General features: G+C 39.0%; 3 protein-coding genes across 3 annotated transcripts; all 3 read left to right on the forward strand.

Moving 5' to 3' along the window:
- The first annotated feature begins 7,241 nt into the window (after window positions 1-7,241).
- On the forward strand, window positions 7,242-38,972 carry LOC136060355 (cytosolic phospholipase A2 epsilon-like). The gene is made up of 21 exons (XM_065754795.1): window positions 7,242-7,337; window positions 8,596-8,703; window positions 16,910-16,982; window positions 21,112-21,248; window positions 22,219-22,350; window positions 23,845-23,885; window positions 24,346-24,388; window positions 24,912-24,969; window positions 25,457-25,623; window positions 25,741-25,827; window positions 26,943-26,980; window positions 28,104-28,251; window positions 29,083-29,219; window positions 30,626-30,848; window positions 31,215-31,329; window positions 32,353-32,490; window positions 33,904-34,011; window positions 35,205-35,396; window positions 36,142-36,308; window positions 37,086-37,272; window positions 37,903-38,972. Exons 1-21 carry the CDS (start codon window positions 7,242-7,244, stop codon window positions 38,112-38,114), a joined length of 2,607 nt encoding a protein of 868 aa, XP_065610867.1. The 3' UTR covers window positions 38,115-38,972.
- A 1,255-nt stretch (window positions 38,973-40,227) lies between these two features.
- LOC136060792 (cytosolic phospholipase A2 epsilon-like) lies at window positions 40,228-59,607 on the forward strand. The gene is made up of 21 exons (XM_065755587.1): window positions 40,228-40,404; window positions 42,660-42,740; window positions 45,429-45,501; window positions 47,175-47,311; window positions 47,688-47,819; window positions 49,964-50,004; window positions 50,868-50,910; window positions 51,318-51,384; window positions 51,557-51,726; window positions 51,848-51,934; window positions 52,931-52,968; window positions 53,241-53,376; window positions 54,347-54,483; window positions 54,695-54,917; window positions 55,605-55,719; window positions 56,096-56,233; window positions 56,853-56,960; window positions 57,658-57,849; window positions 58,296-58,462; window positions 58,852-59,038; window positions 59,209-59,607. Exons 1-21 carry the CDS (start codon window positions 40,228-40,230, stop codon window positions 59,415-59,417), a joined length of 2,658 nt encoding a protein of 885 aa, XP_065611659.1. The 3' UTR covers window positions 59,418-59,607.
- A 5,993-nt stretch (window positions 59,608-65,600) lies between these two features.
- On the forward strand, window positions 65,601-105,931 carry LOC136060353 (cytosolic phospholipase A2 epsilon-like). Its single transcript, XM_065754792.1, has 23 exons — window positions 65,601-65,698; window positions 70,810-70,938; window positions 71,630-71,735; window positions 72,094-72,174; window positions 78,363-78,438; window positions 88,159-88,295; window positions 89,086-89,214; window positions 89,883-89,923; window positions 90,430-90,472; window positions 90,869-90,932; window positions 91,849-92,018; window positions 92,143-92,238; window positions 92,991-93,028; window positions 94,308-94,443; window positions 95,960-96,096; window positions 96,471-96,696; window positions 97,699-97,813; window positions 98,238-98,375; window positions 100,108-100,215; window positions 101,140-101,328; window positions 102,201-102,367; window positions 102,873-103,059; window positions 105,579-105,931. Exons 1-23 carry the CDS (start codon window positions 65,601-65,603, stop codon window positions 105,887-105,889), a joined length of 2,922 nt encoding a protein of 973 aa, XP_065610864.1. The 3' UTR covers window positions 105,890-105,931.
- Window positions 105,932-106,289: the final 358 nt, after the last annotated feature.

The following is a 106,289-nucleotide window of genomic DNA, read 5'->3' on the forward strand; positions in this document are numbered from 1 at the left end:
GCTACAGGTATTTAATTTATTCAAAATGCAAACATTCAAAATGTGGACAATCCCAAAGGAAAGAGAAAACTAAATTTAGTTATAACATCAGCATGAAATTTTATTGCAAACAACACACAAAACTCAACATACAAGATATAGAATAGCCAAGATTTACCATGTAAGATGCAAAATTTCTATACTTCTGAATTTACAAGTTTGGGTTTGTAAACTTGGATTTGGAAAATTCTATGGAAGTGATCATTCCAAACCCTCTAGTGAGTCAGAAACTGCTCTTCTGATGCATATGTAAGTACCTGACCTGAGCTTGTGTTTTTCATTGAATATTTATGATGTTCAGAGCATCCAACTCAGCATCTACTTCCCATTAGTTTCAACAAGTCGAATGGTATTTCTTGTTATTATAGGTAAGGATGATGTGAGAATAAAAACATCAAAAATGGAAGCATTCAGATTTTGTGGTAAGTTTAAAGCTAAGTGCTTTAAACTGATATCCATGGGTGATTCATGAGTAATTACATAATTTTTTCAGTCCTTGAATGTTTACAAGAAATACAAGCTTTATGCAACTACTATAAATATCACAAGGCAATTTGTTGAGATTGCTTATCTTTTAAATGAAGATAAAATATTTATTTTCTTTATGAATAATTTTAATAATGTAAATATTCACTCTGCAAACGTTTTTAAAAAGAAGATAATGTTTCAGCTAGTATCAAATGCCTGCAAGTACTTCAAATTTGAACTAACATACATTGACACCCACAGAGCTTAAATCCGTAATTCAAAATGAAACATGAACTCAGAAAAGGTTGAAAACTTCTCTTGCTATCATCTCTCTCTCTCTCTCTCTCTCTCTCTCTCTCTCTCTCTCTCTCTCTCTCTCTCTCGCTTCAAGCATTCCTCTATGGCTTTAAGCCTTTGTCTTCTTCAGTCATCTATTCTCACCTCCCATGACCTCAGTCCCTTAGGGGTTGTGTGTCCTTGTCCCAGCTCCTTTTCCAGGCCCTTACACTTCCACTCCATTTGCGGCCCTCTTTCAAATCTCTGTGGAGCTGGAATGACTGTTTACTTGGCTGTGCTCATCAAGGGCTCCTCTCTTTGTGATCTCTGCTGCTGAATTACATGGGCCTTTCTGGCATTGTCTCTCCTCTGCCCCAGCTTCAACTCCCTCCTGGGCTTCCTTGTTTGTCACTGTGGCAAACCCCTTCTGAGGTAACAGATGCAATTGCTACTTCTCCCACTTGTATGTCTTCCAGCTGGAGTTTTGGCCATCTTCAAAAGCTGCAGATGGAGATCCCTTCCCTGCCCACCAAGGCTTTAGCTGACTCCAAGTTTCAAATGGCCTGCCTCTGTTTTCCCTTCTCTGACCTTAGCAGTAACCCTTTTGCTTCCCTTGGTGTGTTTTTGTTTATTGCTTTGTTTATAAGGAAGGAAGCCTCATTTATTCTGATGCTGCCACATCAGCCCTTCCTCCACAGCACCCCTGGAGCCTGAGGCTGTCCCCAGGTGCCCTAACCACCTGCAGGCAGTCTAGCCAGACCCACACTGTAGCTGCTAGTGATGCTTGTGGTATGGGTGAAGCTCTTGGACAAGAACTAGAACTTCTTGTCAGTCCTCCCCTTGCAAGTCCTTGGTCACCCATGGCAATCCTCCTCCTGGGACAGTGAGGGCCTTCACCCAGAGACAGGTAGCATTCCTACAGGTTGTGTTCCTGAGCTGAGGGTAGGACACCAGTTCCATCTTTCTATCAGCAGTCAAGCCCCATTGTGTTGCCTTGGCCACTCAGAGCTTTGTGACTTAGAGGGATGGGGCTGGTTAATTTGGTGCATTCAGCTTGCTTTTTAATTTTAAATGTATTAATTAATTGCAATGAATCCTTGCAGAAGATTCCGGTAGTCAGTTCTCCTCTTGAATCTGCACTGAAGCTTTGTGTGTCTTCGTTCTCTGGAGTTTTTTTTTTTTTTGCTTTATCTGCAAGTCAAAAGTGTTTTCCTAGGGTGGCCTCTGGGCTGTACTAAGGCATTGTAGGAATGCAGGTGACAGCTACAGATGTGGGCATTTAAAAGCTCTTTTTTTTTTTTTTTTGGTAGGCTGTGATTGTCTCTTTTTACAGGAAATAGGATTAATTTCATAAAATAATCTCCTCAAAGTGGGAAACAAACTAGAGGGGGAGATGCATGGCAAAAAATCAAGTCCATGCTGTATTGCAGCTTTAGCATTATATTTTTGTCAATATTTTAAAAGGCAGAAGTCTTGACAGCTATGGTAATAGTAACTCCATAAAATAGCACAGCAACCTCCTAGTTGTAATGAGTATGTTGTGCTTCTTGTCTGCATCTGGCTTTTCCTTCTTACCTATTCATTATCTGTAGGTAAGTGAAGGTATTATCATGCAATTGCACATTTGCCCCAGCCCTTCCGATTATCACAGGGATGCATCAAGCACTGGGAAGCTTAGGAAGGTGAATCAGCCCATAGAATCCCAAGGAAAGCAGTAATGGGGTTTTTGAACCCCCATGCGGTGTGTGAGTGCTGACAGTTTTCCCAAGTGAGCCCCACTGAGAACACAGTTAGTGGGATCATCGAGGTACTTTAGCCATAGTGTTGTGTGGTTGGCAGCACCATTTAAGGTTGTTCTGTAGCCTATAGAGTAATGAAACGAAAAATTATTACAGACCATCTGAGTGAAGTGAGCTACTTTTTGTGAGTGTATATGTTGCACCACATGAATGACAGTAAGTATCTGCCAGAGCAGATACAAAAGAACATAGGTGACAGGTTAGAATTTCTGAGAATCCCTGTGCCAAAACCCATTCATAGTGAAACACTACTGCATATATGCAATACCCCACCATGATGCCAGAATGAGTGATAAAGCTTCAGAGACCATTGAGGCCTCCTTTCTAACAGGGTGAATTTCCTCATGCCCTCATCATGGCACACTAACCTACAGGTAGCACTGAGTTACAGCTGTGTCTTTTGTACTGTTGAACACTTTGACCTCTGGAGACACCACTGCAGCAAAGAGGAATCATGAGAGGAAAAGAAGGAGGAAAGCAGATGGGAGAAAATGCAAGTGAGGGAAGTCATGAAGAAAGAAAAATTGGTCTTATATCTGAATACAGGTGAACAGGGGAATTATAGTTATGTGGTGCTGAGATGGATAAAAGAAGGAAGCAGATATTTTGGAAAACCAGAAAGTCAATAAGAAAGGAAGTATGGCAGGGTTAGGGGAAGGTGGGGGGAGGGGGGAAGTGAGGTGGAAACATTTAAAATTGAGATAAAGTATGTCCTGGTTTATTCGAAGTTTCCTTGATAGACTCTTTTGCTAAGAATAATAACAACCAAAAAACTGTAAACCAGAAAACATGATGACATTAAATCCTGCTGCTGAGATTCTGACTGTTGGGCTGCTCAGACTTATGGATGAACTGTCTGTGAGTTCATGCCAGCTTACAGCTCTCCTTTTCTCTGGCCTTACACACTGGGAAGATCTGGTCCCTTGTTCCCTAACAGTAAAACTTTTCTTGCCAACTGATGCTTTTTACACCTTCTTCTCTTTCAGCTAATAATCTGTAAATTAGTTGTAAATACACATAATGTTTGCACCTCTCCTATTTCCTTTCTTTTAATTAGATGATGGATCATCCTTTGAAAATGATAACAATCAACTGCAAATGCAAGTTTCTACATATAGTAATATGCACTTTTAAATCTTAAGCAATTAATAGTTACTTTATTTTTGCAATTTCTGCTCTCCAACTAGCTGGCGTCCAGAATTGTTTCAGTGAGTCTGTGCTCCAAATTCTTCCTTGAGCACTAATTGGTTTGGTTTGCTATCTACTTTGTAAGTGCATTACCTGGTTTATTTCTGAGATCTAATTGGTAATGTAATCCCTCAGAGAGATCAGGATCTGTGGAAGAAGATATGGGCAAAAAATGCATGAATATGTCCTATAATTTGAGACAAACTGAAGTGTTTTTGTCGCATATGCAGAAGAGCCTATAGTGGAGCCTTAAAATGTCTTTTTTGGTCATTCTTAATCTCTGATCCATGGTCACAACTGATACAGGAACTGATGGCCTGTAACACGTACCTTTTTATGGGCATGGGAGGTGGTGTCATACCCACCACACTGTTCTTGTGGTGGTTTCCAGCTCAAGTTAATTGCATATGTGTAGTCTACAGAAATGTGGTGGATGGTTCAGAAGATTTTGGAAACCACTTTTCTATTTTACTCCTGGGAAACCTTTTCCAAGTATGGTAACGTCCCAGGGTCAGTTAACCACACATACAGAGAACTTTATCACCGTAACCAATGAGGACTGTACATCTGAAACTTGCATAACAATCTAAGAGGAGCAGATGTCTCTGCTTCAATTAGGCTACCCTAGGACTGCTAAGTGCTGATTTTTTCCAGTATGTCAGTAACATTAACACAAAGAAACATAGACAAGCATTTACCTTTGAGTGCACTGGTGTGAAAAGTTATTACTGATGTCAGTGTCTTCACTCAGAAAATAATACCTCTCATTATTAGAACTGTCATGCCTTGATGCATACTAATACTGATGCATAAATGTAATGGATATAAAGCACCACACTTTTCTCAGTGTAATCATTATGTCTTAACAGGAAACTATTATAGTATTATAAAGCCTTAAGAGGAACATATTATAGAATTTTGCAACTCTGGCTAAAAGCTTGTCTCAAAATTCATTTTCTAGATTTCTTCTCACCTATGACAAAGGTCAAGATGACAGACAGCAGCAGTGTCCCTGCCTCTGGTGAATTTCCTCTCCTCTCCTTCCCAAATTGCCTTCACCTGCTGACCATGAAAGTGATGGTCTTAGAGACTGCCCCACTGTAGGAAGAGGATGTAGCAGAGCCAGAAAGACTTTGCTCTCTAAGTTTTTGCAAAAGTATTTGTGTTTGAGAATCTGTAACATGCAGATTGCAGCAGGTCCTGTGTAGGATTCCAGCTTGCCAAAATAACCCCAGGCTCATTTTGCCTGGCCTTTTTAAAGGCAAGCATTTATCGTGGCAAGACAGGAGGGACGCTGGCTATAATCATCTGTGGTCCAGTCCAAGATTATAATAAAAGAAATTATAAAACTACATCTGAACATGTTAAAGCATTGGAGTTCCTCCTGGAACTTTATTTCTCCTCAGTGTTTCTGTGCAGTTAAACACAATACAGATAAGTTTGCCAAGTCATTCTTCTCCAAAATGAATGGTGTGTGTAAATAAGAATCCTAAGTATGAGAGGGAATACTAGGGATAACAAGCACTAAAGGAAGTGAGTAGTGTGCTATTTGCCACCATAACAATTACAGTTCATTAGTTCTTTGAGGCACTTAGGTTACCTGACTTTGTCTATCCTCAAACTGCTGAAATATATTATGTAAACAATTGATTCCACTCAGAGCCTCTGCTCTTCATTATAGAAACTGAGACTATCTGAATTTCTTCAATCAGGCTTTGAATTAGATAACATTAGTTTAATTATTAATGACAGCAATGGAGTTTTCTTCATTTGTGGTGTTTCCTGTGGAGTCATTTAAGTGGGAGAAGAATAACTTGGTTTTGCTGAAGGCTGTACATATCCTGCCAGACAGCCCAGTATGCATGTAACTGGGCAGTAAATTGACAGATGTGGAGTCTGTATGCTGAGTCTGTGTATTTTTCTTCACGTGTTTCCTTCAGGACAGGGATTCTCAATCTTAAGAAAATTCATCACCTTTAGAGGAGTTTCTAAACATCATCATTTATGCTAATGGTCTTTCAAAATCATCAACCTTGGGAAATGTGACCTGGTCTAATAACAAGCATACAATTATTTTATTGTCCTGTGTTTCAAGGTTGGGCAAGTCTTGTCTTCTTTTCTGGCAGAGCCAAAATAATAAATATAAGATGGGTGAGTTTTTTTTGTTTATTTTTTATTTTTTTTTTCTGAATGCAGCTTCAGGAAGATTTCTCTAGGATGCAGCTCATCAAATCTGTCTGTTACCTGAGGCCAAAAATGCTCTTGCACTATAAGTGTGGGCAGAGCTACTTTTCATGCTGGAATTACTGATGCTATGACACAGCCTACTGTTACTGGAGCTGCTAGTTTGTTGTTTGTTTTTCTGTGTTTCAAGATAGCAATTTCCTCTGGGTATGCCAGGAGATGTTCATGTGCTCCTTTGGTCATGCTCATTAATAATAAAATCTCTTTAAAATAAAGCTGCAACACTGGATTGTATATCCCATTCACATATTTCTCTGATAAGATTTTCTGGTAGCTGCTGAGTAAAGTTCAATTGCCATTCCCTAAAAAATGAACAAAATGATAATTCTTACCTGCTTTGCAAAGCTTTTTTTTTTTTTTTTTTTTAAGTATTCATTTTATTTGAGATACTGCCAGATGCTGTAGTCCTGGATAATGATTGTAGCAACAGGCATTGACCTTGAGGTCTCTGCTAACTCTTGCAAATGTTCAGTTCTTTCTCCCTGCCATCTTCATGCAGGCAATCTGGGACAAGTTCTCCACATCCTTCATCCACCTTCTCTATCTGCAGCCCAGTTCTGAAAAGTGATGATACAGCCTTGGCTTTGCTTTCCAAGAAAAAAGAAATGGAAGCAGACCAGAATAAGCCAGGAGCTAGTGGTTGGTGTAGTAACCTGTTAAGTGGTCAAAGTGGCACTTCCTGGGAATGGTTCCTGCGGGGGGTGCAGGGCTGCACCTCTGCACATCTTTGCAGGAAGTGAATTTGGGTCTTCCTAGCTATATGAAGGCTCTGAATGAAGTGAATGAGTGCATATCTGCATGCCATGGGTAGTTATTTACATAGAGAGGCTTTCTATAGGGCTCAGTGCCCATGCCACAGATGGGGAAATACTGAGTTTGAAAAGCAGACACTAGGAGTGATGATTTCTTACCTTTTCTCTATTAGACAGGACAGCCTGGGCCCATGCTCACTATGCCAAAAGAGTGCAGAACTGGAGGCCCAGGAGCAAGCAAAGGCTGGGAGAGGTGTTCTAGCTTCCCAGGCAAAGGAAGGTACCACATCCCTTCCAGCTGTTGTTCTTTCTCTGTAAGAGCCTTCCCCAGTGTAGTCATCTTTGGCACTCTCTCATCTCCAGGATGAGGAGGATGGGAGGGGAGTCCTTTACTTATAGAGATGAGATGGGTGGGGCTTCAGGTCATTTTATAAAATAACTTGTCATTGACTCCTACAGGAATAATCCTACAAACATGTCTCAGGAACTGCTGCCCGTGGAGGTGCCGGAATCACTCAGTTATGTATATCCAGGGAAGACCATGATGCCATCAGGTACCAAAGGACTAGAGGTAAGAAATTTACTTTAAAGATTTGTTTAAGGTCTGATTGAGACGTATTTGACAGAAAACAAAATCCTGCTTTATGATTGTATTTATATACATGAAACTGTACGTACTTACTGACTGATGGGATCAGGCATCGATGTCTCTAAATTAAGAAGTTTTAAGGTGAAAGGTTTACTTCATGACCATCACTGGCAAAGTCCTTCCGCTGCCACTGTAGCCAAATATTTCATCTTTATAGGCAAAATTAAAGAAGACTGACCAGCAAGGGGACAAATAGGAAAAAATGAACATGGAAGGAGACAATGTTTAGAAGAGTGAATTGTCAGATCCAGATTCACTTAAAAAAAAAAAAAAGGAAGTTTTCTATATTTCCCACTTTTTAGGATAAAAAAAAAAAAGTCCAGAATCAAACATTACTGTTGTTAAAAACTAAGTATTTCCATATCAATACCAAAATCTTGATACATTATTATTGAGGTAACAACCTCTTTTTTGTCATTGTTCTTGTATAAAGAACAGAGAGTGGGAATTAAATTTAATATCCATATTCCCATTTTGATCCAAATTGTTTTTGCATTGTCTGAGTCATTTCAAGATTTGCATTTGATTTTGAGTGTATTATATTGTTTATTTTTTCTGTACTCTTGGACTGGATGAAGGCACATCATTCCATGATACAAACAACAATACTTACATCAGTTTTCTAGGAACCATCCCACCTTGGTGTTTTCCTGTCAAGCATTTCAAAACAGGTCACTACATTTCAGAAGCATTTTAGAACTTCTGTTTTCTAAAAAAAAAAAAGAGAGAGAGTAAGAAAAAAATAGGAATGTTGTGTTTCAATTTTTGCAATTGCAGTGTTTCCTGCTTGAGGAGCAAAACAAGAGCAGACATTTGGGGATTTCTTTCATCAAGATTAAATGATTCCTAAGAGGAGGAGAAGGTTGCTGAAAGATCACATTGAAAACAAAACCCAAGCCTTTAGTCATGGAATAAATTTAGGCACTTCTTTGGATTATCTTGTAACTAAAAGGGCTTCTCCTTCATTGACTTTCTGAAACGGTTCCCCCTGCCTAAGATTTGATGCCAGTGTGTGCCGAAACACATGGTGGTCTGTTCATTATGCCGAGCATTGTACCACAATGAGGCATAATCTACAGCTGTTCTAGTTGGAGTTTCAGCATGTGTTACTGAATGTAGGAGTTAACAGTCTATCCTGATAAGACTGTTGTTCTTTTAATGTTATCAATTATTTCTTCAGGGTGAAGAAGGCCCATACTCTTTGGATCCTTATGGTTATTCTGGAGGTGCTGGACCTCAAGGAGGTGAAAGTGAAAGAAGTATTGAACCTGACAAAGGTGATTTCAAGGTATAGTAAATAAGAGGATTTTGAACAAAAGTGGGCTAACAGTTTTGTATTTCCGAAAGGATAGAAGGCTAAGCCAGATAAGCAATGATGGCAGCAATTAGAGTGTTTCAAGGCAAACATCTTAAGATTCATTTTTCGGACAAATTTTTTTGTCTACGATATTTAGAACAGCTCTTCATTTTTCTCTTTTCTGTTAAATTGGAAGTATACGGAATATCTGCGTACTTTTTTATCCTCCACTTATTTGTAAAGGAAATCCACTGTTGTATTTTAAATTCTGCAGTGAAGTTCAAAAATGAAATGATCAAAAGTAAGTGATTTGTTTTCTACAGTGGTTTGTCCGTACAATCTTTAGCTTAGCAGCTTAGGGAAGAGATCTGGAATACTGATCCCTGATTTTGCATGACTTATCAGAGGAAAAAAAAACAACAACAAAAACTGTAATGGAGAATTTTGCCAGAGAAGCAATGCTTGAATGTCCTAAAACTATTTTGATATTTGATCAATAATAGATTTTTTTTTTGTTAGAAATTATTGATTTCAATGAGGATTCTCATTCTACTACTTTGCTGTTTGTGAAATCAGTACAGAAATTGCTTCCTATCTATCAGGATAAGAGAGGTTTAAATGAAGATATAAATCACATGTAGCAATGTTATCCCAAGAGGATCTGATTTTGAGACAGATGGTTTTACAGAAATGTGTGTTATAATTGATTCTGACAAGTTCTACTGAGACAAAATAAAGCTGAAAAAGGAGCTTTATCTGGAAGTTAAAGTAGCATTGTAAATGAGCAGATAGAACAGCCTTGCAATAAGATATATATATATGCATCAAGAAGTTAAAGCAAATTCCCATTCTCATTTCCAGTATTTTCACTTTTTCACACATGCTACACTTCTCAAATTTTGGCTTTACCCAGTGCTAGGATTTGTATTAAATATATATCAATGTAAGACAAAGATTTTTCTGTATTCTGAGAGAATATGTTCTACCAGTCTGGGGTCTTCCATGCTTCTAGTCTTGCAGATATTTAGCTTATAGTCTCTCTTATCTTCAGACAGTAGGGATACTGAAGCTTTGCAACATGCATTAGATGAAGAATTTTTTAGACAGTAAAATATGCTGATAAACAATGGATTGATAAGACTTTAGTACAATACCTTCTACTTAATAAGTGAGAAGGAACTTAAACTCATGAAGAAGGAAAGCTGAAAAATTCGAGCTCCTGGATTATGCTTAAGTATGATAATTACGCAAATGACAGATGGCTTCTGGTCTCCATTTCTTAGTCCCACATAGTGGTATGTTTGTTTTTACATTTTCTACTTAGGATATAAGCTCAGATCAAAAACTTCTCATGGAGGTGAGAGGAGCTGTGACAATAGTGGACCAAAAGAAGCACCTTTTGTGCACCTTCTTTTATACCACTATGCTTCACCTGTGTTTAATAGAAAGATGGTTTTTTCACATTTCAAAATTTATTGCATGTTCTTGTGTCTAGTTACATGATTACAGCTTTTTCTTCTGTGATTAGAATGTAGCCCTCTATCCTGTATTGCCTGCATGATCATCCCTTTGTATGAAGGACACATGCATGCTCTTATCTTCTGCTCAGCCTTTTTCAAATGTAAATGCACTGAAACATCAGAAGATTTGAATGAGAGTTGCCTCCTGCTAAGAGGAATCAGCATGTGTATTTACACCATCATGCTGATTTTTATCTGTGTTAAGAAATATATATTATTCAGGCTTGAAGTGGTACTTTGTTTCATGCAGGCAGAGCCAGGTTTGGTATTGCAGGCATCAGTGCTTAGACTAAAATGTGTAAGGACTGCAGCAGGTATCATATGACAATTAACTTGGAGGAAGATGAGTGAAATAATGGAAGTAAAGATCTGAATACAGAAGAAGGCATGTTCTGAATACAGGAGGAGGCTAAGATACCTCATACTTCAGAACAGTGGTACTACATTTCACTGCTGAGCAAGGACTCCTTCTAGCAGGCTTTGTGTAGCTATGAGAACAGCAGTCCTTTAACGGAAGAGGCATGGGTTAAACTCTCACCTGTGGGCAAAGCAGCTCTGGCTTCTGATGGGTTTTGGAACTGCTACCATGCATGGCAAGGTTAGGAGGAGCTTTTGGCTGCTGCCTCTCATACAGGTGAGATTTTTTCAAGAGAAGCAGCAGCACATACTGCCACTGAGTCTGGAGTGAACCAGGAGCTCAGTCAGGCAGAAGTCCCCACTGCTGAAATGATGTTCTCCAGCATACCTCCCACTTCAAAAACTAAGTTTCACAAATTCAAAGGAAGCCACTTTCCATCAGCTCTTAGCATTGAAATAAACTCTCTTATCCACATTTGACATCAGAAGCATAAAACATCTCTGCATTAAATAGACCTCTGACATCAGTCATACAGAGATATTTCAGAATGTGGTGCATGTCCTGTGGTAATGTCTGTCTTAAGATGAGACCCCACAAATGCCTAACAGCTGTCTGATGTAATCACTCATTTTAAAACTATCAGGAGTAATGTGAGATGAGTCTCAACCTTCTGCTGGTTTTTCTCTCATGTTTATTCTGGTTGGGAAGAGCAACAGACGGCTAAAGGGCTATACCTTTTAAGTGACAGTTTATCTTATTACCCTGGCTAAAATTTTACTTACAGAAATAGTTTTGTATGTGTAGTTGGATTCTCAATGTTTTCAAATGGACCTATTTTTCAAAATCAGAACAAAATATGGTTTGGAAAATCTGCGAATACTAGAAGATGGAGGACAATATTAACAGTACTGAAACAAATGAGAAACTAGAATGAACTTTCAGTCAGATAGTAAATTTCTGCAGAAGTCAGGATCATAGTGCACTGAGTACCCACTCTGTGTTGATCAATATTTGAAATTTTCTTTTTTGGAAACATATTTCCAGCACAGTATTATATGTACACTCTTATTCCTGGAAGTAATTAGGTAGCCTATGATTGTTATTTGTATGAGGAAGCAACGATCTGAAAGATACACAATGATCTGTGGCCTTATCTGTACTTGTCGTGCTGCTGTTGGCATAGGTGAATTTTCCCTGCTGAAATCAGGGTTATCATGGCCATATGCATGAAAAGGGTGTTTCCTTTTGGCTGTGGAAGAGTTTGATTCCATCAACATCCATTCAAGACTTCTCCTAACAATGCCAAAAAGAAGATCTGATAAGAAGTTTTGTTCCTAAAACATGCAACATGCAGCTTGTGAAAGCCGATCCATCAAAGCAGTGATGCCAACAGCTGTCAACTCAGTGGTCCCCAGTACCCTACTCAACCGTCAACCAAGGTACTGCAGCCCCAGTGTTTGTAGGAGGTAAAGGAAGGAAGCAATTTGAGCAGTTGTTTTTTCAGCGTGGAGTATTGGTTCCTCAGGAAGGAGGAAGATCTTCAGGGACATCACCCAGCCCGACAGACAGCTATTCTCAACCCAAGTAGCACACCATCGTGGATTCTCCTGGCATCTCCCATGGCAGTGGAAGATGGACTCCAGCACAATGGCACTTAGCCTGACTGAATGGTGTTCACAGCCTGAAGCATTCCAATCACACCTGTAGAAATACCCTGTAGAAACTCAAGGGTGTGCACTCTTTAAAGAGACCTGATTCACAGATAGATAAAGATAGGCATTTCTTCACATACCCCCAATTCTAGATATACCATCATCAGCAAAGTATTTTAGTTCTTTTCATTTGGACCCTGGCTACCATTTAGTTAAATTGGCACCTGGAGATGAAGGAAGGAGTGCCCTGGTGACTTCCCGTGCATGATTTCATCTCAGCAGAATGCTTCTCCAGGCCAGGAATGCAGTGGGACATTAGTAGAGAAGTTATCTTTGCCAGGAAAGGCTGCTGTGCCAGTAGATGACATAGAAAAAGATGCAGGTATTATTATTGGGTGACTGCAAGAAAAGTGTATGGGTAGAGAGGAAGTTCTTTTTGTGGTATTCATTGAGAGCACTTTTTTTTTCAACTTGACTGTTGACATTTTCCAATTACTGTAAATTTAAGTTTTTTGTCCTCATGTTTTTTGTTTTGTTTTGTTTTGTTTGTTAGTTTGTTTTTTAAATCTCAAGTGATCTTTGCAGGATGACCTGTGGAATAGCATGCAGTGTGGTTGCATATTACCATGGGTAATTGTACCAGAATGTTTTGGCACATAATTTTCTCTACTTCCTCATCACTCTTTTTCATCCACTCCTGAAAGAGGCCACCTCCTCACAAGACCAGATGGCAAACATTCCATATTTCATATAGAATATTAGCAACTAAGCACCAGCTTGCAAGAAAGCTACCACAAGTTAATGAGATAGTATTCATTGTACACACTGAAGATGAATTTCAGGAACTCTGCACTATGTTACTGTACATTTAGAATGGCTTTGGAATAAATACCAATCATCTAAAAAGGGCTATACTCAGTACTGAATATATGTTGACTGCCTCTGGAGGTTCAAGAGCAAATACTCCTCTCTGGAATCAGTGGTATTGGATTTCTACTCTATGTTTTGGACAAGCAAATACCATATTCCACTAACTGATCATACATCTGTATTAAAACAGGCAGCTAAAACTGAAAACGAAAGTATGTGTTGATGTGGAGTTCATTTTACCATAGTTTTTGGAAAATACGAGACTGGAGTAATCTATAAGAAGGTATCATGGAGTGATGATAGTCTGTATCATTGGTACCAAAAGCTCAGAAGATGCTGCTAGCAATGCCCATGCTGGAAGAGTCTCTATTACGTGCAGAAATGTAGAAGCTGAAGAAAGATGTGGACAGAAAAATAAGTAAAAAGCGTTAAGAATAATAACCATCTTCTGGTTTTATGGACTCATTAGGAAGAACGACCATATTAGAGCTCCATAGCCACAGATGATGCAACAGGATGTATTATACTGCTAAAATAGTGCAGTATTAACACCAGAACTTTTTGAGATGGGTGCATGCCACACATACCTACTTGTAAATGCGAGTGTGACCTTAAAGAGGGCTAGGGACACACAAATATGCCAGGAATGCGGACTGCTTGGAATCTGCAGAGAACTCACTACAGAGAAATTTCTGTTTTGAGATTCTTGCTAGACTGAGTGGGAAGAAGTTGGACTGGCAGCAGGAATCTTTCATTTCCACCAGCACAGTAATATGGTGCCAAGTGTCATACCAAGTTATTCTTCCTTTTGAAAAGCAATGGAAAAGTGGAACAAGAGAATATGAGTTCTGCTCTGTGTATGATGGAGCTGCTGTTTGGAGAATTCAAACAAAACGTGATTTCCCTGGGAGCACAGAGAAACCAGCAATGAATGCCCTGCCCTGTTTGTGCACTGGTATCTCTGTGTGCTACATTGCTTGCAGTTGTGTTATAGCATTTGAACATAAAACACACACAAGCACAATTTTGGAAACACTGTGAACTAATGTCAGGGTAACAGAGTAAGAATCAGTGAAACAAGTCATAGACCAGCTACCCTAGTCTTGCTATTATTAAGAAAGGAAGATATTTGGTGATAGCATTTAATGATAGTTGCAGCATGCCTTTCTTTGCTCCAGGACTCAGTTCTGCTTGGTGTCTTTCACCAAAAATCATTGCAAAAAGCACATCAGTGTGTGGAGCATGATGACAGCAGTAACAATTTTATGTAAAAAGGTCATAATAGGTTTTAAATCAATTAAATAACACAATTTATATTCTAACCATAGAATTATAAAAGTTGGAAAGAGCACTAAGATCATGCAGTCCAAAAATCAACCCCATGCTGTAATCACTCAAGACCACATCACTCGGTGTGACATCCACCATTTTCTTTAAAACCTCCATGGTTGATGACTCCACCACCTCCCTGGGCAGCCTATTTTCTTTATGCAGATCTAACTGGTATTTTCTTTGTATAACTAAACCCTAACTCATCATGTTAAAATTGTTAATTAAAATATCACGCCCTCCAGAAAGCAGAACTAATGGGACCTGACAGTCAGGTGATTTCTGTTCTCCTTGGTTTTGGTACTGCAGGGCTGCCACGGGGATGCTATAGGTGCCCTCCAGCTGCAAGGTGCAGGCTAGCTGCTGCTTCTCTCTAGTAGCTGGCACATGGCACCTGCCTCTCCTGCAACATGAGTGCTGCACCCGATTTCTATAGGTTCTATGGTGTTTTGTGAAAATTTAAGGTGTCTATTTGAGAAACCCATGTCTGAGAATTGATTTCCCCATGTTAGATGGGGAAATTTGGCAGGCACACTAGAAAGTCATTACCTGGGAACCAAGGGACAAGTGGTCAGCTGACAGCAACTGATCATCATTAAAAATAAGTAAATAAATAAATCACACTTCCAGAATGTATCTTAGATAAGAATCTCAAATTGCTCTGCAAATATTTAATCCATCAGTTCTTACTCAAAAAAGGGAGCTTCTAGCATAACTGGAACAGATGCATGAGCAGGCAGCACCCTGTACAATCCCTGTACTCTCTTGAGATAAACAGCTGCAGGAATTGCTCCACACTTATGCAGATCCTGCCAAACAATGAGTTTCTGTCTTCCAGGGCATATGCTGGGCTCCAAGGTGCTCAAGCACATTCCTAGCATGTGAGTGTGTTGATCCACCTTTGCTAATTACCCAGCTAAGAAGAAGTGTTAATTAACTGGGTGGAGAGCTGCATTAATACGTCTTTACTGGTTTGGAAATGTGAGCCAGTGTCTTTGCATGGGGGTAACTGTGAGGACATACCACTCCATCAGTTATTACTTGCAAACCTGACAGCTCCTGTTATGCTTTTTCTTCCCTGAGAACACTTGAAATCGAAGGCAGGTAGATTAATGGGGATGGTTTTCATGAGAAGTACTAAAAAAGGCAGAAGATGAGGATTTCTTGAAGCACATAGAGGAGGGCCAGAAGAACTCTTTTTAAGATCTCAGTGTAACTCTTCACCAAAGCATGAAGTGTAAAGGAAGAGAGAACTTTAAACACACGTAGAAAGAGTAATTTATTGTAACAGAAGATAATTGATTGTCTTTCTATCTGAAAATAAAATCCCTTTTGATATGTTCTATAAAAAAAGTTGTTTTTGGCAACAGTACACATATTGTTTTAAGTGAGTTTCTTCCAACTACTCTTTATCTTAGCATCAGTTACCTTAGCATCAGTTTTGTCTACTTGTTTATAGTCACTCTAGGAAGTTTCTGGAGTGCTATAGAAATAGAAGGATACTCCTAAATGAGAGGAAATCAGTTTGTAAAAATAGCAGTTGTCAAACATAGTGGTTTGGAGAGCCTCATTGCAACCATTTGTGCAGGTGGAAATGTTTCTAGGAGTCTGAGGAAATGACCATGTGTTACAGCTGCAGGAAATACTGATTTATTTATTGGCTTTGTTAAGAGTAGACTTTTGCAGATATGATTGAGCCAGAGACAAGTTTTTTGAATAAACCAGGAGGAAATGTCCTTCTTCGGGAGAAGGAAATCACTCTATAATAAATAGGAAGAAGTGCCTGCAGTCACAAAATCTAGATAGACTTGTTTTATAGAAGATTATGACTGAGTTATTCAAAGAAACCAAAAGATGTTAAGCACTTCCCTTCTCTACCTTTTTTGAAGGGAGTGTTAATTTTTTTTTTCTTCCCAAAGACAAACCATACTGACCTCCCTAGGTTTATATCCTCTGGAAATCATTCTTTGCTGTTAGCTTATGTTATACTTGTGATCTAGAAAATCTAGATTATGTAGATTATGACTGATTTTTTGTTTCTTTTTTGTTTGTTTTGGTCTTGTAAAATTATAAGGGGAAAAAAAAGGAAGGGAGAGAAATTGGAGGACAGTTGTTCAATGTTTTTGAAGCAGAAGTCAAAAACACGTATCTGTGTGCAGTATTTAGGGTTTATGCTGTGAAATGATAGCTGTGCTCTACAGAACTCCTCTCAGTGTGAGAAGGGTCTTCTTTAGACCCACCAGGACCACAGTGGGGCAGAGGGTTCTGAACTCTCTGCTCTGACCCACTGCAGCTGTCTTTGCATCATGTTCTTATGCTGTATTGTTGCAGGTTTTCTTCTGCAAAACAGCAAGATAATTTTTCCTGAATGCATTATGATTTTGTAGCACACAAATAGGTTGCTCTTTCATTGTTATTTTTCCTGCTGAAGATTTATTCATACTTCGTTCTCAATCTTTGTTCTCCAGATAGAATCCTCTCCCTGCTACCTGCTGACTGTAAGGGTCATCCGAATGAGGAATCTCCAGCGAGTGGATACATGTAAGTATCTCAATTATTCCTACAAATGTCTTGTTTACTTGAAAGTACTTCAGACATAACTAGACACTGTAAATACAAAAGCGAACATCGGAAAATTCAAGTTGATGACGTCATTAGGATTTATCCAAATAAATAAATTACTTCAGCTGTTTATTAGGGAGTTCCATGGGCTAGAATCTATTTTACCATGCAAGGTTAAACATTTGAAGAAAAATATGTAAATAGTGTGTAAAATAGCTTATTGTTAAAACAAGATAGGTGACATCTAGGGTACCAGCAACCAGTTTTCTTTCATAATGGTAGAGCAATCCTTTGCAAGTGTTTCTAAAATGATTGTTTATTTAAACTATTACAAAGTAGGTCAGACCTTGTTGCTTCCTGCTGTTCTGCTGAATGTTATTCCAGCCCTTTCTTGTTGCAGAATGAATGTGCTTTTGAGGATAAGCACTTTCTCCCAAGGAAAGGAAGGTTTTGACATGTATGGATGAAAAAGATTGTATCTTTACACTCACTAGTAAATTTACATCTTTTCTCATACATTTCTAGAAAGGATGTTTCATGAATTTATGTGAATTTCCATTATTCTTTAAGAAGTTTAGCTCCTAATAAGCAGAAATGAACTGAGAAACTGCTGAGTATGCACTGTTCAGTGTCACTGATCCTTCTTGCTTTGTTTGTCCCACGGTGTCTTCATCCCCTAGCCCTAAGTGTATCTCTGTGTGGCTGGCACATACAAAAATCCTGGTGGAGTAGAGCAGGCAAAAGCCAGCACCAAGCCAAGACTCCCTCTCTAATTCAATTAATAGATCTGTTTGTTCTCTCTCATTAGTCTTTCAGTATCAGTCTCTGGAATGCTGATATGGCTACATGCCCTTACTACTGCTATACCTATCACTGCTACCGTGATAAGCTCCCCATATTTTAAAAATAAGGGATAATTTTGTCATTAGATTGTAAAACACTGGGAAGTGTGACTGACAAGAGCAAATATTTTTGTCGTCATCCCACACCACTCAGTAGCATTTCTGACACAGATAAAATGAACCACAAAAAGAAAACTTTCTAAAATCATTACCAATAGTGACAAATGTCACTATTAATTACTCTGAAAAAAAGCATGTGCAGAAATATTAATTTCTTCTCACTTCTCTAATGCTTATACAACAGTCTTGCATTTGAGAGTTATATGGCAGTGAAGTGACAAGTGCAGGAAAGAAAAAACTCTACTGTGGAATTAACATGCATTGTGCTGATGTGCAATAAGGAGATGTATTAAATACAAAACAGACCGGTTAGCAGTTCTTTTTGTGGCCACTCATGAAAGGGCAGAAGTTAATGTCAGGGTGAGCATGGAAGGGAAACTGTAACACCGCAGTCTTTAGATTCCCCTATTTCAGTATGAATGGCTGCAATTGGCACTGCAGCTTCTTGTACAGGAAGAGCCCGGGAACATATTCTTAAAGATGAATGTCTAGATTTACTGTGCAATACTATTTCCATCTTACCGTGTGGTTGTCATGTTTTTCTGGAAGGTGTATCAGAGGACTTCCTGTGTCACAGCTCTGAGAGAGATTTAACTACCATATCTCAGGTCATATCATTGAGTCACACTCTCTGCATTTGCACCTTCCTCCCTGCCTTTGGCTGTGGCACTTGTGTGATGATGCAATAAAACAGAAAAGTTTCATCAGACTCATCTACACTCTTCTGCATGTCAAGTGTCAAGATAGAATTACAAATAACCAGGTTGCAGAAAGAAGTTGTGCAAGTAGAATTGAAGTAATATTTTGAATTAAATACACAGCTGAATAATATGCCTGCACCCACTCATATAATTAAGGACTGTTTGATATGCTTTGTATCTCAAAGCACAGTTAATATGAAAGGATGATGAATCACATCAGTAGAATGGAGTACTTTGTATGCTAAGACTAAGTAGGCACTGATCTCCATTAATGAACAGAAAGTCATACAGAATTGCATTTTAAAATTAGCATCATTGTTTCTAGGGTATCTAAGCATGATTTTTGTCAATTTCATATTTCTTTTAAGAATTATGTGTGCAGAATTTCTGAGATAAGAATCCCAAAAATAAAATTACAAACAGTAATACAGAAACAAATAAATGCTCATAAAAGTCTCTGCTAGGAATATATTTACTAGATACACCATGGGTTAGGTTGTTTCTTCAACACAATTTTGTTTTATTTTGTTTTGTTTTATTTTGTTTTATTTTATTTTATTTTATTTTATTTTATTTTATTTTATTTTATTTTATTTTATTTTATTTTATTTTATTTTATTTTATTTTATTTTATTTTATTTTATTTTATTTTATTTTTAATGTGAATAAAGCCTATTGTTTTTTATTTCTGACTCTTGGAAAAAGCTAATCTTTTCCAGATGAAACTTTCTCAGAGTACCCAGACCAAGACAGACACAGTTCTTGAAAACGTGCACACTAAATAATAGAATTTGGCAGATAGACCTTATAGCTAATTTTTAAATCAACTCTGTTTATAAATGGAAAAAAAAAATCCCAAAAACTAAAACCCAAGCAACTTCCTTTACTTGAAAAAGATGCGTATGAGACATTTTGTTCCACCTTCAGAGATGGATGAATATGTATAAGCAAGGTAAAACATAGAAGGCATCCAGGTTGACCAGGTTAAATTGACATGACCCCTCTGGAGAGACATTTAGGATAAACAGCCAGTGTTTTCAATTTTAGCAGTCAGTCTCCTAGCAACTTGTGAATAGGCAACAACTATGTTTCAGTGGTGCTCTTTTGTCTATTAATGATGCTCTTGATGCTGCTTATTGTTCATCTATATCTATGGGAAATGTGAAGACCTGAGTACATCTTCCAGAGCTTAATGCAAAATTGGTAGGCGAATAAGGAGAGCAGACAATGAAGAGATGCGGTATTCAAACAATATTTCTGAAGTGAAAAGTTACATCATTGGGAATAACTTTTCCCGTAGTCATCAGTCTGCGAAGCCCATCACACCGTGCTGTCTGGGTGGGAGAAACAGATGCTATTGGATTAAATAGTATCTGTTGCTTCTACCTGTGGGCTTGAACAGAGAGCAAGAAGATAGCCCACTGTAAGCCGTTTTCTTCACTCTGGAATTCTGTTCTTTAACAAAGAGAAGAAACCTGAATGCTGGAAGTAGGATTTCATCTTAGCTAACAGAGTCAGAAAGAAAGTAGAGGGAAGGAGGCAGAGAGAAAAGTGGTGGGGATGTAGGAGTGGGGGAGAACAGAAGACAGTGCTCCAGACAAGGACAGTCAAGCCACTGACAGAACCTTACATATATGTTCATATATGTATGTAAACATATTATGTACACCTACATACTACTATTATAAATGCTACACACATTATTATAGATATTACAAATATGAAATATACATATATACCTCGATATATTACTTCAAGATGAAATATTGAAGCTGCGTAAGACCTGAAGAGGTTGCAGCCAGGCGAGTTTTTGCTTTTCTCCATAAGCAGATGTGCAAGCTCTGTTCCCCTGACATACCTGCAGAGTCCTTCCTATTGCTTAAGGGTACTCTCAATTTACTGTTACCACCACTTGTCCTCTTACCTAAGGCTGCCTATTCTCAGAATTAAGTACTTCTTGCATTACATAGTATCTGCTCATTTTACTATTAAGAGCTGTCTGTGTGACAGAAAGTTTTTCAGTGCTGAAAGCCTCCTTCAGTATTTTGTATAGCCTACATGAAGAAACATTACATTCCTTTGGCACACAGTACATCTAATGTTTAGCTGGAGGCATTTGAAATGTGCTTTAGTTTAGGTAACTTGGAGAAATGGGATGGAATATCTTTTGCTAACTGGAAACTCTTACCCTCTTTTATACACCACACCGTTGTCATACAAAACCCACATAAGAAAGAATAGAAAACATCTATTGTTTTAGGTCATCTTATAATCTCTGTGCTTTTTTCCTCTCATAAAATATATTTTAAAAATTGCATTACCTCAGGCATTTCTGCCCGTAAATAAATCACACTTGCTTTAAGTACCATACAGTCACGTTTTCAGTTTCATGCAGTACTGGTTACTTTGTCAGATTAACAATGCTTTATTTCTTTCCCTGTTCAGTAAGCCAGGCTGATTGCTATGTGTCACTGTGGTTGCCTACGGCATCAACAGAAAAGTGTCGCACCAAAACAGTAAGAAACTCCAACGACCCAGTGTGGAATGAAACTTTCTACTTTAGGATCCAGAGTAAAGTCAAGGTAAGGTGCCAAATCTGTCTGCCTGGAGATGTCTGTTTGATGGGTCCTATCCCCTGAACTGTCCCAGGAGTTCAGTATAGAGAGAGAGTATATGATAAGAGACTGTTAAAAATGTTAACTTCTTGTGGCTGAAATCATTCCATTATTCTGTTAAATTGCTAATAGAGCCATAGCTACAAAGTCCAGAGTTCTGTCCTAATTGAAAATCTTAGACCTTAATTAAACACCAGTAATTCTGTGGTGTTTGTTGGAAAGAGGTCACAAAATTCAGATTTCTTGTAGAACTCCATCTTCACATGACCTTTCCTTGCAGCTCAGCTGTTTTAACGTGAAGGGAAACAAGCTTTGGTGTACCAGGAAACTCATGTGCCGTTGAACAATGAGGAAGTGCAGCAGCAGATAGCACCCACTTCTGGTGTGCTTCACTAGTATCTTCTCAGCAAAGCAGATTAACAATCCTTTTGTGTACCCTGGAAGCATGTTGGAAGCATATATTCTTTGTATTTTGTGCCAATCTACAGAAGTGTCAATCTACAGAAGTGCCAATCTACAAAAACTGTCTCTTTCAGTAGTACAACATGACAAAATGGCTTTGTTCAAGAGTGTTTAATTTAAGATGGTTCCTGTCTGGCTGGTTTTCATCATGAAATATGGCCCAGTGTTACTGGAGGGTCAGATATTTGAGTTCTTTACTCAGGTTTTAGGGAAAGTTACTGGTTAGAACAAAGTAGATAGAGGCTTCCAGAGGTGAAGAAGCTGCCATGTAAGTATGGACAGTGTATTACTCATGTTGTAACAGTCAAGCTGCACAGGGGAAGAAACCATTTCAAAATTACTGTACATTTCTCCCAAGTGAGATGACACTTAATTCTTAAACTTTTCTACTTGCACAAATCCCCAGTACTCCTTCTCTACATCCAGTGTTGCCCAGACTTTAGAAACTCTAAAACCCCTCTCCTTACCTTTCTAGAATGTGCTGGAGCTGACAGTGTATGATGAAGATTTTGCTACACCTGATGACCATCTCCTCTGTGTACTCTTTGATACTGCTAAACTTCCAATTGAGAAAACAGTGCTCCTATATTTCAAGCCCAGCTCAACGGTGAGCTCTGTGAGACTGGTGTTTGTAAGATCTGGCAGGATGGGGGGCAGAGGGCACAGATACCTGAATTTCCAAGCCTTATCCATAAATTACATTACATTACATAAATTGTAATGTTTCAGTTTCCTGGTCTATGTATTGCACTGCTTTGTCCTTCTCCCATGTGTCTGGCAAAGTCTATTGAAACCCTCTATTATAACTTCCATGATGTCCTTTTTGGCTACAGCTACTTGACTGCCAGAAGTCAGCATTAGCTGGTATCCCTATCATAGTATCCTTGTTTTATTTCCTGGGATTGAACCTGGGAACTGTTGTTCCAGTTTGCTTCTTTGTCATAAGCTTTGTGACTCCAATAAGTTTAAAACTCAGCAACCAAGATACTAATGGGGATTTGCAGAACAATTCTGAAATTTTTGCATGAGTGTTCTAAATCCACGATAAAACACTTATCCCAATAACTGGTATGTTATTTTCCATTCAAAATATAAATATAGACAAAAACTGTGGTCATAAGTCTGGGTTGGAAAGCCTAAGCCCCTCATGGTGATGTTTTTATAAATGATTAAAGAGAGTAGGTATGAAACAGTGCAGTATGCGGGTCAGGGACCTAACTGAGCTATCTCTGAGCCATACTAAGACTCTACAGTTGCCACAGAGTGAATGGTCTGTAAAGCCATCGTTTTTTTTTCCCATGTAATTCATAGCCACTGCCCTCCGCCCCATGGGTTTTAACAACTGCTATGCTGAAGCTATGCCAGGAAGGAAAGCTGAAGTAGCCTCTGTTTGTGTCCCAGCAATGTCCTCTGCAGTGCACTACAAATGGTATCTCAGCTGGTGCTAAGCCAACTGACAATTGTTTAGGGATTAGTGCTGTTTCCAGGCTATGAATGACTGATTTACCTCATCTGTAAAATGGGAAAAAGATGCTTTATTTCCTTTGAGATCTATGGATGAGATCACAGAAATATCTTGTCACTTCTTGCAACCATGGGCAAATTGTTTCTGGTACCTGAACTAGGTCACTCACAAATAGCTCATAAATATCAGCACTGTCTTGCAGGGAGTTGCATAACTCTGAATTACTCAATAATATCAGTCTTTGTTTACTGTGTTAAAAGTGATGAGTGGAAAATACCTTTAACTTCCAGTATAATAGCAAGGACAATTTATCACTGAAATATAGAGCCAGGAATAGGTAAGAGGGAAAGGCAGAATTCAGATAGCAGAGCAAGTTGCAAATTGTCTTACTCTTCACAGTAAGAGACATAAACACAGATCATTTTGACATACCTTGTAGAAGGAAGTGTAGAAGGCGAGGAAGGAGTCATGAAACTATCTGATTTTGAATGGTTGTTTCTGACATTTCAGACTGGTATCTTTATCACAGGCTGTACGTTGCAACCAATTACTTCAATATTGCATACTTGTTACCTGGTTTTAGATAATGGAGGAAGCATCACACTACTTTGTTTCATTTCCTGTTCTTGTTTTCAGGCCAAGGAGGAACTAGAGGTTGAGTTCAAACTGGAGACTTCGTAAGTGATAATGACGATTCTTTAAAAAATGCAGTTGTGCTTATTTGCTAAAACACAGAAACAGCACTAGATTCCACACTTATATTTGCAAACCAGCAAGTACATAGGGCTGTCCTTCCCTACAGTGTTTTAGTAAGTTCCTGGTGGAATCTGTATGCTCTGTGTTACAGTGACAGCAAAACTTTTACTGCCTAAGAATACATTCCATTTTAATCATGACTTGCACTGCAAAAAAAAAAAAAAAAAAAAAAAAAGTAGTCACGATGTGTATCATTCAGCTTTGGTGTTGGGACAAATGTCCTCGAAGCAGTGCCCAGTCTGTTCAGTCATGGGAAGGAGCTCCTTGTGTAGCTGCTAGTGTCCCTCTCACACTCACCCTTCTAAAGGGGCAACATCATGGACAAAGATAGGTGGGCATTTGTTTGATCTAAAAAGTCATGTTTCTCTTTTTATATTGAAGGTCTGGTCCTTATGAAAGTATTGCTACAAATGGAGTCTTAGTGGTATGTGTCTATTTCTTAAGAAATTATCTGTAATTATTTTCTTAATACAGAGGGATAGGAAAGCCTGGGGGTTAGCATAACTGTGAGCTATTAGATAGCCAGTATGCTATTCTTTCTTTCTCCTTTCCTATTAAGGTAATTTGAGAATTGAATATTTTATTTCCCTGATCATTGATGAATGAATAATGGTATCCAGTTATTTCCTGTCTGTCCTGCATTTCAAGCCACACACTCTTTCCCCCTGTTTTCCTCTGGTAGCAGAACTCCTTCAAAAACATACTGCTGTTTATAAAAGCACAGTCATATATAGCCTGCAAAGCCACTTGTTGATAACCTAACTAGCTCTTTCCCACCTAGGGAGATGAGCCAGGCCTGGTGGGTAAGCTCAGCACTAAATAAGCATAATTACATTGTGTGAAACTGACGTGAATGCCATAAAAACCCCCAAAACACCGTTAATAACAATGCTTATTCAGAAAATGTATGATCTTTCCCACCTATTCTTGTCCTCTGTCTTCTACAGTGTCGTGAACTTTGTTGCTTGGAAGTGGAAGTGAATGAGAAACAGCAGAAAAAGTCTAGTAAGTTTATTGCTTTGGTATCTAACAACTACATACCTACCAGTGAGGGGATGCTTCTTTCATATAACATAGTGAATAGCGCCAGGTGAAACAAACAGTATTTGCATTATTCAGTGCAATTAGCACCAGCAAATTCATTACATTGTTATAGATTTCAATGATTGCACCCTGTAATCCCCTAGGTGTATGCCAACAAGACCTATTAGAATTGTATCAAAGTTGATATCTCGCTGTTAGAAACAGGAAGAATATATAGAGTCCTTTTTTGAAGAGTCACAGCTTTGCTCTTTTTTCTTTGCTACTTGCACTCCTTTCAGAGTGCTTTTTGTTAGAAAGTGTTGTGGTCCAAACTGTCCAACTGTGGTATCTGCATTCCACCTTTAATTAAGGCAGCACAATTTTCCATTTTAATCATATTGACATTTCTCATATGCTTTGTTCTATGTGTTTTTTTTTTTTTTTTTTTTTTTTTTTTTTTTTTTTTAAGAGAAAGAACTTTCCCTTACGGTGAAAGGTTCCTTTGAAGGGACGCAGGATATCATGCTGGGCCCAGATGGAGTGGTCAGCCCATCAGGTCCCACCAAGTTCCACTATATCAAGTATGCTGAGCCAACACTGGATGTCATGTTGCCAAAGAAGAGGCGCTACCACCCTGTATGTTGGAAATGGCCTTAATGTTAAAATGACCATAAATTGCACTCTAGAAGGTGGGAGGAGGTGGAGAGGGTAAATCCATGACTGTTTTTGTCCTAAAGCATGTTGTTTTCCCAGTGGACCTGCAGGTTCAGAACAGAAACAGGATCCCCAGTGCTAATGCTGAATTCACTGCCTATGGGAATGAAAACGACTATTGCAGAGGTGAGCACAACTTCCAGCCTTGAGGAACGAAATGTCATTCCTTCTGCAAACTCCTGTAATGTGTCCCATAGGAGTCCCTATAAATGGCTGCCAAGAGGATGAGAAATATTCTGAAATTTTCTTAAACCTCAATCTAACAAGAGTTCTGTTTCTCTGGCTGTTTTCCCCATAGAAGCAGGTTGTCCCTCCATTTGTCTCCATTATGTGCCAGTAGCAGATAGAGTTATTTTCAAGGATACTGGGAAAAAAAAAAAAAAAAAGTGATGATTTCTTCACTACAACTCTCCGTGTTCATGGATCTCTCTTCTGCATAATGTCCAAAGAAAAATTTCCCTTTGAACACAAGCTATGGAAAAGTCAATGTATCTGCCTGCAGTAAATTATTTCCTTTAAATAACTGTATATAGAATGTATTAAAAATTTTAATCAGTATATGTATTTTATATGATGTGATAAGAATATTACTTAAAGTAGATATAGTTGTATAACATTTGATGAAATTAATTGAAGAAAACTAATAAGTAGCAGAAAAAGAAATAGATCTTTGTTGTAAAGTGTTGTGTTACTGCGAAGAAACACCTACAGATGTTCAGGGAAAACTCATGCAAAGAAGTGGGAGAACTTCAGATTTCAGAGTCACTAAAGCAACCTCCTAGAATAGAGGATCCTTTGTCATTTAAATAACAATATGAAGGTTGCAATGATAATTTTAAGGCCGGGTTACACTTGAGAAATAATGATTGCAGAATTAAAATCTCTTCACTGCAGGACTGTGGGCAGGATGTCAAACATCTGTTGCATGTCAGAGCATAAAGAATGGGAAGTGCAAAAAGTTCATGAATAACCCAGGATATCGAACCTACTTCAGTAGTCTCATCATCCTTTGTATGAAGTTTGTTAACGTGGCCTGGAAGCATTTGAGATCTGTGGGTGGGATTATTCCACTGAGGATTGATGAATGGTCTTGAAAATACATGCAGAAATCTCAGATGTTTGACTTTTTCATTGCCAGAACTTGCTGAAGTCTCAGTCAAGCTCTGACTCCATGAGAGAAAGGGGAAAAAGAAACTTAAAAACAATACGTTTTTATTTTCACTTTTATCTTTGATTTTCAGGAGAAAAGATTTGACTTGAATGTGAAAGCAGAAAGATGGTAAGGGGTCTTCTATTTCTAAAGGTTTAAGCTATTGATTTTTACATCGTTTAAACCACATGGAAAGGACATAAGCAGACATATTCAGTCTGAAAAACAAAATGTGCTTTTAGTAAGATGTAAAACACATGTGCAGTATATTATATATAGTTAGGCTTAGAATTTGACTTCCATCAATGGATGTTGATTAACATGTATTTATTTTAACTTTTTTTTTTACTTTGACCACAGAACATTTTTTTAAATTAATTTTGGGCTCTGAAATTTAGAAAAAGAATAAAGTTGATCTAAAAAAAAATAAACAATCAACAAGATAGAAAATAGAAGACCAAAAATTGAACTTCATCAGAGATCATGAATAAAAATATGTTATAAGCTTCTTTATCTTAACTGTCAATATTCGGTAATGAAAAAACTTATATTCTCTTAAATCCAGTTACACTGTACATTGAGTAGAAACTAAGGTAGAGGGTTCAGCTACTGATTTGACTTCTATAGACATGTTCATTATACCCAGCAGGATACATAGTGATATTTCATGTTACCCATAACCATATGTAACACACACCACTGGGCAAGCAGATCTTTTCCTTTTTGTGCCTAACTAGGAAGTAAAAGAGGAAAACGAATTTAGTTCTGAATTCAGACCTTTTTCTCCGCAGCGATGCTCACCGCTAGAGGGGGATATGTTCCCGCTGGAGTTCCTCACGGGAGGGCATTTCCTTCTTGATGGAAATGCCAATATTTGAAAATTTGAAGTTATTCTTAGATTTGGAATGAGAAAACATACCTTGGAATTCCTTGTGGAAGGGGATATGAAATAAATCATTTTAGAACATTTGAATAGGTTTTTGAATTTTGTAATTCTTTTAGTTTTAGAATATATGTGTATTTCAATTTAAAATGCTGTATATTATTTCCAAATTAGTTATTACTAATGGGATATAATGCCAGTGATTAAGCATACTAATTTTAGTATGTTTTTCTTACTTTTAAAAATAGAATATTCTCATGTTCCTATCACGTTGCATCAACCTGTTTGAAGGGAAGGGTAGATTATCCTTGGTCTATCTATGTATATGGGTTTGTTTATATGTAAAATATGTGCCTGTGTTTATCTTAGTAACTGTTCATGCAACCAAGACCTGGACATGCGTTTTGGGTTTGACTTATGTTCGGATGAGAGGGTTTTCCTGGGCAAAAGAAAGAAGTATGTAGCAAGTGCCCTGAAAAGTGTTTTTCACCTACAAGAGGATCTACAGGATCATGAAGTACGTGTGTGTGTGGTGGGGGTAGTTCTTAAATTTATAGCACCTTTGTGTACTCTTCTAGAGGGTAGGACAGCAAAATGGACCATGTGTCTTTTGTGTGTTTTTGCCTTAAGTTTTGTTATTTCAAGAAAACAGTAGTTGCAGCAGATTTATCCTACTTGAAATTTGCAGTTTCTCAGACTTAAGGTGTATTCATCTCTTCTATCATAGTCAATAGCTATCTTGATTCAGAAATACTATGTGCATATTAAATACATTAAATAGCAACGATTACTTCCAGTGTTTAAATGTCACAATTTCTGGAAAGCTTAGGATGAAATTCTCAACTGAATACATGTTACAATGTCTTTCCTTTATTGCAACTTTGAAATTCTGCAACATAAATATCCTATGTTTTAAAGTAACTTCATTATACTGATGAATAACAAGGTTCATAAGTGTTGTTCATCAACACTAGATGCATTTCTTCCTGGGGCTGGCATGCAGGCTTTTAAAAAGCAGTGGTGGATTTATGATACAGAACAGAGTGGCAAGGGAAGGGGTGGTATGGGGAAAATACGTTGTTGCCGTCAAAGGAAGTTTTTTTCTTTTCTCCTGTGCCCTCATTTGCACTAAAATAGATACAGACAGGAACCAAGGTTTGGATTAATCTCTAAATACATGTTTATCCAAAGGGAGGCAGAATTAGCAGTCACTGCTGTTTCAGAGCCTCTGCTTCCAGAATGGGATTCAGGCTTTTAGATGAGGACCAGTCTGGGAGCAGTGGCCAGACCCCATGGCAATCCATTGAGTGCCATCAGTGTGAGTGTCCCTTTCTCCTCTGTCCAACAGGTCCCTGTTGTGGCTATCATCACGACAGGTGGTGGACTAAAGTCAATGACAGGGCTATATGGCAGTCTCATGGGACTCAAGAAATTAAATCTCCTGGATTGCGTAACCTACATCAGCGGGCTGTCTGGCACCACATGGTAAGGCCAGTTCATGCAGGAGGGTGAACAAGGCTTTTAGAGGGTGATGCTCCTACATGGAGTTGCCATCACAGGGTTGCTGATTGCTATCAAGTAGGAACCTGGCACTGGAAGTCATTACCTTCTCAAAAATACAGTAATTCAGACTTATGTTAAAGCAATTTTTAGGCCCTCTCCTTTTGAAATTGAGCTTGAAAAACTAGATTGGCTAAAGACAGGTGGATTTTTTCTGTGAATGGCCTTCTCAATTACAGACCATTAAACATTTGCTTGATTTTGTGCACAATTTTGAATTATCAGGTCTTTACTGTACTTTTGAAATGAGCCTTTACAGCAGTTAAATATGCATATGACAATTATACATACTTGCCCCATACTTGTCAAAATGCTTTCTAAGAAAGTTTTTACTTCGGATGTAAGACTTCCCTTAACATCTCTCTTGATCCTGTTTCCACTGATGTCTCTTGCTCCCAGTTTCTTGGACAGACTGCTTTCTGTCTTCCCAGTATCTGGTGGTCCCATGTACTGGGTGTTGGTTGAATAAGATATTGGCATTAATACAGGCCCCTCAACACAAGAAAGACATCGAGCTGTAGGATTGGGTTCAGAGGAGGGCCACAGAGATGATCAGAGGGCTGGAAAACCTTGCCTATGAGGACAAGATGAGAGGGCTGGGGCTCTTCAACCTAGAGAAAAAAAGGATCCTGAGGGACCTTATAGCGGCCTTCCAGTACCTAAAGGTGGCCTACAGGAAAGCTGGAGCGCGGTGTTCTATAAGGGCATGTAGTGACAGGACAAGGGGGAATGGCTTTAAACTGGAAGATATTTAGACCAGATGTTAGGAAGAAATTCTTTACTGTGAGGGTGATGAGACATTGGAACAAGTTGCCTAGTGAGGTTGTTAATGCCCCCTCCCGGTAAGCACTGAGCAACCTGATCTAGTGGGAGGTGTCCCTGCCTATAGCAGGGAGATTGGAACTAGGTGATCTTAAAGGTCTCTTCCAATCCAAATCATTCTATGGTTCTATGATTAAAATAAAACATAGTGATATTGTAAGAATAACAATAAGTGATACAAAAAGAAGAGACAGTAGCTAATGTGAACTGTTTAATGATTCCATAAAATGAGTAAAATATATGTAGATTCAGTCTATTTCTTCAAGTTTATACATGGTGATCTTATTGCTTATAGTGCTGCAAATCTGTTTTAAAAAATAGTAGTAATAAAAAAGGCCAAGAACTGTAATTATGTAGTATTCATTCAGCTGAATGGAGCACCAAAAAAAAAAAAAAAAAGTACAAACCAAAATGTATCCCTTAATGCAGACCTCTGTCCCCAAAAGCAGAAAATTTGAAGACTTCTTTTGCTCCTTTTAATTTCTTCTGTCTGTCTTATCTTTCTCCAGGACCATGGCAAACTTATACAGGGATGCCTACTGGTCACAGAAGGACCTCGAATCACATATTAGTGAAGCCCAGAAACAAGCAACCAAATGCAAGATGGGCTGCTTCTCTATGGATCGCATGAAGTATTACAATAAGCAGCTGTGTCAGCGGAAAGAAGAGGGATACAGGACATCATTTATTGATCTTTGGGGGCTTATGATTGAATACTTACTAAATGATGGGGTATAATGCGTATTCTTTTTCTTAGATAAATGCTTTTACTATTATTCTTACTTCTACTGAATAGAGGGAACATTTACCTGTTAGTTCAGAGAACATACCTCCAAATAGAGTGAAATTCTCCATGTCAGTATATGCTCAGACATTTTTATTGTCAGTAATCTCCAATGTCAGTAGAAACTGTATGTCAATAGAATAGGCTGTGAATGCAGCCTAATTTGTCAAGTGCCATTAGATTCTAGCTAGCCTTTAGATAAAATCAGATGTGTTCTCAGGCAGTTTACCTGAAGTGCAGATTACACATACAGAAAGAGTTTGAGATGCGTTGTTTGCACCTTTTCTCACATAGCAGTTTTTCTCCAAAACCAGAAAGACCCCCACAGACTTTCAGATCAACGAGAAGCACTGTGTGATGGCCAGAACCCATTGCCCATCTATGTGTCAGTCTGCGTCCGGGACAACTACAGTACTCAGGATTTCAAAGGTAAGGGCAATATTTCAGATCCTGTGGTGCTAAAACTGGCAACTGGATTCCTGTGATTTGATTTGCTCTTCTCTGCTTTGTAGTCCTGGTCTGTTTGCTGTTTTATAGAGAAAAATCCATTACCTCAATGCAATTTTAATGCAAGAGCTATTAGAGATCAGATATTTCACTGTTTCAGATATTCAGAATAAAAATCCTGCCAGAAAAGCCATTTTGAAAATATTAGGTGGACCATCTGGAGTAAAAGAGTATTGAATTTGTCTGAGAATCAAAGATTACTTTTTGCCAATGTCCATATCTTAAATGCTTCATTTTTAAAATGTCAAGAAAGACCTCATAGTTATGATTAAGACTGGAAAAGTGTCTGACCTATTCTCAACTGAATCTTCTTCTTTGCTCGTTGTTTTGATTAATTTTTTTTACAAGCAGAAGAAGCTAGATTGGGAGGAGGAAAATAAATTCAGATCAAATTTTTAAGACTGAGCTGACTAAAAAATCAATCACGAATAAAAAGACTAATACTATCTTCCTTAGTACCTTACACAGGGGGTATAACTTGCCACTTACAACAAACTCATTCCTCTTATGCTGAGTACCTATATTTGAACGTACCTGAATCATTCAAGGGAAAGAAATGCATTCTATAATCTGTGTTGGTAACAGTAGAAGTACTTCCACCTAGAGGTGATGAATGCAAAGGCAGAGTGAAACCCAGTGCCTGCTGGATGTGCATGGTGCAACACATGGGGTGTTAAGGGCTGGAGCCTTGCCATACTCACTATGTACACTCTGTCCTGATGCCACCATCACTGGGCAGACTGCTCCTACCTCCCTGTGATTAAGGAAACCCCATTGCCACCATGTCTGAGCTCAACTGCCTGGCTCTGCAGGTTGTTGTTTACCAGTTAGGCTTTGCAAAGGCAGCACAACAAACAGAAGTCAGACTGGTTTATGCCCTAGCAGCTCCATAACCAGCTGAAAGCCTGAGAGAGCTCAAAGTGTCCTTTTGTGTTGGCATTGCAGAGTGGGTGGAGTTCACCCCCTACGAGGTGGGACTGCTGAAGTATGGTGCATTCATCCCTGCTGAGAATTTTGGAAGCAAGTTCTTCATGGGACGCATGTTAAAAAAACTGCCTGAATCCCGGATCTGCTACCTGCAAGGTGAAGTGTTGCACTGTTCTGGCACTTCAGGGAGATGCGGGGCAATGCTCTTAGAGGCATGTGGACATTTCTGGTCAGAACTACTGATTGCTGCTACGATATCACCTACTGCAATGGAGGTGCATTATAGTTTAACCAAAAGCTTACAGTAAGAAATCCCTCACATTTTTTCAGTTTCTTATCACTGTCTTGGTATACTTAAACTTTCTGAAATTCCATCTCACAGATGAAATACATAAATCTTCTACCATTTTAAGGAATATTTCCCACTTTTTTTCTACGTTTCTGATTCTTTTCTGAATGCACTCCAGTTTACAAACATCTTGATGCTGCAGGAAATATGCAGCTGTGCTTCCACTGCAAAATATAATGTCAATCCCACACAGAGAAACCAATGTAGTAGAGATGTAGGCTGCCCAGGATTAAAAATGAGACCAGAAGCAAAGGGTCACTGAATCACTCTCGTCAATGCCTGAGTTGTACCAATGGGCTGTGTGTAAAGGCAATCAGCTTCTTTGACAAGCAATTAGACTAGGGTAGTCAGAATTAATGATGCATCAACAGATGAATACAGAGCAGTGCAAGTTTGGTTTCAGTCACCTATTCTTATGCTGCTTATAATTTCAGTGTGAATGCTGTGATAGTAAGCAGCCAGTACCCCAGGGAAATGTTAAAATGCTGCCTCTCAGGTTGGACCTTTTTACCTGCTCCACTACTGGGAAATGCATTTTTTAAATACTGTATATGCTGCATTGGTTTCTGTGTGCCACTGAAAATTAGGAAGTACAATTGCAGTAGATCAGAATATGCATTTAAATTTACAATGGCAGATGAAAATGTGGCATTGTAGCTGCCATATTTTGTCAGCAGAGCCATCAGTGCCCTTTTGAAAAGCTTGAGAGGGAAAATCCTGGATGGAGGAAAGATCATATAGCAGAGTAGGAGCCCATGCAGTATGCAAATCCTTAAATGTTAAGGTGTGAGTTTTTCTCTTGCAAAAGAAATGGCTGAACAGGCATTTCTTCCCTCTGTGAAAACAATTCAGGGTCCACAATAGTGACCAGTGTCTATATAAAAAGAGAATCTGGAATAAAAAGACAGGAATGGGAAGGATGTTTTTGTGATGTCTGCATTATCTGAGCTCTTATTTTGCTCCTTGAGTGGGTTTTGATCGTTTACCTCTATACCACCCAGTTCTTTCTTTACTGTGCAGCAAAATCATGTGTTACTTGAGGCACAGAACTGATTGCAACAGAAATAGAGGTCACTGAGGTCTATAGAGAAATTTAACAGTCTCAACTTTTAGAAGTATTTCAATTGTCGCCATTCCAAAATGAATCTAGAAGGTCAAAAGAGAAGGAAAAAAGGAGTTCCTTGTTAAAAAGTGTTCTTATGGTCAGTAATTCTCTATAGGTATGTGGAGCAGTATTTTTTCTGTGAACCTGTTACAAATCTGGGGGCTGTCTCACAGTTCGGAGGATTTCTGGAAGAGATGGACTCAAGACAAAATAGATGAAGTTGGTGAGAAATTTTTAGACCTTTTATTTATGGTCATTTAGTCTTCTGAATACCTTTTGATGTCATTCTTTTGACTAGTTTGAATCCAGAATCATAGGATCCTTCTAACAAACAGGCATCTTCCTCTCCCAATGTAAGGACTAAGAGGAAGAGAGTAAATAGGGAAATAATGCTGTCATTATTAAACTTATGCAAATACTATTGATTGAAAGGTTCTGTCTTTACTTGGAAGCTTTACAGGGGTCACAGTTTCACAGGAAATGTTTTGTCATTGCTCATTATCACTCAGCCATACAAAAGAAAGACTCTATGTCAGAGAGTAAAATTATTTTTACTGCCAGTGCAGGAAACCTGTATATCAATTGTCTGATCAGTGTTTCCTGGATTTTCATTTTATTACTCAGCACAGTAATTATTGTATTGGATTCATCCTTGCTCAGAGATAAATGAGGCCCAGAGGGTGTTTTCTGAAGCAATACAAAAACCACAATTTTATTGCTAAATCATTTAACATGATAGTAGCTCTAATTTCACACATCCTGAAAAGAAAGAAATACATCTGTGCAATGACAGAAACTGCAAGATCTTTCCTGTTACACTGTCAGCCACCTGATCTGGCATAGCAGGTTGTGATTTCAAGAAACCATACCTTGTGACATTTCTGCTTTTCATCTACATATGCCTCCATGTAGTCACCCTGGAGACTTCCTGTAATTTCTAAATGTGATTGTATTTCCTGGGATACTCTCATTCTACTGATTAAGCATAGAGTCATGTAGCAGTGGGTGACTATTGAATATAAAGTGTCCTCTGTTGTGATAGACACTGTGATGCCCTTTTGTTGCCCATTTGACTAAGTGGGAGTGTATGCTTTAGCCCCATTATGTCCTTGTTTACCTCTATTTCATGATATCTTCATGTGTGCATACACAACTTTCCTTCTAACTGAAGGAATACTTTATAAATTGTTTAGTTTCCTTAGTCTCCCTTTTTCAGGGCTGAGGATTACTTCTGATGAGCCATCTTTAGGCCAGACCTCTAGATCAGGAAATCTTTGTCCAACAGCCCCTAATTGGCTTCAGAATGTTTTTGGTTTTTTTTAGAATATGTTTAGTGAAACTGAGATCTCCTAAATACCATGCCAAACAGAATAAAAAATGAATTAGTCATTCATTAACACTTTTCTCCTCCTCTAGATGAAGACCCAGTGTTGCCTACAAGGCCCCATGAGTTAAGGACTCGCATGTACACTCCTCCTGGTAACCTATCCAGTGCTCTTCGTGGTGCTTTAACCGACCGCTTTTCTGTTGCCCAACACCACAATTTCCTGAGGGGTTATCAGCTGCATAATGACTACCTTGAAAATGAGCACTTCTGTAAATGGAAAGGTAAAAAGAACTAAAATTCAAGAGATATATATCAAGATGGTCATGGGATGAAGTTGTGAAAGAAACCTGTTGACAGAAAAATAAAAATCTAAAACAATTTTTTTTCTAAATGAAGAGAAGAGATGAAGAGCTGCCAGGTATTTAAGTTTGTTTTTAAAAGTAAGCATGTGTTTACATGGATTAGCTGAGATATCTGCGGCCCATACTGAGAGAATAAGCTTGCTGACAACAAAACAAAATTTAAAGTAACAATGAGAACATGGAAAATATCTTAATTTGCTAAAACTGTGCCTCTGACTTCAGATATAACTGAAAAAAATCATGGAGAATATGACCTATGGTAGAAAGTCTGAAAAAAAGGAGATTTGTAGTCCAAAGAAGAGAGAAGAATGAATCTATGTGTGAAAAAGGAAAATGATACTTTTTTCTTCATATCAATAATGGATACAACAAGAACATGAAATGATGAATGAAATGAGTCAGGAGAGATTAACTTTAAATATTAGAAATAGCTTGTGGATGGAAAATAACTGAAATAGATTTGTTGGAATCTTGATGTAGAATACTTTTAAGAATATGAATTTGGGTGGTATTTTGAGGTCCCTCTCATGTCTATTTGACGTTTCTCTATCGCAACAATGAAATTCAGCCAGGTCTGACAGGTGGTCAGTTCAACACTGCGTTTTTTCTCCCCATCAAAATAGCAACAGATCAGTTCTTTTTCTAATAAATATTTTCCTTTTAGATACTGTGTTAGACTCACGTCCCAATGAGCTAATGCAAAATCCTGATCACCTGGGCATGATAGATGCTGGATTTTTCATCAATACCAGCAGTCCACCACTTCTGAGGCGACAGAGGGAAGTAGATGTCATCATATATTTAAGTTACACTACTGGATCACATACGTCGGTGAGAAAGATCAAGTTACAGTGTGTTGTCTCGTTTTGTTTGCCTGTAAAATCTAGGACTATTCATTTTTTTAGATGCTTCTTTTTTAACTACTGTTCACTTCTTCAAATTCTAGAAGAGATTAGTGATTTCTTCTTCAAGGAAAGGAGAAATGCATCTTCTAAGAGTGGTCTAAATCCTCGTTTCAAATGCTGTGAATAATTTGGGTCTTCATACTTCAGAAACTGAGTTTAGTTAGAAATGTGATGTTAAACACCTTTCCCTGCTTAGTTGAAAAGGCATGGTATAGCTTAGTACTCTAGTCTTTCTTCAGTAGAACATTAATCTAAATGAACACTGTGCCATAATGCCTGCATAGACATAATTTCACATTCAAACTTTGTTATCTCCTGGCTTCCTGGCTTCTAAGCATGTAGTAGACTATCTTACACATTGTCTTGCTGTGATTTATTCTTCTGATTAATTCTATGTACTATATCAAACACAGACTTTTTCACTTATACTACTTAATTTACCCCAAACTTCTGCTGAATTCTTCTGCTTTTATAAAGCAGAATCCTGAATGAAATCTCCAACTTTGATATTGGGTTGAAAGTTGTGATTAGTAATTTGTGTGGTACATTAATATGTGGAGTAGGAATGTATATAACAGCCCTTGATAAGAAGGAATCCACCCTATAGCTCTGTGTCACTAAACCATAATGATAGATACTCATTTTTGGGCCTCAGGACAGCCAAGCTGAATAACTAATGCTGATCATATCTGTGATACTCCAGTCTCTAGATAAGGCGAGCAAATATTACTCAGAGCAGAAAATCCCATTCCCAAAAATTTCATTGAGTGATGAAGATAAGAAAAACCTGAAGGAATGCTATATCTTCCAAGATTCGGATTTGCCAGGATGTCCTATTGTGATTTTTCTTCCACTTGTGAATGACACCTTCCAAGAGTACAAAGCACCCGGTAAGATATAAGCATTAAACAAATGACAGCACTCCCCACTTCCCTGATTCAGGTGGAGGCAAGGGGCTCTCATTATTTTTCTGACCAGGATACCTGCTTTGTATTTATTTCCTTCACTGACAGCTGTTAGGATACATTTCCTTCACTTCTTGGTAGCAGGGAGGTAAAATTCAAAATTCTGCTTTCGCTGAATTTGGGGGACATGAAAAATGCAAATGCAGGGATGGATCCAGGTGGCAGGCACCTTGAGACAGGAATTGGGATGGTATTCTGTAAGTAGTAACTTCCTTCCATCATCCAGGGTCCGCAAATTTCCCAGCTGCTCAGGGGATCAGTCATACTGGTGCATTGGCAGTGTCTTTTAGAGCACCTTCTGAGGCTGATATCCTTGCCTGAACCATGACTTTAATGAAACAACTGTTGAGTAAGCGTGAGATGAACATCATAATGCTGTCCCTCAATTTTCTCTTCTGCCTTCATTGCTCTGGGCGCACTTTAACAAGAGGCAGCCACACGTGACTGTGTTGTTGGTGCATTTAAACCCTGAAATCCCTCCTAGAGGAAAGACTCTTGCTGTGGCTGTGGACAGCTGACACACACACCACATCACCAACATCTCTTTTTCTCCAGGTGTGAAGCGCTGTTGCTCAGAGATGGAGGAAGGACAACTCGACCTGACCAGTCGGTGTTCCCCTTACTGCATGTTCGCAGTCAGGTATACTGATGAGAATTACTGCCGGCTGCTGAACCTCAGTGAATACAATATCTTGAATAACTCACAGATGATTATGCAGGCCTTGCAAACAGCAATGCAAAGGAGGAGACAAAACACATGCTGTTAACTATCCAGCTGCCTGTGTCTTCTTGGAGAAGTTTTTTCATGCTCTAGTGCACAGGAGGAATGCAGCTTTTTGAACACTGGCTGTTCTGCACTACAGAAAGAAACTGCACCCTTGTGGCTCAGCAGGGATTTTTTTATTGCTGTAAAGAGGCTTCTTTAGGCAGGACGTTGCCTGGAAGATCTTTACGCATGCTTTGTTCCCTAAAGGTTGTGTGTAGAACACTCTTTTCCCAAAAATTCTTGTTAGATTTAAAAAAAAAATAGTCTCATTCTAAGCCTGATTTATTTCATGACTTATATAAAAGACATTTTCTAACACCAAAGTGCTACAGTAGTACAGCCTAACCACCACACTGACAGGCCACAAGAAAGGGGTATGAACATGAATGTCTCCTCCCTACAATTTCTCTTAATGGAAAACAACACGTATCAAACCTGGAAAACGAAGAAAATCCCGAGACCCAGTTGCCATTTGACATCGGATCTCTGAGTCAACTCTATTTTGCAAGTATTAATGAACAGCAGCCAGAGGTTGGAAAGGTAACAGGGTCAAATGTGTGCACACAGCCAGCGCTGTGGATCACATCCATCTCCTGAGGAATCTTGTACTGTGAATGCATCACATATAGATCAGAAGGAACAACCTAGGAGGAAGGGACATACAATTTTTCCAGTGTTGGTTGTTGTTTTGTTTTGCTTTGTTTTGCTTTGTTTTGTTTTGTTTTGTTTTGTTTTTCCTAGCAAAGGCAAAAGGTAAAATTTGGCCACATCAGAATTTCCTCTGAATTTCTGTCAATTTTCATTGTTGTTTTAATAAAAAAAATCAAGATCTTATTTTGAATCTTTCAAAATAAAAAAACACTGGGAAATTTTTCCCAATTGATTTATTTCTCATATTGAACTTCCTTTCTTAAATCAAAAAAATGCTTGAAATGAAAATATTCTACTTCCACTTGAGAATAAAAACTTCTATTGCTTAATTCAGTGGAATTTGTATAACTAGTTCAGGACATAGACTCATCAGCAAAAACTGCTCATTTGTTTACTTTTAGCAAACTGTGCAGACAGGCAGAAATGAGTTAATAGTTTGCAACTACTAAGGCCATCTTAAAACAACATGAACAGACCCTCCATGGGATCCAGCACAAAAAAAAGCAACAGAAGCATTTGTTGCGACCTTACATTTTTAATCATTCTTCTCATTTCCTTTTATGGAAAATGACTTTTCTGAACTCCTGAAAGTGCTGACGATGAGCTTGTAAAGATTATAAAAACCATTACATTCCAAGAGTAAGTAACACTGAAGATACACTTAGAATAGTCTATTCTATCAACTAGACAAGTTAACTAGATGTCATAATCTGAGTCTAAACTAAACTGTGGAAAAGTGCTTGGTATGTTGAAACATTTCATGTTAATATTTTCCATAACACTTTTATTTTGAATCCTTTTAATACATAGCCTACCTCGTCAGCCTGGGGAACCCAACCGAAAGGTTCATTAACTACCAAATAACACACTTGTTTTGGTGCAAAATGATGCTTGAAGGATTTTCATTTTGGCAAGAAAAAATTGTAAATTTACAATTTACAAATGACTTTGAAATTACTTTTCCAATGTTTTTATCATTGAGAATGTCAAGTAAAACTACTTTTTTGCGCTTTTGTAGTCAGACATTGCAAAGCTAAAAGTCAGAGCATGCATTTTAGCACATAAAAATCACTAAGTTTTGAAAAAATACACGCTTATGCTTTTTTATTTTCTGTGGTAGTTTCATGAATCATATTCTGAAATATGGTGCTATCTGCTCTGTGTATAGCCCTGGGAATTGCCTCCTTTGGAACATGAAGTTTCTGGTGTGAAAAAATAGGCAGGTTTTGATGATAAACTTACATCATCTCCAGCTCTGAGAAAATACTGGCTATATACACACATTTCGTGTAAACAATATTGGACAATAAATGCTTGTTTGCAAAATGGAAATTCTGCCTTGCTCCATACTTTCAGGCATTTTGGTGATATGTTCTAGGTTCTCAGTGTGTTCCTTGTTCCAGGAAAGCAAAACTGTTGTTAAGAACATCACAGTGTCCCAAATGCTTGCTGTGAACGAAGAGATGACTGCAGGGCTACAAAGTGAGCCACAGTCCTACCACACCTGCAAAGTGCCATCTCTGAAGTGGACTGAAAGTGCCATTTGTGAAAATGGAGGAATTCCCACACCAGGGAATGAATACATCAGTCTTGTGTCATCTCAGCTGACGTACCTTCTTCTGAACACCCTAATGAATTTGGTACTGTGTGGTGCTCCAGTGGGGGTGTATCCTTTCCTTATGATCTTGGCAAGCTGTGAGCATTACCCCTGGTTTCTCTCACCTGCTATGCCCGATTTTCTAGGGACTGAGTGATGGCACAGCACAGAGACAGTGCCTTTGAAAGTTTTTTTGGCCATGGGCACTGTGCGGAATAATGTTTTCAGAGACCCAGTCCTAGTCCTGGTTTATAACAAGCTTTCCCAAGAAAGGTGTCAGAGTAGCACACTGACTTTAATCTAACTGACTTTAAGGTTTTTTATGACCTAGTGAAAAAAAACTTTTGTCAAACTGCATAACTGCAGCTGGCACACAGATGGGACATGCCACATAGGTAGACACGGTTCTTCACAGCATTACGAAACAACACAGCCTATAGCAAAAATTTATTCTACTAAGTCATCTTTGATGGTGGTGATAGTTTGCATGGGAATGTGCAATATGGGAATGTGCATGGGAATTGTGTTTGTTACTAACTATATTAAGCTCAGAAATGCTCAGGACGTAGCTAACTTTTTGCTCATAGGCAATACACCAGGAGAACAGGGAAAAAACATTCTCTTCCTCCCATAATTTTCATCTGCTGTGACCTGCTGAAGGTGCAGCAATTTTTTATGCCCTTTCAAATCCTTTTTCAGTGAGCTGAAATCTATGCCAGTGTCAATGGCATAGGGGTTAGATGGATTCTAGCAGGGGCAGAGGCAAGTGTCCCAGTGCAGTGGCAGGTTTCCAGACAAACACCACAGCTCTATGCTGGTGATAAATCTTGCATCTGGCTGGCAGAGTTCATTGGGTCAGGCATGGGAGCCGGATTACAGCCAGAGTCAGCCTAAACTGGAAAGCAGCACTGGAGTATTCACAGGGGTGGAGCTAGATTACAGAAAGGCATCGCTTCAGGACTCTTTGTCTTAATATAGGTGATAATAATGAGCCATAGGAAAGGAGAGTAAGAGGATACAACTTCTTGGGGAGAGTCCCAGCCTGGCCGGACCTTCGCTGACAAAGCATCCTATGATTGTGTCTGCTCTGCACATCTAGACCTGGGATGGCAAGAATAGGTGGTACAGAATCCCTTAAAATGGCTTTTGCAACAACCAGGTTAGTCTGAGAGAAATAGTGTTGTCCCCTTTCTCTTCTACTAGCTTTTGTATCCAATCTACTGTCACAGATAATCTGCATTTTGCATATGTACTGTTTCTGCATCTTGTCAGAGTCTTGCTACATGGAAAGTTCAGCACTCAAATAAAAGGGTATCTTCCTCTTACTATTAGTTATCAGTCTGCTGGTGGCCAGTGTTGGGCAAAGTGACTAGAACAGCATACTTCCAGACACTGTATGCGAAGGGGTATTTTTCACACTTATTTTACCACAAGATGCAGCACAAGAAAATGGGAGGGGAATAGCTGGGTTTAAGAAATCAGGCAGAGGTGGGGCTCTGAGTCAGTTTATAAAATAGTCACTCACCTGCATGAGACATCTAAGCTACTGGTGTCTCTGGAAGCTGGGATATGCGAAGTTCTACTGCCAGAGATAACACAGGACAGGTTCGTGACTGTGGCCACAATGGAGTCAGGCAGTGCTTTGTCTCAGGTAAGAAGGGTGCAGAGCCAAGCAGGGTGTCTGGAGACTCAACTAGTTGTGCTGCACATTGAGCACTGATGGGACTGCTTTCCTGACCTATCATTGACTTTAAGTGGCTGCACAGGAAAAATAAATCAGTGCTTCGAGAACTCATTACAGAAATTAAAATGATAGTGAGCCAAGGAAAGGAGAGGAAAACTGCTTGGAGTGTAAGAGTTTATTTACAAAAGGAGCATTTTGTATATGCTGGAGTTTTCTTCATCTCAGAAACATGCCATATGCAACCTTAGAAAGAAGTATTAAGTAGCACAGAGATGTGCTTCAAGGTGAAATACCAATTAATTACAGGGTGTGTTTACTGGAGACAGGTTTGCAGCTACTTTAACAGCCAGAGCCAGGAGAAGCCGTTCCTGCGGTATGTCACCAGAGCCTGGAGCAGTTGTCACACCAAGGGTGGACCTTACTGGGCTGCTATGGCCCTGCCCAGCCTTGCTGGGGCAACACAGAATGGCAGTGGCACTGCTGGGAGCACTGGCACCAGCCGAGGCTCTGAAGGCAATGCTGACTGTGGGATCTCCTTCATTACTGCACAGCCACGAATTCCTAAGAAGGATTGCTTCTAGGAGCCAGCATGACTTTGGTCCTTCTCATTGCAGGAGCTGATCACCCAAACCAGTCCACTGGATGGAATTATGCGGCTGAATTGTGATGGAGAACAGTGGTCTTCTGTTACAAAGGTACCACAAAAGAGAATTTAGAAGTAGAACTGTAGAAGAGAATTTTCTGTTGGGTAGAGCCTGGGTGAGGACAGAAACAATAGGTTTCAATGTCTACTGAGCAGTCTAATTAGGTATCATAACTCTTACAGCTGCCTCCATGAAACCCCATCCAGCTTATCACTTTGATCACTTTGCTGCATGGTCTTGTTTCATGTTCAAGTCCTACTGTTGTTTCTATCCTTGGCAGATGGTAAATGGATCCCATTTTAATAAGATTAATAGTTTTTAAAGAGTGGGTTTGACTAGGCTTTCTGCTGAATATGTCTTACCAAAGCAAATTTACTACCAGTGTAGGTAGTAATAACCATGAAATTGAGCCATTTACTCCCACAAAGATTATGGCACAATCTCGAACTGGCTTTTCAACACCGGATTTCCTGAATTAACCTTATGTCTGGCCTCTGCTAAAAGAAAGGAATTGCAGCTAAGACTTATCCAGGATACTTCAGGCATGTTAAATAAACTCTTTCCTTTTAGAAACTACAGGATCAGATGTGCTTAAATAGATTCTTTTTTTCTCTCTAATTTACTGCCATTTAATAGAATAGAATCATTAATGTTGGAAAGACCTAAGCTCATCTAGTCCAACCATTTACCTACCACCAATTTTGCCCACTAAATAATGTCCCTAAGTACTACGTCTACCCTTTCATTAGGACAGTGACTCCCCCACTTCCCTGGGCAGCCTGTTCCGATGCATTACCACACATTCTGAGAAGAAATTCTTCCCAATATCCAATCTGAATGTCCTTTGACACAACTTGAGGTCATTCCCTCTTATCCTATTGCTGTTACCTGGAAGAAGTTTCTGCCCCCTACCTCACCACAACCTCCTCTCAGGGAGCTGTAGGGAGTGTTAATGTTTCCCCTGAGTGTTCTCCAGTTATGAATGGTGTCTTTTTCTGTTTTGAGCTAAGATGGTAAACAGAAAGCATTACACTTACAGTTGAGAGAGTAAGAAGTTCTTTTTATTGTTTAGTTGAATGGAAAATGTGAAGGTAAGAAAATACTTTCTAAAATGTATCTCGGCAATGAAATGGTCCCTACAGGTTCTGGGCCATGAACCCACCCTCTCATGATTTTTTAGGCAAAGCACATACTCCTTTCATGATTTGTTCCTCTGTGATGCCTAAACTGAGATTCTCTGGTTATGACAGGACACATTCACATGCCTGAGCACTTTGTTCAATCCCACAGTGCTGCTTTTGGATCACCACAGGCCATGATGGTCACTCCATGGGACTCAGTTCCTGAACCCGAGTTGAGCTCTTTCAGGAGAGTGTCTTCTACAAAGCCAAAGCCAGCCCCTGGCAGCACTGGCCCTTCCTCACTCCTCTTCCTCATTCCTGTCTGTGGCTCCCTCATGGGCATCCCTTGCAGTCTGGCTCCATAAGGGGCTCCGCTCTCCCCCCATTGCAGACATAACCCACACCTGACAGCTGGCAGGCAACTTCACAAAAAGAGCTCTATATGGCAAAAACAAGGTCAGCAGTTCTAATAAAGCTGCAAACAGAAGGCTTTGAACTGAAGTAAAAAATGACTAATCAGAAAAATACAGACAGCTCAGGATTTATTCTTAAATATATGCTTTCATTTCATTCACCTCTATTCTGTCCCTGCTCAAATAGTTGAGCATCAGGGGCTGGCACAATGCTTCACCCTCACGTAATTACTGTACATCTTGACTCTATACCTCATCTTTTCTTCCTGTGCCTCCCTTATTTCTATGCCTTTATAATTAAGTTTTAGGCACAAATACAAATTGATTGTCTTATCAAGAGCTGCTCTCTGGCTTCTGACCTATGGTTTGACCCTGCCATTGTGCAGACCCAGTCACCAGCTGTGCAGCTGAACAGTACCAACTCTCCTGGCTTTTCAGGGCCTTGGTTCTATGCCGTTACATGAAGGCTTGTTTTATCTGTTTCTTCACTAGCTTACTTACTAAATGTCTCCTGAATGGATAATGTATGTTTGTGAGCCCCAGTTCCAGCTGGGCTGAACATTATGAGACACCAGGTGGACAAGTGTCACTGATGAACATGTTTAGTGAGCATGATCATGATGAATTAGAGGATCTTAGTGGTCTTTTCCAACCTTAATGATTCTATGATTCCATGACATATATTCAGTTTGGTCTATAAACACTGATGCAGCACTGGGAATACTGTATGTTTAAAAGAAAAGGAATGTGGAAAAATCATATTTCACAGCCTACTAGTCTGAACTTGAGTCATTGCTGGATGGAAGCCAATCCCCACAATAGTAATTTTATCACTTGCAAAAAGCCTAAAGCAGCTTTTCACTTTCTACCTTAGAAATTAAAGAGTATCTCCTCTTCCAAACTGAATCAGAATCTTACCACTCTGTGAAGCTGGATTTTAACTAGAAACCAAAGCAATTCACCGTAATTATAAAAGTCTGCACACAATCTATAACTGGAGAGAAGCCTTTCAGTCTGCTGCATGACTTAGATACTAGTAGTCAGAACAAGATATTGGCCATTCCTTAATCACATAGGAAAATTCAACTAAGCGGTTTACTGTTTGGGTATCTCTCTCCCTAGATCATTTCTACCTTCTAAATATGCTATTTACTTTTAGCATTCATTCAAAAATTTTGCATGTGGCTTTTTCTTTTTTCTTGCAGATAGAATCATCTCTGTGTTACTTACTGACTGTAAGAGTCATAAGAGCAAGAAATATCCACCAGGCAGATGTTTGTAAGTATCTGTAGTGCTCTGTATGGATACCTTACCCTTCATGGGGCACTAGCTAGTCCTACTCCAAAGAAAAGGATTTTCTAGATTTTTTCTGTGGCCACAGGAAGTCCCCTGCTGGCATGCTTGTTCCAGCAATGAGCAGTGTGCTTCTTTTTCCTTTAGTCCTATTCTGCGCAGAGATGGCTCTTTTAGTGGGCATGGTGGAGATGGGTAGGTGGTTGGGCCAGATAATCTTAGCTATCTTTTCCAGTCTTAATGATTCTATGATTTTGTCAGTTCAAGGGTGTACCTATTTGCATATATTCATAAAGGGGACAGATGAAACAGCTACTGCAGTGTCTTGAAAGCAGGAAATGCAGAAAGGTCTCCTGTGTTTTCCCCTGGAGTAGATTCATGCAACAGAAGACAAAAACTGACTGGAATAATGGAACAAACACAGGAAGTGGAGTAGCCTTATCTCAAATTTAGCTTGTATAGAAATTGTCTGAAGGGTAACAAATCCAAAGTACCACAGCCTGCCTACCAACCTTCACAGATTAAGCCAAATAAGGTGTCCTTCCTTTCTGATGACCCACAGCTGTGTCTTTAGTAGGATCTGTTGTGATAGGACAGGGGGAAATGGTTTCAAATGAAAAGAGAGGAGACAGTTGAGGTCAGGCTGGAGGGGTTTTGAGCACTCTCATCTAGCTGTAGCTGTCTCTTTTTGCTGCAGGAGAGTTGGGTTAGAGGGCCTTTAAGGGTCCCTTCCAAATCAAATTTTATGAAGTATAAAAGAAGATTTTGGCTTTATTTATATAGACATCAGGAAGCATTTTTTTTCTCTTGTTTGAGATGTTGTTTTGTTGTTTATTTTGTTGTTGTTGTTCTGCTTAGTGAAAATGGAAGTAATCAGTTTGTTCCCTTGGCTCTTGCAGGAGCAGTGTGATATTTTTGTTCCAAGCTCCTACTTGGACAAAGGACTTGGGAAACTACCCTCTGCTACATATTATTCTGATTTTACTCTTGTTTCTATTCATTTTTTGAAGGGTTGCTTGGTCATGTTGTTTAATATATTGGAACATGTTTCTCACTGGCCAAACTATTCCCTTTTGTCAATTTGATATCTTATTACAGTTTTGATCTTGCAACAAATTACAACAAATCTGGCACTTAATGCAAGTAGCTTACATCACTAATACCACATCTAATTTCTTTCCAAACCAGCTGACAAAGCCACTGTGGCATTTCTGAGTAACAGCTTCTGTATGTTAAAAAACCCACAATACGATTTAGTTTTTTTCACAGCAAGTACTTGTGTTTAAAATCACTGCTCTGCTTTTCTGCAGTGCTAAAGTTCCCTAACACAAAACTTTGTTTTCTGGATTCTTACTCCACAGTGTGGTCTGCTGGTCCCACCAGAGCTTTCCCTTTTGCAAGAGCTGGAACTGATGACACAGAAGGAGAAAACCTTTTGATTTAATGCATTTATTATATATCTAATTATATTTATTCAGAGAAGACTTATCTCCCTCTCCAAGTCCTTTTTTTTTTCATTCCTATTACCTAAATTGTAATGTCTCTGTTGGATTTACATAATATGAATCATAGTGCCTCTCTTCGAAAGTGGACCCTCATGTTGTTCTTTTCTCTAGCAAATTTTCACTTTAGATGTTTTTGTGTTTTTTAACATACAGTAAGCCAGACTGATTGCTACGTGAAACTGTGGTTGCCAACTGCTTCAGCTGACAAATTTCAGACTAAAACCATCCAGAATTGCAAAGATCCTGTCTGGAATGAAACCTTCTACTTCAGAATCCAGAGTCAGGTCAAGGTACTTAGCTGGGATTTCTCTGATAACCGTGATCTAGGGTGAACTGCCTGGATTCATCTTTTTGAAAAGCAGATGTATCTAATTGTCCTGAGAGGTAAAGAGATGTGCAAAAAGACATGAAAATAGCATGTACCCTCAATATACTTATCCATGCCATGGAAGACAAGTGTATCACTCGGTCATACACACCTTTGAGATGACTAATTTGTCCTCATGCCTCCTTATAGGTAGATGTGTACAAGGAGTTCATTTCTGCTCCATTTCCTTCCCTTCCTGCTCTCTTTCTTTACTTTCTCTCACTCATAACAGTAGTGGAATGAAAATGGATCTACTGCTTTAACTGGTGCTTGTAACATTACTGTAATTCCCTTTTCAGAATGTGCTGGAGCTGGGGCTCTACGATAAGGACATTGTTACTCAAGATGATCACCTCTTCACAGTGTACTTTGATATAGCCAAACTTTCCCTGGGAGAACAAGTCTTCATGCATTTCAAGTGTGATTCACAGGTGAGGTCTCAAATAAGGTATGGAATTCTTTCACAGACACTTTTATTGTCTTCCTTTCTGCCTAAAATGTTAATTGCAGGGTCTTCATCCTTCTTATGTATGGGTTGCCCAACTGCATAAAAACTTTTTCATCCTGACTTGAGAAATCCTCTTCATTTCTCCATCTGTAGGCACACTGATGTTGGGTGTTGGTGTATTTGGCCACAAACTGTAGCTGCCTCTGCAAAACTGTCACTTTGTTGGTCCTGCCCCCATCAAGGATCCTACAGGAGTGTGTCCACACCAATAAAAATCGCATGGTGCTTTTGTCATCACTTGCTACTTAACCTAGTAATTAAGAAGTAATGGCTCTGTGATCAGAGCCAAAAGTCAAACCAGTCTAGTTGCTAATTACAGACTGTGGCGTGACTGAATAAGGTGTCCAATTCACGTCATTCAGCTTCACAACAAGAAGTGTTCCTGTTTAGGGGGTTCTGGGAGTCCCTGAAAGTTGCATTTGAAAAGGACCAGTATACTGTAAGGACAAGATGTACTGCATAGCTGCAGGAAAGTGTTGTCTGATCTGAAGGCTGGGTGTTGGAACCTTTATCCAATGCCAAGCAGCACTGCTAGCACAGCTACCACCAGCACTGTGGTGCTGAGAGAAGAGAATATTCATTGTACACCTCTGTGGATAATCTTCACATACTTCTAACACTTCCTGGGGAGACCAGTATAACAACAGTGGAGGGCATGAGGACTGATGTATAGTCCTGCTACCTCTCTTAGGTGTGCTGGCCTGGCAGATGAAGGGATATCCTGTGCTGTGAAGAAAATCACATTCCCTGAGAAGAAAGTATGAGAAAGATAGATGCTTTCTGTGGCTGAGGAATCGCTGGTGCCACGCTCTGCCACCAAGCTGATCCACATGCAAGGTTATCACATCAGCCTGTTGCATCTGTATGTGCAACTTTGTATAATCAGTGCTTTGAATCCAACCAGCCCACATGTTATCCATGGGAGTGGTACTGTCTGATACCATGAAGGCTAATTATGTGTTTAAGGAGTCTCTGCTGCTGGTTGTTCATCTACCAGCTGCAATTGGCTTCTCTGGAGCCTGTTTAGCTCTCTTTGGCCAGAGGGTGAAATACCCCCACTTTGGCAAGCCCATTAGCTGAGCATCACAATTGTCAGGCAGGGTTACAGATGAAACTATCTCCCTGCATGTTCAGCTAGAGCATCTTCTTTCCTCCCCGCTTTTCTCTTAGTCTCTTGTACATTTGCCATGTACCATCCACGTGCATCCAAACTCTGCAGTTCATTATCAATAAATACCTTATTTAAACCTTTGTTTGTGAAATACCAGATGAATGCAAACTTCCACTAGCCCTTGAAAGAAATAGAAATGTTCTGCTGGTTATAATCCAGCTTATTACTATGAAGGTGATTACGGGTCCTGTATCCAAACCTTTCATTTCTGCACTTTACAGCTACAGTGGTTAGAATTCATGATCTTCAGGCCTTCATAGCATATTTTTATCCTTTATTAGTAATTTTTTAGTGTCTTCAATACAATAAGTACTCATGTACCCTTTGAGGAAAAAAGTGGACTACAATACTTGTTTCTCTGTTCTTATCCCTTCTGTCCCCACTTGTGTTTTCTTCTCTCTGGCACTTTCTTCCACCAAGGAATTATGCTCTATTCCACCACCCACAGAGGAAATCTGAACACTAGAATTACCTTTGCCCTAGTGCCCTCATCATGCTGCCAGACAAAGTGGTTGTCTTCTTCTGCCACTGCTTGGCATACCGCCATTTTCCCTCTTTGCACCAGAAAAGTTGGCTGTTCCCCTCAGCAGCACCTTGTTCTCTTTGCTGGAACTCAGTACAAGGCATCATCTCTGTTGTGCTGTGGATATCCCAGAAGAAAGGCAAGCTTATCACTTTCTTTGACAAAACCTGCTCTGGCAGGCATCCAGAATCATCCTATCCATAAAAGATCTGGAGACCTAAGGCAATCATGCAAGAAGTGGCAGGCTCGTGTATTTTAAGTACATTACCAGTCATGAACTATGTGTTTACGTATGTTATAAGAATGAGAGCTTGCATCATGAAAACCACCAGTAGACTAGTGTCAGATACTTTTTCCTTTCTTTATTTTTCAGAGAAAAGAGGAGCTAGAGGTGGGATTTGCATTGGATAATATGTGAGTAAACATAAAACACAACCTGATGTACTACCCAGGGAGATGGTGGTGTTGCCCTCCCTTGAGGTGTTCAAGAAACATATAGATGCAGCAATGAGGGTAATGGGTTAGTGGGCATGGTGGGGTTGACAGTTGAACTCAGTGTTCTTAGTGGTCTTTTTCAACCAAAACAATTCTATGATTCTATAATCTGAAGCAAAAGGAAATGGCAATTCAGAGACATGAAATAATCTAGCATAATTGTCCAGAGTGCATCATTCTTTGGTGATGATGATGACTAACACGGTTTCCCATGGAATCTATAATATGAGCTGATGAATTGGTGCATGCCAGGATGACCTTTCATGAACTTCGGACAGCCAGGAAAAATGCCCTAGAATCTTTTCTTTGTCTACTGTAATGAAAATTATTTGAGGACAGAACACAGAGAGTGATATTTTGTTATGCACTTCTCTTTGAGAATTGCAAGAGAACTTAAACCCTTCAGTGCATAACAGAACATGAAATAACCACTAGATTCTTGAACTAGATCCTATTTTTGTCCTTAGACAAACTATAGTTCTTTAAAAACAATGAAACCATCTACAGTCGCAGCTTGGGGCTTAGGATGAAGTCACCGCACAGTTTGGCCCTACAGTATCTTTATTTTTGCTGAGCCCCAGGACTGGATCAGCCAATATGATGATAACTGTGCCATGACAATGCAATGAGGAAACATGTGCCATGAGTATTCTGGATTTTTTTCTTTCAGGTTCAATACATAGATAAAAATAAGGAGGAAAATGAGGAGAGGGGTGTGGTTCATGAATTATACTGTAATTACAATAAGTTATTAAAAATGTATTTTTCTTTCTGTTTCCTAGTTCAGGCCCTCCTGAAACCATCATTACAAATGGAGTACTAGTGGTGAGTGTTATGTTTTATCATCTTTCTTGTCCTGTTGCCATCCTTGTTTTACCTGACTCACAGTGATCAGGCCAACATATGTTTTGGCTTTGCAAAGTTAGCACTTAAGTGTTGTCACTTCCATCATCATTTGCCTTACCTTCCTTACCTTCTTCCTTCTGAAAGCGCTGGCCCTCCATGTAACCCTGCCAACCTTGCCCTGGGTTTTTCTGGCTTCTCAGAGACTCCTGTTCCTGCCAGCATTCAAAATAAAGGTTGTGGTTTAGAGAGAAAGATTTTGTTGGGTCACAGAGCACTGCCTATGTAGCATTTTTATCAACAGCAGTAGGAGCTTAAACTGGAAAACAGAATCTCAAACTGGGAAATGCTCTATCTATGTGGTATTTCATTGCTCATGTTTCTTACAGTCTCGCAAGATCTGCTGCTTGGAAGTTCAGGTGGTTGAGAAGAAAAAGGAGAGGAAATCTTTATCAAGTGAGGTTACTTCTCTATCATCTCTTTTTAAATCACAACTTGGCTAAATGAAAGATTGAAAAAAAAGCAACAAATCAAACCATGAAAATAGTCTTATGGTATGCTTTGTAAGAACTTTCGTTTGCAGTTTTGACAACAAACCTGCTGTGTCTGCTTCTGTGTTCTTTCTTAGAAAAACAATTCTCCTTTAAAGTGCAAGGCTCATATGAGGGCACCCAAGACATTACACTGGGATCTGATCTGGTCTTTGGTTCCCCCTATCCTGCCAGATTTCACTATGCCAAATACAAGCAGCCAACACTGGATCTTATGCTACCAGGGAAGAAACCGCTTCCTTCCTATGTATGTTATTACTGGACTTCATAAAGCATGATAGTGACATGTAAAATAACATGTTCCATAAAGAGCAACATTAATTGTGTCTGTGGAAAGGGAATAACATTCTTTTATATTGAATTTTCAGCACTCCTATTTGTGTGGTACAAACTCAGGCACTCAAAACATGGAGCTTCATTCCCTTCCAAGTGGACAAAACATGATTTTAGCAGAGGTGAGTTCCTGTACCTTTGTGGAAGAGGTTGAGAAGCCTGTGTATGGACTTTTGCAACTCCAGTGAACTGTACAGCTAATTGAAGCTCCATATGATGGTGGTCATACCCAACTCATCCCCACCCTTGACAATGCATCTGTCTTCCTCTGACAAGACTGGTCCAATTGTGGGACAGCCTGGTTTCTCTGTGTGGTACTGGGAGTCCCACTCTCATTGCACTGATGTGGGTTAATTGGAATGGAGCAAGTAAATTCTGCAGAGCAGGAACTTCAGTTTCTGCCAGAGGAAACTGGGAACTTCTGGCCATTTTGAAGTGCTCTGATAAATAGCAAGGCATTTTATGATGAAGAAATTATGCAAACAAAATGCTGCAGTCAAATACTGGTGGGTCTTTAGGTAATAAGACTAGGCTGTATCTTCTGTTTTGAATGGATGTGAGTATACAAAGGATGTTGTTACTCCACCCTAACCTTCATGCTTTTCCTCTTCTTACATGTATGTGGGGCACGTGCACTAACAAAGGTAGCACCATTCTCTTGCTGATGCTGACTGTTCTTTTCTAAGCTTAGATCCACACTTAAAGAAGGCCCATATAGAATCAGAGAATGACAGCTTTTGTAGGGTATACCAACAGAAAAAGAAGAACAAAGGCTGTTGAGCAAAATAGTGCTATGGCTTTAGCATGGCTGTCTGTCCTGTTATAGCCCAAGAGAGGTAATTTTGGAAGGGAAGTATAATGTGCAAATTATAATTACTTTCCTTGTAAGCAGCAGTTGTCCTCAGATGTTGCATTCACATATAAACACTGGAGATTACTGAACAACTTCCCTGACAAAAAAACATTCGGAACAATTCATGTACACAGCTGAATTATTCAGAGCTTCTGATTTTATCTGCATTGCTAGGATAGCACAAGATAAAAATTGTCCCAAGACTGCAGGGAAAAGGACTAAATCAGATTATCATGCTTATATTGTTTGCATTCTTGCTTTCCAGGATAAAGGATTTGATTTACACGCAAAGGCAGAAGACTGGTAAGAGGCTGTAGAGAACAGACTTCTCAAAAATTGTAGAAATGTCTTTCTTTAGGTGTATTTCATTAAAATTTTATTGTTATTTGATAATTGTTAAGAGAATTTCCTCTTTCCATCACTTTCAGGCAGCTTTGAATACCTTGAGTTTGGCAGTATACAGAAGAATCTTCCTGTAAATGCGATATTTTGTGGGTTTAGGTTTTTTTTGTACTAAATATTATTGCTTATCTACCAATTATAATGGATTTTTTTATTTTTTATTTCTGCTCCAGCCCAGACCATCTTGATGTGCGTTTAGGGTTTGATCTCTGCATTCAAGAGCAAGATTTTCTATGCAAAAGGCAGAAATGTGTAGCTGCTGCTCTTAAGAAGGTCCTGCAGCTGGAAAAGGATCTGCTGGACCATGAGGTCTGTAGGGCAAACATTCAAAACATCTTATGAGTGCCTAGCATTTGGAACGCATAAATTGATGCTGAATGTTCACTATTTCTGTGGCTTCTGTAGCCATTTGTTTATTCTTTTTCATTCTAAACCTCTGCTGCTTTCTCCATAACTTGTTTTGTTTCCCCCCACCATGAAATGTGCTCTGTCCCACAGTCTGCACTCTCTTCTCCTGTTTACTCCTCACTGTCATGGCAGTGAAGGGACCAAAAATACTGAACCTTATTTCAGTGTACTGTGATTTTCTCCTGTATCTATCACGTCACTGTCCCAGTCTAGGTGTACTACCTTTTCTTCCAGTGTAGTCTTCCTTGACACTGAGATGGGATTTCTAGCTGTGTCTTAAAATTTCCATCTATACCTGCCTTACTGTTTTTCTGCAAGTGTTACTGTCAAGAACAGAACATTGAACCAGTTCCTCTGTGATCTGCCTTCTTCCTGTTCTTATTTGCTCCATCTTATCATACTTTCACTTGCTTCTCTGATGCTTTCAAAGGTCTCTGTAGCTCAACTTTGTGAAGCTTCTGTTCTTTTTTTCTCCTTGCTACCTTGTCTCCCTTGCATAACTTCTCATTGGCTATCACCTCTTATCTTTCCCACTTGAATTTTTTGCTTTTTTAATTTTACATATTCTTCTAATAGTGTCCCTTATCTCTAATCTCACTCTGTCATTTATGCCACTTGACTGTGTTATCCTGAGTCTGATTCTTCTCCTGTTCCAACTTCACTGCAAGCCAGGCTAGATATTCCTTGTACAGAAATATCTTTTTCCATAATTTTTGAAACTGCCATCCTTACTGTCAGTCTGCTTTATGACATGTGAGATTTCTTTTTCCCGCCTTTACTGCTGATGCTTTCTCCCTTATTGCCATGCTGCTCCCAGACTAGCTGCAGGCCATCTCCTGAAAACAGTTTTTTCTGTCTCTGTGTTGCCCAGACCCCTGTGGTGGCCATCATGACTACAGGAGGAGGGATGAGGTCTCTGACTGCACTGTATGGCAGTCTGCAGGGGCTGCAGAAGCTCCATGTCCTGGACTGTGCTACATACCTGACTGGCTTGTCTGGTACAACTTGGTGAGTAAGAATAGGCAGCTTCTCATGGCTTTCTTTCTCGTGACATGGTAGTGCTGAGGTAGGCTATGGCTACCAGCTGTAGTCCACTAACAACACCTTCTCGGTTGTCCTTTTTTATCTCTTTCCAATGACAGATTAAAGTCTTTGTATGTGGAAAAACCATGTAATTTGCAGCAGCATGAAAATGAGTGTATATATTTCCTCTTCCTAGGACCATGTCAAACTTGTATAGAGATGCTGACTGGTCACAAAAGGATCTCGATAATCAAATAAGCGAGGCTCGAAAACATATGACAAAATGCAAAATAAATTCCCTTTCCTTGGAGTATTTGAAGTTTTACAAAAAGCAGCTGCACCAGCGGAAAAGAGAGGGCCGCAAAACATCTTTTATAGATCTCTGGGGGCTTGTCCTGGAATCTTTATTGCATGATGGGGTACAGTATGTCATGAAGCAGAGTTGCTTACTATTTTCTGAAAATTAGTATCTGTAAATTACATTTTCATGTTTGTTCTGAGGAAAGTAATTTGTTATGAAACTGTGTGTATGTAAGCACAGTCATTTTCAAAATGTTTGGTGGTAGTTTTTTAAATATCTTTTTGGAGTAGAGAAAATCATCCTTGTTTGTGAGACTTCGGGTATCTTCTTCTAAGAGAACTGCAAAATTAGCATTATGAAGGAATACAGTATTTTATGTTAAGATTAGTTGGCATGTTCTGCAAATATTTTGTTTCAAAATGGCAAAGTTAAAGAGAGTATCTTAATGTTAGAGAGAAGTATTAATGAATAGACTTGCAGACTTTTGAAATCTGTGTGAGGAGTCTTTCATAAACGTGCAGTGTAACAGATTAAGATGATTTTAACCATCAGTGTTGCTTTCTGCTCTTGAAAATTTCATTTAATTTTCATCCTAACAGTCATTCAATAGTCTGGCATCTCAGAACTTGCAGATATTTAAGTAAAACAACTCTCATGGAAATTTTGGAAAATATGAAGCATCTCAAAATTTAAGGCCAGCGTGTTTTACTTTAGAGGCAGGATATATACTGCACTACAAGTTTAAGTACAGAGAAAATATTACTCTAATTTTTGTCTCAATGTAACTATATTTCTGGAATCACAGAAAGACAGCCATAAACTCTCTGATCAGCAACGGGCCATTGATCGTGGTCAGAACCCATTGCCTATATATACTGCGGTCAATGTCAAGAACAACTACAGCACTCTGGATTTCAAAGGTAATTATGAGATTTCTGAAAGACATTTGTCTTTATATTTGAATTGGTCAATCGGGGAACAGCCTCTTTAGATAGCCTAAAATAAGCCCTCTCTGCTAAAGACCAGAAGCTCAGCTGATGTATATTGGTGTAACATCCTTGTGGCATAAGTCTGACCTTCTGCTAAGCAGACTCAAAAATATTCACATATTTCCATGTTTGCTGGTCTTCATTGCTTTCATGATCATAACTCCTTGCTGTTTGTCTGAAATATTAGACTGAACTATGGAAATTATTTTCATTTTTACCTCCTTTCATTCAATGGTAGCAATGTGTTTAGCCACAGCTATGGAACTGTGGAGAAATATTGTTTTCTCTTCTGTGTTCCTTGCCACAGAATGGGTGGAATTCACACCTTATGAGGTAGGATTGCAAAAATATGGAGTTTTTGTTCGCTCTGAGGATTTTGGCAGTGAGTTCTTCATGGGCCGGTTAATGAAGAAGCTCCCTGAATCTCGAATCTGCTTCTTAGAAGGTAAGCTATTATCTTGAAAACATCCAAACAGTTCTTTACTTATGATTTGAGTAACTAAGTGCTATCAAAGAAAAGGTGCATGACAGGCTAGAGAGAATAAATACCTCATCTATAAATTGATGCCTAGTATAATAGATTCAGTTTATCAACAATAGAATCCAGATCTCTGGAGACTGATGGCTCCGCCCAGACCGCTCCAAAAATGTAATGTCCACAACAGCTTCAAACATGCCGCCTTCTCTTTCAGATAAATAGTTTATGATTATGGAAGCTCAAATTAAAATAAGATACATTGCAGGTAATCTATTATAATTCCCCATCAGATATCTCATATTGCAAGTTTTTATCCTGTCTTTTAGCTCTTTAAATGACATGAATTCATAAAAATCTCACCATTACCTGAAAAAAAAATGTCTGTTAGACAAAAACTGGGTACCAAAATAAAGCTTAAAAATCAACAAACTCAAATAGAAAATCAAAAATCCAAAATAAAACGAGACAGCTTCCATTTAAAGCAAACTAAAGAAAAACATAAACCTTGTGAATTTTTTCTCATGATAACAGTTTTGAGATGCATGACACGTGAATGCTTGAGTTAGAGACTTCTCCTCTTTCACAGGCATGTGGAGTAGTTTATTTTCGTTGAATCTGTTATATATCTGGAATTTGTCCCATTCATCAGAGGATTTTTGGCACAGGTGGACCCAGGACAAAATGGATGATATAGGTTAGTTATACTTCTTTCTTACTGTGTACTAACTATTAAAGTTAGGTAAACTGTCACACCCATTTGCAGCATGAAATACACACCTTACATTTGGCATTTTGAAGTTCTTCAAAGGCTACATTGTTTTTCAAGAAGGAATCACTTCTAAAGTCTCATATTGTACAACATAATTGGTTAATGAAAAAATCTCCTATCTAGTAACCTGTGAGCTCATTGAGGGCTGTAAAGTGTCCAAGTTCAATAAGATTGTTTTGTAGACAATAAGGCAAAAAGACGATGACTACCCTAAGCAGGAGCTATGATAGTACAAGCAAGTACTACAGTTACATTTTCAAAAGCTTGCCTTCAGTCTATTTCACTGAAGTTGTATACATCTGGAGCAGGTACCTATTGCTTCTTGCTGCTGGATTTTGTTTCCTCTCCAAATATGAATCTTGTAAAGAAATAACATATGGCTGGTAAAAGTAGCATTCTGTTTTCTTTTTCACTTTGCAACTTGTGCTCATCAAGTCATAGATTTATAGATACGTTAGGTTGGAAAGGACCTACAAGATCATCTAGTCCAACCATAGGTCTTTTCATCTCAGGCTTTTAAAGTCAGAAAACCACTCATTTTTTTACTATTATTTTTTCCAATATATTTTGAGAGGTTACCTTGTTGTAGACAGGTAAAATTTAACTGTTTCTCACTGTGCAGAGGAAGAACCTCTCCTACCACTGAAGCCCCATGAGCTGAGAACTCGCCTGCTCACCCCAGCCAGCCCCCTCAGCAGTGCCATCCGCGATGCCCTCACAGACCGCTTCTCCGTTGCCCAGGAGCACAACTTCCTGAAGGGCCTGCAGATGCACAATGACTATCTGGAGAACAGGCACTTCTGCAGGTGGAAAGGTAGCAAAGAAAAGCAGGGAAGGACCTGTGTTCCTGGGAAGGGAATTGACTAATGAAAGAAAAGGAAAACATAGATTAAATATGAAACCCATTCTCCAGGGTTAGAGAGACTATGTTTGGGAAGAATCAATATTAGATCAGCCAGCTGTGGCACACTGGGGAATAGTATGGTGCAGAATTGAGCTCTACACCAACAATTTGCCAGCAGCACACAACTCCCGATGTTGGGACACCAGGTCCTGCTGGTGGTTGAAACGTCCATCATGAATCTTGCCAGTGCAGGCCCCAAACTAGCTCTAGCTGGAGCTGGGAAGACAGAAGGGAAGAGGTGTGGTGAATTCCCCTTTCCAGAAGACAGTCACCATTTAGGGCTCTGCAGCTGTGGTCTAATAGGCTAACCGATTTTGCACTGTTGCATTTACAACATGAAATATATTTCTTTTTAGATACTGTGTTGGACACATTTCCCAACCAGCTGACGCAATCAGAAGAATACTTGTCTCTAGTAGATACAGGATTTTTCATCAATACAAGTATCATGCCACTTTTAAAACCAGAGAGAAAGGTGGATGTCATTCTGCATTTAAACTACAGTGCAGGATCGCAGATACTGGTGAGAGAAATTGAAGTGATCTCTGCATCTTCTTCAATTGCTGCATGCCTGGATTTTTTTTTAACACTTTGATCCTTTCAATACATCTTCTAAGAAGTCTTAACCTCTATCACTTTTAGATTATAGTTACATGGTGATACTCCTTTTATAAGTTGTACATATTCTCATTTGTTTTTTGTTTTTTTGTTTTGTTTTGTTTTACAATTTTACAATATGACTGTTTTGTGATAAGAATTCATTGTAAACAAATACCTTCTCTTCATTGTTACTGTGCTTTTCAATTAGGGTTTTATAACTCTCACAACCACCTTGGAAAATGTCCCTTTGGACTCCAAGAAATCCTGAGCCTATCTATTTAAGACTTAGTGTTGCTTTGTTCATTGATCCAGGCTCTCGACCAGACCTGCAAGTACTGCTCAGAGCAGGGCATCCTATTTCCCAAGGTAGACTTGAGTGAGGATGACAGGAAAAACCTGAAGGAATGTTACCTTTTTGAAGATGCTGAGACTTCAGGAGCACCAATATTGCTATTTTTCCCACTAATAAATGACACTTTCCAAAATTATAAAGCACCAGGTATGTAATCAAACATGATAAAAAATAATAAAACACCCCCACCCAGCAGTTTATATTATGAACTCTCTGTACTGAGGGAGAGCCCCTTCTGTATTCTGTTGAGAGCTTTCTTGCCTATGACCAGAGCAATTCCCGCCTCTCAGCAGTGATTTCTCACTCCTTCCTCCTAGGTCAGAAGCGCTCCGAGTCAGAGTTGGAGGATGGCAAAGTTGATCTCTATGGCCGTTGTTCCTCTTATTCAACGTACTCTGTCACATATACTGAGAAGGCATATGACCGTCTGGTTCAGCTAGCTGAATACAACATCCTGAATAATGAAGAGCTCATTATGCAGGCCTTGCACACAGCAGTGGAAAGGAAAAGAGAGAAAAAGAAATAATGAGGATACATTTGTGTCCTTTGTTCTCCCTTGTGACCTGCTGAGAGACTAAGGCTACCTTAAAATCAGCCATCAGGCTTCAAGGGACTCCTGTTCAAACCTGCTAAATGGCATTCTCAGATGAACAAAGGGATTGAAGAGAAACTTTATGTGCCGAAGAATTTCACTGCAACAATTCATTGCAATTGAATTCTGAATTCTGCAATTGAATTCAATTGAATTGTTATACGGAGTGGATTATGGAGAGGCAGGAGGAATAATGTGCTAAGATGATCATAAACATGGTGCTAGTGGCCTTAAAGAATTTGAACATGTTAAGCATTTCAAGACAGACCACATTAAAGGCATATTTTATTAACATAACTTGTGCTTTGTGTTTGCAAGGTGGTGGCACATTGTAGGCGAGTGTTTAGGGAAGGAGGGGTGTGTGTCATGCAGCATCATGGGTACACAAATCACATTCAGGGGTGCCTTTGGGCAGGGACAGAGGCAGAGGAGGCACAGGCCACTGATATCTGACAGGTCATGAAAGCAAAACAGTGATGAAGACCTCCACTGCTGGTCTGCAATACTTCTCCTTATACTTCCTCTTGGTCTCCTGCCAGATGTGAAAGACGGGAGTGTAAACCTACAGAGATTGCAGGCAGTTCTTGGAAAATTTGCCATAGCAGGCACATCCTTCCACATGGAAAGCTACTGCAGGAGCTATGCTATCCAGGCTGTAATTCTTCTTGAACTGCCTATATACCATGCCCAGAACTGACGTGCACATGGGTTTTGTTTGCCAATTTGAGGCTGTTTAACCTAGGCCTCTCTCACTGTTCCCTGGTTGACTTTGAAGAGCATTTTCCTTGTACCCACAGCAAAGATAGTCCAGCAATTTTTGTGTGCTTCTTACTGCCTGATGTTCCCTATGGATAAGATGCCTTATTACTTGTTCACTGGAAAAACAACAACAAAGCCAACACAACAACAAAAGGAAAGAACAGGTGAAGATTAGCCTCGTACAATGAAAAAACATGCAAACCTAGATCACGGATTCATAGTAATCAGAATTTGCAAGAATATTTATTTCCAAGTACAAAAAAAAGCTTACTTTGATAAAATATATTGTAGTTAACCCATGCTTTAGGATTAGTTAATAACATAAAACACTTAGATTAAATAAGATATTTTATGTTTCTCTGGAACATTCAGATTCTCAGTTTCCAGATGTTTTTTAGCAGAAGTTCCCTAGGACTTCATAGATCTCTATTTTATTAGCTAAAATAATACTGAAAGTGATAATTAAAATAGGACAAATGGGTGATGTTCACAGCATGTGTCTAACATCTCAAAGAAAATCCTATCTACATATGCATACATCTTTTCTTCCTCTTAAATTCTGTAGTATTTTGAGAAGATGAAAATATAACTTCTTAAAAGATCACCTATTATGAATTATTCATGACTTTTCAACCAGACCAACTTTTAATCCACAGACATATTAGTGAGCAAGTCAACTGTGTTTAATTGCTTTCTACTCATTATTTAACTGTTTGTTATCCATCTTTTCTCTTTTGTCACTTATGATTTTTAATGCCCTTCATACAAAGTCAGGTGAAGTTTCTCAGTGTGTGACAAGTACAGTGGCTACAACCTTCAGCCTGCTAAAAACTTCTGTGGCTATATTTCAATGTTCAAATTATTTTGGTTGCAGGACTCAATACTGGGTTTACATGGCCAAGTTTTTGTAGTGGAGAGTGCTGCAGGGCTGGCCTGAGTGGTTTCCTTCCACATTTCAAGGCTCACATGCAGGTTTTTATCTTTACTTTCCAAATGAGTATATATATATATATATATATATGTAGCATGCTTGCCTGAGTCATGTCACTCTGCAGCTTTAAATAGCATCAGCAGAGTCTGGAAGAGGGAGCTGGACTCAGTATTTCTGTAATGACATATCAGCCAAGGACAAAAGAGCTCTGTGTTACTCCCTACTCTAAAACACAAGGGAGGAGGAGTGTCAGTGGGTGGGAAGAGTGTCATAAAGTGCTGCCTTGTTACTTTAAGGGACCTCCCTGGATGTAGTCACTCTTTTATTTCTGTACTGATGAAAAGTTGTAGCATCAGCATTGTGGTTTGTCCAAGTAAATCCTCAGAAGATATTTTTGTGGGTTTTGGATATGTTCAAGCTCTCAGCTTTTTGATTTGCACTTATTCCTCCTGAATGAAACTCTCAGTTAGTCCTGTAGTCAGCACAGACTCTGTCACCAAGAGCTTTATTGCCTTTCAGCCCTCAGAAATTTTTCTTCATAGCACAACAGATGCATTGAGCCAACAACATGCATAGAAGACTTTGAGCTCTTTAAACTAGGGCCAGTACGGCCCACCTCAAGTCAACAAGCCAACAGGAGGCTTTATGTCTTTCACACGTGAAACCAAAACAGGAGGCTCAGCAGGGAGCAGTAGTTGGCTGCAGTAGATATGACTGGAAGGCTTTAGGAGAGGTGAGAAAAGACTGAAGCTCTCAAGGTTAAAGCTGAGCCTGGAGAAATAGTCAGGTTGCTTGGATCCTTCTGTTTGTATCCTTGTTTGCAAGTACATAATGATAAGTCTCTAGCAAAATTCTGAGGACAGTTTTCTAGGGCATGGGTTTGCCACTTGCTGAATGGGCATATCAGTTTGCATCTATTTGAACAATTGATCTTATAGCACTTTATAGAACTCTCAAATTATTTGGCTCCAGCTATATCCTACTATGTTGTGGAAGAACAGAGTGAAGCAGCGATCACAGTTTTGTATCTGTACTAGGTCATTCACCTTATTTCTTCCCACAAACTAATAAAAGCTGAAAGTACCATCAGATCATCTTGTTTTACTTATATATATTATATAATCAGAATCCACTTGTCCTTATTTGCCACTAGAGACATATGATGAGTTATCTTCTATAAGCTGGTGAATTACTGTTTTCCAAACTACGGACTTTCCTTTCGTAAGGGGGAGTAAATTGTAGCATACATTTGTAATTACTTTACTCATAAATTAATACTTCTGTGAATTAGAGTTAGCTGTGTTTAATCAGGTCAGTTTATCAAGCAGGACACATTGGTTTGTCTAATTGTCCTGTCCTCAGTATTACTCAGTGCTCTATCAATCTTTATTCTACTCCAAATCTGGTCAGGATGTCATGCTTACTTACGAAAATGCTGAAGAGAGTTTGAGACTAGTAAACTCATTAAAACTCCTCAGGTAAAGAAAGTAAAAATATATTTTTTCAGCAGTATTTTTCATTGAGAACTAATTCTGAAATGGGCTAACAAATCATTAACCTTAGTATTACATACTTTCTTCTGTTTTTGTGTAACAGTGTCTTGAAAGCTTTTAGCAAAAATATATAGAGTTGCCATACAGAACAAAATCAGTTTCTTCTTATAAAACAAAACTGTTCTTTCACATTTAATTGCTCCCAGAATGTAGTTCAGGGTTTACCAAAGTTGCTCATCACCTCATAGAGAAACTCTGGCTAATGTTAATCACAGAAAGATTTATTTCCATGCAGTTGCATTGCATCACCAGTTTACTAAGCATTCACCTTCCTGGTGCTGCTCCTTGTGGAGCACCCTGTAATTGTTTTGACATCCTTCACAATCTTATTGCACACTTGTCACTGAAGGAGAGTTCCACTACCCTGGTTTGTAAGATCAGTGCACTTATAAGAACTGTTCTCTTTGCTTTTGGCAGTACACTGATAACACCTAAATACCTAAAATAAGGAAATCAGGGAAGAGTTTATGTTCATTTTTTAAATATGAGAATTTCATGAAGCTTTAAATAAATATATTTATAAAAGCAAAACTATATGCACAACTAGTTCTGCCTCTATTAAGACCAGCACCCAGCACCTTCTCTGTCCTTTTATGTACCAGCTCTGAACTTAAGCTGTTTACCCAACTCTACAGCTAGACATTTAGCTTTTACACAAACCAGGTACATCCTTACTCTGCCTTCATGGAAAGAGTTTGGGATGTTACTTTTACTCCAGTTCTCCCCATGTGTCTTCCTTTACACACATGCACACACACAGACACACATATGGAATTTGGATGGGTGGAACCTTCTCCTGTCCATACAGTTAACAGTACTTGTTAATGACTGTCCTAAGACTAACTCATTATGCATCTTCAATCTTTTTTTGGGAAAAACACTCTCTTGTGTGGTGAAGTTTCCAGTGTACAACTGCTTTATATGCTAAAACTTGTATTTCATATAAACACGCATACATTAAAATATGTTACATAAAATATACAAAGGGTAAATGGGCAGAATGTATGCAACTTGGAACTAGCTCTTGATTAAAACTAGGCATTGCTATTAACAATTTTGGGGATGATGGTGTATTTATCTTGTACAACTGCCAGCCTGTATTTTGAGGAATACCAAGAGAACCAAGAGTAATAGTATAACAATGATGGATATTAATTTAAACACATGATGTCCAATATTCCACTGACACCAGAGAAACCTGTTTCCTAGCACCCTTCTACATCTCTCTTGTTACTTCTGGAAACTTTCACTACATTGAATTTCTTCCAGGTTTCTGCATTTCTCCAGTATCCCAGGACTCAAAATAGGTGAACACTAGATGGACAGGAATCTTTCTAGACTATACTTTTAGAACAAATTGGTAAGAATTATCTGTTTAATTTATTTGTTAATAGACCTTGTTATGTTTCTTTCCCAACGCAGAACAGATGTATTTTATTAGCATTCCTTTGGCTTCATTATTAGCAATTATTTTGGTATCTGTATGAATTAATGAGCTTAGATTTTTACTAAGATTTTGCTTTTTCCTTATATACATTTCCTTAATGTTTACATATATACATATATTTTTAATGTCAACTTTGCAAATTATGTTTTTTGATACTCTGTAACTTATGATTTAATTTCTTGTGCTCCTGTGTGCTATGCATAGCTTTGTCACATCCAACTGCTTCTTTCTTATCACTTCTGAAAGAGGTTAGGCTTTCAGCCAAAATTGTGAAATTAGGATAGCTCATATCTTGCTACTAAGATTTCCTCAACTGCAACAGGAGCAGTTACTTGTGCCCCTAAGACATTCAATTCACCTGGCCCACCCTTACCCTTCCCTTTGATTCACAGCATGCAGCTGGAATGCTGAGCCTCCAAAGCAATCAATCACACCTATTTTTTGTCAACAGCTTGTCTAACCTTACTGTTCTCCTGCATTTGCAAATATGTAAGGAATACCTTGTTTTCCTTTCCCCTCATGTTTTCCATTGTGATCTGAGTAGCTTTCAGGCATTACACCACGTAGGGTCAAAATATCAAAAGCATGCAAGAGCTGCATGCAATAGCTGTTCAGAGAGACTTCCACATGCTTTAGTGACATGTGGCTCCCCTACATTTATTATAATGGAGATTCAGCAATGCTTGACACCACAAATTTGTCTTTCTTTAATTTGTGTTTTCTTGACCTAAGAGTCACGCTTGTCTTTGATGTCAGTAAGTTTTAGCACAAATTCATTTTGCAATGGCAATTTAAGTTAGCATGTAATAGGATGTACTTACACAGTTACCTATCTCAATCTCCTGGAGCATGTTTCTTTCCTTACGCATTTCTGAAACGCTTCCCTAAGATGTTGTGCAATTGTTTCTTTAAAGTCTTTCCATGTGGAGCTGTTAACATAGTCTAATCTTTGTGATCAGCACTTTTTGTAAGTGGCTACACTAGATTCCTGCACAGGTTTGTATTTTGTTCAGCCAGAACATGTGGAATGACAGCTGGACTCCTTTGCATACCCGCTCTGAATTCTCTCTCATTTGTCTCCATAGCCAACTTTGGAGTCATTTGGAAGACCCTGAGAAATGGCTTTGGTTTGTTAGCAGCTTTGTGGTGTCATGCATGTAGCATCATTGAGAGCACATCACATGGGCAGCTGGCACAAGGCATGGATGACAGATGGCAAAAAATGCAGGTGGAATGTCCATGTAACTCCCACCAGAGCCTGAGCATGTTAAATACTGCTTACATCACCTACCAGATGCCCTGGAAAGGATGGCCCTCCATGCTATTGGTCACAGCATTCTGTATATAGGGCAAGTTACTCTGCCAGGCACTCATCTTCAGATTACACAATGGGTCACAGGGCTTGAAGTCAACATGGGAATGGGAAAATGGCTTCTGTACATGTGAAGGGACACAGGAGAGAGATTCTGCAACAGCCAGGCTATTATCCTACAAGGAAGAGGACTGGGAATATCAATGCTACAAGGTGGGCTATAGTGAGTACATCATCAAACCGCATGCTTCCTCTTCCTCTTCAGCCTGTGGGTGGGACAGGAAATAAACCAGAGCTTAGCATCCTTGCCTCATCTGGGTATGCCTTTCCTAAGGATCTTATTTTACCGTATCTTGTATTTTCTCCCAGGCTGTGCTGCACCTCAGGCTGACAGCCAGAGGAGGGATCTGAGTATTTTATAGCAGAATCTCTTGGCTGTTCCTATCCCTCTTGGTTATTTAGGAGAGATTTCATTCCCTTACACTACTGCATAAGATATAGGCTTTGATCTCAAAGTGCACTCTTATCTTCTTCTGAAACACATAAAATCAGGAAAAATAAATCTTATCATACCAAAGCTTGAGCACTTGCTATGTTGAGAAAAGTTATCTACTGGTGTCTATTAAATACTGTCTACATTGCTCTGGACTGAGAAAGCTGTCATACTGGCTTTTACACTGAGGAAATAAACAGGATCCTCCTGAGCAATGGGGAAAGCTTCAAGAAAATGCCTGAATTAGTGTCAGTCTGTCACTTGCATTGCAGACCCTGATCCAGGCTTGGTTTCTCAAACTAGTATCCTCATGGGAAAACATGTCTCTCTATATACTCAGCAAATGGAAGCTCTGGTGATCAATAGTTTCATGCACAGACTAGGTTCTTGTAAATATACTTTAAATCCTGGAGCTAACTGATATGATCACTGGCAATATAAAGTTGACAATAATATGTATTGTCTTCAATAAAAAGGGGACTCAAAGGTATAACGTACAAATGCTCACTGATTTTATTTGGATCCTCATGCTTTGCTGAGCCACTATTAGGATGCCAAGATACAGTTAACATAACACAGCTGAAAATGGTTAGAAGCCAGTTATTTCTAAATTTCTTTAGCTGCTCCAACGTCTTTTAGTGTTTAAAGGGAGGAACTATGATGACACTGGTAAGACTCATAATCATACATAGCCTATATCTTACAAAAAGAAAAGCTAACTTAAGAATTTTATGTAATAGCTCAGTTAAAAAAATAACATATTGCAACTGTTTACATGCACAGGTCTCCTTTGTGTCAGATATACTAGAGAAGAGATTGTGTTTTCCATAATCAAAAACATATTTTCAACAATGTTGCAAATCTGATTTACTACAGTATTTCTCCAGGATGATAAGTACTTTTCAATCTATTTATGAAATATTTGTGATTTTTGGTTTTATCTGAGTATATGGGAAAGTTAATATGCATAGAAAAACAAATGCCTATACCCCATCTTCATCAAAAGATCATACAGAGCTTTCCTAAAAGCTGGATAATATTCCTAGTGGATGCAAATATTCCTTTTCCCAGTGATCTAAATTAATTGTCCAAGTACTCTTGGACTATTTCTTTTTCTCTCCTGAGGAGATCATATTCAAATTTTGGATAAGTACGTATATACTTCTAGTGACAAATTACTCTTTTTAAATAATGGATATATGGGTCACCAGGAGCAACAGCGTGGATTAGGCAGTTTTGCAGCTCTGTCAGAGCCTGACATGAATGGTATTTGGCACAGCTGTATAGAGGTTTCTGTAATGTCTTGATTTTTGACATGAACTTGAATATTTTTCCCTTTTTTAAGATTGGCCATCACATATTAATAACTTTGTCATGACTGAAGTGGCATAGTGTTAAGAGCCTTGGGAGTTTCCCCATGGAAGTAGAACATGTCTGTTTCTGGTGAAGATAAGCATCAGGATTTATACAGAAGAGTTTTCAGGGTAGCTGGACCCTCCCTTTCTTCTTTGTTCAGAACATTTTTCAGGGAAATCTGAGAGGAGCAGGAGTGGCTAGTGGCATTACTAGGGCATGCTATATGAAAGAACAAATCGGAATGAAATATAAGGGGAAGTGTGTGAGCTACAGAGGGTCTGGAAAGGATGAAGGATGATGAAGGATGTTACGGGAAGAATGACTGAGAAAGGCAAAAGAAAGCTAGAAGATCTATCAGATCTTTTATATGTCCTTTAGCTGTGGTTTCAATAATCTTTGAATAGTTAACTCTGATTCAATTCACATCATTGGGTAGTAAAGCTAAAATTTTCTAGCTCAGTCATTGGTTGTAGTTTTAAATTGGGCTGATAGTCTTAGGCACTATCAGACTATTCAGGAAAAAGGAAAAAAATATTGTTACAGGAAAAAGCCTCAAATGACAGCTACTTTGAGGCAGAGCAACGCTGGCTGCCCTGAAACTCAGCAGGAGCTCACCAGCTGATGGACAGGCCCTGGGAATTCCATGAGTGGCTAGAGCATGATCCTTCTACTCCTCGAGCTGCACTAAGTCAGTCACTTGACTCCTGGAACTCTGTGTGAGTGCTTTACCTTTGGTTGGTTTAAGCAGTACTTCTGTCCTTCTCTTTGTTCCACATTTACCTCAGTACTCAAGTGGTCATGGAGCAGCTGTTGAACTTCCTCAGGTTGCAGTCTGGATTACTACAGAGAAACAAACCTCATGTTCCAATCTTAATATTTCTGGCCATGAGCTGCTGCTGAATTGCTTGTTCTTAACTAACATCACAATTGTCTCTGAGATGAGATGAGGACAGTACCTGGGAGACACTGCAGTCCTCAGATGTCCTGTTAATGGTCACAAGGGCCTTAGGCTGAAAAATGGAAGGCAGTTTGTACTCAAGAAACGTAGTGGTTTTGCAGTAGAAGTACTGCATTTAGCATTCTCTGCTGCAATGAGTATTGCAAAACCTCTTCTTTATTATCAAACCAATTTCTGAGTGGATTTTTCATTTACATGCTAATAGACCTTTTGCCAAAGGGTGTTTTGCAGCTCCACACTGCAACACTCTGAATCACGTGTTAATAACACAACCAGAGCTCCTCAGCATCAGATTCCCTCACATCCGTGGCTTTGAAAATGAATGATTGAAGAGGATTACTCAAATGGGATTCACCTTACCCTACCTTTAGCCATTCAGAAGTTAGGTGCCAAGCACGACTTGAGCGACAAGGCTTCTCCTGTCAAAAGAGAGAGAAGAATCCCATGTAGGTGAGTCATTATCTGGACATGCCTGCTTTATTTTCCATTCAGAGCAAAGGAAACAACAGACAATTGGCTCATATTACAAGTCTATCTTTAGATGACTACATTTAGGCAAGGTAGAACCTATTCTCAATGTGTGTCTTGTGAATAGGACATACTTGCCTCCAAAGGACTTGTGTTTCATAGCAAAAAAGAGTTTGAACTTTGAACTAATTTGAGAAATTTGATACTAGCACCATCTTTGAGTCAAAGGCATGTTTGGCTGCATCTGACATGAGCTTAAAGAACAGGTATTTCATATCAGGAAGGCCTGAGTCAGGAAAGAAGAGTTAGTCAACAAGCAATCCTTAGTCACATTCCTATGGGATACTGCAGGTTTTTCACCTTCTCATTTCCTTTTATCTTAAAAACCAAAGGTGCAATCTGACACACGTAAATGTAAACCAGCTCTCAAGCAAAAGCCTCACCCATTAGCTACCACATATTGCAGAAACATGACCTGAAACTAATGACATATGCTGGGCACAGTTACTGAAAAACCATCACTCACATCCCAGCGCCTCCATCCAGATACTGAAGTTCTGTTGTGCACTTCAATCAGGAATACAGACAGGCTGTAGTAGAACACATACATATATTTTTTAAAGTGTGTTTTTGATTGTACGTTTGTTTTTCTCCAAATTGTCTCTGGCCATCAGTCTTATGGGGAAAAGCAAGGTAGAAATGTATTTATCTACTTATCAGAGGTATGTATATGCTTGTACTGCACAGACCTTGAGCCAGAGAGTGGGAGAAGCTTTTGAGCACTACTTTGGAAAGCTTCAATGGAACAGCTTATGACCATACTTTGTTTATGGCTGTAGTTTATCTGTTTTTGACGAAGTGGTTCCCATTCCATTAAAAAGTTTCAATATGATGTAGGTGAGAAAGGAAGGTCATAGCAAACCTTTCCCCTGAACGATGTGATTTAAAAAATTAAAAATGTATTAAAAATGGTTACTTAATTAAAATACATATACGTATATAAAAATGCAAGGGTAAAATTATACCTAGAAATCAATTTTTGCATCTATGGAATATTGCAGGTCTTAACTTGTTCTCCTTGTAACACCAGCTTTTCATCTGATTCCCTTGTGCATATAGGAAGTGAATGCAACAAGACAGCTGGAAGTGACTGGGTTTGTGTCTAGTTTCTGTAAGCCCAGGTTCTTGTACAACACTTATTACCACTGTCAGGAATGACTATGATTTCATCCGTATGCCAGTGTCTAATAGGAAGCATCATGATTTGTCACTCTATTAATCTCAAATCCTTTCACAACTCTAATTTTAAGCATCTGGGAGGATTTTCAATACAAATGAATGTATGCCTAATGATTCTTGCATAATGGATTAGAAAATTTAATCACTGAGCTTCCTCGAGGTGTACTGAACAGATGTAGATCCTCGCAGCATAAAAGGTTTGTAAAATGAAGAAGTTGAGTCCATTAAACTCCATTAATACTAATAATGCCCAGATGGCTGCTGATTTTAATGCAGTTGCTGATATTTTTTTTTCAAAAGGAAATGACAATTCTGCGCTGAACAAAACAAAAATACAGCAAACTGCTCTCCTAAAACATGAAATTGTTTTCGTTTTTTTGAAATATTTCAATACTTTTCAAGGTGAAATATTTAAATCTCATTTACATTTTCTTAGAAGCATTTTGTTTCAAGCGTGAAATGCAGAAATAAGAAAGGCATTTGAAGTGGAAGCGTGATACATCATGTTTAAGGAATCACAGAAATGTTGCTTATCAAATTTCTCCCTTTTTACTCAGTGGACACTCAAAAAAAAAAAAACAAAAAAAAAACCACACACACACAGAAACACAATATACGGAAATAATGATGCAATAATGCTTTTAAGTTGAAAAACATTCCTTCTGAAAAATTCCTATTATCTTCCTACATAAATATTTTCTGTGGTGATCTTTCCATTCTTGTCCAGTTCATGTCCTGAGGACTGTTTTCCCACATTGTCCTTAAGTGTATATCTTCTCATAATACATTGTTCTTTCTTGTGTCTTCCAGCGCTGTATACCTTTCCAGGTCTGCATTCCACCTCAGCTCCAAACCACAGGATCACAGACTGAGTCTGCTCCTGGTTAGTTCCTCTCTGCCCTATCCCAGAGGGAATGAGGAGTCTCTGTTGAGTAAAGGATTGGAACTGTGTAATAGCAGAGAGATGTGTGAGGAACAAGGAAGAAAAACAGTGCTTAACTCAAATGAGTTGAGAGCACCAGTCACTCTGAACAGGATCTGTCACTAGATCTCCATCCTCTTCATTGTAGGTAGCACAGTAACAGGAATCCACAGCTCTCTGTTTGATGATCATCATTTGTGTAAATCTTTATGAAACAGGTTGCTACGTGAAACATATTGGCAATCGAAAAGTCCCCCAGCATTTTCTATTCCAAAGAGATGCATCTTTCTGCATTTGATGGGCTTTGCTCCTGTCATCTCACTTATGAAAGAGATAGTGCATAGCATTTGTCATAGGCTTTGCACGAAGACAGTAGGTAGATGTGTCTCTTAGGATGTTCCTATCCTTACTTTTAGATTATTTCTGTAAAGTGACCTCTCACAGGCCACAAGGTCATCACCAATCAGATTATTGCTTTTAGTATGTCTGCAAGCTCCCAGGTAGGAATGCTTTGGTCTTAGCAGGGTCTGCTCAGTCACAAGAGCTGCAGATGTATGTTCGCACCTTACAAAAGACTTACTCTGAGGACAAGTAATGTGGGTGGGAAGTTTTCCTGCTTCAGAAATCATGGAGGGGTGGAGCTCTGACTCAACGTAATAAAACACCTGTTCAGCAACTTCTGGCACTCTTCAAGACTGTAAATATGTTTCAGAAGACACTGGCAACTGTGGAGCCTAATATTAGGGTGCCATTTGCAGCACCCATTTTCAATTCAGCAGTGATCTCGATGGCATCAACATCTGCCTTATCTCAGGTAAGTGGAAAACAGAATGAGCGTGGCAGAAGACTCTGAGGGTTTGATTCAGATTTGTTCCCAGAATATAGACAGCTCAAATCCACCCAAATCCATGGGATATAAATCTTCAAGAAAACAAGATCATCTTTCCTTGGATATTTGCAGCTGTGTTGAGATAATAGCTTTACATACAATGCAGAAGTAGCTGCCACTTTCCTGACATGTTCCTCCTTTCCACACCTTGCTGATGCAAACAGTGAGACAGCACAAATTGCCCATTTCACATTGCAATTGGACACTGAGAAGCTGAAATAAGTGGGAAAAACTGATCTTTCTTTACTCTCTTTTTCATCCTTTGTCCTCCTCCTCTCAACAGCATTCCTTCAGCAAATCAAGCCCATTGCAGAATGAAGAAGGAAAATGGGTGATGCAGGACACAGAGCAGAGTGATGCTGAGGTACCAACTTGAACAAAAAAATTACATGTGGAACAAAACCACACATAAGAAGGGCATGGGATTTTTATTCCCTATATTTTGTTATGAGTTTCACAGGTCTAATTAGAAAAAGAAACATTTCATAGAAGAAAATTTCCTTTATGTGAAACATTTGTTGTCTCTTGTTGGTTTTCTTTTTTTTTTTTCTCATTCTAATCCTTTATCCATTTACACAAAGTTTTTAAAGTTTTTATTCCTTAGAGAAATTTCTTAGGGGAATTGTACTTAATGTGCTGCTAAAATGGGACTGAGTTTGATCTTCTTTTAATAGTGTTCATCTCTAATTTAATGGAGTATTAGATCTGAATGAATGGAGAATGATACCTGTGTCAGAAAGTCAGAATATAGCTGTTGGTGACCTTAGAGTTTGTGCTCACTTTGTTCACTGTACAAGTCACTGCAACAAAAGGAGAACATCTCTGGTGATCTTAGAAAGGCCAGTGACAAGAGTTATGTTTGCACTGACCATGTACTAGTTGTATCAGTGATGATTTTCCCCTCTGCGTTTGATTAGCTTGCAGCTGTGTCAAGTTGTTTCAAAGTGAAACAGGATAGTTCCACACAAAATGCTAGCTTGTATTTGATGGTATCATCAAAGAAGTGTGATTCAATGCCTGTAGTTCATAGGAAACCTGTATGTTTAACTCTTGTTTGTGCAATCAGAACTCCAGATCAGTAGAAAACTATCAACATTACTTTTCCTTTTTTTTTTCTGGCATATCACAAAAATATTTATGCTTCTCTTGCTAGTAACATTTTGGCATTTCCTGTAGTTGGAAATTAGAATATAAAAATGGTGTCTAACATAAATGACAAAGATAATCAAAACAGAGTTGTTGAGAATTTGCTATGCATGTGTATACATTAAAGCTCAGAAAAGGAATGCTCTAAAGCAGGAAAAGGATCTATTGAGCTGTGCAATGGCCCAATATTGGTAGCATTTCTTTAATGAGTTTCTGTATTTATACTAATATTATATTTTGGTTTGAAAGACCCATGGCTTAAGGCATCCAACCCTACTTTACCACTAAGTAGCTATACATGTGTACAAAGATTGTTAGAATCGAGCACATTTTTTAATCTATGTAAAGGAATATTAAAAAGAATCATATGGCCACAATCTCCTGAATATAGAGGATATGGGATCCTTTCCACTACTTTAAATTATAGTCCTCATCATAGTTTCTTCTTATCAAATGAATCAAAAGTTCTCTTTTGCACCCCACAAGTGTTTAACAAGTCACTCTGTATTTTGGCTTCTGGCTCTTGAACATGTCTTCTTTCCTCTGCAATAAAGCTTGGCAGAAAACTAGCATTAAAGGTGCAGGCTTGTGTGAGCTGGCCAATTTCTGCTTCTTACTTGCATTGTGTTTCCTAGGCAGCTGTCAGTTATTCCCATGATTTTTGTAACCCATAGTTTGCCATCTAACAGGAGAGGATGACCATTAAGTAGAAAGCTGTTACAAAGGACAATATACTTCTCTTAATGTTAATGTGCAAATATTTTGCCCAGTTATTTTGAGAGGACTCAGTGTAACTGTGTGATAATATATACTGGTCTGGGTTTCAAAAATCACGCTCATGTGCTGCTGCGTGGAGGTTTGCTTTGTCACTTACCTAAAGTGCAAAGCCAAAAATCCCCATAGCTAAATTATTTGGAAATAGTATTAACTTTGTAAACCTGCCCTTTCAGCTTTTAAAATGGATGAGAACAACTAGAAAACAACTCTTCAGCTGTTTTTGGGCGTCCTGAGTTGTCAGTTTGCCTTCTAGCACCTTAGTCATGAACACAGGAAAGATGAAACACGCTGAAGACGACCACAGATAACTATGAGTAAGCTAGTCCATAATAACAGCTAATCTAGGAAATTTATCACTATTACCTGTTAGTGATTTGGGTTTTTTTTTTCATACATCTAGAGCATAATTTGTTACCTCAAAAAAAAAAAAAAAAGCCAAAATTAAATGACAAATTAAAAAACCTAGTTGCTGGCTTACAATCTGTAAAGGCACTGAAAATTTAAAGTTTAATGCAGGCAAACATGATCTCAGCTCAAGTACTAACAGTGAGCAGGGAGCATAACCAAGTTATTTTGGTAGACATGAAGTCACAAATCTGAGAAGAATTAGGAAAATTTTCCTCACTTTTTGATTTACGTGATACTCATAAAGTGGTGCATATCCCTTAATGGTTTGCTAAAAAATTAGAAGAATAACATGACTTTATTACCAAGACCCCCATTACCCTTCCATTTGAAAACAAACCTTACCCTTTCCAGGGGTAGCAATAAGTCTTTAAAGAAGGCTGCTCCACCTGCCCATCACCCTCTCTTCGCAGGGATGAGTTCAAAGGTTCATTGCACACAGATTTATCTTTATTAGAAAAGGCTGCAAGAGGATTTGGCCATCTGTGTGCTGTGGATACTCAGATTTTGGTAACACTTTCTTCAGCCTAGATATCAGGAATATTCTTGGCTTAATATGGAATGTACTGTAGATATCTGTTTCTAATAATTAGTCACCAATGGATAGTTGATTATGTTATGATCTACCTGAATTAATCTTTCTTTTTTTTTTAATTTAACACAAATGATCCTCAGCAGCAGTAATGTTCTTACCATTTAATTTGTTGGCATTGCCATTGCATTATAGGTTCATAGGTTCATAAGGTTGGAAAGGACCTACAAGATCATCTAGTCCAACCATCCTCCTATCACTATCCCTACTCAACTACTAAATCAAATCCCTTAGCACCTCATCTAAACGCTTCTTGAACAGCGCTAGGGATGGTGCCTCAACCACCTCCCTAGGCAGGCCATTCCAGTGCCTGACCACTCTTTCAGAAAAAAAATGTTTCCTCAGGTCTAATCTAAATCTTCCCCGGTGCAACTTGTGGCCATTCCCTCTCATCCTGTCATTATTTATCAGGGAGAAGAGGCCCACCCCCTCCTCACCACAACCTCCCTTCAGGAAGTGGTAGAGTGCAATAAGGTCTCCTCTGAGCCTCCTCTTCTCCAGACTAAACAATCCCAGCTCCCTCAGCCGCTCCTCATAAGACTTGTGCTCCAGACCCCTCACCAGTTTTGTTGCCCTTCTCTGAACACGCTCCAGGGCCTCAATGTCCTTCTTGTAGTGAGGGGCCCAAAACTGAACACAGTACTCGAGGTGCGGCCGTACCAGAGCTGAGTACAGGGGGATGATCACCTCCCTGCTCCTGCTGGCTACACTATTTCTAATACAGGCCAGGATGCTGTTGGCCTTCTTGGCCACCTGGGCACACTGCCGGCTCATGTTAATATAATGAAATGATGACTGGAGGGAAAAAAAGGATTATTTGCGTTATTTCTATTGAAGTATCAGGCTCCTTCAGTTATAAGATGTTTTGCTCTTGGAATCTTCTGGAGCAGCCCTTCTGTATGGAATCTGGCCAACAGGAAAGTATTATGTGGAGTAATTTTTCATTAACTTTCATCTCTAAGGAAGATAAGTCTCCCTTTCGTTTGTCTCAGATTTACTTAGTAATTAATATCTTAATAGTTAGCAGTTCTCTTCAGAGATACTGATGTCTCAAATTACGATGATGACAAAGATCACTGAACATTGCTCCTCCTTTAATTCCCTGAGGAGAGGAGTGAAAATGTATTTTAGAACTGTTGTTTTATTGAGTTTTGATTTTCCATGTAGGATTTTGATTTGAGAGATATGGATACCTAAGAGTTACATGAAGAGAAAGCAAGAGGTGTTCAGAGTACAGACTGGATTTGAGAGCTGTGAAAATCTTTTTCTGATTGATAGAAATGTTGAATATGAAGATTAATGCTTCCATTATTCCTTGAAATTTAAAGTAATCATTGTTCTTTGGGCCAGCCTAGTACATTAAGGGATTTTACTTACCCAATGAATAGACTCCAGGAGCAAGGCTTAGACTAAGGAGAGCTCAGTCATTGTCTTATCCTCCATATGACTTGTCTGATATGTCTACCACCAGCATACTTGATTGCTTTTCCTGGGTTCACGTCACTAGCTCTTTCATCTTGTAAATTCCTTGGATCTCTTTTTTCAATCTGCTTCTTTAGGTTTTTGTTCCATTTATTGTATATTAGTTATGCTCCGGCTGACAAAAACTGTGACTTGCTATCTCATAGGACAGCGATTTCTCAGCCTATACAATACAGCAGAATTTCCTGTGACAAGGACCACGTGTCTCCTGGTACACTGTATTTCCCAGAACAGCTCATTGGCTTTTCTCCTCTGCAGCACCAATTCAGTGCTCTCCTCCCAGGGAACAGTTCTCACTGTGATGCCATATGAAATGAGATGTTTGAACACTTGCATAATCTTTGACACTATCTGATCTACGTAGTATCTCACTGTTCTTCAAGGAATTACTATTTATGTTTTATTGTTTTGTTTTCTTCTTAATATAATCCTCCCGTGTGCTAGCTCTCTTATCAGTCTATCTTCATTTGCATTTGTAATATGAGGTAACTGCAAGGCATTCTTCGTGTATCATCTATTCTGCACCGCTGCAACGATGTACACGATGGCCTTCAGGAATGAGCAAATGACTGTTGCTTCATGTAGATGTGCCCTTGCACAGCTCACTAGCTTCTGCTGTTCTACTCTTGACAAATCATAGTAGTGCATATGCATCTCTGACAGCATTTGGAAACATGGGCTCTGAAGTACTGTTTGAAGTACTGGTGCCTCAAGTTTTCACTAAGGAAAGTATTCCTTTTCACTCGTACTCTTATTATTCCTGAAATATGTTTGCTATTGTTTTTAGGATTTTTTGTTTGTTTGTTTTAATTTCAAGACTGTTTTTGAGAAGGATATGGACCAGACAAACCCAATTACTCAGTGTGTTTCTTTAAAAAAGAATTAGGTAAGAGGACATGGGATTTTCATGCTGATGAAAAAGGAATGGCCTACTATAGTGGTGAAAGAAGCCATGTGGAGCTGTCATGACACAAATTCCAATAATACTGAGATATTACCTCCCTGGTTTAAAACAAACAGCCCTATAAAATATTCTGTGCCCTATATATGAAAAGTTACTAATGTTCTGTTTAATTTTAGTGTACACACTTCCAGAAGTTAAGCAAGCACATATGTATCTTCTGCTTCTTGTAGCCTGTTGCAGAAAATGTATTTTTTCAGAGCTTCATGGTCTCTTGTTTGCTGATTCTGTACCTCAGCAAAAAGTATTAAAATTTTAACAATTTACTGAAAACCTTCTGGAATCAGGATTCCTGGTTATAAGCTTGAAATCATGATCAAAGCCTGATGATTATGTTAGGCATTGGTTAGCTTTTATATAAGATGTCATCAAATTATCAAGATTGGTTTTTCAAAATAATCATTTTTGCCATTTCATAGGATTACTTGCTTGACAATTGCTGCATTTTTTTTTTTTGTAAGGGTTTTGGTTGTTTTTTTTTTGTTGTTGTTGTTGTTGTTTGTTTTTTAATGATCATCATGTCCTTTATAGAGATGGAAATAATTTGGGAGATTAAGCTGAACTCACAGTCCAATGCTTTACATACTTCAGCTGGTATACTGTCTTTTCTCACTGATTTCTCTTGCACCTTCTGAGCAGTCTTTGGCTTCAATCACAGTAGCAGCAGTCAATGAACTTTCTCTCTGTGAAATACACTTGGAACTTTCTCCCTGTTTTAATCAAGGTCTATCAGCAAAAATATAACAATTATTTCATCATCTTCTACCAGCACTCCTCCATTTTCACTTCAGATAATCTTTTCAGACTTCTGATTGGTAGCTTTTGCAACAGCTTCTTGCTCTTACACCCTGTTCTTACTTTTTTTTTTTTTAAGTGACTTTACTAAGAATTACTCATGTTTGCCTTCCCCAGTGATCTAAACTCTTCCTTGTACTCTTTCTGTGGGTAATTTACACTCTATCTCCACTTCCCTATCCATCATTTTCTTCTATGCTTTCTGTATAGGTGACTGCAGACCAGAGGCTGATGAGGAAGGTATATATTGTTATCTACTGTATTGTTGCTGTTATGCCAGTTAGAAGCTAAGAGAAGGCTTGCTGAAGAGTCTGGATTCCTTCAATGTTTGTTTGTCATTACAATACACATATTCTCGATTTAAAAGCACATCTCCTTTGCTAACTTTTTTCAGCAGGAAGAAACATCACCTTACTCCCTGCTCACTGTAAAAGTCATAAAGATGACAAACGCTCACCAAGCAGACTACTGTAAGTACCAGATTTTTCTTACTGACATTGCAGAGTTCTAAAGTTTCTGGATTCCCACTGGTAATGGCTACTATACAAATGCAAAACACGGAAGTCATACTAGCTAAGGATACATGACCAAATCCAAATTCTTTTATAGGATATTTTTATCCAATTTTAGAGAGAAGGTGTTTTTTTTGTTTGTTTTATTTTGCTTGTTTTTAATAAATAAATAAATTCAGCAATAGGTCAATTATGACACTTGGGTATGAGTAAAGCTAACACATAGGTTGCTCCAAAAGTAATGCTTCCTATTTATTTCCTTGGAAACTGCGACAGATTTAAAGAACGCAGTAACATTACTTGATAGAGCAGATTCTCAGCTATCATATGCTAATTTTCAACATATTTGCTACTATTGGATGAACACCACCAGCACTGAACAAGAGCCTGCACATTGCATTTGTAAAAATCTGCACAAGCTAGGGTGACAGCTGTGTGTGGCCATTCAGAATGTGGCTCGTCTTCCATGTTGCTGTCACCACTGCTGAAATGCACTACTCACTGTCTCACTGTGTTCATATTCAGTGTTTGGTCACCATCAAGTATCGATGAATGTTAGTGGATGCAATTTTTTTCCACACGGAGGGATTCAATTACACACCTTTGCTTCATACACACTCCCATGACAGACACCATTTTGTAAGTCTGCCCCTCTGCTGTCATCTTTTCACTGCAATGGAGTACTGACAGGAAGGTTCAGCCTCTACTGTTGAACCACCAACAGCTACCTCTGAAGTCATGTGCCAACATAGTAAAATAGGAGGCATTACTTTCAGAGCAGCCCTCATCAATTACTTTTCTGATGTGTTGACTGTTTCAGAGAACTGGAAACTTCTTAACACCTGTTTTAATGCACAGATGTTTGTATCACATATCTATAATGACTGTGTAGAATACAAGGCTGAAATCCTTACTCTGTCACTCTTAACTCCTTGGAGGAATTCCTTACAGCACATATCAGAAGTACTTCATACAACTTCACTGAACATGTCCTGAGCATCGTAACATCAGCCATATTGTTATGGGTGTTTCTGACTCTGGTCATACACTGGAAGTTGTATAGCAGGGGACCATATTATGTAGTATGTATATTGCAGCTTACATGCAGAGTATTCTGAAAAGTTCTGGCACCATTTCCACAGTATTTTTTCTCTGCAGAATTTTCTTCTGCCATTTCTGTGTGTGCCTCATGAATCCATCAAGTTGCTAACAACAGCTTTGTGTATCGCTTCACCATACTTTTATTTCTTATCCTGCTGCACTTTTTTCTTTGTTTCGGGGGGGGATTGTGCTGATGTTCACTAATACCACAGCCCCTCCACTGCCCGGTGTCTCATATAATGTTACCTCGCTCTTCTGCCTTCTTGCTTTTTAATTTTTTATTTTATTTTTTTGCACAATCTGAGGATCCATCAGTATAAAATGTAATAATAATTTAAAATGTACAATTACTGTTTGCACAGAGCAAGGTCTATTCTTTATCTGTGTTACTCCAAATACAGTAGTTTTAGTGCACTTACCAAAGCTATCAGAGGAAATGGCTGCATACTGCATGTCAAGGACTCCCAGATTATCTTAATTCATTTCCTGAATTCATGAACTCAGTGTATGTGATAGTCACGACCTTTGAAAGAAATAAGATGAGGTGCCCATGCTGCACCAGGTGGCTCTGCTCCATGTTACTTTGGCCTGGAGCCCCTAACAGCCTTTGCTTCAGAAAACTCCACTGGACCAGAATCCTCACTACAGAATATGCAGACAGAATCCTGATGCAATTCAGCATCACCTGGTCCTCCTGCCCAGGAAGCAGGTTATCAGACAGACTTTGAGGAAGGTTAAGGACTTGGCAGGGTGCCTTCTTGTTTTCTCTAAGTGCTATTTGACTTCCACTGGATAATTTGGAGATGGCAACAATTTAATCCCAAATATTCCCACTTGTTTTTAACTTCATCTTCAATTGGATAGTATTCTACAAAGACTTATCATCATCTCTGTATATTCCACTCACTTTGGAGTTTTAAGAACACAGACATCATTGTCAATTATCCATCCTAATGGAGATAAGTGTTTGGTTCACATGGTCTGTAATACAGGATCGCAGAGATTAGAAAAAATACCAGAGGATAGCAAAGGTCAATGCTCTTTCACAGCTGTGAAACAGTGCACCTATCTGCATGAACCTTACCGTCATTCCTTTGAATTTCAGTTATAATTTCTTTTAGTATCAACTTTGATCTAGAATGGAAATGGAATGATAAGAAAAATGATTCATCAGGTTATGCAAAGGAATTACATGAAGTTAGATGACAATGTGCTCTCAGAAAATAGTTTTATGTTTTGACCTTATCCTCCATCCTCCCATGGGATTTCAAAGAAAATCTTGGCGAGTGAGATGCAGGCATTTAGGAAATTCCCAATACCTCTAAAACATACATCATTTGAGTAGGGATCAAGATGTGCGGGTTCCATTTTTAACTCTATCTATGGAGTTTAGGCAAATCATCTGACCACTCTGTGCTCCTGCTTACCTACTAAACTTGTGTAAAACATATGTTCTCCTGGATATTTTGTCCATCTTCTCTATTTAGATTATGTGCAGCTTTTGAAAGGTCTGACCCCTTACCATGTGTAGAGGAATCCTAATGTAAGATGCAAGGTAAATCCGGGAAACAGCAAGAAGCATCTCCAGATTCTTCTGTAAATTACTAGCAAAAAAAGGTTGGAGTCAGTAAGTGAAGAAAAGATTTTTCTTCTGTAAGAATTTTCCCAGCTACTGTTGTGGCTTTTAGTCTATTTTTTAAGTAAATTGAAGTACAGTAAGCCATTTGCAATTAGACACTGAAGGCAGAATGATATCAAAAATCCTTTGTTGAGTGAGCAGCAGCAGCCCACCTGTGATTGCAAAGAAGTTGGAGTCTCCCAGGAAAATCTATATGTGGCCATGTAATTTCCATTCCTTATGGTACCATACAAACAGAAGATTTTCAAACACTACTTTGGAAGTGATACCAATATTCTCCTGACTTAATGTTTTATTTTTATCGTTTTAAAGTATTTGAAGCGTTAGAAAACTAAAATAGCTACATATACTATTGTGTGCTGATGAGAATTGGAAAACAACATTGTTTGCCTAGCTTTATCTTAGCAACATGAACTTTTTCCCTGGAAAATTGAATATAAGCAGCTGGTACAGGTACCATTAGGTCTGAGATACAAGTGGAAGGCTGACAAGTTTGTGATTGTCATCTGCCTAACACCAAATCCAGGAATAAGCCATCTTTCCAACCAAGTACTGCAGCTTCTAGGACTTGCTTTTTCTGACAGCATGCCAGCTTCCTATCTTTCTCAGTACACATGGTTATCAGTCTGCTCAAGTTTCTACTCACCTCTGCCTAGATAAAACATGTTCACTTTCCTTGATTTTCTCTCAATTCATTGCAAGTGCAGTCATGCCAGACCATTAGAGTTTTTATAGTTTTCTTTGGCTTGCCAAATCCTTGCTTCAGGGAATGCTACTTCCTACATATTTCCACTGATGTTCCTCACTATTGCACATACCCAACTTAATCTTAGGTGTTTTATAAATGTACATCTTAAGACCTGTGGGAGGGAGTCTTGACTTATCTTGAAATGTGATGCCACACCTTTGCCTGTATGCAGCACATGCTATTGGATCTGGACAACCATTTGTTTTCTATTTACACACAGAGACAAAACTGAAGCAAAAAGAAAACATCCCACTCCTCAATGGGCCATTTAACCCTTTTCATACACCTGGTGTCACTCCACTACTTTTGTGGGCTTCTCCACATTTAGGTAATGCTCAGGTCTTACGTTTGCATCATACTTCGCACAACAGGTTTCTGGCTTGTCTCATCATGCAGATGTTTCTGAAGGGACAGAGATAATTAGTTTTCACTCTGTTCCCAGCTGACCCTTAAGTCAATTCATATAATGGTTTTGATTCAAATGCAGATTTCAGGCACTCCCTGATCTCACTGTGGGCATTAGAGAGATGCTAAGATAAGAAAACTTACATTCATCCTGCTGTCCTGCAGGTGCTGAATGTCATTACTAGGTTCTAATACTTCCATGCAGTTGCACTGGGGAGATGATAGGCAGTTCAGAAAACAATACAGATGACATCTGTGAGACAGTACCGGCTTTGCTTTATCTCCTCAGCCCAAAAGATGGACATAGTCTTGAGTTAAGAGAATGACTTAAGTTTTTCTGTTATTTGTGTGTTTGCTTGCTCCTTCTCAGCTGGAGGTGTGCAGGGCAGGGTGGAAACTTCAGGGAAGGTGAAGGCACATACACCAGAGGCTTTCTAAAATCTCTTCCTGACAGACAGGATAAATATCTGGCCAGGAGAAGGTGGTGTAGAAAACAGTACATTCGCTCCTTTTCTCACTTCTTAACACCCCCTCCTATGACAGCATTTGGCAGAACAATGAGAAGGAGCACAGAAGCTCAAGTTCTCTGTCTTCTAATTTCTTTCCTTAAGCAAATCAGTTAATAAGCAACTGCACAGAGCTGTACCACAGATCTCAACTCACCTACACCACTGTTAGCATTGACTATGTTTATGGTAGTCCCTAACACATACAGCTGGAGCTGCCCCACTCCTGTGGTCAAAACAGTAATCAGTGAGGAGCTGTGCATCATCTGACACACCTGAAGCTTCAGCTTTAAAAGGGAGAAGAGCTGTTGCCCTGTGGGTGAAGGGTTACTTCTTTTAAGCTTCTAGGCAATGCTAATGGTATTATTTAGTATGTGAAAAGGTGAAAATCTCTAGGACCCCACTGGACCTTGCATAACTTTGAAGAAAGAAGTCTCTGTGGTGCACGGTTCTTTGAAATCACACTGATGTGGATGTTGAGTGATACAGTACACCAAGAGCTGAACTTTGCTGCTGAAGAATGTATGTGGGCTAGTTAATGCAGCAAAGGTGAAGAGAGGAGATGGGAAGTCTGACCTAATGTTATTAGCTCCATTGCTCCTGGGTGGCTGCAATGCCGAATTCAAGCTGTGCTCCTTAATGAGAAGTTACTTAATGTGAGTTTCACAGTGACTGACACTTTCTTCTCAGCAATAGCCCCTTCTTTGCTGGGAATGGTCCTACAAATTTGAGAGGCTGTGGTTAGAGAGGTCTTGCAATGTGGCTTTCAGAAACAGGACAAGGTAAAATCTCGGAGGGTTGAAGCATGTGTTTATCAAACATATTTTGAAATTGTACTAATTGGTGTATGTGGAAGCTGGAATAGAAATGGTGTTGTTAAATGTCTCTGGAGCTGGAGGTTTTGCTTCAAATGTGTATTGGAATCTTTCTCAGATGTAGGAGTTCAGAACAATCACGTTGATTCCTTGCCCTTACTTTTATTTTTAAGATCTTTCATTTTTCACCTTTGGATGAAGAGAGACCTTTGAATCTTTTAAAAGAAAATCTCATTGCTTTTTATTTCTCATTGGCTTAGATAGCTGTACAGATTGTAAGGCTCATTCATGTGGGGACCCTGACCATTCTCTGCAAAAGACATCACTGATAAAGCAGTATCTTCTACGAGCCTTCATTATTTTCACAAGCAACCTCCAGAGAGTAATGCTGCATTTACTGATGAACTTAAAGGACAGTGTTCAGTTCAAATCAGCCTTTGGACTGATATTTGGAATTAACTTCATAATACTGTATTGTGCTGGTGAAGGAAAACAACCCTGCAGATCTCATAGGGAGACTGAGAAATAGGAGCAGCTTTCCTCCTCCTTTTAGGTCAAGTGAGGTAAACTGGGATTCAAGGGAAACCTGTCTGTGCAGGTAGAGAGGAATTCATTAAGAGAAAATGATATATTTAACTATATATATATTGGGCATTATGAAGTGCAGTAACAGGATAGATGAGATTTTATAGTTTATGCTCATCATTCTTAAAAGACTGGTTTTTCTTATATACTTTGTTTTTTAGTGCTGTCATTTTTCTTCTGATAGAACAGATTGTAGCATGAGACTGTTAATTTTAGAAACACGCCAAAGGACTATACCCTCACTGTACATCAAACAGTTGTTAGTGGTTCTGAGCATCTGGGTTCCATTCTGAATGTTTGTCCTACTTTTAGCTTGAGAGAAGAAATAAGAAATATAGTCCAGCAATGCACAAAAGCAACTGTATGAGAAGCTGAAAATGGAAGGAGGATATAAATGACACCTAGTAGTGACATACAAGTAGACCACGAGTTCAGATGTCTCAGCATCTCCATAGGATGATGTTATATTATCAGGGAATTAGGTTGATGCATGTGCCATGCATGGCATGAAATCGCTAATGATGCCCAGCAATACAGAGTTGCATTAAAACTAGAGTGTGAAGAAAAGGCAAATATAATTTCTTTTATTAGCTCTAAGGTAGGAATGAATGAACTGGAAAATCTTTGCTAGCTCTTCCTTACCTTTTTTGTTTGTTTGTTTATTGTTTTGTTTTTGTTTGTTTGTTTTTCCCATGGAAAAGAGGGATCAAAGAAGCTGGTTAATCATTTCAAGTTCTTCCATGCAAATAGGGTATCTCCGTTTTCATCAGCTATCCCAATATCCTGTTATTTTTACTGGTCTCCCTGTTTGCATATCAATTTGACTACATATGAATTAATGCCACTTCTACAGGATTATACAACTTCAGTGTCATGGTTTGAAGATCAGCTGATACTGTCTGTACAAATCAAGGACCATAAAGGAAATAACAAAAATTTGATGGGAAAACACATCTTCCCATCAGTAGAGATTGTAGACAAACTGTGGCACAAACACATGTGGCATGGTTTCTTTCTCCACAGGAAGAGGATATGCTTTGTCCTAGTGGCCCCACCTCACCTCATCTTCAAGGTCAAAATCTGTTACTAACAATTATATGTAATTTGTCTGTGATGAACTAGCCTTGCTATCACACCTAGAATCAGAATGGCTGAGGTAGGAAGGTACCTCCAGACATCATCTAGTTGAACCCTCTGCTCAAAGCAGGATCAGCTGGAGCAGGCTTCTCAGAGCTATATTCACTTGGCTTTGAATATCTCCAAGAACGATGATTCCAGAACATTTCTGGCCAACTTGTTTCAGTGTTTGACTGCTCTCACAGTTGTGTTTGCTTGTTTTTTTAGTTTTATTTTCTTAAACCTACCTTGTTGTTATGTTTAAATGTGTTTTCCTGTGTTTTGATTTGTGCCTATTGCCTCTTACATTCCATTGAGCACTGCTGAGTGTCTCTTTACTCCTGTTGATCCAATTGTGTATTTAGATGAATTGGTAAGATCCTGTAATGCCTTATTTATATAATAACCAGAAAGAGGAAAAAAAAGGGGAGGGGAGGGGGAGTGAGAGATTACAATTCAGGTCAGTGTAGTGTTTTTCAAGTACATCACACATATTTGCTTTGCTGATTTTGGGGGGAAGATGGACTTGTGTTTTTGGAATGCTCGGCATCAGGATTGATAAGTGCATTAATGAGAGGAGGGAAAATCTAGATGGCCTGAAGTCATGTGGAGATCTAGGCTTCCTATTGAGAAACTGTAGATTGGAGCTGGCGATACCACATATCAGGATAAGTACATCATAGCTTGGGAGGCCATCAGATGTTGCAGTGAAGGGTGTTGTCAGACAGATTGGTAATTACAGCCCTTCTGCATGGTGTAAATAGGATCCTATATCAGCTGTTGCCAGAATCAGTATGCTATCTTTTTGCTTCAATTATGTATAACCTGCAATGTTGTAATATATTTTTTGGTGGAATCACTTCCAAAGACGGAAAGGCAACTTACATCCTTTGTGCAGAGCTTACCTGTCAGTTTCAAGAAATTCCTTCAGATTCAGTGCAAAGGATTACCTTACCAGACAGTCATCATCCTCCAGGGATACTCTAGAACTCCTGATGTGGTCTCTAGATTCCAAGTGACACTTTATATTTTGGCAAAAAAAAAAAAAAACCCGAAGCACTATGTCTGAGCACAGACTCCAGAACTACCTCTCTTTTAACCTTGGTCATGGTACTTTTTGCCCATAATTCTGATTGTGTCACAGCTTGCTGGGGAGCACCTGACACTGCTTGCCTGTGCTTCTCCTTCCACAAAATGTGGGTCTGTCAGCTACAGTGAGCTGTGAACGGTTTAAGTTTTATCAGAGAAGAGTCACTATTCTCATTTGAAGTACTTACTTAAATTTTGGTGCATGCTTACAGAAATCAAATAGTAATCTTCTTTCCCAGTGAGTAGATGGTTTTAGTGATTGTTGTGGGTCCAGATTTCTCCTTTCCCCACCAAAGCATGTGTTTACACCTCAGGATGGATCAGCATTTCCAGTAGCCTCTGGAAAATTCCTTGTCCAAGATCTGAGAATCTCTTCAGTGTTCACTTGGGTCGTCATCTATGGGATCGGAATCCTTGTAGTAAATGCAAGTTCCTTCCCTTTATATGCAAACTCCAAAGCCTTTCTGCCTCTTCGTTTTTCCTGAAGAGAGAGGTGGAGTAGGAAATGGCTTCCAGGTCTTTCAGCAAACACCAGGAGAAAGATCCCTGGCTTCCTATTGACATACTGATGGAACAATTGTACTGTTAGTAGATCTCTCCCTTCCTACTCCACCTAAGGATACAATCCTCTAGATACGTGGGATAATTAATTTTTCTGTCAAGGAGGGTTAATAGCAAGGCATGTAAGGTAGTTATTATCTGAATCAGTCTCAAACCCTGATTCTTTTAAGATTTCTCATGAAATTAAGTTGAAGGCATGGAAATGAGAGTTTGAAAAAACAGGTTTCTACACCATATTATCATTTTATTGATGCTTTTCTCTATACATAAGGTTTGCATGTAAAAAAAAAAAACCAAAAACTAATGTTATAACCACATAAAATCTTGCTTGTAACAGTTATGAAGCAAAGTAGGTCAGCTTAAAAAAATGCCAGGGTGAAACTTCCTTCTTTTACATTTTTGAGCCCATATAGTCTCCCCAACTTTCTCAGTTGGTTCCTTTACTGGGGCTGGTACATACCTCTCTTGCTATTTCCTTATTTCAGCTGAAGTTCATTTCTTTGCTTACTGCTTGCGCCAGACTGGCACATCTTGTGCTCCTGCCCTCAGAGGTCTGGCTGGATGAGCAATGGCTCACTCTTGCCATGGAGACAACTTACATCCAACTCTTCTCGTTGTCTCTTCTCTGTCCATAAGGGAGTCTGAGGCTGGGATGCATGGTGTGCAGGGTTTTTTGCTGTTGAGCTCTAGCAAACACTTGAAAGTATTTAGTTTGCCATAAGGTGATAGTAAGGTTCAATACAAACAGATTTCTATGTGGCAATTTTCTTCTCCTGCAAAATTGCCAGAGAGCTGGAAAAAAGTACTGATAAGGGACAGTATAAGACTTCTGGCTATTTATATTGTTATATCACTGGCTAGGACTGTGTTTAAATATATATATGGGGGATTGTGCATAACTATTTGAATACTCTGCTTATTAAAATAGTGTTGCAATGAACAACAACTTATTTTTATCTAGCTGTATGATTCCTATCTTCCTGCATTGGCCTGTGAGAATATGAGAAAGAACTAGTCATCTCTTATCCATATTCCAATTACGAAGTGTTTATGTACCTCCATCTTTTGTTCTGTGGTTGCTCTGCCAGACATTTTGTGCCTATGTTTCCATAGTAAGCCAATCTGATTGCTATGTGAGTCTCTGGTTGCCAACTGCTTCAGATGAGAAATTCCAAACAAAAACCATCAAGAACTGCAGAGATCCTGTGTGGAATGAAACTTTCTACTTCCGGATACAGAGAAAAGTCAAGGTACCCAAAGCTCTCATCTCATCTGTATGCAGTTTCTTTTGGTTTAAACCAAAACAGGATGTCAACAGTTCTAATATCAATCTGAGTTTACTTAAAGTTCTAGCAAGCTGGAGTGTACATATTTGGCTTTTTCTGGAACCCACTTCCTTCCTCATGGATACTTTTTTGTCTGTATGCCAACAATTGAGCCCGAACTGCTTGCAGGAGGCTGAGAGAACTAATGACAGAGTGACATTACAGAGAAACAATGGAAGTAAATCTGCAAAGCAGCGTTAGAGCAGAAAAACCTCTCTTTCTCTGGGAGGAGAGGAAATAAATGCTTATCAAAGCCTAGAAGCTACTAAGTTCCTGTATAATTAAATTTTTTATCCAGCTTAGTACTGCTAATTACACCATTCTTAATGAACACAACTTGGTTTAAAGTGGTAAGCCCAAGAAGAGTGCAAAAAGTCAGCCTTGGAAGTTAATAATGAAGTGACCTTTACTGCTCCAGTTGATATGGGACAATGTAGTACTAATGGTTATCCATATTACTTCCTAAAAGATTAAGTTTGGTGAGTTACTTTTATGTGGAAATGATGTCCCAAGGGAAATCTCACTTCAGCCTTAATTTGTAAGACTAGAAGCAGTTCCTTATAAAGGAGATTACACTGATTTTTTTACTCTTGTGGCAATTTGTCATCAATGATTTTCTATTTATTTCCTCATTCTAAAGCTGATGCTGAAAGTGGAATGATATATTTCTTGAGGACATGCTAACAGATTGTTCATTTTTCATTTATTTTTCCAGAATATTCTAGAAATGACTGTTTCTGATGATGACATCATTCGTGATGATGACCATGCTATTATTCTTTTTGATGTAGCTAAAATTTCCCTTGGGAAAAGAGTGATGATGGCATTCCCACTGAATTCACAGGTGAGAATGCAGTCAGAAGTTTAACCAGAAGGGAATAACATGACTGTCGTGAGGTACTAGATTTGCTGTCTTGTACCACTGGAACCGGATTCTGACTCCAACTGTAGCAAAATTGCTTATAATCTTGAAAATTGTATATTGATGACAAAATTTTCAATCCTGTCAAATCGCTGTTGGTTTCATCTGGAGCAGATTCTGGACAAGTGCCCAAGCCCCAGAACAGATGAAATTTTAGGGGAGCTTTGCATTTTTACTTAACTGACAGTAATTGACAGTTCATCTAATCCTAACAAAGATTACAAAAAAAAAAAAAAAAAGAAATAAACCACGGTTCAAGGACACAACATTCAATTACATTTTTCTAAACATTAAGTTTTAGAATGTTGTGCTCAACATATGAAAGATATCAACAAATAAGTTGTGAAAAGCGGAGGTTTACTAGGGAGACTTGTAAGCATCCTTTTCTCTGCTAGTACAAGTGAGATCTACTTTTCCTTAGAGAAATAAAATCTGCACCTGTACTTTAATATTGACAGTAGCAAGCAAGAAACAGAATATTGTTACTTAATAAAGCATAATGAAGCTGTGCTTGCAAAAATAAGGGCCACTTTTGCAAACTTCTGCACGTGCTGGCTGAGAATGTCTCATTATTTCTCTTTCATTTTCAGGGGAGGGAGGAGCTGGAAGTTGAGTTTCTATTGGAGAGCATGTGAGTAAAACCCCATTATTATGGAAGCAGCACCTCAGAGAGAGATTCATAGATGCAGGGAAATGTTCTGGATGCCCAGTATCACCTCAATAGCCAGTCTCTCTTTGTCTGAGCTTGATGTATGCATTAGCAGATTGCTATGAAGAAAAGAAGTGCTACAGTGTGGAGAATAAGTTCATAATTTTCAGTTCTGTAACATTGTTTTGAAATCGCTATTCATACGGTTTGGAGTTGACAGCTCATGGCTGAGGATACCTACCTAATCTGGGATATACCTGTAGTATTACGATTGTTACAGGCATTTCCCAGGAGCTTTATTGCAATTGAATCATTTCTGCTCTGTAAGCTATGTGGCTTCTAGTGAAAATGAAGCATGCCTTTGTAAACAATACAAAGGAGAAAATAAAATCAAAAGGTCTCTGAGAGAAAAATATGCCCTGTTTAAAAATAAAAATAAAAATCCAGATTATATAATTTCTAAAACACGTGTTATTTTTGTTTTCTAGCCAAGATCATCCTGAAGCCATCATCACAAATGGGGCAGTAGTGGTAAAACATAAAACATTATCTTTGCTTTAATGCCTTCTTTCCAACATTGTTCATTACCTTAGCTGTCATTGACAGTAGTGCAAAACACTAAGTCTTCATTCTTCTATTAGGAGCTTTGTTTTCTCCTTAGAGGAGGACAGCACGATTCTAGAGGAGCCTTCAGACTGCTATCATTTTCTTTTGCTTTTTCTGCATCCATAGAAAATTACAACTCACTTATAACACCATCTTCCCACATAATAGTGAAGTTAATTCTCTCTTTCACTGGTTTGGCAAAATCCTCCAGCACATTTAGCCCACACATTCAAGCAATGATCCTTCCAACACCTGCAAGCACTGGTGTTGAAATAGCTGGATCGGTAATCTAATTCCCTCTCCTGGTCACGTCTGTTACAGTGCCGTGAATTAGCCTGCTTGGAAGTTGAGTTTGACAGCAGGGTGAAAAAAAAACACTTTGCAGGTAAGCTCCATAGTTCTTTAATGGAATATTAGTGACTTTAACCTTTCTGACAATGCCTAGAAATTGCACCAGCTGAATACTAAAGCTTTAACTGACCATTTCTAAGGCAATCTGTAAAATCTTTTCAGTAGGGAACGCCACTTGTTCTGCAACAGATGCAGGTTCAACATTCTGACTGCACAGAGAGCCTTGTGCCGGATGAGAAATGGCATAAGATGCCTGCAGAGAAAGTATCTAAACCCCAAACTGAGATCCTAAAATCCTCTGCTGTACTACTGCTAACTGCTGAAGAATCTTACCTCCTCAGGCATGAGAGTCCTTGGCCTTAAACTTCCTCTGAATCTGTGACAGTTCGACTTGTGTGCACGCACAGAAACACCTCATTTTTTGCAGGGGTTAGCCACTCAGCAGCTGGCTCACGCCTGACCCCGGTCAAGAACCAGAATCTAGAAGTTCCTCTGCCCACCTCCCCTGAGGGGCTGCATCTGGTACGCAACCTCAGAGCACACATATCACATTCCAACAGGATTAGCTTGCCTTTTCAGATAAATACAGCCATCTACTGCAGAATCAGATCTTATTTTAGGGGACCAAGAACACGTTTTGTTCGTTATTTGGCCAGATATGAGAACATGTTATAGTGCAAGGTGCCTGGTGGAGCTTATTGTGATTGTGCAGCTGTTTAAAATTTGCTGCCATTCACATCACACCTATATCTGCCTTTTTGTTCAGGCTACTGTAATGATACAATGACCTGTAGTGTGTGGGTCTTGGACCACTTTCAGATGTCAGCTTTCCAGTTACATAGGGAGTGGTTAAGGGAATTGTTTGAATCTACCTTTTGCTTCCTTTCCCCATTTTCTCTTCATTTGCAATTAAAAGTAACTACTCTGTGCATTTTATCTCATTGTTTTAGAGAATGAGCTAACGTTTACAGTGAGAGGATCATTTGAAGAAACACAGAGAGTTTCACTGGGCTCTGGCTCCCGTTCCCCTCTCCCAGGTCCCACTCTCTTCCACTATGCCAAATACAAGCAACCCTCACTGGATGTTGCACTCACAAAGAAGAGGAGGCTTCCCAGCTTTGTACGTTACCCCTGAGCATGGTAGTCAATACACAGAGCCCTGTGAACTAATCTTTATATGTGAGTAGGCAGCAAGAGAAGAACATTTCTGTCTTAACCAAAAGAACCTCCATGCTTCTTTTCAGTGTGCTTGTGTGACATGCAGAGAAAGGAGGAGCAGAAGCATCCCCCTCTCTTTACCTCTGAAGTCCCTCCCTTCTGAGCAGGAAGCAGTTGGCAAGGTAAGCATCTGCTGACCGCTGAGAATCCTTTGCAACCTTTCAAAAATTCCTACTCGTTCCAAAGATGCAGAAATTTAAGTCCATCTCTTTTCTTTCAGAACTAATTATTTCCTAAACTCCACTGCATCTTGTGTGATGAATAACAAAGTAAATTGGTAGTAGCAAAATAACCAGGGAATCCCTTGGTTATCCATGGGAATTCCATGGTCTATCCCATGGAAGAAGGAGGAGGAAGAAAAATGTCCGAGCTGCTGCTCATCCTCCTTATATGGTCCATGTCCTTTGCCAAGTTGAGTGCTACTAGGACTAAGGGTTGAGGCTCAGCCCCCTAGGAGGCAAACTGAGCTGCAAACATATGAGCATGTGGAGTTCAGCCTCTTTGGCTTCCTTTTGCATCTCACATTGTTACATGAAGTACTGCTGTTTCTAGAACAGTCTTTAATGTTGAAATGTTCCATGGATGTGAATCACTGCAGCTCTTCTCTTCTCTGTGTAGCTAAGCAGTTTTTGAGTAAACTTCATCTCAGCTTCATAAGAGATGAAAGATAAAGGTTACAGATGATAGTGCTGAAGCCTTAACTTGTTAAATCAGCCTATGCTTCTGATAATAACAAAACACTGAGGGGACAGTCTAACTCTCAGTCTTAGTTTAACAAAGTTCAGAGCTCAAAAGAGCTAAGTCCCTTCAAAAGTGTGGAAATCAGACCACCTTAAAATATCAGTAGTAATTATTTTACCTTTCTCCTTTTCAGCACAGAAAATTTGACTTGCTCTTAAAGACGAAAAAATGGTAAGAGATTTTATCTCAGTATAATTATAGGACCTTTTAGGTTGAAAAAGACCTCTAAGATCTTCTAGTTCAACCATTGCCCAGCACTACCATCCATCACTAAACCATGCCCCTTTGCTCTTAGATAATTGTCAGTCAAGTTCCAGTACCTTTGTTACTGTCTGTGTTTTGAATATTGGCTTGTCCTCATTTCAGGCAATGAAATAAAATGGACCTGGAACAATACAGAGTTTCAGAGGTTGTGATTTTATGCAACATGATTATACAATGAGTTAAGTTTTATTTTTATTAGGAACAAATTATATTTTTTGTTGATATTTTACTATAATCAGTATTATTCACCAAAGGCCAGTGTGAGCACTCACTGAAACCTCTAGGAATTATTACCAAATGTAAACTTCCAATAAAAGCTGCATTTCAAAACTCTCTGAAAGAAATCAGTCATGTTCCCCCAAGCACAGACAAGGGAAAAAGAAGGCCAAAGCCAAAGTACCTGATGCTTCTAGAATAAGAAAAAAAAAAAGATATAATACAGGTACCTGCATAGATTTTAATTAGCTAATCAAAGAAATAAATGCATATAAATCTATTTTTATACCAGCGAAACATGTTGTGCATTTTGAGTCATGGTTAAAACCTTCATAAGTTTTGAAGGATGCATCTGAGACATTTTGTAGGAGCTTCTCTTTCTTTGTGAAAGCAGGTGCATCTTCTATTGCGCTACCTTCAGTATATATTCTGTGAGATAGGCACACAGTTTATATCTGTCATATAAAAATCTTCCCCCTTACCACAGCTTCTGAACTGTTACCATTATACTTACAAAATATCCATAAATGACTACACACAGGAAATGGAAAAGCACAAGTAAGAAGAAAACACTAACAAAAGCAAATATTCGAACCACACCTTCTGTGATGTGAGGGCGCCTGCAGACATTTGCACAACTTCTGAAGGTGCATTTAAAAGCTATCTTCAAAACCCTACCCTCTGCAGGCTTTTGGCTTGATGTCTGAAAGGGAACGGTCCTGCTACTTGCAGCTCTACCTGATTTCAGGTATCTTCAGTAAGGAATGGGCAAAAAAGGGCGAAAAAAATCTCCCTTAGCTCAAACAAAATGTGTTGTTCATCTCTAGGAACAAAACTGAGCATTTTGTCTTTACCTGTTCTGCTTTGTATGTGCATAATGATCAAGGCATGTCTATTTATAAAGTAGAAGCAGTTCAATTACTGAATTTTGCTGTAAGCATGATGTAATATACTTGACACTATGTTACAGCCAGGAAGACCTAGATGTACGCCTGGGCTTTGACTTGTGTGCACAGGAAAATGATTTCATTTGCAAAAGGAAGAAGGTTGTTGCAGCTGCTCTGAAGGAAATTCTTCAGTTGGAGGAGGACTTGGAGGACGATGAGGTAGCTGAGAGACAATTATTCTTTACTTTCCCCACAGCTGGATTCAAAATATAGTACTTGTGTTCAATTTTTCTTATTTCAAGGACATCAGAAAGTTTCACATGAAAGCTACAGCTAGATTTGTTATTCTATGGAAGAAATGAGTACACAGAGGCAAGATTTATAAAAACCTCATAGAATTGTTTGAGCTGGAAGAGACACTTCCAACCAGGCCATCTACATCTACCATTCCACCATACCTTGCAATGAACAGGGACATCTACAGCTAGATCAGGGTGCTCAGAGCCACATCCATCCTGACTGACTGTCTCCACAGACAGAGCATCCACCAGCTCTCTGGGCACCTGTTCCTACAGGAACTAGCTTTGCACTGAATAATGTTCTGTGCAATGAAGCAAAGGAGGGTTATGTGTTCTCAGGATGGAAGACAAAGCTTCTTTAGGATTTGCAGTCATCTCAGTGAGACCTAACTCACTGATTCAGCAGTTCTCCCCTCATGGTTCAAATGGGTTTAATTAGATTATGCACTTTATGCTGGTGTTTAGGCTCTATTTGTGTGAGCAGAGCCTGCTGCCAGTCTGACTTCATCTGCTGCTGCAGCTAGAGCATATGCTTACTTAACAAATGGCTCAAGGAAAGAAAAAAATCAGGCTTCTTTTTAATATCCCCAAGACTGCATAGTAAATCCTAAGCTCATATGCAGAGATAGCAATTTTTTCTAGTTTTGCCCTAAATGCAGAAATCTCTTTTTTTCTTTTGCATACCTGGGTATTTCACACACAAGATATTGCAGTTAAATGCCAGCACCAAGCTGACAGGTTACTGAAGGTTATTACCTTCTGGTCCCACGTGGTCTGAATTGGTCAGTGCTCTCTTCAACCCATAAATCATGATACATCTAGTATTGTCATGAAATACCTATGCAGTAGTATAGTAGATATATCATCTTTATCCATGTTTAACAGATATATACATATAAATAACAGATTATTGTTACTCATGTTGAAACTGTGATTGATACCCATGTTTCCTGGACTATTGTACCTGGTAAAAATCTGGTTTAGATGGCAGGATGTACCATTCTATGTTTACCCTTGGTGATTGATTTTGCAATAGCACACTGAAATTTTGATGTTTGAGATAGTGAATCTCATGTCCAATTGCACAAATGCTTGGCAGGGGAAACAAAATCACAGAATAATTGAGGTTGGAAGGGACTTCTGGAACCACCTAATCCAACCCCTGCCCAAGCAGGAACACCCAGAGCAGGTTTCCCAGGGCAATATTCAGGTGGATTTTGAAGATCTCCAGGAGAGAAATTTCACAGTCTATGTGGGTGTCTCTTATTCCTTCTGTGCCCCATTACAAATTCAGGTCTTGCTTGTCTTTGCAGACCACTGGTATGCAGCAGCTTTATTACTTCATCAGTGTTCTAATACTCTCTTTTCTAATCAATGACATCTCTCTCTCCCCTCCCACACAATCTAACAAATGCACATATTTTGGGATTGAACAGGTACCTGTGGTGGCAATCATGACAACAGGTGGTGGAACCAGAGCTCTGACAGCCATGTATGCGCACCTTCTCAGCGTGCAGGAACTGAATGTCTTGGATTGTGTCTCATACATCACCGGTCTGTCTGGCACAACATGGTAAGGCCAAGATAAACAAAATCTTCATTGGAGTTTGCCAAAAATGATTTCAGTAAGTGACTCAAACTGTTACAGTGGTGAGCCTCATTTAAATATCTAGTAGTTACTATCTGCAAAACCAGAAGCCATAATTGTTCATAGCATTTTTGTCCAGTGTTATTAAGAAAGAGCCTTCTTTTTATGCTGTGGCTTTTTCTCAGTTCCTTCACTCGGTATTAGTGTCTGGAACTAATGCAGTCCTGCTTAAAAAATGTGGTTGGTACTGCACACACGTGTTTTGTTATGTAAATCAAGACATGACACAAAAACCTCCATAATTTCCTAAAGCTCAGCTTTAGATTTCACACTTTTCCTTGCATTTTGCTCTTCTTTAGGACCATGGCAAATTTGTATGAAGACCCTGACTGGTCGCAGAAGAATCTTAAGAAAACACTCAATGATGTCCGAAGGCACGTGCTTAAAAATAAGTTCTTGGCTTGTTTTGCCCCGGACCGTCTGAAATACTACTTGAAAGAGTTATGCCAAAGGAAACAGGAAGGGCATCAGATAAGTTTCACAGATCTGTGGGGACTCATCATTGAATCTATGTTCCGTGACAAGGTACAACAGAAGCACTTTTCAGATTTGCATATTTAATGTATACAGTAGTGAGGGCAGAAGTAAATCAGAGTGACTGTCATTTGAGGTAATCTGGTTCAACACCTCTGCCTGGGCAGCCAGCTACTGAGCAGATCGTGTCTAGTCAAGTTCTAAATACCTGCATAAGTGGAGACTTCACAACCTCTTTGTGCAACCTGTTCTATTGTCTGGCCACACTTAGAGAAAAGTGTTGGCCGGTTGGTTCATTGATTTTCAGATAAAAACCTATACCACAATACTTGTCAGTATCTTTTTTTTTTGTGCTTTGCTGACTGTATTATGCAGATGTTAACATCACACCTGGAACAGATGGGCTGGGAATAAAAGAGAAATAATAGCAAACATCCAGTATGAACAACTTTGAAGTGAATTAATATGTAAATATTTAAGTGAAAATTTTACTATTCTTTTCAAAAATAGCTACAGTGTGACAAAGCAAAGAAAAATCACAGCTCCCTCTCAAGCTTTGGCACCACTCCCAAAACATCCTCTACCTTTTTTAACCATGTCAGATGCTCACAACAGAAGCATAAAGGGACAAGCCACACTGAATATTAACTCTGTCTGGGCCTTGGCATAGACCTGAAGAAAAGAGGAGGATTTTCTGAGATTCTAAAGACAGGGATTACTTTTCCTGAATGAAATATTTCATGCTGAAAATGTTTTTCAAATATTTTCAGACTTTTTTTTTTAAGACAATGTGAATAATAACATTTTCTTACGACCTCTGAAATATGAGATTTTTTTCATCATGTGGACAGATCATTCATATCATGAGATCTGTTTGTGTGCTGAGGTAGGTGAGGGTCAGAGAGTGGGTTCAGAGCATCTCCCTACGTTAACCAGTGGGGAACATCCTAGTCAATCTGGTATGCCGTTTTTTGTCAGAGCCCAGGTTTAGGTGAATTGAGAGGCTCTTTGTGTCATCTGACTGTCCTCAGCTACTATCTTTCTTCAAAACAGGAGGATTCTCTGAAGCTCACAGATCAGCAGCAGGCACTAAACCGTGGTCAGAATCCACTGCCCATCTACCTCTCTCTCAATGTGAAGGATAAAATCAGTGACCAGGATTTTAGAGGTAATCATACTCCCGAACTACATTTAACTTTTAATCCCCTAAAGGAGTGCATTTGGGATCAGTTAGATAAATCAATTACATGCACACACCCCCTAAGGGGCCAGTTCACCTAGAAATAGATTCTGTAGTTAAATATTTGAAGTCCTTAGTATATGGATGATGGAGAACATTATCCACAAATTGCCTGCTCAGTATGTCTGTAGAAAGCACCACAAAACCTAAAATCTGCAGACATATTTAGATGTAAGGAGGCGTCACTCTTTGTGTTCCACACTGTGAAATACACAGTGAATAGAACAGTTGTCTGCTATCACTATGTTAGCTCAGAAACTATCTGCCTTAAATTGGCTAACATCATAGGTTTTATTCAGCTAATCTGAGCATCTGCTGCTGTAATCAGTCTGTGGTGTGCTTTTCTTTTTAGAATGGGTGGAATTCACTCCTTATGAGGTAGGATTCCCGAAATATGGTGCCTACATTCGCGCAGAAGATTTTGGTAGTGAGTTCTTCATGGGTCATCTGATGAAGAAAATCCCAGAATCCAGAATCTGTTTTTTGGAAGGTAATTTGTTGACCTAGGGAAATGTAGTTTAATGCAGTCCATCCTGGGCAAACTGCTCTTCTAAAATGATTTAGTTATCATATTTTTATCTGCCAGAAGAATTTGAATTTTGTTGTCAATTAGAATTGACAACAGGTCACCATCTGCAGGTCTCTATTTTCTCTGAAAAATTCAGTTGAACAAATTTATTTGATTTCATATGCGGTCATGTTTACTGACATGAAGTTTTTGTAAAATTTACATACCTTCAACAGCAACACAAGTAGTGTAACATCATGGGTAATTTAAATTATGCATCCCTTTTTAGCCCAAAACTCTACAATAAAGCTTTTTTTCTAAAATGTTACTGCTGCAGCAAACGCTGATCTGTCCTCCAGGATAATACTTCCATTTTGGACTGTAAACAGTCCTAGTAGTTACATTTTTTTTTCCGTCTTGCACAAGAACAATCAAATCTGTAAGAAATGTTTTTTTTCCCTTTGTGAAAGCCATCTCTTGCCTCATTGTTTTTCCAACTTCCACCAATTGCATAAAGGAAGTTTCAGAGGTGTTTTGCGTGTGTTGAGATTTCACTGTAACTCATGAGGAGGCACTAGAAATCAGTTTAATGCCAGAACCTCCTCTTTCCTGCAGATGTCCAGTAGAGTGCCTGGATCTCCTCTTCCATGGACAAAAATTTCAGCAGGTCACCAGCCACCTTCCTACACTTCTCTCCTTGGCACTCTCCACTTTTTTAGATGAATGCTGGGATGTTTCTGTCTCTGCTCCTGACCACTGACCCTGAGTGCCCTCATTCACTATTTCCTACTCCAGTAACACATTTATTCCAAGTGTTTTCTGTGAATGAAGCAAACTGCTTTGCACCTCAGCCTCCAAACAGAGTAGGGACTGCCTGTATAGGTCCTGTAGCTCCTTTGTGCACAGCAGAGGTTGTTCTACACAAAGGGTCAAGGCCATGTCCAAGCTTCCTGAGTGCATCCCTTTCCATCCTTCACTCAGTTTCTCCCAAAAATGCCAGGTTTGGTTCTGCAGTTTGGAGGGTATAGGAAGGCACTGTTGCAAACACAATACATCTAACTAGACCAGGGAGTGTCGTTTTCTTACCCTGTAAGATTGCAGATAGGTGGCAGTCTGGGTTGCCGTTAAGTTCACTGCTTGATTATTTTTTTTAACCTTTTCATATTTGTTTGTAGATGGAAGAACTTAAAAATATAGTCCAGATACACCCAGAGGACAAATAAAAAAGATTTATGCCCTTACATTTCCTATTTTCAAAAGTTTTAAGTCAGCCTCCTCATTCTGAGGGATATTAGTATGCGAATCTTGAATATTTTCTGGCAGTTCTGTGTGACAACTGTGTACCTGTAACAGGGCTATGCTACGATAAATAAAACCTTTAGAATTGCAAATACTGGGAACTTGAGAACAGGAAATGTTAAGGACAGCTGGAAAATATTAAATTTACTTGACAAGATGCTATTTAAACTTAACAAAAATGTATATCTGAGCAGATACATCAAAATTACTGCCAGCTCTGCTCATAGATACCAATAAACTCTTTACATACTTTGTGGATTCATATACTGATTGGTAAAAGTAGTCCTATTTATTTGCCCACTAATACATTGTAATTAATAAAGTTTGCTAGAGAATGAAGAAAATAATAACTGTGAATGAAAATGCTTCCAGATCTTTACTGTTTTCTTTCTGCCAAATATATCCTATACCACAGGGATTTGGAGCAGTGTATTTTCTCTGAATCTTTTGGATGCTTGGTACATATCTGTTCATTCAGAAGACTTCTGGCACAAGTGGACCCGAGACAAAATTACTGACATAGGTGAATAATTTTTATTTCTTTTTTTTTTTCTCTCACTGAGTTTTTCAAAGCGATTTTGGGATTCCTCCTTCTGGACTTTATATAATCAACATGCAAACTAGGAGAAAAATTCATGCCATATTTTACAGTGTGACAATCATTATAGTCACGTGAGGAAAAGAATCCACAAGATTTGTCACAGGAAAAGAAAAAAGAAAAAAATAAAAAGAGTATGACCCTTATATGGGCCAGATTCAGAGCATGAGAGTAAACTGGAGAAAAATGTCCCTCTGTAGTAGGAGCAACTGGAGACCACCCTGTGATCCACATGCTCCCAGTTCTTCTCTTGGAACTTTGGCTGTGGCATGAAGCTTCACTGAAGAAAAGAAAGCATCATCCTTGCCTTGCCTCTCTGGAGCCCATGAAACACAAGTACTATTGAGGGTCATTTCAAATTGATTATAAGGATAAGATTTGCAAAAGCCACCAACCAGATAACACCCATAGGGTAGGATTTCAAGAGGAAACATAGAACACAGACATACTACAAACTAAAAAATGAAAAGGAAGAGAAATGTAGTAAAAAGGATGATTTATCTTGTATTTGTAGGGGGCTCATTTCTGACTGTTGAAACAAGGAGCTCGCTAGTAAAGAACAGTTCAATTGTGTATGCCTCCATTTTTATTTATTTATTTATTGTGTGTGTGTGTGTCTGTGTAGTGGTGAGATGATCTGTAATGTGAAGTAGCAAGGGAAGACAGGGCAAGTGCAGGACACCATACTGGGTAAAAAAAAAAAAAAAATAGATGAAAACTCCAAGGTTTGTGGTAAGAAAAAGAGCAAGAAGTCAAAGTTTTCCCAAACATATTAAAACAAATTATGACTGTGTAGGCTGACAGCAACAGTGCTACCACATAAAAGAACTGTTAACCTTTCCTTTACAGATGATGAAACCCAGTTCCCTAAAAGACCAAATGAGCTGGAAACTCGGGTGGTTTGTCCCACTGACAGCTTTTCAGACATTTTTCGAGATATCGTCACATTACGTCCAGCAGCTTCAGAAATCCATAACTTCCTAAAAGGCCTTCAGATGAACAACAACTACCTAGAGAGCGAATTTTCTAAATGGAAAGGTATGGTAATAGCATCCCTCTTTTAGGAATATTTTATACCATCTATTGAAAAATTATGCAATGCTGAAGTTTTTGTCAAGCTGACTGCCTTTTTGTTCTGTTTCCATTCTCTGATAATATTTGAAACTGTTGCCAAAAGGTAAAATTACTCAGTAGGAGAAGCTTCAAAAGTAAGTTCCTAAGAAATTCTCAAAGCCTAACTAAATTCCCAACTAAACAGTCAATCAGCATGTACCCGCTGGTGAGCCAGCCAGCCAGCCCACGTTCTTGTGGTGGGGGATTCATGCTATCGCATAGTGTCTCTTGCCTAGATAGTACTCAAGGGTGTGGGAGGAGCCCTGTTTCATCTTACTTTCTTGCTTGTAAGAAAGATAAAACGTTCATAACAATTTTCCTTCTTGTACCGTCTGAGAGGTTGTACTTTGACTGTATCAGATCTTCCAAGTTCTGCAAGGAGCTATGGCTGCCTACCTTAATATCTTCATGCCTGTTCTTGCAGCATGCCCAGCACCAAACACATTAAATCTTTATTCTGTTCAGACAGTGAGGTACAATTTTATTTTTTCCCCTATGAAAAGAAATTTGGACTGATAAGAGCTGCACACAAGAACAGGGGATGGAATTAATACTGTTTTCCTGAACCTCAAGTTAACATCTCAGAGGAAAGGAAAAGAAACTGCAAAGTAAATAGTGGAAATACGAAGGCAGATAAAGAATCCAGAAATGACTGATCTGTAGCTATCAACTACACAGGTAGACCTGAAGCTCCCCCAGAGGCTGAATTTTCTTTTTTAATAATTGACTTTCCTCAACAAACCAGAGCATCTCTTGTACTGAGTCCCTTCTCTGAAAAACAAATCCTTCTTTTCTAGACTGTGAGCTTGACTCTCAGCCCAACCACCTGACAGGAGCAGCAGACTACCTCATCTTGATTGATACTGCGTTTGTCTTTGCTACCAGTTACCCACCACTCATGAGACCAGAAAGGAAAGTGGATGTCGTTTTGCATTTCAACTACAGTTCAGGTTCTCAGACAGGGGTGAGTATTATATGTTCCTCTTTAATGATCTCTCTGCTTCATCACTCGGTTTCCAGAATGGCCAATCCTCTACTCATAGAACCTCTTTTTCAGTATTTAGGCAGCAGTAAGAAGCTAACAGTTTAGCAGGGTCACATTGAGCAGTATGCTGTTATAAGTAAAGTAAGCATTTAGTAAGCTGACTCTGCCCATTTTATGCATAAATGTGTTTCAGTTGGTCTGAAGGCTATTAGATGTAGAACCCATACAGTTAAAAATGTATAAACATTTAGTTGTGACACCATAATGCTAAGGCTCTGAAGAGCCACGTGTGATTCAGACCACGTGCTAGCTGGCCTCCACTAGCTGCCTACAATACCTTAATTGGGTACATGCTATAATCTGCCAGAACTTGGCCCTAACCCCACAAATCTTCCCAGTGAAACTGGGATTTGGTCAACTTCGAAGTGTCCCTGCTATGTTCTGATGCTTTGTTACATTTTGTTTTCATATGCCGGCAAACCAGCCACTGAAGGAAGCCTCTAAGTACTTTGCAAAACAAGGAATTCCTTTCCCTAAGGAGGTGCCAGATGATCAGGAAACACCACATCTGAAGGAGTGCTACCTTGTTGGTGAAAAGGAGAGCCCAGAAACCCCTATAGTAGTATTCTTCCCTCTTGTAAATGACACCTTCAGGGAATACAAAGCACCTGGTAAGTTTACAGTCACCCACTACATTGTCAGAGGAAGCAGCCTTCTACTTTTTCTTTTTTACTCTACAATATCTGTTATTCAGACCACCCTGTAAACACTCGTAGACTCAAATTTAGATTTGTTTATATCTGAACTGTATCAAAGAGATGAAAATACATATTTTTTCCTCAAAAATAGAGCAGCAGCTGAGATCAGCCTTGAACAAAAATGCCCTTATTCAGAATTTATTTATCTTGTCTTTTCGTAGGTAAGTTCTGGAATTAAACAATAGAAAGTATATTCTATTTATCTGCAACAGCAGAAATTAGCAGGACTATTTTCTTTCATACCTCTTCTCCTTTCCTCTTACGGAATGCTTTTGGGAATCTGAAGGACTTCATTGTTTAAAATCATTTCCAGAATTACAGTTAACACAAAAAAACCTTGAAAACAAAAGTGTGAACCAGTGAAGTGATGAAAATTATAGCTGAGACGCGCAGACAGTTTCTGGGCATTTCAGTGGGCCCTACTTTAAAACTTTAAGGAATTTAAATAGCAACATTGCTAGTCATTTCTAAACAGACTAAACTTGTCAGAGCTCCATTCTACCCTGATGGTCTCAAAAGTCTTGATTACTGCTTCTAATGCAAACTATAATCTCTATCTCAGGCTATGAGATCATTTTTTAATCACTTCAAAGCCCCACAGTATACTGAAAACCAAAAGTCCTGAGGTGGTATATGGTACATGAAACGTAGTAACAAAACATCCAGCAACTACTGCCCCAGTTGTGTTCTTTTTCCCTTTTCATTATTTTTTAAGTAAGCCATAAAAATTCTGCCACCTGCAGCTGGACACAGCCTCCATGGTGGCAGGACAGACCTGTGCAATCCTTGGGAGGCTGGGAATGAATGCCTGCCCTCTGCTAGCTGCAGGCAGACAGCAGCTTAGCTTATAGTGCACCGACTTCTATAGCAAAGGGAATTTAGAGCCTGATCAGCACTAGTGCCTACTTCTGGGTTGTCACTGTTTCTTTTTCTCATGGCAGCTGTTTGTTAGAGAACCGAGGGTTATGTGGAGTAACATGAAAGGAAAAAACATGGGTCAGTTATCACACCAGGAGAGAAGGCTGGCACAAGACAGTGCCTCCTCTCCTTTAGGTCTCTGCCCAAGGTGGGGACCCTCAGCAGTTCATTAGCAGTCAAAGGCACAAACTGGAGCCCAGGAATGGAGCAGCATTTTGTCTAAAACAGCAGCTAAATCAAAAACCTTCTTGGTGTGAACATCTGGAACCAATGGTCAGATCCAAGCTGAGATCAACTCTTGTTCTCAGTCACCAGTGACATAGGAAGGCACTATAAAAAAGTAAGAGATGTGTACTTGACATCTTCAATATCCATGAATTTGTTGAACTTTGTGATTCCAGGATAAGTCTTGGGTGTTTTTTCCTAGTACCAACACACTGTGGAGGTTCCTTTAAATGTGTGCTCTCTGATAGCCTGCAAATCAAGTTCTGAATTAGTTTTCTACCGCTAAATAAATTTTAAAAACTTAATTGATTATCTTCAGATCATCATATATGATGGATATAACATTTCCAGAGATTACACCTGTGGGACTGTCTGCCTGATTATTTTCTTCTGGTATGTTATGTATATGTTGATTATGCTGGGATGATGAATAAGGCTTGAGAGGTTATGTCAGCATCTCTGCCAAATCTCAGGAAACATCAAGTCCAGCCTAGCAACTGACATTACACAGTCTGTAGTTTTTATAGCAGCAAGTAGCTTGAGGAAATTACAGAAAACATTTATGCCATTTGCTGCTGAGCTGTGTTCAGATCATGGTTCTGTGAAGTCTGTAGGTTTCAACAAGATAATCGTGCTTTTCAAGTTTGTTATCCATATATTATAAAAATTCTTCCCAGCATGCAACAGGAGTTGCTGAGCAGATTATGCTGAGCCAAGGGAGAGCTAAAGTTGCCAAAAAGACAGCTCTGCATTTGGAAAGCTTGAATCACTAAGATGTCTGGATTTTCAGCAGTCTATTCTGGAGATATAGCAGTGAGGGACATAATATATGGAGGCAGGGCCAGAAGGAACAGAACTGGCAATGGCATCAGAAGCTCATTGCCTGGAAAGAAACTGCTGCAGTGAAGTCCTGGCTGTGGTCACCTCCTTTGGAAGAAGGGGAAAGAAAGAAAGAAAGAAAGAAAGAGAGAGAGAGAGAGAGAGAAAGAGAGAGAGAAAGAAAGAGAGAAAGAAAGAAAGAGTAACCACTATTCACTTATCACCTTAGTTGGAAATGAAAGGTGCTGCAATGTCCAGGATACAGCAGCAAGGTGAGGGCTGGGGAGCATCAGCACTGAGGGTAGCCTGGGGACCTGGCTGTCACCTTGTCCCCGCAGTAAAATAGTGCAGCAATGAAATACCCCTGAAGGGAGATCTTTGGGTTGTGATCAACTATGTGTGCATGCCTGAGAGATGCCTGACTCTAATGGCTGTTCTGCTGATTAACCAAGTCCCTGTTTGTCCCTTAGGGGTGAGACGGAGTCCCTCAGAGATGGCAGAGGGCAATGTTGATGTCACCAATAGCTGTGGTCCATACTATATAAACAACCTGAGTTATTCAGAGGAAAATTTTGACAAACTGGTGAACCTAAGCTACTACAACGTCCAGAATAATAAAGACTTGATTCTCCAGGCCTTGCGCTCAGCAGTGGAACGGAAAAAGCAGAAAAAGAAATGGCAACCACTGCAAAAATCTGCTGGTGATGATGGCATGGGTGTGCCCAACAGAGAGGCACCCCAGCATCTGCCCAACTGTTTAGCAGTAGAGAAAATGAAATAAAACATCCACAAGTACTGCTAATGGAGGGAAAAAAAAAAGAAAAAAAAAAGGAAAAAATAAAAAGAAGGAAAAAAAAAAAGAAGAAAGGAACTTGCCTAGGTACTGAAAAGCCGAAGACTGCTAAAAACACTTTGTTTGTCATCGGAAGTGCTGCAGCGTGTCTGACAATGGAGGGCATAAACAAAAAAAGCTGAGCTCTTCCTTGATGAATTAATGAGCTTCCCTCGCTGACAAGCCCCGGAGCATGGCAGGGTGCAATGTGCTGTGCTCCCACTTGCAGTAATGACCTTTCAGGCCAAAGCTGCATTCTGCAACCAAGGAAGCTGATGTTGCTGGTTTTCTACCTGCACTATAGAAGGAGAGGAACTTAAGTCCAGAATTGCAACAGAGAACAAAATCT

The sequence above is a fragment of the Cyrtonyx montezumae genome, unplaced genomic scaffold (genome assembly GCF_038088225.1).
Source record: "Cyrtonyx montezumae isolate F1298 unplaced genomic scaffold, pur_monq_1.0 scaffold_10, whole genome shotgun sequence".
NCBI classification, from domain to species: domain Eukaryota; kingdom Metazoa; phylum Chordata; class Aves; order Galliformes; family Odontophoridae; genus Cyrtonyx; species Cyrtonyx montezumae.

Coding starts and splice junctions, on each gene's coding strand:
- LOC136060353 (XM_065754792.1), top strand. CDS start 65,601: ATGGCTTCTGTACATGTGAAGGGACACAGGAGAGAGATTCTGCAACAG. Junction 78,439..88,158: donor CGCTCACCAAGCAGACTACT/GTAAGTACCAGA, acceptor ATGTTTCCATAG/TAAGCCAATCTGATTGCTAT. Junction 103,060..105,578: donor CAGGGAATACAAAGCACCTG/GTAAGTTTACAG, acceptor TTTGTCCCTTAG/GGGTGAGACGGAGTCCCTCA.
- LOC136060792 (XM_065755587.1), top strand. CDS start 40,228: ATGACTGCAGGGCTACAAAGTGAGCCACAGTCCTACCACACCTGCAAA. Junction 47,312..47,687: donor GAATCCAGAGTCAGGTCAAG/GTACTTAGCTGG, acceptor TTCCCTTTTCAG/AATGTGCTGGAGCTGGGGCT. Junction 51,727..51,847: donor AGAAACCGCTTCCTTCCTAT/GTATGTTATTAC, acceptor TTGAATTTTCAG/CACTCCTATTTGTGTGGTAC.
- LOC136060355 (XM_065754795.1), top strand. CDS start 7,242: ATGTCTCAGGAACTGCTGCCCGTGGAGGTGCCGGAATCACTCAGTTAT. Junction 24,970..25,456: donor GAAACAGCAGAAAAAGTCTA/GTAAGTTTATTG, acceptor TTTTTTTTTAAG/AGAAAGAACTTTCCCTTACG. Junction 29,220..30,625: donor GGGCTGTCTGGCACCACATG/GTAAGGCCAGTT, acceptor ATCTTTCTCCAG/GACCATGGCAAACTTATACA.